The following is a 143772-nucleotide window of genomic DNA, read 5'->3' on the forward strand; positions in this document are numbered from 1 at the left end:
TCTCTCCCCACATCTCTCCCCCCATCTCTCTCCCCATCTCTCTCTCCCCATCTATCTCCTCCCATCTCTCCCCCCATCTCTCTCCCCATCTTCCACACCATCTCCCACCCCATCTCTCACCCCATCTCTCCCCCATCTCTCTCCCCATCTCTCTCTCCCCATCTCTCTCCTCCCATCTCTCCCCCCATCTCTCTCCCCCCATCTCTCCCCCCATCTCTCTCCCCATCTCTCTCTCCCCATCTCTCTCCCCATCTCTCTCTCCCCATCTTCCACCCCATCTCTCCACCCATCTCTCTCCCATCTCTCTCTCCCCATCTCTCTCTCCCTATCTCTCTCCTCCCATGTCCCACCCCATTTCTCCCCCCATCTCTCTCCCCATCTCTCTCTCCCCATCTCCCACCCCATCTCTCCCCCCATCTCTCTCCCCCATCTCTCTCTCCCCATCTCTCTCCCCATCTCTCTCCCCCCATCTCCCACCCCATCTCTCCCCCCATCTCTCTCCCGATCTCTCTCCCCCCCGCCTCCACCCTATCTCTCCCCGCCGTCAGTCGAGCTCCGCGGCCGAGCCCGTCCGCCTGTCCCCGATGGCGCCCCTCAGGCAGAGGACGTCGCGGAAGGCGGCGCGAAAGTGGCGGTTGAGCAGCGCGTATAGGAACGGGTTCACCGCCGAGCTCGCGTAGCCCATCCACATGGTGACCTCCAGCGCCACGGCGACGGCGACGCTCGTCACGCCGGGCGTCGTGGTGACCACCACCACGAAGGGCAGCCACGCGAACATGAAGACGCCGATGATGGCACCGAGGGTCTTGGCCGCGTTGTGTTCTCGTTTCATATTGGACCACGCGGATTTGCTGTTGCTGGTGGTGGTGTTGGCTTGGATCTGCCGCGCCTGCCTGCGAGCCACCACGTAGATCTTGGCGTAGACGCCGATGACGGTGACGAGCGAGACGAGGTAGGTGGTCTCGCCGAAGAAGAAGTGGAAGCCCACGCTCACGAAGAACGAACAGTCGTCCGGGCAGCCCACGCGCTCGATGACGCCGCGCGACCACGTGGGCACCAGGCTGATGAGGGTGGGCGCCGTGAAGAGGGCCGCTCCGAGCCAGCAGAGCACCAGCATCAGCCCCAAGGTGCGGTTCGTCACCCTGCGGCGGGCGGGCGGGGTGGTTGGGTCGGGTGAGTGGCGGCTCAGCGGCTGGCGTGGCTGTGTTGCCTCCGAAACGTCGTGATTTTTGTTTTTATTTTATTTTATTTTCATTAATTTTGATGTTTTACCTACGTGACTTTACCGGAAAAAAACTAAGAATTATGGGAACCCGGCAAGTTCTGGGATAGACTCGTTAACATTCTCACCCCCCCCCCCATACCCCCCAAGCAAGGCCGTACTTATAATATATATTGGGGGGGGGGGACACATCCCCCCCCCCAATAAATATTAAAATATGCTCAAAATGTCCCCTCCCCCCAATATATTGCAAAAAAATAGATTTATATTCATATGATTGTGGTTATGGTTGTACTTTATTAATCCCGAATCTCTGCCATTACATACAATGAAACAAGAAAAGGTAAAAAAGAAAGAACTGAGCAATTTAATACAATACACTATTAGACATTATTGTAAAAAAAATATTTTAAAAAGTCAATCCTATGTTAGTGATTTTTTTACGATTTTAGGCAGGAAATGGCAGGAAATTCGTTTTCAAATTTAGATTTTTTTTCATGGGGCGGGGGGGGGGGGGACCCCCAGACCCCCTGGAAGATTTTGTCCCCCCCAATGTTGACTCCACGGCTATGGCCTTGCCCCCAAGACAAAGATCCTCCGTGCAGCCTATGAACAGACTGTTGGCGAAAGTGCTTTCGTTGAGTGCCTATGAAGGCCGGGCACGGCAAACGAGGTGATTGGTGAGCCATCACCACGCCCTGGAAAGTGCTTTTAGAGCTGCTACGTTTACAGCGGCTCTACATTTACACGCGACGATGACCCACTTCGTTGAGCTATCATTTGTGGCCAGGTCGCTTCTGAAGAAGAGCGACATCGCTCAGTGGGCCTTACCTGGTCAAATTAAAATCAATTCGTTTTAGGAAGGGGACTCTCACAGCATCTCTACACATCTGGGTTACAGGCAGCCACGTGCAGCCGCGTAGCCACCAAACAAAGACAAAGATCCCCGTGTAGCCTTAACAGACTGTTGGGGCAAGTGCTGTTATCGAGCACCTATGAAGGTCGGCATGGCACACGAGGGGGTGGGTGGCCAGCACCACGCCCGGCCGCCTTGCTTCACGAGTGGCGAAGTTTACACATCGCATTATGTTACTCATTTTTAGGCTGAGTCGACCGAGGAGAGGCCCAGTACCGAATCAGATACTCGTCACTGGTGTTGGTGGCCGTGAGCGGGAATCGAACTCGGGACCGGTTCTAAGCTCTCCCGATATCTGAATCGGTTCCCCGGCTTTTCCCTCCCCCCAAGGTCCACTCGAATCGCCGTTTAACTCTCCCGGCAACAAGAATAAGAGTCGGTGGAGAAGCCATTGGGCGTTGCAGCAGCGACGTTTTGAAACAACCCATCGCACCCCCTCTCTGTCAAAAACATTTTCCGACGCCGAAGATTGGTGCTGGATACAACCGCATTGGCAAACTGTGATTTGTAACCCTGATGCTGACCACCGACAGTTCTGTTTTAAATGTGCAACGTTATTGAGAGACTGATGTCGTCTGGAATTGTTGTTGTTGTTTTACTGCCTTGACAAATATTGCATTTAGTTATTGAAAAATCGCAGGAATGTATGTACTCGTGCAGTTCGTAGTCATATTTTTTATGCTCATGTATTTAGTTAATTTTAATGACTTGCTTACCTATAATATACTTTTAACTTTGTATTGTGGTTGTAACTTCATGGTCAGCCCCTACTGGACATCTGCGAAAAGAGCTTTATGTCTGGGTATTTGTATTGCTTGTCGTTGTAAAACTAAAAACGATTAAACTAATAAACTTTTTTTCTTCTCCCAGGTAAGGCCCCGCTGGGCAAAACGTAGTTCTTTCTCAGAAATGATAGTTCACCGAAGTGGCTTATCGTGTCGAAATGTATTGCGGGCAAATACTCTAAACGCGTGTTTCTAAATGTGGAGGGGAAAACCGGAGGACCCCGAGGAAAAATACACGCGAGCACGGGGAGAGAGAGACACGCAGACTCCAAATATACAACAGCAGGCGTCAGGGTCGGGATTGAACCCACGACGACCTCCTGTATACCAGGCGAGGTAGTTAACATCTCCTAAAAAGATTCATAGCTCATCGGGGTTTTCCCAGCCCAAATAAATATTCAGTTTCCGATTCTGACCGAGCGTCCCCCACCCCCCCCCCCCCCCCCAATGAGCGCCCTGTTTTCGAGCGCGTTAAACACGCGAAGTGGGGAGACAAAGGCGGCCGGGCGTAGCGGCGGCTTGCGGTGGTACGGGTGGAGGGCGTTTTCGGAAAAAGTGCAGTGCCATTCGGTAACGCTGCGGTCTTAAAACGACAGCGACAGAAGATCATCGATTACATTATCGATCATCGATTTTCGAAGCAGCCGGATCATTATCCGGTGGCTTCGGGGGGAGGGGGAAGGGGGGCACCGGATATTCATGATTACCACATCGTTAATTTAATTTAAATAGCAAATGTTTTGCACATTTTTTAACAACATGTTTTTACGCGTTGTTATGTATATGTTTATTTTTGTGTGCTTTACATTCGTTTATTGTGTGAAATCGGCCTAAATAAACGTAACAAAATTGACCAAAATAAATATCCTACTGTAAAAAGGTACCTATTTTCTCTCATTTCGAAGACTCCGGATGGGGTTCTGTGAGCAGTGCCGGATTATCCGCGTAGCAAAAGTAGCTACAAATGTAGCTACGGGCCCCGCACGTTCAAGGGTCCCGCGCTAAACACTTTCAAGCTATCAATTCCGGTTCAGTGATTCTGCACTTGCTCTATTGCTATAGTACTATACCACCTCATACTTTTATGAACGACTGGGTGTGTAAGGTTAGCGATTCGTCGTATTGTCTGGCTGTATAGCAAATGGAAAAATACAATTACTTCACTATGCAAGTAAAAAAATTGTGTTTTCATATTTCGGGCCCCTTTATAGCATATGCTACAGGCCCCGCACTAGCTCAATCCGGCACTCGCTGTGAGTTCGTACCACTCCGCTCTTGCTTCAACAACAACATCAACAACAACATCAACAACAACATCGCTGGACTGGGGATTACAGCTTCCGGAGCAGTTTCGCCGGATCGGCCCAGCACCGCCGGATAAAGTTGGATGCCGGATAATCGATGCATATATCTATATTCTGTATACTGTGTGTTTGTATACGGTATATATAACATTTACAATATATAATCGGCCCTTTATAGCACATGGTGAGCTATGAAGAAGGGCCGTCGCCCGAAACGTCGCCTATTATTTATTTTCGAGAAATGCCCATTTAAATGTTTATATATATATGAGAGTTGTAATCGATATATTGATATACTTGTTAAACAATACACGAACACATTCAGCATATATTTTATATTCTTTCGTGCAATTTTCCCTTCCTTCAAATCACATGGCTCTATGAAGAAGCGCAACTGCTCGAAACATCGCCTACTAAATGTACGTTTAACGTAATGGCCCATGTATATATATGCATGTTTGTATTTTATATACATAGATAATTTGTGATATATATTTACATGTAAGTACATTTATAGATTGTCTTAGGGATTGGTCATTTGATCATAGCACCAGTGGCCTATTCGTCCCTTGTAAGGCCACAAAGACAAAGGCCCCCCATATAGCCTTTATCAGACTGTTGGGGCAAGTGCTGCTAGCGGGTAGCACCTATGAAGGCCGGCACGGCGCGGAAGGGGGATCGGTGGTCAGCAACGCGCCCGGACGCCTTTGTCTCCCTCGCGGCGACGTCTACACACCGCACCAGTTACTCATTTGAGGTTGAGTCGACCTAGGGCAGGCCCAGCAACGGTTCAGCGGTCACTGGGTGTTGGTCGTCGTGAACGACTATTGAACTTGGGCCGCCGGGTTCGGAAATGCAGCGCGCTAACCGCTGCACCACCGCTCCCCCCCCCACACACACGCGGTGGTGTTGTTACTGACGACCCTATTGAGTTTGTTGTTGTTGTTGTAGTTTGTCAGTGGTTGTTGTGCCCAGTGGTGTAATTACGACATTATCAGTGACGTAGTGACGGCAATGGGTCAGGTGGGAGTCCCGATGTTGGGATCTGTCTCGCACGGGGGCACCTGGAGGCGATTATGCATCGCGGCCTCCTCTTGCTCTAATAGCATCATCGTTACGCTCACGGTCTCCATCATTTAACGCTGTGGGTGGCGCTCCTTCTTCGCAAAGATGCAACCGCTACAGTTCCGTAGTGGTAACCTCTTTGCAATATAATTGACGCCCGTATCGAATGCAAACAATATCCCAGAAACGGAGTTCTACGTCCAATGTTATTTTACTCAGGTTACACGGTGCTTGTCAAGGGGGCCACAGCTCGTAGCTTTGGCCCCACGGTGCCTAGGAGATGTTAACTACCTCGCCTGGTATACAGGAGGTCGTGGGTTCGATTCCAGCCCTGACGCCTGCTGCTGTATATTTTGAGTGTACGCGTGTCTCTCTCTCCCCGTGGTCGCGTGGATTTTTATGCAGGTCCTACGGTTATTTCCTCCACATAAAAAAAACATGCGTTTAGAGTACGTATGTATGCTGAAATTCTTTCGCACAGTACGTAACCAAAGAAAAAAATATTAACTATTTTTATTTTTCCAGGTAAGGTCCACTGAGCTGTTTTGCTATTTTACAAAAGCGACCTGGCCACAAACTGACAGCTCAACGAAGTGGCTTATCACGTGGACATTTATAGCAGCCACAAAGTCTACTAAACGCGTGACGTTGATTCTAAACGCAGAGGTCGCTTCTGATAAAAAAAAAAAGATCTACATAGCTCAGCGAGCCTTACCTGGTAAATACAAAAACATCGGTTTAGTTATACTCTTTGGATCTTTTGGTAAAGTCACGTAGGTAAAAAATAAAATAAATCACAACGTTTCGGGCTTGTGTTGCGCCCGAAACGTCTTGATTTATTTCATTTTCCACCTACGTGACTTTACCGAAAGAACCAAAGATTATGGATTCCTGCATTCACGAAAGCTTCGAATCACGATTGGTTTAGTTCTAGCTGCGCTATTGGTGCTAGCACCGCTGCCGGCTGCGGCTCTTTACCGTGCCGGGTAGCGGAGCGGGTCGCAGATGGCCACGTGCCGGTCGTAGGCGATGGCGCCCACGTGGAAGATCGACGAGGTGGTGAGCGTGTAGTCAACGAAGTACGCCACGTGGCACAGCACCTCGTCGAAGAACCAGCACTGGTAGACGGTGCCCAGCATCCTCACGGGCATGATGAGGAGGCCGATGAGGAGGTCGGACACGGCGAGCGAGAGTGCGAGCGCGTTGGCGCGCGTGCGCAGCTGGCGCGACGAGGCGACGGCGCCGACGATGAGAAGGTTGCCGAGGACCGTGGCCACGATGGAGACGGTGATGATGGTGAGGATGATGGAGCGGTCCACGGCGGGGAGGTACGGGCCCGTGCAGTTGAGGTTGTTGAATTGGACCTTGCAGCTGCTGCCGCCGCCGCCACCGCCGCTGCTGCTGCTGTTTCGGGTCATGGTGACTAGAGGTTGTTGAGAGGTGGTGGAGGTGGTGGCTACGCAGGTGGCGGGGCGAGGGGGGGGGCTGTGAGCGGTGGGGCAGTGGTTAGCGCGCTGCGCTACGAACCCGGCGAACCGGGGTCGACACATCGCTCACGTCAACACGAGTGACGGTTATCTGAACCAGGCATCGCCTAGGTCGACTCAGCCTGAAATGAGTACCCGGTGCAGCGTGTAAACGTCGCCACTAGAGAGACAAAGGCGACCGGGCGTGGTGTTGGCCACCCAGCCCCTCGTGTGCCGTGCCGGCCTTCATAGGTGCTGCTCGCTAACAGCACTTGCCCCAACAGTCTGTTACAGGCGTTTACTGGGAAATCTTTGCCTTGTTTTGTATAGGTGAGAGATTTGGTGGTTGAGTGGTTTGGTGAGTGAGGTAGGTGAGCAGCCAGCGCTGGCAATAATTGCCCGAGCTCTGCGGTCCTCTATGTAGGTGAAGGTGCTATCGATCGAGTGGTGAGTGTGTTCACACGTGCGGGAGAAAACCGGAGCACCCGGAGAAGATTCACGCGTGCAATGGGTCAACGCTCTTATCCCGTACGTATGGAACAGATGGAGATTAGTACGCACTTGCTGTACTGCCTCCTTCTGGCGAGCCAGGGTGCATGGCATCGCAACTCACACGGGAAGGGAGTTCATCTGTCTGATCCACCAACCCTGAGTGTGTGCTCCACCCACCCTCACACACTCACCTATCCACCCACCCACACACTCACACACTCACGCACCCATCTACATACACACCTATTCACCCACCCACACACTCACCTACCCACCTACCCACACACTCACCTACCCACCTACCTACACGCTCACCTACAGACCTACCCAACCACTCACCTACACAAACATTCACCTACCCACATACTCACAAACGTACACACTCACGTACCCACCTACGCACACAACCACCTACTCACCTAACCACACGCTCACCGACCCACACAATCACCTACCCAAACATTCAACTACTCATATATTCACCTACTCACACACTCACCGACCCACATACCCACAGACTCACCTACCCACCTACCCACACACTCACCTACCTACGTGATAAGCCACTTCGTTGAGCTATCATTTATTGCCAGGTCGCCTCTGAGAAGACCCAACAGGTTAGTGAGCCTTACCTGGTGGGGCAAGTGCTGTTAGTGAGCGCCTATGAAGGTCGGCACGGCACACGGTGGGGATGGGTGGCCAACACCACGCCCGGCCGCCTTTGTCTCCCCAGTGGTGATGTTTCCACACCGCACCAGGTACTCATTTGATCAAGGGGAGGCCCAAGACCGGTTCAGATAATCGTCACTTGAGTTGGCCGTAAGTGGGAATCGAACTTCGGTCGCCGGGTTCCACAAACACGTGAACACACACACACACACGTGAACATACACACACACACACGTGAACATACACACACGTGAAAAACACACACACGTGATCATACATACACACTCAGACATACACACACTCACACACGTGAACATATACACACACTCACACACGTGAACATACACACACTCGCTCACACAACAACAACAACCGCCATTCGCCACTAAGTGGCGGTGACGTCACCACGACGCTTGTGCCAGGCCATGTGCACCTTGAGGCCACGTGAAGTGTCGAACGCCCGCTGGCAGGAGGTCACGAGGCAGACCCAGGTGCCACGGGTCGACTGACTGAGATGACCGAGATGACTGGCTGATGCACCACCTGTGCATCCTACTGTGCCAACTTGCTGTGCTTTAGCCACCCGGCGCTCCGTTCGTTGTTGTGAGCGTCGCTCCTCCGCCCTCGAGCGACTGCCTCCAACTGCCCAGCAGCGTCCTTCACGAGCCTCCTCCACAGAGGCCGATCTTGACACCGCTGGTACCAGTCATCGGCAAGTCCACTCAGCTCCACGTCCTCCTGTACCACATCACTCCATCTCTTCTCTAGCCCGTGCCGCGCCCGTTTAGCCCCCTCGACCCGACCGAACAGAAGCTGTTTCGGCCCGCGGTGGCTGGGAATGCGGGCTACATGACCCAGCCAACGAAGCCTTGCCTGCCGGAGGAGCTCACCGATGGGGACTTTGCCCAGATCTTTCAAGGATTTGTGAGTTCCTCACATAATCCAGCCTGGTTAAACCCAGGATGGATCGTAGGCAGGCCAGCCTAAATGTTTCCAACCGGCGAAGATGCTCCATTAGGGGGGTCGTGAACACACACACACACGTGAACATACACGCACACGTGATCATACATACACAATCACACACTCACACATGTGAACACATACACACTCAAACATGTGAACACCCCTGAACACATGTGAACACGTACACAAATACAAATATCCCCCGTATAGCATTAAGAAGACTTTTGGGGCAAGTGCTGTTAGCGAGCACCTTTTAAGGCCGGCACGGCACACGAGGGGGTGGGTGGGCAGAACCACGCCTGGCCGCCTTTGTCTCCCCAGTGGCGATGTTTACTTCACACCACACCAGGTTCACACAATCGCCACTGGCGCTGGTGGCCGCGGGCGGGGATTGAACTCGGGTGGCCGGGTTCGCAGCGCAGCGCACTAACCGTTGCACTACCGCTCCTCCCCCCCACACACACGCACTCACATACACAAACACTCACACACACAGACACACACACAGACACATACACAGACACACATACAGGCACTCACTCAGACACACACACACAGACACACACAGGCAAAAACACACACACAGACACTCACACACACAGACACTCACACACACACAGACACTTATACACACACACACAGACACTCATACACACACTCACACACACACAGACACACACTCACACACACACAGACACACACACTCACACACACTCACACACATACACACACACAGGCACACACTCACACAGACACACTCACACAGATACACATTCACACACACACACAGACACACACTCACACAGACACACACTCACACACACACAGACACACACACACACAGACACACACTCACACACACATACAGACACACACACACAGACACTCACAAACAGACACTCACACACACGCAGACACACACACACAAACACACAGACACACACAGACACAGACACACACACAGACACACACACATACACAGACACACACACAGACACACAGACACACACACACAGACACACACAAACACACAGACACACACACAGACAGACACACACAGACACACACACAGACACACACACACACTCACACACAGACCCACACCTGTACCAGGTTCACCTGCGCTTCGCGTGGGGGGCAGTGGGGGTCTCGGTCAGCTCTTGTGACACCGCCAGGTGTGGGGGGCTCCAATTTATTCATTAGCACGGCGGGGGGCGGGGGGGTGGGGGGCATGGGGGGTGATCCTCCCACGCAACCCCCACCACCCTGTCACCCCCCCCCATCCCCTCGGGAGTGGGGGGGGGCGAGGTGCCGTGCCAATTAACTCCGCTAATTATATCCGGAAAGGAACTGTGAGGCTTGGGGGTGTTTTCTGGACGCGATGACGCCGTCGAGGGGGGAGTGGAGGAGGCGGGCGAGGGTAGAGGGGGGTCGTTTTGCTTTTTGTGTTGTTTTCTTTTTGTGCCGAGATGAGCAAAATTTTGAACGCTGGGGAGGTCGGAGGCGGAGACGACCCGCGTCTGTGTGCGCCTACGGAGAGCAGCAGCAGCAGCAGCAGAGCTGGGGAGACAAAGGCGGCCGGCTATTGTGTGCTGACCATACTCAACCTCCTCGTGCGTCGTTGCCGGCCTGAGTGGCGGGCTACCTTAATAGGTGCTCGCCAACAGCCCCTTACAATGGACTGACGTGAGTTACTGGAGGAAGGGCCTTTGCTATTGATGCCCCCAGGGTCTGGAATGCTGTTGCCAATCAATTGAAACTTGAGTCACTACCTATGAGATCTTCACTCAAAACTGCTCTAGAGGAGTTGTACACCCCTAGCTGCCGCTGCAATTCAGTAGCCTAAAATAACATATTTCGCTACAGATGATCGCTGCAAAGTATGACCTGTGTTTTGATTTAGTGTGCTGATCTTAAAGGTGCATTGAAAATGTATAATACTCCGATTGATGCTCCTGCTGTTGTGGAGTGACTCATGCAGCCAGCCATGGCTGCAGGGTTTTGGTAGTACATGTTGTTTATGCCATTTATTGTGAAAATTCCGTCACAGTTCCTATGATCACTGTTTCATTGCTTTCATGGCTTTATTTTGGTGATTTATAAAAGTGTATTGGTTTAGCCATGTTTGTTGGTTGTAGTACAGTTAGACTGATGGCCTTATTCTAAGTTGTCTTGTGGTTGTTATTGGTTGTTTGACTTGCATCCCACTGGGATTTTTGCACACAGCGTTGGTGTACGGTGTTTTTTCTGCAACATTTTGCTGTCTTTTCTTGGATTTTCTGCTTGCACTCAGTCACATATTCACATTAAGATGTTTTCTTGTTCATGTTTTAGTTTTTTGTTTGTTGCGGTTGCATCCGATTCAAGAGCCGAATGGCTCACAGGGCTCTACCTAATACATGAACTTGAACTTGAGTTGTGGGTGGGGCTACCCGAGCAGAGGGCGGGGCTACCCGAGCAGTGGGCGGGGCTACCAAAGCCATGGGCGTGGCTACTCAATCAGTAAGAGGGATAATCTGAACAGTGGGCGGGGCAACCAAATCAGTGGGCGGGGAGAAATTGAATACTGGGCGGGGTTACGTGGACAATGGGCGTGGCTACCCAAGTCATGGGCGGAGCTAGTAGCTGAGTTGGCGTGGCTATGTGTACAGTGGGCGGGGCTAGTGGCTGGGTAGGCGTGGTTATGTGATAGTGGGCGGGCCTTAGCGAGGTATGGGGGGTAGTGGTTAGCACACCGCGCTACGAACCGGGCGTTCCGAGTTCGATTCCCACTCACAGCCAACGTCGGTGGTGAATATCTGAATTGGTCCGGGGGGCCTCCCTTAGGTTGACTGAGCCTTAAATGAATTCCTGGTGAGGTATGTACACAATCAACACTGGGGCGACAAAGGCAGACTGTGCGTGGCCTTCGTCACGTCACCCCCTTCGTTCACCGTGCCGGCCATCGTAGGTGCTCACTCACAGCCGGGGGGGGGGGCGAAGCTGCAGCAGCCGAGCCACGCGGCGACGTCACGCGGCGCCGAGAGGTCGCGACGCCGAGGGGGAAGAGGCGAGCACGAGCGAGCAGAAGGACATCCACGAGGAAGACGCCGATGGCGGCGCCCCAGCGTGAGCGAGGCGTGGTGCTCGCGGTTGGCGGGGAGGGTGCGGACGGCGGCGGCGTTGCGGCTGAAACAACAACCCCCCGCGAATCTTCCGTGCGTGGCGCCGCGCCACCACGAAGATCGCGGCGGAGACGCAGGCGACGACGGCGGTGAGCGAGGCGAGGTTTGGGGTCGTCCATAAATGACGTCACGCGATTTTTGACGATTTTTGACCCCCCCCTCCTTCGTCACACGGCGTCACAAAAAGTCAGACCCCCCCCCCCCTCAAATATGGCGTCACAAAGCTCTGCTCCCCCCCCAATTTTTTGTAAATGCTTGAAATCGCTTTGAAACTATTGTCATTGTTGTGCGTATTTAATGTGGCGCTGCACTCTGATGTTGTAGGAGAAAACATTTACTAAAAAGTAAATTTAATTAAGTAGAACGTGTTGTCTATATTTATTTATAAAGTTGCGCATTTTTATGTGACGTCACATTTCTCACCCTCCCCCCCTCCTCGTCACACATCGTCACAAATGTCTGGCCCCACCCCCCCCCCAGATGGGTGACGTCATTTACGAACGGCCCCTTAGCGCAACGCTGCCGATGCCGACGTCGAAGGGGGTCTATCTCTGGGGACAGCAGCCGACGCGCCCCGTGACGCCGATGCGACAGCGTCGGGCTCAGGCTCACGGAGCGTTCGGCGCCGTGAAGAGCGCCGCGCCGAGGCGGCAGAGCGCACGGAGCGCGGTCGCAGGCGATGCGGGCCACGTGCGGCGTGGAAGCGGCGGCGGTGACGATCGTTGTCGTCGAGGAAGCAGCCGACGTGGCAGGAAGCAGCGGTGGAGGAGGGTCGCCCAGCACGCTCAGGGGCATCGAGCCGGGCCCCGCCACGGGGTCGAGGACGTTGCCGGCGAGGGTGACGCTGGGGAACCCACGGCCGCCGCCGTGAGCTGTGCGATTCTTGGCGCTCATCGGCGGGCCTGTGGCGTGGTGCCACGTGCATGCCTCGCTGTCTGTCTCGCTCGCTCTCTGTTTTACTCCCTGTCTGTCTCACTCACTCACTCGCTGTCTCACTCACTCACTCGCTCACTCACTCACTCACTGTCTCACTAACTCACTCGCTGTCTCACTCACTCGCTCACTCACTCACATACTCACTTACTCACTCGCTGACTCACTCGCTCACTCACTCACACACTCACTCACTCACTGTCTCACTCACTCACTCGCTGTCTCGCTCACTCACTCACTGTCTCACTCACTCGTTGTCTCACTCACTCACTCGCTCACTCACTGTCTGTCTCACTCGCTGACTCACTCACTCGCTCACTCACTCACTGTCTCATTCACTCACTCGCTGTCTCACTCACTGTCTCACTCACTCACTCGCTGTCTCACTCGCTCACTCACTCACTGTCTGTCTCACTCGCTGACTCACTCACTCACTCGCTCACTCACTCACTGTCTCACTCACTCACTCGCTGTCTCACTCACTCACTCGCTCACTCACTCGCTCACTCACTCACTGTCTGTCTCACTCGCTGACTCACTCACTCGCTCACTCACTCACTGTCTCACTTACTCACTCGCTGTCTCACTCACTCACTCACTCGCTCACTCACTTACACACTCACTCACTCACTGTCTCACTCACTCACTGTCTCACTCACTCACTCACTGACTCACTCACTCACACACTCACTCGCTGACTCACTCACTCACTCACTCACTAACTCACTCACTCACACACTCACTCACTCGCTGACTCACTCACTCACTTTCTCACTCACTCACTGTCTCACTCACTCACTCACTGACTCACTCACTCACTCGCTGACTAACTCACTCACCCACTCACTGACTCACTCACTCACTCACTCACCCATTCACTCACTGTCTCACTCACTCACTGTCTCACTCACTCACTCACTCACTCGCTAACTCACTCACTGACTCACTCACTCACTCGCTCACTCACTCACTCACTGTCTCACTCACTCACTGTCTCACTCACTCACTCACACACTCACTCACTCGCTGACTCACTCACTGTCTCACTCACTCACTGACTCACTCACTCACACACTCACTCGCTGACTCACTCACTCACTGTCTCACTCACTCACTGTCTCACTCACTCACTCACTGACTCACTCACTCACTCACACACTCACTCGCTGAATCACTCACTCACTGTCTCACTCACTCACTGACTCACTCACTCACTGACTCACTCACTCACACACTCACTCGCTGAATCACTCACTCACTGTCTCACTCACTCACTGACTCACTCACTCACTCGCTGACTCACTCACTGACTCACTCACTCACCCACTCACTCACTCGCTTACTCGCTGACTCACTCACACACTCACTGACTCACTCACTCACCCACTCACTCGCTGACTCACTCACTCACTAACTCAACAACAACCGCCATTCGCCACTAAGTGGCGGTGACGTCACCACGACGCTTGTGCCAGGCCATGTGCACCTTGAGGCCACGTGAAGTGTCGAACGCCCGCTGGCAGGAGGTCACGGGGCAGACCCAGGTGCCACGGGTCGACTGACCGAGATGACCGAGATGACTGGCTGATGCACCACCTGTGCCCCCTACTGTGCCAACTTGCTGTGCTTTAGCCACCCGGCGCTCCGCTCGTTGTTGTGAGCGTCGCTCCTCCGCCCTCCGTTGTTGTTGGAGGGCGACTGCCTCCAACTGCCCAGTAGCGTCCTTCACGAGCCTCCTCCACTGAGGCCGATCTTGACACCGCTGGTACCAGTCATCGGCAAGTCCACTCAGCTCCACGTCCTCCTGTACCACATCACTCCATCTCTTTTCTAGCCCGTGCCGCGCCCGTTTAGCCCCCTCGATCCGGCCGAACAAAAGCTGTTTAGGCATGCGGTGGCTGGGCATGCGGGCTACATGACCCAGCCAACGCAGCCTTGCCTGCCGGAGGAGCTCACTGATGGGACTTTGCCCAGATCTTTCAAGGACTTGTGAGCTCCTCACACAATCCAGCCTGGTTAAACCCAGGATGGATCGTAGGCTGGCCAGCCTAAATGTTTCCAACCGGCGAAGATGCTCCACTAGGGGGGTCCACGTTTCGCAAGCATAGAGAAGGGAGGGAATGACCGTGGCCGAGAAGACCTGAAGCTTCGTGCGGAGCGACAGACCAGGTAGCTTCCACACAGCGTTACGCAACCGATGAAAAGATATTGCCGCTCGACTGATTCGGAGTGAGACCTCTGCTGATAAACTGGAGCCGGTCATGAGCACACTGCCCAGGTATGGGAAACTCTCTACTCTCTCCACAACTGCCCCATCACCGATTGGGAGTTGTGGGGGCGGAGTGCCCGATGGTACAAAATACCCAGGCAGGTGCTTAGTTTTGGTGGGGCTGATGGTAAGGCCCCACCTCTTAGTGGCACGCTCCAGTCTCAGCAGCAGCGTCTCCAACTCCTCTTCTGAATGAGCAGCTATTACCAAATCATCGGCATACATAACGTGGTTGACCAATAGGGAGCCATCCCTTGATCGCACTCGGGCGTCGATCAGCCTCCCATTGTATCTGTACCAAATGGTAATTCCCCCGGTACAGCTATTGAAGGCTTCACGAACTACGCAGTCGAAATAGATGTTAAATAATGTGGGAGCCAGAGGACATCCCTGTCGCACCCCAAGGTGTACAGGGAAAGGCTCCGACTCCCGGCCACGTAGTTTTACCCGGGCCCGCTCACCATCATGAAGGTCCTTAATGATCGTGAGCAGAGGGTCAGGGACTCCGAAAGCACGAAGAACAACCCAGAGCCCAGTCCTACTGATGGTATCATAGGCCTTGACCAGGTCAATAAAGCAGAGATGTAGGTCTTTTTGGAATTCCCTACACCTCTGCTGTAGCAGACGGACAGAAAATATGGCATCTGTGCAGGACCGCCCTTTCCTGAAACCACATTGGGGCTCCGCAAGCCTCTCCTCAGCATGCCTAGCAAGGCGATGTTGAATAATCCTTGCCAGGACCTTACCCGGCACACTGAGGAGTGAGATGCCCCTGTAGTTGTTACAGTCGGTACGGCCCCCCTTCTTAAAGAGGGGGACCACCAGGGCATCCTTCCAGTCCTGCGGAACCCGTCCAGTGGTCCAGACTGTTGTTATGATGTCATATAGGGCAGTCTGTGCACAAACGCCACCCTCCCTCAGCATTTCGCCTGGGAGATCATCTCTGCCCGGTGCCTTCCCTGGTCTCAGACTCCGGATCGCCCTCAGTACTTCCTCAACAGCCGGTACCTCAGCCAGCCACTCACAGGGGGTGACCTCTTCCAATATTTGAGGCACCGCAGCCTCAGCAGGGTTATCCCCACTTTGTGCCATGATGTTTTCCTGGCTGAGAGATTTTCCCTCCCCCAGGACCTCACAGAAATGCTCAGCAAATCTGCAAACCTGTTCCTGGGGGTCGGAGATTGGATCACCGTTTTTTCCTCTAATGATGGTAATAGGTGTGGCGCTGCAGGTTACTTTTTTGATGGAGTTAAATAGTGATTTGTGATCGCGGGCCACTGAGGCAGACTCCATCTCCTCAGCAACCCGCGACCACCACCCATCCTTACAGCGCCTCACGGCTCTCCGAACCTCCGAGCGAAGACTGCGGTAAACCTCCTCATTCTCTGACGTGGGATGCTGTAGGCGATGAGAGTGGGCCTGTCGCTTTTTCTCAATTAACCTGAACACCTCCTCCGTCAGCCAGGGTTCCCGGGGAGGTCTGGACCGCGTACCCAAAGCAGCCATTGCAGCTGCATGAGTCACAGTCTTAAACCTCGCCCATTTACCCTCGACATCAGGTGGAGTGGGGGACGATGCCAACCCCAGCTGCAAGCGATGATGAAATTCTCGCTTGCAACTTTCATCAGCTAACTTAGACCAGGCCACTTTTGGTTGGAATGGGATCCTGGGTGTACACCCACCACCGGAGTGGAAGAATGGCAGGCGCATCTTACAGATGACTAGTCGATGGTCAGAGGGCAGATCAGCTCCACGGTAGGTCCTGGTGTCAAGGACATGGGCTCGCATCCGCTGGTCCGTCACTACGTAGTCCAGCAGATGTTCTTGCTTGGACCCGGCATGCATCCATGATGTTGTGTGGATGCGCCGATGCCGGAAGAGCGTGTTGGTAATTACAAGCCCATGGGCTGCACAAAAATCTAGCAGCCTCCTACCGTTATTATTGAGCTGATCTGGCCCATGCCTTCCAATCACTCCTGACCAGGTGCCAGTATCATGACCAACTCGGGCATTGAAGTCACCCAACAAGATGACTCTGTCCCGAGTGGCCACTTTAGCCAGCACCTGTGACAGGAGGTCATAGAAAGCGTCCGACTCATCGGCTTTGCCTGCATCCCTCCACAGATGTTCGTCTTCGGTGGGGGCATAAGTAACCACGACCACCACTCCTCGCCTCTGGTTGATGGGAAGGCGAGCCCAAAGTATCCTGGGGCTTACAGCTTCCCACACCTCACCGCCACGCTCCCACGCCCCCTTCATTCTTTTGTTCAGAAGAAGAGCCACACCCTGTTGTTTGGCAGTCTCCTGCCCCGAGTAGAGGACTGTCCACCCCTCATGGTGGCAGGAGCCAGAACCGGTCCACCGGACCTCCTGAATGCCACAGAGATCCAGGCGGTACCGGTCCAGCTCCCGACAGAGGAGTGGCAGCCTCTCCTCCGCAGTGAGCGTTCGAACATTCCACGTGGCCATCCGCAATGGTTTTTCGTTGTTTCTGGAGGAGCCCCGAGGGTTAAAATTCAATCTCCTGGCTCCGCCAAATGGGGTTTGGCCAGGAGACGTCATAAAAGCCTGACCCCCCGGGGCCTCCGGCACAAGCTTATTAATTACAGGTTTATGTTTACTTCGTAGTTTAGTGGTGGTTAATTGAAGGTGGAGGGGTTACCAGCCCCTCGCACCCGTCCAGAGCCCCCGTTTAGCCACTGTGGTGGTCACAGACGCCATGAGGGGAGAGGCCAATGGGCATTGGCCCTCCCCCCACAGCACTGCCCACGACAATGTTGCCCGTCCGGCACCGCGAGGAGGTAGGAGGTTGTTTTGCCGGACTCACTAACTCACTCACTTACCCACTCACTCACTCGCTTACTCGCTGACTCACTCACACACTCACTGACTCACTCACTCACCCACTCGCTCACTCACTGTCTCACTCACTCACACACTTACTGTCTCACTCACTCACTCGCTGAATGAGCGAGACAGCCACCACCCGACACACGCTCAAGTTCAAGTTCATTTATTAGGTATAGCCCTGTGAGCCATTCGGCTATTGAATCGGGTGCAACCGCAACAAACAAAAAACAAAAACATGAACAAGAAAACATCTTAAAGTGACTAAGTGCAAGCAGAAAATCCAAGAAAAGACAGCAAAATATTGCAAAAAAACTACTGTACACCAACGCTGTGTGCAAAAATCCAGTGGGATGCAAGTCAAACAACGACAACCACAAGACACAGCCAACTAGTAAGGGTTGTCACGTAAATGGAACGATGTTGTAGAGAGTCAAGCCACAACATTTACAAACTGATTACGACGTGTCGCCAGTAATTACAACTAGTTTCATCAGGCGACAGCCAGATTTGTGGAGAAGTCTTTAACCGATAATTGTTTTTTTACCCTTTTATCTGGCAACAAAACTGACACCTTTTTTACAAGGAGTCATGTTTGCATATGTAGTGACATAAGAAGGGAGGGGCTGCTGGGGGCTCTGGGTTCCCGGGCGGGTCCAGACGCTTAAGCCTCTGGGCGCCAGGCGTTGGGTTCCCAGGCGCTTAAGCCTTTTGGCGCCGCCAATGGGGGGGGGGGGGGGGGGGGGGCTGTGTGTGCTCTGTGGGATGTCTGGTGGCGCACACGGCCCCACCCCTCGTTGGACTAGGCATAAAAAGGGGAGCTCCCTAGACGATCGGGGCCAGTTGTAACTCAAGACCCAAGACCCACGACCAGCCATCTGAAGACCCTGGGATGTTGTGAGAGCGAGTGATGGGACTCTGGAACTCCCGACTCTACGACCTTGTGAGGGCGAGTTCCAGAGCGTAGCCAGAGTAGAGTATCTAGGCTGTGTACCTAGGCTGTGTACCTAGGCTGTAACAGAGTATCAGGACTGTTGGAGTGTTGTGTTGTAATAAAGAAGTTACCTCTACAAGTGTCTCCGGAACCCGTTACATTTGGCGTCAGAAGTGGCAATGGAGACAAGAAGTAAGCCACGTACCTTCAGTTCTGACGGCGATGTTGAGGAGCAAGCGGCGACGGGGCAGCCAACTTGGGCCGACAACGACGCCGCACCGCCGGCTGAGCAGTCGTCCACCACACCTGCCGATCCTCCTCCAGCGTCGGGAGCAGCAATGGAGGAAACGCTGCTTCGCCTCACCAAGCTGCTCCACGCCACCGTCTCCATCCTGGACGACATGCGTCGCTCACAGGCGGAGACAGGAGGGAGAGAGGCGGCGCAGCGGCCGCGCCATTCCGCCGGCTCCCACACAAAGATGGCAGCCGTTCCCGCCGCAAATACATCCGGGTGTATCGTCACTTCTGCCGGGGGAGCAATGACCGCTGGGAGCGACGTCACTTCCGGGCCCAGCGTGGGCCAACCCGACGACGCCGCGTCATCAGCGCTGCTTCCCTCACCGCCGAGTGACAGCGCTGGGAACGCGAAGCCAGCTTCAGCCGGGTTGCCAGGCAACGAGCGCGGGGCTCACGTCCAGCAATGCCTGCCGGCACTCAAGGCATTTTCTTCAGAGGGATGTGAGTGGGCAGCGTTCGAACGCCGGTTCGTCTCTCTTATAGAGACGTCCGGCTGGTCGGAGTATGAAGCGCTCCAGGGCCTCCCGGCCATGCTCGACGACGACTCCCTCGCAGCACTCCTTGCGGTGCCACGGGCGAAACGTGCCACGCTCACGGATGCCCTTCATCAGATGCGGCTGATTTATGGACCCCCGTCCGAAGCACGTCACCGCTTCGATGCGAGGAGGAAGAAGGCCTCCGAGTCGGCGATGGGGTACCGCAGCGCGCTGCTGGCCATGGCGCGGGTTGCCTACCCTCGCATGGATGAAGACGCTTTGGAGTCACTCGCGCTGCAGAAGCTCATGAGCTTGGCCCGCTAGCTTCGAGTTGCCATGCCAACAGCCGACGACGACGACAACTTCACGTTGCTACGTGCTGCCAGGTGCATCCAAGCACACCTACATTGCGATGAGGACACGACCGTCGCCGCCTGCGCAGGCCCACCTGATGCACAAGCCTATGACGTGCATTCGGGGCCTCATCAGGCCTTCGCGGCAACAGAAAATCGCGGATTGTCCAACTGGCGATCCCAGCGAGATCACCACCAGCGGGACCGGCCAACCTCGCGCCAGGACGGGGCGTCCATCGTCTGCCACAACTGTGGCCTTCGGGGCCATGTGGCGTCCGGCTGCCGGGTCCCCCGACGCCGGAGTTCAGGACCTCCGGCGCCTCGGCCACCACCGTATCCTCGGCATACCCAGGCGAGTCACGACACCTCGCACTCTCGGCCCCCACTTACAACAAGCACGCACCCTCACACCACACAGGGGGGTCATGCTTCGGAGGAGGGGGATTTGGGCCCATCATTGAACAACCGGGCGCTCGGACCAGGTCAATGGTCCGAGTTGGCCCATAGGGTCGTTGCCGCGGCGGCAGAGTCCTCTGCCGTAGTGGGTTCCATCGAGGGCGTTGATGTTCATATGTTGATCGATACGGGTGCGTCGGCGACCATCATTTCAGACATAATTTATAACATTCTGCCCGATACATGCCGTCCCTTGCAGCCAGTTGATGTGCCATGCTATGCCGCAAATGGGGGTTCGTTGGGCATCACCGGACGGATCAATGCTCAGATCCGCATTGCTGACGTCCAATTAGTTGGGCCCATTTTGGTCTCATCAACCCTCACCGTTCCGTGCCTCCTCGGAACAGATTTCTTGGGGAAGATGCCCATTAAAATTCTCATTAACAAAGGGTGTATTGAGCTCCCCTCCGGCCGACGCATGGCCTTCCTACCCACACCGACTCGGTTGCACTCCGCATATACGACGGTGCAGGCGTTGGCGGCGTGCACAATTCACATTCCTCCCGGCTCTCAGATGTTAGTTCCCCTCCGGTTTCGTAAACCCCTTGATTACGACTCGTTCATGGGGGGTGCTGTGATCGGGCCTTTACGTTCAGCTGAGCGGGCGTCGGACCTCGTGTGTGCACAAACACTCGTGCGAAGCGACCATGACCCCTTTATCCAGGTCCTTAACGCGGGATTGGAAACGGCCGTTATCTGTCAGGGAATGGTGCTTGCTCACGCGACGCCAGCCCCGCCAGAAGATGTGATCGTGGGTCACGTAGGGGGCGAGTCCTCTTCCGTTGCCAAGCCAGGTCCTGACACAGGATGGCTCGACGCGCTTTGCTCCACTTCTGCCGATTTGTCACCATTACAGCATGCTAAATTACGCACGCTGCTGAGCGATTTCGCCGACGTTTTCAGTCAAAGCAAATTCGACATTGGCTGCACTAAATTGCTAAGCCACCACATCGACACGGGTGATGCCGCTCCAATTCGTCAAAACCCATTCCGGTTGAGCCCGGCCGAAAAGGAACATGTAAGGGTGGCCGTCAACGATATGTTGGCGGCCAATGTCATTGCGCCATCAAATAGCCCATGGGGGGCGCCGATCGTTCTTGTTAAGAAGCACGACGGGAGCCTCCGCTTTTGTGTTGACTTCAGGAAACTTAATAAGATTTCTGTGGCCGACGCCTACCCGCTCCCCAGGATGGTCGAGTCGCTCGATGCCTTAGCAGGTGCGCACTACTTCTCCACCTTGGATCTCCTCTCGGGGTTTTGGCAGCTACCCCTTGATGACGCATCCAAACCAAAGACGGCCTTTCACACGCCGCAGGGACTGTTCCAATTCAACAGACTTCCCATGGGTCTTCACTCGGCCCCGGCGACGTTCCAGCGCCTGATGGAGCTGGTCCTCGCTGGGCTCCAGTGGGATTCTTGCCTAATATACCTCGACGATGTAATCGTGTTCAGCAAAACTTTTTATGAACACCTCACGCGATTGAAGGCAGTTTTCCTTAAAATGCGAGCGGCTAACCTCAAATTCAAACCGCAAAAGTGCCACCTCATGAGGGATTCGGTTCGTTATTTGGGCCATATTGTCAGCCGCTCGGGAATTGCCACGGACCCCGAAAATACAAATTGCGTGCGCTCATGGCCAACTCCTACCTCTGTTGGGGAGGTGCGGAGTTTTATCGGCTTCGCCTCATATTATCGACGATTTGTTGCGGGATTCGCATCCATCGCGAAGCCTCTCCACGCATTAACGGCAAAACGGGTCAAATTTCGCTGGGGAGAGTTAGAACAGGCATCGTTCAATGCCGTCCGAAAAGCACTGGTCGATGCTCCTACCCTGTCTTATCTAGATTTTACCACTCCGTTCATTCTGGATACAGATGCCAGCAACACCGGAATTGGAGGGGTGCTGTCGCAAATTGTCAATGGAGTGGAGCGCGTCGTTGCCTATGGCAGCAGGGTGCTGTCGCCCGCGGAGCAACGTTACTGCGTGACGCGCCGCGAATTGCTTGCTATCGTTTTTTTCATAAAGCAGTACAGGCCATACGTGTATGGCAGGCATTTCACAGTACACTCCGACCACGCGGCGCTACAATACGCCTTGCGAGTGGACCAACCATCTGGACAGCTCACGCGTTGGCTCGAGATCCTCCAGGACTTTGCGTTCACTGTCATTTACCGCAAGGGGATTCAACACGGGAACGCCGACGGGTTGTCGCGACTGCCGAACAATGGGCGCTGTGCTTGTTTTTTGGGTGCGGGGCGTTGTTGGCAGCCTGACGGGGTACCGCCCCCATCCCTTGCGGCCGCGGCCGGGGATGGGGTCGGGGACCGCGGGGCTCCATCCACGCTAGTTCCGGAGGACGCATTGCTGGGCCTCGGGTTGGACGACTGGGGACGTCTTCAGATGGAAGACGTCTCCCTCCTCAAATTGAGACGCCGCGCTAGGGATGCCGAGGGTCACGGGGGGCAGGGGGGCCCCGTATCATATGTCATCCGGGAAGGCGTCCTCATGCATTGGGATGGGGGGTCCCAATCCCACACATTGGTGGTGCCCACCTCCCTGCGGGGGCGACTTGTGTGGGAAACCCACAGTCGCCTCTTGCACTTGGGTGTTCAGAAAACACTAGCTAAGATCCAAATGGAATTTTTCTGGCCGGGCATGTCAAACGATGTGACTGACCTTGTGCAAGGTTGCACAGAATGTGCACGGCGGAAACCACCTGCTAGGCCGTCCTGCCCGCCGCTCCATCCATTAAGGTTTCCCGGGTCAATGAGATCGTCGCATTGGATATTTTGGGTCCGTTTCCCGCTACTCCTCGGGGTAGTAAGTACCTTTTGGTTGGGGTCGAATATTTTACCCGATGGGCCATGGCCTGGCCACTCCCCAACCAGTCTGCAGCAGCCATTACAGAAGCCTTTTTCCAGGGCTACGTCCTCGATAAGGGTGCTCCCGAACGCCTGCTGACCGACCAAGGGAAAAATTTATCTTCCACCCTGTTGCGGGATGTGTGCAACCTGCTAGGGACACACAAAATTCGCACCTCGCCATATCACCCCCAGACTGACGGTATGGTCGAGCGATTACATAGGACACTTACCTCCATGCTAAGCCACCAGGTGTCTGAGTCACAGACTGATTGGGATCTCCACATACCTGGTGTCTTGGCCGCCTATAGAATGGCGCCCCATGCTGCCACGGGGTACTCGCCATTCTATCTTATGTATGGTAGGGAGGTTTGCCCCACGATCGACGTACAATTGCACATTAAACAGCCCGCACCTAAGGCTAAGATTGCCGACCACATCCGTGCTAATGTGCGTCGTCTCGTGGATGCCCGGGAGGCTGCTCAAAATAACTCAGAAGCCCGTCAGCTTGCCAACGAGCGGTTGCGGAATCTCCGCATGTCCCGCCACGTTTGGGTAGAAGGGGACCGCGCCTGGCTCCACTGCCCGCAGGTACCATTGGCTACTTCCTCAAAACTGCTTAAGCCTTGGAGAGGCCCGGTTGTTATTATTCGCGTTCTCCGCCCGCAGTGTGTCAGGATCCAGCATGGCAAGCGACATTGGTTCGTGCACCCGTCACGTCTAAAACCTTACATTCAACCCTACACACCTCCTTCACTTCTCCGGGGCCGAGAGCGCGACATGTCTGACGAGCCGCGCCGTGATGATGCTGCTTCTAACTCTCGGGCAGGTCCCGCTGTCCCGCCCTCAGGTGCCTTGGGAATGAAACCCGCCACGGCCCACCCAGCGGGAACAAGCTTGCCAGCGGGATCAGCGACCCAGGACACAAGCGCAACAGCGGGTCGTCGATCCCCTCCCGCCTCCGTCGCGACCGATGGACCTGCCACTCGGACTCGCTCAAAACTCAAACGATTTTAATGACCCCCGCCCACGAACTCTCGTCCCAACGCGACGCCACTCACCTTGCCATCATGTATAGTGGGCGATTGGGGCGTGCGTTCATCCTGCATATATGTGTTTATACAGTGTTGTTCTGCATACAGTGTTGTTCTGACCACAGGAGGGGGAGAGGCGCTTTCTTCTCATTTTTTTTCTTGATTTGTCACACACTCATTCTGATGGTTAACAAATAATTTATTGTACAATTGTATTTTTTTTTGACAGCCGGGTCGGCTGGAGGCTACGTAGAGGGGGGTAATGTAGTGACATAAGAAGGGAGGGGCTGCTGGGAGCTCTGGGTTCCCAGGCGGGTCCAGACGCTTAAGCCTCTGGGCGCCAGGCGCTGGGTTCCCAGGGGGTCCAGACGCTTAAGCCTCTGGGCGCCAGGCGTTGGGTTCCCAGGCGCTTAAGCCTTTTGGCGCCGCCAACGGGGGGGGGGGGGGCTGTGTGTGCTCTGTGGGATGTCTGGTGGCGCACACGGCCCCACCCCTCGTTGGACTAGGCATAAAAAGGGGAGCTCCCTAGACGATCGGGGCCAGTTGTAACTCAAGACCATAGACCCACGACCAGCCATCTGAAGACCCTGGGATGTTGTGAGAGCGAGTGGTGGGACTCTGGAACTCCCGACTCTACGACCTTGTGAGGGCGAGTTCCAGAGCGTAGCCAGAGTAGAGTATCTAGGCTGTGTACCTAGGCTGTGTACCTAGGCTGTAACAGAGTATCAGGACTGTTGGAGTGTTGTGTTGTAATAAAGAAGTTACCTCTACAAGTGTCTCCGGAACCCGTTACACATAGACCACAATACCTGCAGTCATAATGCAAACAAAAAACATAACTCTGATAATGTGCACTGTCCTTGAAGTTGATTGGTCCACACCCGAGACAGCTTTCCTTAGAGCCTAGTCTCACAGGGGTTGGACCAGATGACGCCAAAAGGCGCACAACTCAAAGACAATGCACCATCAGAGTATGAGAGCTCGGGGTAAGCATTTACACCAATGGAACCTCATTTGCCAGTAAAAAATATGATAATTGTATTTTTACCCTCATATCTGGCAAAACAACTGACACCTTTTTTACAAGGAATCATGTTTGCATAGTCTATACAAACATGACTCCTTGTAAAAAAGGTGTCAGTTTTGTTGCCAGATAGAAGGGTAAAAAACCGATTATCATATTTTTTACTGGCAAATGAGGTTCCAAAGTCTTTAACCGTTCCGTTACGTGGTGGCCACCCTTTTGCGCTCTTGCACAATGTGGGGGGGGGGGATTACTGAGATAACGTACATTATGCATGTGCATTATGCGAGCCCTTTGAACTTTACTCTTTGGTTTTATCGGTAATGTCACGTAGGTAAAAAAAAAGAAAAATGAAAATAACAAAAAAAATGTTTTGACCTACGTGGATCCTTGCAGTCACGAAAACTTCAAATCTAGAATTAATACCCTTTCAACTTGTCCTTCCTGTTTATCGTGTGTGAGTGTACACGCAGTGTGTGTGAGTGTGCTGGCCATCCACCGCTTCATGCGCCGTGCACGGCCTTCATGCGGTGCTACCGCTACTCGCTAACAGCCCTTGGCCCCCATCAGTCTGTGGGTGATGGTGGTTGTAGTGGTGGTGATGGTGGTTGTAGTGGTGGTGATGGTGGTTGTAGTGCTGGTGATGGTGGTTGCATTGGTGGTGATGGCGATTGTAGTGTGGGTGATGGTGGTTGTAGTGGTGGTGATGGTGGTTGTAGTGGTGGGGATGGTGGTTGTAGTGGTGATGATGGTGGTTGTAGTGGTGGTGATGGTGGTTGCAGTGGTGGTGATGGTGGTGGCAGTGGTGGTGATGGTGGTTGTAGTGGTGGGGATGGTGGTTGTAGTGGTGATGATGGTGGTTGTAGTGGTGGTGATGGTGGTTGTAGTGGTGGTGATGGTGGTTGTAGTGGTGGTGATGGTGGTTGCAGTGGTGGTGATGGTGGTTGCAGTGGTGGTGATGGTGGTTGCAGTGGTGGTGATGGTGGTGGCAGTGGTGGTGATGGTGGTTATAGTGGTGGTGATGGTGGTTGTATTGGTGGTGATGGTGGTGGTGGTGGTGATGGTGGTTGTAGTGGTGGTGATGGTGGTTGTAGTGGTGGTGATGGTGATTGCAGTGGTGGTGATGGTGGTTGTAGTGGTGGTGATGGTGGTGCCAGTGGTGGTGATGGTGGTTGCAGTGGTGGTGATGGTGGTGGCAGTGGTGGTGATGGTGGTTATAGTGGTGGTGATGGTGGTTGCAGTGGTGGTGATGGTGGTTGTAGTGGTGGTGATGGTGGTGCCAGTGGTGGTAATGGTGGTGGCAGTGGTGGTGATGGTGGTGGCAGTGTGGGTGATGGTGGTTGCAGTGCATGGATGGGGGGGAAGAGCAGGAGGAGGGAGCGGTGGTGCAGCGGTTAGCGCGTCGCGCTACGATAACCCACGACGCCAAGCGACGATTCATCTGAACCGGTGCTGGGGCCACCCGCTAGGTCGACTCAGCCTCAAACGAGTACCTGGCGCGGTGTGTAAGTAAACATCGACACCGGGGGAGACAAAAGCGGCCGGGCCGTGGTGATGTGGCCACCCAACCCTGCCAATGTGTCGTGCCCCGGGCCTTCATAACAGACGCACTTGCCCCAACAGTCTGTTCAGGCTATACGGGGAGTGTGCATCTTTGACTTTGGAGGCGATCACGCTGGGGGTAGAAACTGGGCTACACCAGTTGGAGTTCACGGTCGCACTGCACAAGGGATCGTCAGCCCCGCTGGTCTAGGCAGGGGGAATTATCGATACCACGCTCCGAGCGTGGTATCGATCATTAGCACGGCACGGGCCAAGTTGCGACAACTCCGGGGGTGGCAGGCTGGGGAGGGCAGCGGGGAGGGTGGCTGTGATTATCATTAATATGATTATATTATTATTATTATTGTGAGAGGTTGCGAATTGGTGAATCGATTATTAGCGTCGCAATCTGTCCGTCGAATAGTTTAATCGGATTTTGTTTTTGTAAGTTGTGATAGCAATTTGGATTGCGAGCGATGAGAAAGAGCAGTTTGTGGCTAAACCACAGCTGGTTTGGCACATTCGGGGGGGGGGGGGTCACAGGCGGGGCATCTGCCAGTGATCTCGGAAAGGAAACCCATTGCACCTGGGTCCATCCCGTGACCTCTTACACCTAGCCTGGCACAGTAGTCAACCCATAGCACCTGGGTCCATCCCGTGACCTCCTGCACCTAGCCTGGCACATCAGGTAACCCACAGCACCTGGTTCCATCCCGTGACCTCCTGCACCTAGCCTGGCACATCAGGTAACCCACAGCACCTGGTTCCATCCCGTGACCTCCTGCACCTAGCCTGGGACATCAGGTAACCCACAGCACCTGGTTCCATCCCGTGACCACCTGCACCTAGCCTGGCACAGTAGTCAACCCATAGCACCTGGTTCTGTATACGGCACAGGTGGTAAGGATTGAAGTCATGAATCACACCTGCAAATGTGGTTGTATCCAGCACTAATCTTCTGCTTCAAGGCAATTTTTAACGAAAGATTTACGATGTTAAGGCTGGGATCGAGTCAGTTGAGCGCGATGGGAATGAAACTGCTATAATGCCGGGGTGGATCAGAATCTTCACTTCGATTTGGGGAAATCCGATGAGCTGTGAAGCTCTTTGTCACAGATGGGCTGGACACGGGGGGGGGGGGGCGGAATGGCGCGGGAGACTGCGGTGTGAGCGGGGACCCGAACCCCAACTGTATCGTTCCGGAAATGAGCCAGGGTGGCCCAGAACCTGGGGACGCTTCGGGTCACCGCGTTTATTGTAACAAATGTTGCGGGTGACTTCCGTGGACTTGGATTCTCTTTTTAAATGAATTCAGGACTTTATGCCACCTTTTATTTAATTCTGTGGGTTTTTTTTGTCGTGTTTTGTAAATTGTCATCTGAAAAGGAAGAAAGAAATGTGAATAATGATAATAGATACAATATAAACTTACAGAATAAATTATTAAAATGTTCCCCAGGGTAGGGAAGCACTGATATGTGACTTTCCCTCCGACTTGCCTTCCGATAAAAATAAAAAAATTGAATAACTTTGCTCAGTCGGCGTTAGCCGCTGAGGTTGTGATGGTGGCTAGGAGATGTTTACTACCTCGCCTGGAGTGCAGGAGGTCGGGGGGATCGATCCTGACGCTGACGCCTGCTGCTGTATATTTGGAGTTTGCGTGTCTCTCTCCCCGTGGTCGCGTGGATTTTTCTCCGGGTCCTCCGGTGTTTCTCTCATCAGGATTAGCGTCGTTTAATCCGGGTAGTAGTAAGGAGTGGTGTAGGGAGGGGTGAGGAGTGGTGCAGGGAGGGGTGAGGAGTGGTGCAGGGAGTGGTGCAGGGAGGGGTGAGGAGTGGTGCAGGGAGGGGTGAGGAGTGGTGCAGGGAAGAGTGGTGCAGGGAAGAGTGGTGCAGGGAGTGGTGAGGAGTGGTGCAGGGAGTGGTGAGGAGTGGTGCAGGGAGGGGTGAGGAGTGGTGCAGGGAAGAGTGGTGCAGGGAAGAGTGGTGCAGGGAGTGGTGAGGAGTGGTGCAGGGAGTGGTGAGGAGTGGTGCAGGGGGGAGTGAGGAGTAATGCACACACATCAACAAACTCAACACGCTCCGTGTCATCAACAACCATTAACAGAACAAGATTATAATCGGCGACGTTTCGGGCAATGACCCTTCTGCACACAGCGCATAGAGGGCCAGACGCAGCATGGAAGGAAGATGAACTGCATAAACAAAGGGCAGAGATCCCCCGTGTAGCCTTGACGTACTGTTGGGGCAAGTGCTGTTATTGAGTAGAACCTGTGAAGACCGACACGGCACACTAGGGGGGTGGCCAGCACCACGCCCGGCCGCCTTTGTCTCCCTAGTGGCGAAGTTTGCACAAGGCACTGGGCACGGTGTTGGCCGTGAGCAGGAAGCAAACTTGGGTCACCGGGTTCGTAGCGCGGCGCGCTAACCGCTACACCACCACTCCCCATACACACACACACCCGTGTACACTCACGCAACAACAACAACCGCCATTCGCCACTAAGTGGCGGTGACGTCACCACGACGCTTGTGCCAGGCCATGTGCACCTTGAGGCCACGTGACGTGTCGAACGCCCGCTGGCAGGAGGTCACGGGGCAGACCCAGGTGCCACAGGTCGACTGACTGAGATGACCGAGAAGACTGGCTGATGCACCACCTGTGCCCCCTACTGTGCCAACTTGCTGTGCTTTAACCACCCGGCCGCTTCGCTCGTTGTTGTGAGCGTCGCTCTTCCGCCCTCCGTTGTTGTTGGCGGGCGACTGCCTCCAACTGCCCAGTAGCATCCTTCACGAGCCTCCTCCACTGAGGCCGATCTTGACACCGCTGGTACCAGTCATCGGTAAGTCCACTCAGCTCCACATCCTCCTGTACCACATCACTCCATCTCTTCTCTAGCCAGTACCGCGCCCGTTTAGCCCCCTCGATCCGGCCGAACAAAAGCTGTTTAGGCATGCGGTGGCTGGGCATGCGGGCTACATGGCCCAGCCAACGCAGCCTTGCCTGCCGGAGGAGCTCACCGATGGGACTTTGTCCAGATCTTTCAAGGATTTGTGAGCTCCTCACACAATCCAGCCTGGTTAAACCCAGGATGGATCGTTGGCAGGCCAGCTTAAATGTTTCTAACCGGCGAAGATGTTCCAATAGGGGGGTCCACGTTTTGCAAGCGTAGAGAAGGGAGGGCATGACTGTGGCCGAGACGACCTGAAGCTTCGTGCGGAGCGACAGACCAGGTAGCTTCCACACAACGTTACGCAACCGATGCAACCACCACTCCCCACACTCACACACACACACGCGCGCACTCGTGTACACTCGCACACACACAAGCGATCTGACACCCACTGACTCACGCGCGGGTGGATATGAATCGATGCTAGAGGGACTTTCGTGAGAAACTATTTAGGGATCACCCCGGAGGAGTGACATCATTCGTATGATATTTTCTCTCTCTCGCGTTAAATTATTGTCCATACAATTAGGAATATTATTCAGACGACATCTCCCTTGAAGGCATTGCGGGTCACACCTTTTGTTCGCGTGTGAGCAGCCCTGCGGTTTACCCGAGGAATTGGTGATAATTGGAATGGTGATCGGCTTGGTTGTATTAATAACATGATTGTGTGTCTGTGTGTGTGGGGGGAGCGGTGGTGTCGCGGTTAGCGCTACGCTGCACTACAAACCCGGCGAACCGAGTTCGATTCCCGCTCACGGCCACCAACACCCAGTGACGATTATCTGAACCGGTCCTGGGCCTCGCCTAGGTCGGCTCAGCCTCAAATGAGTACCCGTTGTGATGTGTAAACATCGCCACTAGGGAGACAAAGGCCGACGGGCGTAGTGCTGGGCACCCACCCCCTCGTGTGCCGTGCCGGCCTTCATATGTTCTCGCTAACAGCACTTGCCCCTACAGTCTGTTAAGGCTATACGGATATTTGTCGTTGTGTGTAACACATTGTCCTGCGGAGGGAGCTGGTAGGAACGTTGGGTTGCTCGTTCAATGGCCAGGGTCAACGGCGGCGTGGTGTAGTCCGCAAATATGGCCGACTGTGAGGGCGGGCACAAGCCGGCGTGAGTAGGTTAAACGTTTAAGGGCACCACGGGGTGACCAGCCCCTCCCCACCCAGCCCCACCCCACCCAGCCCCCACCCAGCCCCACCCTCCCCACCCAGCCCCTCCCCACCCTCCCCTCCCCACCCAGCCCCTCCCCACCCAGCCTCTCTCCACCCTCCCCTCTCCACCCAGCCCCACCCAGCCCCTCCCCACCCAGCCCCTTCCCACCCCTCTCCACCCAGCCCCACCCCTCCCATTTTTGGATGCACGACAGACGGACAGAATAATCCCCTGTGGGCTGGTGTAACCAGGAGGTTCCTACCAGTACAATATTGTTGTTTATACTTCTTGCTTGTATTATTTTGCATGGCTCTTACTGATCGTCATCAACATCGACAACAGATCACGTGATTGTTACATAATTATAATACTCATCATCATCATCACGGGGTCGACAAAATCAGTACCCCAGGGCGAGCAGGGATGCCAACGGTGATCGGCGAGGACATCCTGGCCCTCGGAATAGGAATGTGGAAACACGTGCACATCACCATTGTGCTGCGTCAAAGGTGACGATTGACACACGGATCCAGGGTACGGAAGCAAGATCTATAAAGTAGTTTAAACAAAAAATGTTTAATCGCTCAACCGAAGTGGCTTATCACGTGGACATATTTCGCAACCAAATAATCCCAAAGCATGCGTTCATCCGGGTCCGACAGGAAATAACAAACAAAAGCCGGAAGTCTCGGACAAAAGTCCACGCGGCCACGTGGAGAACGCGCAAACTCCAAATATACAGCAGGTGTCAGGGACTCGGGATCGGAGCCCACAACCGCCTCCACGCCAGGCGCGGGAGAGAACATTTGGCTACCCTATCCACGACAGAACCCGGGTTACTCCGTGGCTCTCTGGATGCCAGGTCAGTTCTCTGACCTCTCAGCCGCCCTCTCTAAGATCAGCGGATTCAAGAAAGGTGCTGCTCACCGCTGTTCGACTTTTTGGCGTCCTCTGGTCTCGGCTCCAAAGAAAGCTGTATCTGGTGTGGACCAATCAGTTTCAAAGACAATGCGTCTGTTACCAGAGCACGTTTGTGTTTGCACGTTCACCACCAGCACCGTGCGCGGTCAATGCGGACAGGATTCCTTGCACAAGGTTTCTGTTTGGTGTTTTTACACATCTTGGCACGTCTGCATCACACAGCGCGATGCAGGCAAGGCGAATAAAGGGCAGCACACGAAGCAAACAGAAAACGGGGAGAAAAACAACCTGCGTCAATATTATTGGAAATCGAATCGAGCACAGATGTTAGACATCAACGTTTAATAATTGCGCGGTGCAGCAAAACCCCGATGTACGTCTCTCTCTGGTTTGCGTGGTTTCGCAAACGCGTCGTCGCCGCGACTACCCGATTTGCGTCGCCTCAACCCCACGCTTACGTCGATGACGCATCGTCATCGTCCGTTCTTTCTCGTGATCCGTCGCCTCGCAGCATTCGCCTCCGCCTACCATGCAAACCGCCGCGATTGACGTCGCTTCGATATACGTCGCCGAATCTTTCAGGAACGCTTCTCCCCGCCACCCTCCCCCCCCCCCCCAAGACGTAAACCGGGGTATTACGGTAGTACATTCCCTGCAGCGCAGCGTTCCTCATCGCAAGGACCCTGGCGGGCCACCTGGCGGCCTTTCGTGGCGAGCCCTGGGAGAGCCCCACTCTACTCGACAGGGGTATTCGGCCTACACTTCCTCCCTCACCAGACAGCTTTGGACGAGGTTGCAGTTACCCACACTTTACCCCACCACCGCACGCGACATCGACTGGACACCCGTGAAAAAGAGCCTTAGAGCTCATCGGATTCCGCCGGTATGAATATTCTTCTGATTCTGACATGCTGATCGACTGGGGTGGACCAGCGCTCTTCACGCCCCCCCCCCCCGCGGGCCACTGGCGGGGCCCCTGGTGGCCTTAAGTGCGGCCCCTGACGACTCGCGGCCCCACAAACAGCCAAGACCCCCCCCCATCATCATCATCGTCGTGCTGCTGTCACACAAACCCCCAATGGTTTCAAATGTTGCGACGGCCCTCGCTCACACTGACGATGTCTTATCGGCGAAAGTGGCAACACCCCGTCCCCGTCCCCCTTTCCCTCCTGAAAATGAGGGAAGTGCACTGGTTGGAGTACTTTTTTGGTTTGTTTTACTCCGATCATAGCACGATTACAAAGTCAAGTGACAGAGACATTGAGCGAGCCGGAGCGAGGTGACGATTGAGCGCGCGTGCTCGTTATCGTTAAACGGGATGACCACTCAGCATCGAGCTGTGATGTAGATGATGGTGGTGGTGGTGGGGGGGGGTAACCCAAAGAGTTCTGTAAAACGATGGGAATTACACTATGAAGACATGTTTATTTCAATTGACCAGGTAAGGCCCACTGAGCGACGCAGCACTTTTTCAGAAGCGACCTTGGCCGTCACGAACGATCGCTCAGCGGAGAAAAATCCACGCGACCACGGGGAGGGAGTGAGAGAGAGAGAGACACGCAAACTCCAAAATATACACAGCAGCAGGCATCGAACCCCACGACCTCCTGCATACCAGGCGAGGCAGTTAACATCTCCAGGCCACCGCGGCGCCGAGATGGACGTGTTCACGCGCGAGAGTCGCGTGCACGAGTTCTCGTCCCATGCCGTCGAGGATTATCGCGGTGTTCTTCTGCTCGTCGTGCGGCTGCTGATGTGGATTGCACGAGACGACGACTTCAATGTCACATTGCGGTGGGCCGAGCCAGAAGACAACCGCGTCAAGAGCAGGAGCGGAGTGCGTCGCTGCGATGATGTTTCCGACGTCGTAGTCGTGGATGAGTTGTTACCGTCTCTGTTCTGGATGGCCGCAGTGGCACACTCATGGAGAGTTTTTAATTTTCCATTTGTGTATCAGGTATCCGCATCTGCTGCTGCCACGGCTTGTGCAGGGGATGTGGTTTAGGGTGGACCGTGAGCTTCGTGGGAGATCAAACCCAGGGATATTCTGCGTTGGGTCTTTCACAACAAGCCGGTGTGTCGGCGTGAGTTCTTTTGAACTCTTTTCAGCTCTGTAAAGGTGTTGGTCCTACACAAACACTGTGGATAGGATTATGGACAGAGATGAGTGTGTGTGTGTACGGGCAGGCAAGGCTGCGTTGGCTGGGTCATGTAGACCGCATGCCCAGCCACCGCATGCCTAAACAGCTTTTGTTCGGCCGGATCGAGGGGGCTAAACGGGCGCGGCACGGGCTAGAGAAGAGATGGAGTGATGTGGTACAGGAGGACGAGTAGCTGAGTGGACTTGCCGATGACTGGTACCAGCGGTGTCAAGATCGGCCTCAGTGGAGGAGGTTCGTGAAGGACGCTACTGGGCAGTTGGAGGCAGTCGCCCTCCAACAACAACGGAGGGCGGATGAGCGACGCTCACAACAACGAGCGGCACAGTAGGGGGCACAGGTGGTGCATCAACCAGTCATCTCGGTCATCTCAGTCAGTCGACCCGTGGCACCTGCGTCTGCCCCATGACCTCCTGCCAGCGGGCTTTCGACACTTCACGTGGCCTCAAGGTGCACTTAGGCTGGCACAAGCGTCGTGGTGACGTCACCGCCACTTAGTGGCGAATAGCGGTTGTTGTACAGGCAGCATAGCGGTTAGCGCTACGCTGCGCTATGAAGCCGCCGTCCCAGGGTCGATTCCCGCTCACGGCCACCAATGAGTACCTGGTGCGGTGTGTAAACATCGCCACTGGGGAGATAAAGGCGGCCGGGCACAGTGCTGGCCACCCACCTCCTCGTGTGCTGGGCCGGTCTTCATAGGTTCTCGCTAATAGCACTTGCCCCAACAGTCTGTTAAGGCTATGAGGTGGACCTTTGTCTTTGTGTGAGTCTCTCTCGCTCGCCTGCTGAAGATTTGTAGTCTGCGTTGTCTCTCACTCTCCTCGTGGTGGTCGCGTGGACTTTGATCCGGGTCCTCCGGTTTCCCCCCTCCACATTTAGGATCAACATCACCACGCGTTTCGATCATTTGGCTTCTGCAATAAATTCCCACGTGATAATCCACTTCGTTGAGCCATTCGTGGCCGGGTCGCTTCTTTAAAACAAAAATATCTAATAGCTTCGTGGGCTTTACCTCGTAAAAATATACATTTTTAAGGAAGGTGAACTTCTTTCGCACCGTGCGTAGCCAACTGTTCTAATCTAAACTAAACACAAAAAAGCCGTTCTAAAGAAATGAGTTTTCAATGGAAAAAAATCTAATCTCGGGGCCTGCTGTTGCTGGCCACGACAAAGAGGGATTCAGTACAGAGAGAGAGAAGAGTTCGTGTCGATTTGCTTCTCCTCCTCCCTCCTCCTCCATTGAATGCGCTCAGACAGACACACCGCGGGTTTACTCTGCGGACGCATAGCTTTTGCTTGCACATGGCCCACAATCGCACTCACCGTGGCTTGTCTTGAATGGGTTTTTTTCAATCTTTTTCCCTCGCCTACGTCAATCGAGCAAATCGCTCTCCCTGCACTTGCGCGTGAACACCCTGCCGCTGAGCACCAGCTTCAGCGCGCCGCGGAAGGAGCGGTTGAGCGACACGATGAGCACCGGGTTGATGGTGGAGTTCACGTAGGTGAACCAGTTGGCGACGTCCACCAGCAAGATGGCCGTGTCCGTGTCGAGGAACGACTCGGCTGACGAGGCGATGAAGTAGGGCACCCAGCAGAGGACGAAGACTCCTCCCAGAGTGCCCAGGGTAAATGTCGCGTTGTGCTCGCGTCTCATCGCCTTCCACGACGACAGCGACGACGACTCCTCGGCCGTCGCCGCCGGCATCGCGACGGCTTTGATCTTGCGCGACTGGGCGCGCGCCTGCACGTAGATGCGCGCGTACACCACCACCATGACGGAGAGCGGCAGCGCGTAGGCGCACACCGTGTTCGCCATCGCGTACTCGACGTTCACCTCCACGTTGCAGTTGTCGGGGCAGGGCTCGGGCACCATGACCGTGGGCCAGAAGGCGAGGAGAGGCAGCGCGTAGCCGGCCAGGCTGAGCCAGCAGAGCCCCACCATGAGGGCGACCGCGGCGGGCGTGACGCGCTCGCGGTAGCGCAGCGGGTCGCCGATGGCCACCGAGCGGTCGGCGGCGACGCAGGCGAGGTGGACGATGGACGAGGTGGTGAGCGAGTAGTCCAGCCACGTGTGGAGGCGGCACGCCGCGTGGCCGTAGAACCAGCAGGTGTAGGCCTCGCGCGTGGCGCTCAGGGGCATCACGACGGCGCCCACGAGCAGGTCGGTGCAGGCGAGCGAGAGCGTGAGCGCGTTGGTGCACGTCTGCAGCTGCCTGAAGTAGAGGATGGAGGCGATGACCGTCGCGTTGCCGATGAGGTTGACCACGACGAAGACGAGGAGGGTGGAGAGGAGAGCGGCGCGGGTCGCGGGCCGGTAGACGACTTCTGTGCAGTTGAAGTCGCGGTATCTGGGCGCGCAGAGGTCGTCTGCGCGGGAGCCGTTGAGGTCGGGCGACATCGCGTTGGGCGTTGAGAGAGAAACGCGACCCGGGGTGGCTGAGCGCAGTTTAGGCGCAGAGGGTCCCTAGACTCCACGCGGCCAGCAACGAAGCGCACGACGGCTGAGGTCGTAAATTTGACGGGGAGTCCACGTCTCTTGACCCGAGCGAGCTTCTAAGGGAGCTGGGAAAACGAGTCGGTAAATTCCGCGACGAGATGCGTTTATCAGCTGCAGTGTGGTGAGTGGGTGGGTGAGTGGGCGAGTTGGTGAGTGAGCGGGTGGGTGAGTGAGTGAGTGAGTGGCTGAGTGAGTGGTTGAGCTATCATTTGTGGCCAGGTCGCTTCTGAAAAACAACTACACAGCTTAGTGGGGCTTGGCTGTTAAAATAAGAACTATTTGTAAAAAAAATGTATACGTCGGTCGAGCACTTTCAGGGATGCGCCTTTATCTCGTTCAGCTTTTCACGTCTCAAGAACGCGCGCCTTGAGACTCACCTCCTCATAGCTCCGCGATGACGTCTCCGTCCTGAAGAAGGGTCATTGCTCGGAACGTCTGCTGCTCATAAATCCATCCTCGTTTCACGGCGCGCATTGTGCGGCGGTGTTCTCAATCTACTGCTGGATGAAGGCCTCTCCACGCACGCCGTGTAGATAATGGGAGGGGGTGGGTTATTTGACCATACTTCACCACGCCCGCCGAGCGGCCAGCAACGAACAGCACGATTGAAGGTGGGCTAGACAAGCACGTACGTTGAACGCCTTTCGCACCGCGCGTAGCCAACCTCGCTAATCGGAGGCGCGGGGAAAGGACAAGAAACTGAACAAAAAAGCAGTTCTCACGAAATGAGTTCGTGTCGATCTAGACGATTTAAAGTGCGTAGCTCCCAGTCGCTTCCTCACATCGGAGGGAAGAGCGTTCCAGACGGCCGCGGAAGCGCATCTGAAAGCGCCGCGCGTCTTTGTCCGACCGGCGATTCAAAAGCTGCCGCTGCTGCTGCTGCGAGGATGACGAGCAGAGTTGGCGTGATGATGATGATGGTTTGTATGCTCCTTGACGAGAAGAGCGGTAAGGGTCGCTGATGACAGCGGGCTGGAAGCCTCCAGACGCAACTCGCCACGGACATGGAATCGAACTCGGGTCTCTGGGTTTTTTTGTTTGCAGCGCAAACGCGCTAACCACTGCGCCACCGCTCCCTCCCGATAGCTGTGTGTGTCGTGTTATGTGCTCACGTGTGTGTGTGTCGTGCTATGTGTCCACGTGTTTGTGTGTGCGAGCGCGGTGCTAAGGTTTTCTGGGGGATACGGTGGCTTCATCAGTGCCTGTTGTTATTGTTGTTGATGTATATTCAGCCGGTTCTGAGTTTCTTTTATATTAAGGGGTTGCACACACACACACACTGTGACATACACACCTGGATGGATATTTGCGGATCGCCCTATGGGGAGATGGCGTTCCCCAACGTGTGTTGCACGGCGTGAGTGAGGCTATGAGTGTGTGACTGCCTGTGTGTTAATGTCTTGCCTGTGGGAGTGTGTCTCTCTCTCGGTATGTGTTGTAGCGGAAAGCGGTCGTGTTCGTGTTAAGCGCGCTGCGCTACGAACCTGGCGACCCAAGTTCGATTCCCGCTCACAGCCATCACCAGTGACGATTATCTGAACCGGTCCTGGGCATCCCCTAGGTTGACTCAGCGTGAAATAAGTACCTGGTGTGGTGTGTAAACATCGCCACTGGGGAGACAAAGGCGGTCGGGCGTGGTGCTGGCCACCCACCCCCTCGTGTACCGTTCCGGCCTTCATAGGTGCTCGCTAACAGCACTTGCCCCTGCAGTCTGTTAAGGCTATACGGGGGATCTTTGTCTTGTCTCTCTCTGTGTATGTGTTGTAGCGGGGAAGCGGTAGTGTTCTTGTTAAGCGCTCACAGTCACCACCAGTGACGATTATCTGAACCGGACCTGGGCCTCCCCTAGGTCGACTCAGCCTCAAATGAGGACGTGGTGTGGAGTTTAAACATTGCCACTTGGGAGACACAGGCGGCTGGGTGTGGTGCTAGCCACCCACCCCCTCGTGTGCTGTGCCGGCCTTCATAGGTGCTCGCTAACAGCACTTGCCCCAACAATCTGTTGAGGCTATATGGGGGATCTTGGTCTTTGTATTTCTATATAGCGGTGGAGAATCGGTTAGCGCACTGCGCCATGAACCCGGCGACCCGAGTTCAATTCTCGCTCACGGCCAACAGCAGTGACGATTATCTGAACCGGTCCATAGGACTCACCCCTAGGTCGACTCAGCCTCAATCGAGTCCGTGGCACGATTTGTGAAAAACATCGCCACCGGAGAGACAAAGGCAGTCGGGCGTGGCGCTGGCCACCCATCCCCTTTGTGTGCCGTGCCGGCCTTCATAGGTGCTGCTCGCTAACAGCAGCACTTGCCCCACCAGCCTGTTGAGGCTATACGGGGGCTCTTTGTCTGCGTGTATCTATATCAATCGCTGGCTGCCTGCGCGTCGTCCCTGCGTTGAGAACGCTGACCACGTGGGTTGAGACTTGGGAGGGGCACGTGTGGGGGGGGGGCCCTGGAGGTCTTGCTAATTACCGTGATTACCCTAATTAACCTAATTGCTCCACTGGGGGATGGGGGGTGGGTTGGGGGGGTCCCGGTGGGGGGTGGAACAGGCGCGAGTCAGTCTGCTGTGTGAGAGTTGAATCCGGCATTGGGCTGCTGTGAGGTATTAATCACTGGTGGGCAGTCCCAGCACCTCACCACTCCTCACCTCACACTGCTCACTAGCCGCCAACTCACCCCACCACCTCACCACTCACCCACCGGTTTATAGAATGCAGTCGGCAACCCTTCCTACAGGCGGGGTCAGCTGAGGTGGAAACCCACAGCCGGGTCTGTACCCGGCACACCACATCCATAACACATTATCATCGTCGCCGTCATCATCATCATCATCATCTTTCTTGACGGCCACGTGCTTTATACCGACACCAAGCATCACCGCATCCATCATACATGTCGCTGCGAGCCACGTTGCCCTCTCCAACCTCGATAATTGTCACTTAAACATTTACATGTGAACGTCTTCAGATAGCTTGATTTATTTCACACAAGTGCCTGTCCATCAACATCTTACGATAATAATTTACTGATATAATCATTATTGTTATGATTATGCTAGTTAACCACATTTCAACAGGTGCGCCTTGGTGAAGTCATTTCTGAGGATGTTAATTTTAAAGGTACAGTGATGATTCATTCGTGGGATCATATTTCAGCGTTTTTAGTTTTCTGGCAACAGAGAGATAGCCCAGGAGAAACGTTATGTACCGGTTGTTATATAATCCCTCGTGCAGAGAGAGACAGAGAGACCTGGAGCTTAATGTATCCACAGATTCAGTGTATCAGGCAGAGTGACACACGAAGTGTATGGACAGGTCACCGTGTATCAGGCAGCGTGTTTGACACGGGGCGTGTATCATAAACATGTGGTTCTGGTGTTTCAGCCCGAGTGATATTCAGGCCACTGCAGGGCACCGCGGTGCTGTGGGGGCCTGGCCGTGCCCCCCGCCTCTGCCGGGCGCTCCCATGCCTCCACATGTCGGCCACGTGTGACCCGCGGGCATTCGAGTCGAGCCCAGGGCTCTGAGGCCGCACGCTGCTCTGGCACGCGGCCTGGAGGAGATTCCAGAGTCAAGACTCCATCGCGCGGTCGGGGGACTTTTGTGGGGAGACGCGGGGTTGGTCGATTGCTTTGTGATTGTTTGCTTTTCGTGTTGTTGAAGTTGTATTGGGACACGGTGGTCTCTCCATTCGGTTGACTGTGCTGAGGATAGGCTGTGCGTTAGGAGCTCGGCTGGGCTGGGTGGCTTCACGGGCGGTTTGCAGAGAGGTCCTGTTGGACCCTGACCCAACCCTCACAACCACCACCACGCTGTGTTCAACCACCACCACGCTGTGTTCAACCACCACCACCACTACCCCCACACTGTGTTCAACCACCACCACACAATGTTCAACCACCACCACACTGTGTTCAACCACCACCACACTGTGTTCAACCACCACCACTGTGTTAAACAACCACCACCACAGTGTGTTCAACCACCACCACACTGTGTTAAACAACCACCACCACTGTGTTCAACCACCACCACTGTGTTAAACAACCACCATCACACTGGGTTCAACCACCACCACACTTTGTATTGCGTGCACACGTGGAAAGCGGTGGCGAAGCGGTGAGCGCGCTGTTAATGGAACCCAGCAAACCGGTCCTGGGCCTCCACTAGTTCGACTCGGCCTCAAATTATTACCTGGTGCGGCGTGCAGTTGATCACCGGGGAGACAAAGGCAGTCGGCGCGTGGTGTTGACCATACCCCGCAGGCGCGAACTTGCTAAGCGCACTTTCTCCAACAGTGCGTTAAGGCTACACGGGAGGGGGGACACCTTTGTTTGTCCTCTATCTGGATGAGGTCATCGTGGCTTTTGAGACGCTCCACAGGAGCAGCTCTTCCCCACGTGGGCCCACGAATTCCTGACGTGGGCCCTCTCGTGTCAAGCACCACACACACACCACACACACACAGGCAACGTCATCACACACCGGAGGAACTGAATACGCCTCGGGGAAGGAGTTTACAAACGATGTACTGCACACTCTACATCGCGCGTGTGGCCTTGAGAGGTACAATATATAAATAAAATAAGTAAGATTCAAAAAAAACTTTATGAAAAAAACACGCTTTTATGAAATGTACTGGTAATGGCAGAACTCCACGACTCCAGGAAGTGGCCCAGAAGCTTGGACAATTAGACCCAAGGCGAAACATAACATATAAAAAAGAATGTTAAAAGATATTTTTTTTTATGATAAAATATAGTATTGTCATCAGTATTGCATAAGTATACCAAGTTTGCAGTCGATACCACATTGGGAAGTGGGTTAAAATTGAGTTACAACAACGACAACAGACAGAGTGAGTTAATAGAAAGGGTGTAATGATAACAGGCGACGTTTCGGGCGAGTGCCCCTTTTTGATGGCACGCAGAGGGCCACATAGATCAGAGTGGATGAGGGTTCGAGACTGCACTTTAAACCACGGGTTCGCACCGTAAAATAAGACGCACCGCAATCTGTCAATAAAGTTATACAAATCTGTTCTCACACAGTAGTGGATTATAAGACGCGCCCAAACGTCTCAAAGTTATACAAATCTGGCCACACACAGTGCCGGATTATAAGACGCACCCAAATGTGCCCAATAAAGTTATACAAATCTGGTTTCTCTCACACACACGTACCGGATTATAAGACGCACTCCAATCTGTCATTAAAGTCATACGACACACGAACCGGATTATAAGACGCACCCACGAGTAGCCGGTGGCGGGCGCCTGTGATGCCCGCGTCACTGGGGTTGACTGTCGCAATCATCGTCATTCGATGTGCATTAAAGATCGCTGAGATAATCAATCAAAAAAACCGTGCCGAGACGTTCATGTTGACAACTTCGCTGCCATTGCAGGGAAGGAATTCCTGCTCCGCGGCTGCGTCATCCACCACCCACCACCGCCGCCGGTGACGATGACGATGTCCTTGTACGTACGTGACGTTGAAACTTATTTAGCACCGCACGTAGCCAGCCCGTGCTAATCGGAGGTGCGATAACCTGCACCCAGCCCCTGGTCTCCCCTGGGCTCGACTCGGCCGTGTAGAACATCGGCACTAAGGGAGACAAAGGCGGCCTGGCAGGGCCGTCCATAGGCGAGTGCGGGACCCGGGACAAATCGCAGTGCGTGTATAAGCTGTGTGTGTGGACCTCCCCTAGGTCTACTCCGCCTCGAATTAGTACCTGGTGCGGTGTGTAAATATCGCCATTTAGGGAGACAAAGACGGCTGGGCGTGGTGCTGGCCACCCACCCCCTCGTGTGCCGTGCCGGCCTTTATAGGTGCTCGCTAACAGCACTTGCCCCAACAGTCTGTTTAGGCTACACGGGGGATCTTTGTCTTTTTTTCTGTGTGAGCGACAATGTGAGTGGGTTGATCCGCGTGACGCACTCCGACCTCCACCCCTCTTACCCCCTCACGCATCATCATCATCGCCACGACCCCAACCTGCATCGTAACGTTCAACACACATCCCCAATCCCAACACCAACCCTCATCGTAAACCTTTGACGTACGTCCCTTGTCTGATTATACTTATTCTTGTGCAATAACTCCCCCCACCTACCCACCCCTCCCGAGTCTTTGAATGCTTTCTTTAAAGGTATTTAAATTCTGAGTTCACTGGAAATGTCCTTCGTTTAGCACTTACTAATGTCCGTGCGCTCTTGTCAAACCGCTGCTCTGGTTGTTTTTGCACTGATTGCTGTTTGTCTTTCTCTGCTCTCACCTCTCCTCGGTTCACGGCCGCTGATAATTGTTTTGTTTTCATTTTGTCACGAGACTCTTTACCCGGTTAAACTAACTAAATTACCTAGTTACTTTAACCCCAAACCCTTACACTGATCCGCAACCATAACCCGCACACTCTCACGCCAACCCCCTAAACACTGACACCAACAATAACCCCAACTCTAACCCAATCCTGTAGCCCCTAATACTGCCTCGGGTTGTCAAATTACAACCAGCAACACCTGTAATCGATTACCAACATCGACCACCGATTCGATTGGTAAATCACCAGGCGTGACCTTGTGTGTGTTAGTCACAAGTTAAAGGCGCAGCACTGCAATTTGCTCGCTCGTGCCCACTGCTGGCGGAAGGGGCCTGCACTGCGGTCAAACAATGCGTCCATGATGATTGACCATCACTAAAATTAAAACTTTCTTTTTTATTTTACCAGGTAAGGCTCACTGAGCCGTATCGTGCGGACATTTACAGCAGCCGCCCTATACTCCGAACGCGTGACGTTGATTCTAAATGTGGAGGGGAAAAACCGGAGGACCCGGAAAAAAATACACGCGAGTCACCGGGAGAGAGAGACACGCAAACTCCAAATATACAGCAGCAGCAGCAGGCGTCAGGGTCGGGATCGGGATCGGGATCGAACCCACGACCTCCTGTATACCAGGCGAGGTAGTTAACATCTAGCCACCGTGGCGCCCGATCATCATCACCACCTCGAGGTTTTTATCACAAGGCAGGCGAGTCGTGGGATGGGGGAGGATGGTGATGGGTGGGCAGTGGTGAGTATTTGTCCTGGAGGAATCTGATAAGCCACAAATCACTTCCCCCCCCCCCCAGATTCTCAACAATACAAAAACACGATAGGCGTACAAAGTATAGAAAAGGTAAGCAAATCACGACAAATATACAAACGCAATTCAACTAATTTATTCTACCAGGTAAAGCCCACTGAGCTATTAGCTTCATTTTCAGAAGCGACGTGGCAATCGCAATTGATAAGAAGTGCGCCATCACACCCGAAATGCCAAGCCCTTTAAATAAATCAATTGCCTGTGTGGATGGATGGAACGCTGACATCGTGCCATGCCCTCCGGGTGATTACGCAACGCGGTGTTGGTATACTCGTTTCAAGCCGAGTCAACCTAGGGGGGAGAGGGGAGGCATAGGCCCGTAGTCGGGAATCGTAATCGGCGGAAGGGTACATCTAGTGCCGTGGGGCTAACTGCTGCGCCACAGCTTCTCCCATCTTGTACTTACATAAGCGCTGTTTTGCCCGATGGAGACATGAACTGCCTAATAATAATCACCATTATCATCACCACCATCATGACTAAGTCCGTCAACCCCCCCGGGGGTCAATCCAATGACAGTCTCTTGTCGCACGTGATGTGGTGGCAGCGGGCAAACGAGTTCAGGAGAAATGAGTTCAGCGATGCGTTTGGATAAATTAATTGCAACAGCAATGAGTTGGATGGTTTAATTGCAACAGCAATGAGTTGTATGAGTTCATTTCAACAGCAATGAATTGGATGAGTTCATTGCAACAGCAATGAGATCGGGCGGTCGATGGTCAATGTCGAGGTCCTGCTGCTAGCCACGACAAGAAGGCTTCATCGCAGAGAGAGAGAGTTCGTGTCGTGTTGCTGTCCCTCCTCCGTTGAAGCAGCGTAGAACACAGTTGGTTTACTACACGGTCTCTATGGATCTCTATGTAACTCTATGAGTCTCTATTGGGTCTCTATGTATCTCTATGTACCAGCCGTGGATTGCTAAAATTATTCATGTTTTTTTCTGATTATCGTTCGTGTTTAGGAGACCTCGATGTCGATTTGTCCCGAGACAGTGCACTGCTGCTTCAAAGTTGTTGAACTACATCTATATTAAAACGTTAGTGTGTGTAATGTTAGTATATTGAACTTCTTTCGCACCGTACGTAGCCAACCCTGCTTATCGGATGTGCGGGGGGAATGACACAAAACTAGACACAAAAACAGTTCTAAAGAAACGATTCTCGATGTAGATGACGTGAAAGCGCGTAGCTCCAGTGGCTTCCTAATGTTGGATGGAAGAGCGTTCCAGACGGCCGCAGAAGCGCATCTGAAAGGGCCGCGCGATGGAGTGACCGCCTCTGTTCGGTGGGTGCCAAAAGCCGCTGCTGCGAGGATGACCGGAGTTTGCGTGATGGTTTACGCTCCTCGACGAGATCAGCGAGGTATCGTGAGCAATTTGTGTGTAATGACTGCGACCCTGTAATGTATTCATATAGACTCTAGGAGTATAGACTCGTTATGTATCTCTATGGGTATACATCGATAGGTCTCTACGAATCTGTAGGTGACTCTATGTACGTACATGCACCTCTACTGGTCTCTATGAATCCCTGTGTATCCCAGTGGGTCTCTATTTATATGGGTCCCTATGTCTATTTAAGTGTATCTATGTGTCTCTATACATCTCTGTGGGTCTCTATGTAACCCTATGAGTCTCTATGGGTCTCTATACATCTTTATTTATCTCTATGTATGCTTGTGGGTCTCTATCTTTATGTGTCTCCATGTATCTCTATGAGTCTCTATGTAACCCTATGAGTTTCTATGGGTCTCTTTAAATATATATATGTAGATCTATGTATCCCTTTGGGTCTCTGTGTATCTTTATGCGTCTCTATGTCTCCATGCATCTCTATGGGTCTCTATGTAACCCTATGAGTCTATATGGGTATCTATACATGTCTATGTATCCTTGTGGGTCTCTATCTTTACGTATCTCTATGCATCTCTATGACTCATTATCTTCCAGGGCCGTTCCTTCTCATCGTAGTTCCGCCCCGCCCACTGCGCCACGCCCCCTGCGCCACGCCCTTCACCGAACGGACAAAAGCGCGAGCCGCTGCTCGACTCTGCACCGATTTCACCGAGCGAGGAAGCAGCAGCAGGAGGAGGGGCTCGAGGTGAACTCACCAATTCCTTCACAGGCGACACAACGCTCCGCCAGAGACACACCGGGTGAGTTTTTGAGATCGCCAGAGACACACCGAGTGAGTTTTTGAGATCGCCGGAGACACACTGAGTGAGTTTTTGAGATCGCCGGAGACACACCGGGTGAGTTTTTGAGATCGCCAGAGACACACCGGGTGAGTTTTTGAGATCGCCGGAGACACACCAAGTGAGTTTTTGAGATCGCCATAGACACACCGGGTGAGTTTTTGAGATCGCCAGAGACACACCGAGTGAGTTTTTGAGATCGCCAGAGACACACCGGGTGAGTTTTTGAGATCGCCGGAGACACACCGAGTGAGTTTTGAGATCGGTGAGTTGGTGGTGATACGTCATCTGCCTCGCCTGCTATGCAGCAGCAGCAAGGAGGTCGATCCCGACCCTGACGATACCGCTTGTGTATTTGGAGTTCCGCGTGTTTACTCCTCCAGTGGTCTCGTGGATTTTCCTCCGGGTCCTTCGGGTTTTCTCCTCCACATTTGGAATCAGCATCACGCGCTTAGGGCATTTGGCAGCTGCTGTAAATCCCCACGTGACGATCAGCCACTTGGTCGAGCTATCATTTGTGACCAGTTCGCTTCTGAAAAAAAACAAGATATAATCGCTCAGGGGGCCTTACCTGTTCTTCTTGGTTTTTTCGGTAAAGTCACGTAGAAGGGAAGTAATAAAATAATAAAAATAATAAAAAAATAAAACAAAATAAAATATTTTATTATGTTTTATTTTTATTATTTTATTAATTCCCTTCTACGTGACTTTACCGAAAAAACCAAGAAGATGAATCCCTGCAGTCACGAAAGCTTTACATCGAAAGGGGCCTTACCTGGTAAAACAAAACGTAGTTTAGTTTAGAATTTGAGAGACACGTGGAGTGAGATTTTAAAATACCGTAATCAGACAATCACTCGCCTCCTTCCCATATTTTGAAACAAAACGAACGTGTTTTTAAAAACACATTCCATCAGCCACACGACCTTTTGGAAGTCCACTATAATTTTTTGTTAATCAGCGACATTGGTTTATCAGCAGGGAAAGGAGACAAATCTGTGAATGAGGGCGCATTGTGATTGTGGAATCTCCTTCCTCGGTCTATTCGGGATTCTGAGTCTGTTTCACTTTTTAAATCACTGTCCTAAAACTCACCGAATCGTACATCAGGCCTTCCCCATAACGTAAGATTAAAAGAAAACCTATTTTATTTGTCTCATTGGATTTATCTGTAAATATTATTCGCTTTTATCATAATTCTTCATTTTATTGGCATGTCGAGTGTGGTTTTTGATATTTTTCCTATCAGTTCAGTTAATTTATTAGGATTTACCCTGTGAGCCATTCGGCTCTTGATTTGGGTTCAACCGCAACAAACAACACAATCCATTTCGATGTTTGATTCCAATAACAATCATAATACAATACCGATCAAAATTTTAAGTATAAATCTATACTAAATAAAAAAATGGGGCCAAACCAAGCCCCTCTAAAACTTACTAAAACAATGCTATATAAACAACGTAACAGTTTTTCCAACAAATTTGATTAAAAGTTTACAATAGCGACACACACAACACACATCACACACATCACTAAACCTACGTCGCTTAGATGGTACCCATACTTGGTTTAACACGTAGGCTTTCGCGACCAATATCGATAATGAAGGGGGATTTTTTGGGTAGATCGTGTGAATATAAATGTCGTTAAACTCGCCACCACCCGACACAATTAGTAAGGGTTGTCACGTCAAAAAGATGTGCCAATTAGTCACTACTTTAGCCAATTAGTTACGACTGGACATGTGAAAATGAGCTTCATAGCTCATAGGATTCGTCCAGTATAAATACATGTTTGGATTTCGTGTTGGAGAATAAACTTGGAGCCTACGACATTTCGTCGGCGATTATTACAACCAGCTTGATCAGGCGATTAGCCAGGATTGTGAAGTCGTCTTCCCGTTTCGCACTTTAAAACCTTTATTATGGGTATGTATACTTGGGAGTGTAGTTTCATGTTTACGTACAGCGCTTTGAGATACTTCAATGTGAAAGGCGCTTTATAAAATATAATGTTTAACACGTAGGTTTTCGCGACCAATATTATTCATAATATAGTTTTTTTTGGGTCAGATCGCGTTATTTATAAATGTGTCGTAACCCTTCACCACCCGACACGGCCAAACAGTAAAAAATGTGTCACGTTTTTCAAAGGACAAAATCATTCACTTCTTTAGTCCACCGGTGTGTTGAAAAGAGAATACATTTTTAAATGCTGTTGATTCTCTCTTCATATTCTTGGTTCTTTCGGTAAAGTCACGTAGAAGGGATATAATAAAATAATAAAAATATAAAACAATAAAAATTCTCAAGCAATCATCATCAGGTCTCATCATCAGATGATTGCTTGTGTTGCAATCGAAACGTCGTGAGAATTTTTTTTGTTTAATATTTGTATTATTTTATTATTTCCCTTCTACGTGACTTTTACCGAAAGAACCAAGAATATGAATCCCTGCAGTCACGAAAGCTTTAAATCAAAATATAATGTTGTTATTATGATTGTGCTGTGTTCCAGAGTTTTGTGTCGCGTTAGGAGCCAAAGATGGGGAGGGGGCTTTGACTGAATGTTTACGTTGGGTGGAGAGTGAACAGCACATCGGTCAGATGTGAGGTCGGGGAGAGATTGACTCGGATGAGACTAACGTAGGGCAAGATTTGAAACCGTTTATATATTTAGAATATTTATACTGGAGAAATCCGATGAGCTAAAAAGATATTTCTCACAGATGTCCAGTAGGGGCACGGGGTCAGAACGTCATAGCCACAAACAGTACAAACCCACGATAGGTGTGCAAAGTATAGGAAAGGCAAATCACTTAAAATAGATGCAAATAAAACTAAGCACTTTGTTTTTTATGTTACCAGCTCAAGCCCACTGAGCTATAGAGCTTGTTTTCCAGAATCGACCTGGCCACGAATGGTAGTTCAACGAAGTGGCTTATCATCACGTGGGATTCGAGCAATTAGGACCTCCCCACCCCACCCCCGTCTTATTCCCCCTTTCCCCTCATTCCCGAGAGGGTTAAGGAAGTAGACACCATGGATGTAGAGTTTATTGAAACACATGGCATCGGCAGGCGGTTCAAAATACAAAACATTTGTCATATTCATCGTACATCGCGTTGTGTCTATACTTGTGTCACTTCCCATAGGTGCCCTCTGTGTGTGCCTGAATCGGCTGTTCAATAAAATTGCTTTTGGGAAAAAATGTAAAGTATATATATAGGGTTTTATCGTCACTTGCTGAACACAGATCCAAAGAGAGGGAAGGAATGGTATGCCAAACGGCCAGCAAAAAACAGCACAGATTGAAATTAAGTAGGATTGATGTTGGTTGAGATTGGTGTGGTTGTGAGTGGTGTGGTTGTGAGTGTGATATCGGGGAATATGATGATTGTTAGAGATGCATATTGGGTCCGTTTAATATCGGCCGAGAGAAATTGTGTAAAATTGAGATCGGGTGAGTGTGAGATCATTGAGTGTGATATCGGTGAGTGTGAGCTCGGGTGAGTGTGAGGTAGGGTGTGAGATCGGTGAGTGTGAAATCGGTGAGCGTAAGATCGGGTGTGTGTGCCACTTTGTGGCGTACTCCAGTTGGCTATCGTAGGATCCACACGTTGAGTCATTTGTGCAATGATTCCTTACGCAATTGAACAATTATATCGAACTTTATCATTTTAAATGTCAAACCCAGCAGCTTGATTGGCGGGACAATTTGCTGCGCACTAATTATCCCAAACATCAATCGCGGGCTCACTTGCCGTGCTGGTTTGGGCGGCTTGTATCGTTTCTCAAGGACCAGCGGTCCGGGGGCGTGAAGTGAGTCACCCTGACTTGAGTGAATATATTTGTATATTTACGCGTATATTTATGTATCTTAACAGCTCAGGAATGTGGGTGTGGACCATTTACAGCAAATATTTGTCAAGAGCTATTATTGACGTTTGGTAATAATTCTAGATACGGGCGCGGGTCTTTTTGCCTTCGGCCACGTGCGTGTGACGGAACGCGCAATGCGTGTGACGCATCGTGCACGTAACGCATCGTGCACTGCGTGAGAGTCAGGAGGAGGGGTGGCGCAGCGGTTAGCGCCGCCTGTCCACCCAGCGGTAAGTGACGTGTGGCTGCGGTAAAGTATGTTGAACTTCTTTCACACGGTACGTAGCCAACCGTGATAAACATTTTTTTTTTACCAGGTAAGGCCCTGGCTATCACAAATTACAGCTGGGCGAAGTGGCCTACCATCGTGTGGAAATGACTAGCAGTCAAATACTCTCAACGCATGATATTGATTCGAAATATGGTGGGATAAAATGGGAGGACCCTGAAAACAATCGACGCGACCACGGGGAGAGAGACACGCAAACTCTAAATATACAGCTGGGCGTCAGGGTCGGGATCGAATCCACAACCTCCTGCATACCAGGCGAGGTAGTTAACATCTCCCCACCGCGGCGCACGACTTCCGTGCGGCTATGAACAATAACCCCGGGACGATTCGGAGGGAAAAGGCGTTGCGATCTCGTTACGCAACGGCTTCCACATGAACGCCACAGCGCTGACACAATTTCGACATCAGTGCCTCCTTAGGGCCCTGAGTGTCGTGCCGCTCCCGACATTGCAAACCTTTGATTTACCACACCACTTCTTCCAACCTTATTACGCATCCAATTACTCAGCCACCCCACCCACTTGCGCAATCAAAGACAAAGATCCCCCCCCCGCCCCCCGTTTAGCCATTAACAGACTGCCGGGTGGACAAGGGTCGTGAGCGAACAGAAGCTACGACGGATGGCTGCTGGCACGGCACACGAGTTGGGTTGGGGGCCGTCCATAAATGACGTCACGCACCTGGGGGGGGGGGGGTGGGAGTCAGACATTTGTGACGATGTGTGACGAGGGGGGTGGGTTGAGAAATGCGACGTCACATCAAAATGCGCAACTTTAAATAAATATAGACAACACGTACTACTTAATTAAATATACTTTTTAATAAATGTTTTCTCCTACAACATCAGAGTGCAGTGCCACATTAAATACGCACTACAATGAGAATAGTTTAAAGCGATTTGAAGCATGTTTTATTTTAAAAATGGAAATATGGTTGGGGGCGGGCAGAGCTTTGTGACGTAATATTTGAGGGGGGGGTCTGACTTTGTGTGACGCCGTGTGATGAGGGTGGGTGGTCAAAAATCGTCCAAAATCGCGTGACGTCATTTATGGACGGCCCCTTGGGTGGTCAGCACCACGCCCAACCCCGTTTGCTGCTGTTTATACACACCGCCACCTTGTGCTCATTTAAGTCTGAGTCGACCTAGGAGAGGCCCAGGATCGGTTCAGGTATTCGCTGCCATCGCCGTTAGTAATTTCGCTGCGGCCGCAAAATGTCGGCATCTAACTCCCGGACCAGATCTCCAGACCTGCCGGACACGCGGTCGCATAACCACAACAGTCGCGATTTAATCACAACCATAGCCACAACACATGTAACCGCAATCACGACCACATGCTAACCGCAACCATATCCACATTATAAGCACAACCAATACCAAATTATAACCACAACCGTAACCACAGTCTAAAAACCTGGCCACAACCATGAGCACATCATAACAATATTAAACCACATAACCACAACCATAACCACATTCGAACAATGAAACCACAACTATAACCACATTAAAACCATAACCACATCCTAACAATATATCCACAACCATAACCCCATTTTAACCGGAAACACAACCAAATGCACGTGCTATGCAACCTGGCGGCATGACGCGTTTCCTGCACCAAATCTGGACGGTACCAACTGAGGTTGTTTGGGGGGGGGCGTGAGCATTGCCTAACACATTCCTGCGGAGGGAGCTGGTAGGAACGTTGGGTTGCTCGGTCAATGGCCAGGGTAAACGGCGGCGTGGTGTATTCCGCAAATATGGCCGACAGTGAGGGCGGGCACAAACCGGCGTGAGTAGGTTAAACGTTGAGTGTTTTTTATAAGGGCACCACGGGGTGACCAGCCCCTCCCCACCCAGCCCCACCCCTCTCACCACCCACCCATCCCCACCCTCCCCACCCAGCCCCTCCCCACCCTCCCCTCCCCACCCAGCCCCTCCCCACCCTCCCCTCTCCACCCAGCCCCACCTCTCCCATTTTTGGATGCAGGACGGACGGACACAATAATACTGGTAGGAGGCTCCTACCAGTATTAAACATTGTTTGCCTGTTTCAGCACATGTTCATTTAAAGCAGGAAACCAATGTTACTTATACGTGTTGTGAATATTTGCAGACCTTTGACGCAATGTCCAGGGAATCTCCTCCGTGTGAGGTTTGCTATTTTTAAATCGTTTATATTAAGTTCGCTTGCTTGCGCGCTTACGACCGTGCAAATCTTTCGGTCGTTTTTAACCCACTTCCCGTGATCCAATCGAGCTGACATTTTGCACACAGACTCGTTGTGCGTGACAATTTATTGTCGTGAAAAATGTTTTCCTAAATTTTCCACTTTTTAGGAAAAAATTTTTTTTTCATATTTAATTTAAAATACCAATGTGATAAAAATGAAACTCTTAATCAATAAAAACAGAAATGAATAATAAAATAAAACCGATGCCACGCATATAAAGGATTTATAGTGAAAAACTTTGTTTTTACGGGTTAATTTTTTAGTTTTTTTTTATATGAGAGTGAGGAGGTCGGATACATTTTCTCTCCTATGCAATTCCCTCAATATTTGTTACTAGATTTTTTGCCCTTCCAAGGACGGGTGTATATTGCTGTAAATCTGAAATATTCAATAGAAACATTTTTCAGCTCATGATTATTAATGAGGGGCGGAGTTGACCATGTGCAGTGACGTCACCCGCTAATGGTTATTGTGGAGGGGTGCGACATATGGAGTGACGTCACCCGCTCATGATTATTAATGAGGGGAGGGGTGCGGCATGTGGAGTGTACGACCTTGTGCGTTAGTGTAAATTTCTACGCGGACATGAATATTAATGAGGGGGCGGGCTCTTTTGCAGTGATGTCACGCACGGATGTAGCACTGTGCTGCATATTCATTTTTTACTGTCACTTTCTGTAAAGAAACGACGAATCACGCACATCCCCATCGACTACCACCCTCACCCAATGCCAACCGACCTGTCCTGACTGGAACAACTCATGCCCCGCCCCCGGTCAAGGCCAGACGTCACTTCCTGAGGGTTGTGCGTTTGGGGGATTCTCCCTATAACCACTCACCCCCTCTTACTTCACGTTACCCCAGCCACCCCACACTCGGTATTGTAAGACCATGAGAGATGGTGATGACCTGGGCAGGCCGTCATCCACTTGCAAATCATTTTATATAAAAGAGGAATTTGTGAATGTGTATCTGTTCGAAATGTTTAGCGTACTTCCCGACATGCAACAAGCTTGCAATTTGCCATGTGGGTACTTTCCAGCAGAGGTGGGACAAAGTCATTGTTATGCAAGTCCAAGTCGAGTCGCAAGTCATCAAATTCATGACTCGAGTCTGACTCGAGTCCAAGTCACATGACTCGAGTCCACATCTCATAGGTGGGACAAAGTCATTGTTATGCAAGTCCAAGTCGAGTCGCAAGTCATCAAATTCATGACTCGAGTCTGACTCGAGTCCAAGTCACATGACTCGAGTCCACACCTCTGCTTTCCAGACTGTACACCATGCACGTCATTCCTTCCCTTCCCTTCCCGAGTTGCCTAAATCGACCTTATGTTGGTTAAGGTTGAATTTCCTTGAGTGAAAAACATCCGATTTAGTTAAATTGATTTGTTTCGGCTTTTTTCTTTCTTGCAAGCATCACTTTTTTCAGGGTTTTTCAGTGAAATATGAGGGAATATGAAATTAATCCTAGACAAGAATCCAGGTAGTAAAGCTAGTTATATAGATACTGCACATTTTTCATCCACCGGGTGTTGATTGAGAAATATGTTCGGGTTTGGTCTGCAGTGGAAAAGGTGGCAGCTCTATCGCTCCTGATGATGATGCCGCTACCGCTGCCACTGGCGATGCGCATGATGCTGATGATGATGCCGCCACTGCTGCTGCTGCCAAATCTCCCCGTCTTGCTGGCGGCCGAGGACGGCAACCCAGCACAGTTTGGAAAGTTCCAGGATGGAGGCTACGACCGCCACCCCATGTTATTCTTCAGCGCGCGGGACGTGGCCGGGCTGCGTGCCTCGGCGGCCGCGTCGAGCCACGCGCACATCGTGAGCCGCCTGCACGAGGCGGCGCTCACCATGATGGAGCAGAGCAGTAACCACCTCCCGCCCTGGGATCCGCTCGAGTTCGGCGCCATCTGGAACGAGATCTACGGCAACAACCTGGGAGCCATGGCCTTCTACAGCTTCCTCTACCCGAACGACACCGGAGCCAGAGACTTCACCATCGAGTACATGGACAGGATGGCAGCGCAGCCCAATTGGTGAGTTGGTGGTGTGGGTGGTGCTGGTGGTGATGGTTATTATGAGCCCTGGTTTGTTGTTGTTTGTTATTTGGGAGGTGGCACACGGATGGCTCAGAGGTTCTCGAGACACCCACGGTCTTGGTACGAATCTGGGGACGGGTATCAGATGCCAGAAAGAAAGATCTGGGTTATATGGCCAGTGGTCGTGTTGTCTACTTAATTTTTGTATAGTTAACAGTTAATTAACCCCTATCTCTTCTAAAATATTTGACCAGTTTGGGTAGAGTGAGCCAATACTCGTTAGAGGGGGGCTCGCTCGTGGGGAGGCTCCTTCTGCCAGGAGTGTGGCATGCGCAAATAATTACAGGGATGTACATTTACCTTTGCAAGGTAACATTGTAATTGGAAGACATTATGTTTGCGATCTCCTACTATTTTCAGGCTCGTCACGCTGTACCCCAAAGACGAGGTGCCGATCGGACACTCACTCGCTGGGTTTGCCACGGCATACGACCTGATGTATGAACATTTGGACTCCACGCGGAGAAAACAATACTTGGTGGCTCTCGTCAACTCCACAGAGTACATGTACAACATGTCCTTCATACGTGGATGGGGTTTCCAATATCTGCAGAACCACCAGCCGACCAACGCCGTGGCCTTACTCATGGGGGGCCTTGTCATCATGATTGATGGTGAGTCTCTTCTGCTGCTGCAGCTGCTGGTGGCTTTGATAATTATCATCATCATCATCACCATCATCAGGATAATGATGGCCCGGTGACAGAGTGTTCGCCGCTTGTTGCAGAGGTTTGCGGTTCGAGGGTGGCGACCACCCTGGTTAATACTGCGAGTGTCAGAAAACGTGCTGAAATTACTCACTGTCTGCTTTACTCTCATTGTACGGGGAAAAAATTCCCGGAAATCATTGGAAACGAATAGCGGGCCGCTGAATATTGGTCTCAGGGTCCAAGTTTGTCGTATTCGAAAATTTTCCACAAATTACTTCATTGGGCGTAAGGGACGTGATGTCAAAAACATGTCATTATCATAGTTCTCATCAGCCACGGATGAGAGTTTAGGCGAGCAATCACCACCTCTTCCAATCTCATGATGCAACAATCCACCCAGCTCCTGATCGTGAGCCGATTTCATTGCTCTGCCACCAGGGAATTGATCTCCTTTGGCTGCCACTCCATGACGTGCCTTACATCGATAAAGAAAAAGAGGCAGATGTGGATTATAAACAAATGCAGGTTACGGATGTGGGCTGGAGCAGGACAGGATGCTCAGTGGCCTGAAGGCCAGATGGCCGATGGTGAAGACGAACAATGGAGCAGCATCTAAACGAGGGAATGCGTATGAGAGGACGTTGACTGCATTGAAATGGAGCAACGATATTGGCTCGTGTGCTGGTGCCAGATTGATCATTGCATTGTAAGACCATGAGAGATGGTGATGACTTGGGCACGCCATCATCCAGCAGTGGATAGATTAAGGCTGCTGCAGCTGCTGACGCTACTACTGATGATAATCATCATACTGGATAGTTTTGAAGATGATCATCATAAAACATCTCTAATCGCCTTAGACTAGTGCTGGGACATTCGATTGTTTAAGTCATATATTACCATAATGACTATCACGTCCATGATTGGGCGATAGTCATCGATAACTCCAAATTAGTTGTGTGGGGGGAAGTATTACATCTTCTCCCGCATGTGCCTCTGGGCTGCAAGTTAAGGTGAGGACTTGGTGATGTCATCGGAATCAGCAGCCGCGTCACGTTTGGGGGCGTGGCTTGTAGGGGGTTTCCTGGCTTCAGGGAGCCAGAATGTTGGGACGGCCACTATTCTTAAGGTGCCCACATAAAAGAAGCGGTTGATCACAGTTTATAGTCGATTATTCGACCAATCGTCCCAGCTCTTTCTGAATACCTCTAAACGCCTCCCCACCCTTCTGGTATGGAATGCAGGATACCACAGGGAAGCGGCGGTGTGGGTTAAACAGGCCATGTCCATCATGGAGAAGTCGATGTTCATCACCAACGAGGTGACGGATGGGTCACTAAACGAAGGCATCGCTTACGGCTCGTACCTGTCCCGATCGCTCCTCAAGCACATCTTCTTTGCCAAGCGGCACTTCAACATAAGCCATGAGGACAACATCTGGGTCAAGAAGCACTTTGACTTCTTCTACAGGAGCCTCCAGCCAGGTGTGAGAGATGCATTCTGGATCACAGTAGTGGAAGATTTAACGAGGTGTATGGCTCATACTGCAGCATTCATCCAGCCTGGAGATCCATTTAGGACTATGGTAGAATATATATTGAGATCACAGTATATTATCAGTATATTATATTATCAAGGCCAGATATCTGGTGAGAGTATTTATCAATTCTAGAGGTCTATTTGATGCTAGTAGGGCATACACCAACGTTTGAGGGCCACTAGGATTGTACTAGAGAGTCCAGCGACATCGAAGGGCTATTGTCATCAAACCATAGCGTGCCGTCTGGTTTGAAGATCCGCTGGCAGCATACTTAATTGGACTTGCCAAGCTAAGAATTCCTATTGGGAGCATGTTGAAGCAGAATCGATATGTTGTCTTCATCATATCACAAGAATGAGATCAAGAGGCCCATTGTCTTTAGCAGATAGACGAGTCTGAAGGTAAATAAGAAGCGGGTTTGTGTTTCAGAAGTGCTCTTTGTGTTACTGTGTTGATAGAAGAGCTGGACCCTAACTCTTGAGCTCGAAGATAAGTTGTTATTTAAGAACAGAGGGGAGGGGGGCAGTATGAGATGGATGCTATGGATTATGTGGCAAGACAGGGTAAAACAGAATGAATATGTTTTATTTTATCAGGTAAAGCCCACTGACCTATAATAGCTCTTTTTCAGAGGCGACCTGGGCGCACAAATGATAGATCAATGTCCCAAGCGGCTTATCATCACGTGGAAATTTATAACAGCCAAATATTCTAGACACATGTTTCTAAATGTGGTGGGAAATACCGGAGGACCCGGAGAAAAATCCACGTTACCACGGGGAGAGCATGCAAACTACAATATACAACAGGCGTCAGGGTCAGGATCGAATCCACGACCTCCTTGCATATTAGGCGAGGTAGATAACATCTCGCCATTGCGGTTCCCAGAAGCAATGCCGAATCCTAGCATAGAATATGGATAGTCGACATTATAGGGGAACGATGGTTGCACTGTGTGGGACACGTGTGCATGCATGGGGGATGGCTGATTTGCCAAGATAGACGTTGGAGTGGTCGGTCTCCACAATTCCAGAAACCAAAAGGGAAGACTTTAGAGCAGATGGTGGGAGACTGAGGGCAGATCTTGGAGGTCACCGTATGTTTACTTGTTGAGGTAGCCGCGAGATTTGGCAAAAGGGTAGAACGCGTCGGCGAAGTGAGGCATGGCGGCATTACCGACTTTGGCCATGGTCACATCTTGATTTTTAATTTGAAGCTTGAAAACTCTTTTGCTCGCTCAGGGTTCCAAAGGACCGTGGGCATCTCGGACTCGAACTACAACTGGTACTACGGCCCCGAGGCTCACCTGGCCTTCCTGGACACCTATGTCCTGCGCGACGGCAGCGGGAATTGGCTGGCGAGCCAGATCAATACATTCCGCCCCAAGAACGGCACGGGTGCTTCCTTCCGCGCTCACCGTTGGTGCACATTGCACCTGGAGTACATTTGGTGAGTTAACCCAAAACATTTTGTGAATGAGTTAGCACTGAGCGAGAGGTGCAAACAAAAGGGGAAGGTATTTTTTATAACAGTGCCATTGGCTCGGATGACCTCTTAACCCTTGTGTCATGTCACTGAGACGCTCTCTCTCTCTTTTCCAGGTACGACGCCACCCTGCCACCCACGCCACCGCCGGACTACGGCACCCCGGCGTTGCACCACTTTGAGAGCTGGGGAGTTGTCACTTATGGGAGTCCTCAGCCAGCCCAGGTCAACGCCACCTTTGTCGGCTTCAAATCCGGCAAGATTGGTGGCGCAGCCGTCAACGACATCGTCCGCGAAAAGCGCTACCCGGAGTGGGTGAACGGCTGGAGAAACTTCAACCCCGGGCATGAGCACCCCGATCAGAACACCTTCATCTTCACGCCCAATGGCGTGCCGTTCATCGTGGAGGGCCTCTACGGCCCGAAGTTCACGTGGCACAGCAACGTGCCGATGTTTAGAACGAACCCGCTGCCGGCCAGGGAGCTCTGCAAGCCTCCCTGGGTCGGTCAGATGGTGGAGGTGTGCGACTGGAATTGGGTGACGTGTGACAAGTCGCCCGTGTGCAGCTTTAACGGCCGCGTACTGGCCGCCGCGGAGCAGAACGGGACGGTGTTCATTCGTGGAAACTCGGAGGACACTTATGAGGCGGGGCTGGGGTTGAGCAGCCTCGTGCGCGACGTCGTGCTGCTCAACCCGCAGCTGGCTCTGGTCGTCGACCACATCCACCTCGACCAGAAAAGCACAGTCACTGGGGTAGCGTCGTTCTTCCACAACCTCGACTGGAGCTTTGAGCAGGAGAAGAAGGGGATTCTGCACGGAGCGAAGATCCCGAGGCCCGACGGAAACTACTCGCTCTACTGGACGGATGATAAGAATCTAAGCCCACGGGCCCTGCTGGTGAGTGGTCTCTTCATCATCATCATCGTGTTAATCATCAGTTTTTCTTCCAATTCCGTTCCGATGACATATGTGTACATTATCAGAATTAACTCGAAAGTAAAAGTCCATAAGGCAGGGTGTGTAGCAAAGTTTTACGCCAGCCATCGTGAAGTGCGGTCGTAATGCTCACCGCTTGCACGTTACAAGTTATTCAGTGGTTAATGGGACACCAACCCTGCAACTTACAGTGGCCTTGGAATGGGAAAGGGTTAAATCACTCACCAGGTCAGGCAGGTGCCTTGAGAGAACTGGGAATAACAGTGATGAGGCGATCCTCACTGCCGACAAAATTATAAGGCTGGGCATTTGACCACCGAGCCTCCTGGGAAAATTTGAACGTGCTTTGGTGCGGCCTGTTTGCCGCGTGGCCAACCTGTCCTTGCCTGCTCTGCCCAACGCAGTTGGGGCTGGTTGCACACAGATGACCATCAAACATTACGCCTCTTGTAAGACTAGAGTGTGTAGCTCAACCAAGTTAAAAGCAAGATACAGTCGTAGCTCCTGCATACGAGCCGATTTCCCATGTCCTCTTGGTACATAGACTCGCATAGAGGCTCATAGACTTACACAGAGATCCATAGACTCAGATATTGGCCCATAGACGCACATAGAGCCACATAGACTCACATAGATGGGCAGAGAATTGCATAGAGGCCCAGAGACTCGCATGGAGGCCTGTATAATTACATAGAGGTCCAAAGGCTCACAGAGAGGTCCATGTACTGTACTTACCTAGAAGCCCGGAGACTCACATAGAGAACAATAGACTTCGATAGTTCCTAGAGCGGCCACCAATGGTGGAGTAGCGGATGCTGTGTGAGTAAGGAGCATGCCAGGATCCGTGAAGCGGAGGGAGTGGCTGCAACATTGTGGTGGAGTAGGGAACACGAGAGGCAAGACCTTAACTGGATGGTGTGGTTTTGGGTTTGCGTTTGGGTTCGGATTAACCCAAACCAAAACTGGAAAAGCAATCTGATTGACTGCTTAGTTGGGAAGCACCGCTGAACCACACGACCTCCTCCCACTGCCATCTGGCCCGCAGGTGGACGAACCGTACCCACCGGGGTTCCAGATCAAGGGCACCCACTTCGTCCAGATCGAGTTCGACGTCCGCAAGCCGCTCACCCGCCTAGCCTACGTCTTCCTGGGGCCGGCCATGGCCCTCGACGGCCTGGTGATGGTGGCCAAGGAGGAGAGCGTGGACGTGGTGGTGCAGGTGAATGGTCAGACCTACTCGGTGCTGCTCAATTCGCAGCGGCTGGTCGAGAGCGCCAACGCCTCCTACTGCGAGGTGACCCACAGCTCGGGGGATGTGAAGAAGACGTTCCGAGCGACAGGCAGTGCCACTGCGGGGAATGCTTCCTCCCCTGGCTACAAAGGCGACCACGTGCAGAGACTCGCAGAAAGACTTCAACTCCTGGACGTGGTCTTCGACAAGGTCGCTGAAGGTGAGGGTCCCTTGGCGAAGGGAGGGTTGCTCAAAAGGTGTGATGTTGTTGCTCAAGGGGGAGATCCTCCGAACAGAGCTTGATGAAGGTGTGCGGTGGAACACCGTGGATGAGATTGCTCGGCGATGTTGGTAAAAGAAACGTTGGTGAGATGTGTCCTTACCCAACGTTTGATTGTTCAATTACATGCTGGAAAGGCAGTATCAATGTAGTGATCCGGTGCCAAATTTCACTGTGAGCTCTGTAATCCTTTACATTTTAAGATGTTTTCAACCGTTTAATTAGCGTTTACATGTTGGAGGGAACTAGAGAAACCTCACGCATGCGAGGGGGCAGCACTCTATCCCATACAAATGGAACAGATATAAATTAGTCCAGACTGGCTGTACCACCTTCTTCTGGCAAACCAGGGTGTATAGCATCGCGACGCCCATCGGAAGGGAGTTTCGCAATATCTGTGTGATCTACCAACCCTGGGTGTATGATCCACCAACTGTGATTTTCTCGTAATAGTGATGCTGTCGGTGGTGACGGTGGTGGTGGTAGTGATGATGGTGACGGTCGTGATTGATGGTGGTGATGATGATCTTGATGACGATGAGGATGATGATAGTGACGATGACAATGATGTGATGGTGATCTAGGTGTTGGTTTTCTTTCAGATGTGGACGAGTGTGTGAACAGCACGCAGGGCTGTGAGCAGCTGTGCGTGAACACCATTGGGAGCTTCCACTGCGCCTGCAGACCGGGATTTCATCTCGACGCCAACAGCACCGCTTGCCTAGGTGCGAGCGCGTTGCCATCGTTATCGTCGTCATCATCAGCATAATCAGCAAACAGCGGCTAGGATCTATCAACTGCTGGATTAAAGTTTCCTTCACCGCCCCCCCCCCCCGAACCGGCGCGACTTCTCGTGGTCTCGCAGTGCATCAATTGATCTGGCACCTGCAACAACACTCCTGAAGGGGAAACTTCTTCTTTCGATTGGCCGATGTAGATGCAGAGTGTAGACGGTCCGCCCTGTCCCTCTCCTCCCTTGCGAGGGGGACAGGTCGGCAAAAATAGACAACAATAAAAACAAGAACAATAAAAATAATGAGGTTCAGAGACGATGAGTAGGTACTCTGCGTACCTACTCAGCACGAAATCTGCCCGCCCAAATCTCAATGATCATACCTGAGAACATTTAACATACATAGTATTTAACAAACATTTTTTATATCAAACATATACCCAAAACATACGTAGTGCCTCCTAAATTAATTACAGTCCCTGATGATGCTGCATAAACGAACCAATACCTACTTATATAATTACTAGTAAAGCAATATTTAACATCAAATCATATTAATATGTAAATTAGGGAAATCATATTTTACTGACAATAAACATATAAAGCAATTATTATTTCTCATACAATGTAACCTTATCTCCGAAAACACGTGTCCTAAGTCGGCCATTTTGTGCCTTACCAATTAACACAATAATACCAAATTTTATCTCTTGCAAAAACAACTTCTATTTTCAACACCAAAACGCCCAAATCATCTTCCAACTCCATTATATCCATTGACTCGATCAAAATGAACAAGTTATTAACGCTCATAATCAGAATTAAATAACTCACCACGATGCCGATTTCCCGGGCAAAAACAATACAATAAAAAAATCGGTGAACACCTCGCACCTGCAATAGCGATCAGAAACACCCTCCATGTCCCACCAGCCCAACTTAATGTTCTCTGTCAGTGGGATTGAGCGACAGTGTTAAGATTCTAGACCCAATTATCAGTATTTCAAATCAAATTTAAAATTAAAGTCTTAATTGTGCATATATTTTCATCTTCTTGGTTCTTTCGGTAAAGTCACGTAGAAGGGAAGTAATAAAATAATAAAAATAAAACATAATAAAATAATTCTCATGACGTTTCGGCCACAACGCAAGCAGCCGTCCTCAGGTGGAGAACAGGTCCGTCAAGTAGACAGAGTCTGAATGTCACGCTCCAGGCTTGGAGCGACTATTTATGCTGGGATGGAGGAGCAAAGAGCGTCTTGACAAAATAATTTGCATATCAAGAGGAATTTAACATTTTTATGGAAAATGCAGATATGCGATTAGCACTACTTGTGAAATGCGTAGGAGGTTTGGCGAGGGGTGTAAAGTCATTATGCCCATGCATTATGCAAGATTAGCAGCATCAAAGGGAGGGAGTAAGGTCAGAATTAATAAAGGGAAGGAATGTTAATAATAAGGCGCCGCAGCAACTAATATGCTTATTGACTATACCTTGTCAAATTACACTATGTTTTATTCTACCCACTCAACTGTATAGCACACTGCTATATATTCACTATAAAATTACGATACTATTTATTACCTTATACATTGTATTAAACATTACACTTTAATACTATTTATTATTATATAATATGTTATACACTATACCATAAACCGTCGCGTGAAAGGTACTAAGAGGAAACAACGAAATATGTCAATGGGAGAATGGTAGTAGGAAGCTTGCAGTGGAGCAAAAAATCCGTTCCCTGCGGAGTGCATATCAAGAGGAATTTAGCATATTTATGGGAAATGCAGATATGCGATTAGGAGGATTGGCGAGGGGGTTTAAAGTCATTATGCCCATGCATTATGCAGGATTAGCAGTATCAAAGGGATATCTTTATTTCCACCGATAACTCAATCAGCAGTCAATGAACATTACAGACTTCCTGCCAGTCGATTGACATTCATGTAATATCAATTTAACAGTTATATATTATTTGAGCTAATTTAATATTGTTTGTGTATGTGTGTTGCAGTATCACCAACAACACGAGCCACAACGACGGGTGTGACATCGACAGCCGTCACGGCCAAACAAACCACAGCCAAAGGTAAGCGCGATGGTGACTGCCTTACACAACGACAAGAGACACTGAGTGGTGGTGACGTCACCACGATTGCCCGTGCCCGGCTAGGGCACTTGAGGCCATCACGTGAAGTGTGTGGAAGGATCGCTGTTGGCAGCAAGCAGGTCACGGGACAGACCTCGGTGCTCTGGGTTGACTGCTGTGCCAGGCTAGGTGCAGGAGGTCGCGGGGCAGACCCAGGTTTTATGGATTGACTGATGTGCCAGGCTTGGTGCGGGTCACGGAACAGACCCAGGTATTGAGGATTGACTGCTGTGCCAGGCTAGGTGCAGGAGGTCACAGGACAGACCCAGGTATTGAGGATTGACTGCTGTGCCAGGCTAGGTGCAGGAGGTCACGGGACAGACCCAGCTATTGAGGATTGACTGCTGTGCCAGGCTAGGTGCAGGAGGTCACAGGACAGACCCAGGTATTGAGGATTGACTGCTGTGCCAGGCTAGGTGCAGGAGTTCACGGGACAGACCCAGGTATTGAGGATTTACTGCTGTGCCAGGCTAAGTGCAGGAGGTCACGGGACAGACCCAAGTATTGAGAATTGACTGCTGTGCCAAGCTAAGTACAGGAGGTCGCTGGACAGCCCAGCTGTTACGGGTTGACCAAATGAGATAACTGCGCAAACTCACCGCCTGCGCTAAATCCCCACTGTGCCCTGAAGGAGGGCCATTGCACGAAACGTCGCCCATTATAAACACGTCCTGTTCTACACCAACGCGTTCCACTCGCACGGGAAAGGTTGCAGGGTCAGCGATTGAGATGCTCTAACGCGGCCATGCCGCGAGGTGGCAGCATGCGTTTGGCACAAAATCACAACATTGTTTTGAATCTTACCAGGTAGAAATAAAATGATAGAACCATCGCGCTAATGAGTCACATGGGGAATATGCTATCAGATCGATTAAAAGCACAGACTGATCATTATTTGGCCGATGAATAGGCAGAGTTTAGGAAAGATAGAAACACCGGACAGCAAATCGTAATGTTAAGGCTCATAGCAGAGAAAGCAAAGGAAGAATTGGCTGGCATAGATTTCCACAAAGCATTCTATTCGGCTTAGCAAGATGTAACGTGGGCTACATTAGGATCATACGGAGTAGGGAAACGACTGACACAGATTCTGCAGGATGTAGTGAACGGTCAAAAACAGCAGTGAAGTGTGGAACAGGAAATAGGAGATTGGTTCCCAGCAGCAATAGCTATGAATTTAGACTTAAAACTTTCGTGACTGCAGGAATTCATATTCTTGGTTGTTTCGGTAAAGTCACGTAGATAGAAAACAAAAAAATAAAAAATATATAAATAAATAAAAATCGTACAATAAAAACAGTTAAATACAATTAAATTTAACAAAAAATGTTAAATGAAAATAAATTTAAAAATATAAAAGCAAAAATAGGTATGAGACAATGAGATCCACTATCACCAAACAATTTCGACACATACTTTGGAAAGAGTGATGTATGCCGTTCAGGAGAACGGCACGTGAATATCTGTGCAAGGAGCAAGAATAAATTAGCCCAGATTCGCGGACGACGTGAACGTGATGGAAGAAAGCTGCGTCGTCGTCCTGCAGAGGAAAGTGTTCATGCGCTGCATAGGTCAGGTCAGGGATGCAGGGCTGAGAGATTCACGTGGAAAATACGAAGACGATGGTGTTCGGAAGGGAGGACATTTATGAAGCAGTAATGATATAAAGTAGCAAGATTGTGAATTTAAATTCATTTGTATAGTTGGGAAGTCTACTTGCAGGGAACAACGACTGCACGAAAGACGTAAGAGTGAGAATCGCAAAGGCAAAATGAGTAGTGGCAGGATTCAATAACATCTGGAGAAGCAAGCGGACCAAACTGAACACCTTAAGAACACGCACTTTCAGTAACAGCGTTGTAGCATTGCGCGCCTGCGAGACTTGGACATTGAAAAAGCCTGACAAGGGTTTAGATGTTGCCATTCGATTCGCACCGCTACGGAAGGATGCCGCTGCTGCCGATGCATCTCAACGGGTCATGGCCCCGCGCCCTCTGCCTCTTCCCCGCAGGGTCTGGCGCCCGCACGAGGCGACTCCCGGACCCCGCACTCCTCGCTCTGCTAGCGGCCGTGGCGGCAGCGGCGACGACGGCGTGGTCGCTGTAGCTCAGGGGAGAGGCGACGGTGATGATGGCGTTGGCGGTGATGAGACCGGTGGTGGTTTACGAATTGATGTTGATTCGTGACTGGGGATGATGACGACGATGATGTGGATCCAGTGAGGATAATAATGATGGAGTGATGGTGATTACGATATGGATCCAGTAATGATGATAGTGATCATGATAAAGTGATGATATAGATCCAGTAATGATGATAGCGATGAGGATGATAAATTGATTATATAGATCGAGTGATAATGATGGTGATGATGATGAAGTCATAATATAGATTCAGTGAGAATGATGGTGATAATGATGAAGTGATGATATAGATTTAGTGATTGTAATGACGATGAAATGATGCTATAGATCCAGTGATGATGATGATTTATTGATGATGCTGGTGATGATGTATGCACGTTGAACTTCTTTCGCACCGAACGTAGCCAACCGTGCTAATCGGAGGTGCGAAATGTTAGCCACACCACATAATCATCTCTACGATGATAGAGATGATGATGTTGATGTATGTATGCTGACAATGATTTAAGTGGTGATGATTACACATTGAAGTATTTGGTTGGTTCTTCCTCCCCCGCACCTCCGATTAGCACGTTTGGCTACGTACGGTTCGTACATACATCCAAGCAATGATCATGATGAAGCTGATCATTTATTAATGGCGTTCGCATAGAACGCTTGACAATAACTAAGCGACGATGATGGCCATAATTCATTGTTGATGGTGATGATAGTAACCGTGATATAGTTAGATGAGAAAATATGAAGTTATGATATCTCACTATAATAGTTGATCAATTACGACAATTGCTCGTCTCTTCATATGAAAGCAATAATACGTATTTATACTGGAGGAATCCGATGATTTATAAAGCTCTTTATCACAGATGCCCAGTAGGGGCAGGTGATAACGTGACAACGTTACGACAACAGTATTTAAACGCTGCTGCGTTGCCAAACTTTATTGTCGAGAAGCGCTCCCTCTACCACCACGGGGTCCTGTTGCCGAGTGTGATTAACGCCGGTGGTTACTCGGCTGATAAGACCCAGAGAGGTAAAACACAATTCCAGCCGAGGGTTTGCCCGCTTACCACCGACGCTGCGGTGACGATTACAGTACAGTATTGGCACGGGAAGCCAGTTGGCCGGTGAACTAATTGGTTGTAGATTGATTTGTTCCAGTGGATAGCGGGAGTGGAGGTCTCATTTACGTTACCCAGAGTCCACAGCGGCAGCGCTTAACGAGTTCACATAATCTAGTTGCTTAATGACGACAGTAATTATATTATGATGGCGATAATTTACTGATGATTATCATCACCGCGACGTGGATGCATTGATGGGGATGTGATGTGATTATCACTTTGATACATTGATTATGGTGATGTAACAGATCAGCGTAAATCACACCCAACCATACTCGCCTATACATGCAGCCACAATTACAAAGATCCCCCGTATACCCTAATATATATCGACTGTTGCGGCAAGTGCTGTTAGCACATGAATGGATGTGTACACGTGTGTGTGTGTACACGTGTGTGTGTACACGTGTGTGTGTGTACACGTGTGTGTGTGTACACGTGCCAGGTACTGTACTTATTTATGGCTGAGTCGACCTATGGGATGTCCCAAGACCGATTCAAATATTCGCCACTGTTATCATTGGCCGCAAATGTTTTTCAGTTCGCTAACCACTGCACCACCGCTCCTGCACGTGTACACACACACACGTGTACACACACACACGTGTACACACACACACGTGTACACACACACACGTGTACACACACACACGTGTACACACGCATTCGCAGAAACAATTAGCATGGAACATTGCACACCATTTTATTTAAATCCAATCCGAATCTCAACTAAAACCTAAAAACATAACCTTATTCTTTAACAACACACACACAAATCGCTCAAACGACTTGTTAAACAAAGCAGCTCAATAAATAATTAAAAACTAAGGTATAGAATTAAAGAATCGTGGACTGCGAGTGAGAAATGTATCTCAGAGGGCAAGAGTGCAATTGCGCGTTACACAGGTGGGCATGTATCTCGTGTTACAAAGCGTAATCCGATGTTTCCTTATTACGTTTTACACAGCCTAATGACATGACGTGGCTTAAAGCCGACAAAACTTGACGTCGCCAGAAGCCACGTGGCACCGCGAGATGCCGCGTGACGCCTTACGAGGTGCCACGTGACATCCCGAGACACCACGTGACGCCACGCGCGTGCCACGTGATCCGATAATCAGCAAATTGCGACCGCAAGATAGCACACACTCAAGCACACACGAGCACAATCGTTGTATGCCGCGTGTCGCGGTTGCACGGCGGGCTCTCCGACCAGTGCCTTGACGCGTTTCCCCGCGTAATGTCCCAGCACGCTGAGCGAAATGTCGGACATCGCCCGGAACGGCGCGCGGTAACGACCCGGGTGGTGGAGGCGCTGATGGTTTGCTATCAGCGTCGACGCGTTCCGGGGCAGTCGGTTTCTCGCCTGCGGACGAGGCGTCTGTCAGGTGACGCCGCTTCAAATAAATGTTTACAAATGAGCGCTTTTGTAACGCGTGATTTTAAACCACAGGCCGGCCAACATGTCTGCAGCCCTGTCCCTTTTGATGAAGGGCCACTCACCGAAACGTCAGTTTTATACACACGTGACAAGCGGGTGCACGTCACCCGCCCAATAAAGATGGACACACACGTCGCTCACACACACATCTCCCCCGTATCACCTGTAACAACACTGTTGGGGCATTCTCCGTGAGTGAGTACTGTACCTACACAGGCCGGAAGGGCACACGAGGGGGTGGGTCGCCAACACCAGGCCCGACCGCGTTTTTCACACAGACACACAGGCAGGCACGCACAAACACAGACAAGCACACACACACACACAACAACAACAACCGCCATTCGCCACTAAGTGGCGGTGACGTCACCACGACGCTTGTGCCAGGCCATGTGCACCTTGAGGCCACGTGAAGTGTCGAACGCCGCTGGCAGGTCACGGGGCAGACCCAGTTGCCACTGGTCGACTGACCGAGATGACCGAGATGACTGGCTGATGCACCACCTGTGCCCCCTACTGTACCAACTTGCTGTGCTTTAGCCACCCAGCGCTCCGGTCGTTGTTGTGAGCGTCGCTCCTCCGCCCTCCGTTGTTGTTGGAGGGCGACTGCCTTCAACTGTCCAGTAGCGTCCTTCACGAGCCTCCTCCACAGAGGCCGATCTTGACACCGCTGGTACCAGTCATCGGCAAGTCCACTCAGCTCCACGTCCTCCTGTACCACATCACTCCATCTCTTCTCTAGCCCGTGCCGCGCCCGTTTAGCCCCCTCGATCCGGCCAAACAAAAGCTGTCTAGGCATGCGGTGGCTAGGCATGCGGGCTACATGACCCAGCCAACATAGCCTGCCTGCCGGAGTAGCTGCCGATGGGACTTTCCCCAGATCTTTCAAGGATTTGTGAGCTACTCACACAATCCAGCCTGGTTAAACCCAGGATGGATCGTAGGCAGGCCAGCCTAAATGTTTCCAACCGGCGAAGATGCTCCATTAGGGGGTCCACGTTTCGCAAGCGTAGAGAATGGAGGGAATAACCGTGGCCGAGAAGACCTCAAGCTTTGTGCGGAGCGACAGACCAGGTAGCTTCCACACAGCGTTACGCAACCGATGAAAAGATATTGCCGCTCGACTGATTCGGAGTGAGACCTCTGCTGTTAAACTGGAGCTGGTCATAAGCACACTGCCCAGGTATGGGAAACTCTCCACTCTCTCCACAACTGCCCCATCACCGATTGGGAGTTGTGGGGGTGGAGTATCCGATGGTACAAAATACCCAGGCAGGTGCTTAGTTTTGGTGGGGCTGATGGTAAGGCCCCACCTTTTAGTGGCACGCTCCAGTCTCAGCAGCAGCGTCTCCAACTCCTCTTCTGAATGAGCAGCTATTACCAAATCATCGGCATACATAACGTGGTTGACCAATAGGGAGCCATCCCTTGATCGCACCCGGGCGTCGATCAGCCTCCCATTATATCTGTACCAAATGGAAATTCCCCCGGTACAGCTATTGAAGGCTTCACAAACTACGCAGTCTAAATAGATGTTAAATAATGTGCGAGCCAGAGGACATCCCTGTCGCACCCCAAGGTGTACAGGGAAAGGCTCTGACTCCTGGCCACGTAGTTTTACCCAGGCCCGCTCACCATCATGAAGGTCCTTTATGAGCGAGAGCAGAGGGCCCGGGACTCCGAAAGCACGAAGAACAACCCAGAGCCCAGGCCTACTGATGGTATCATAGGCCTTGACCAAGTCAATAAAGCAGAGATGTAGGTCTTGTTGGAATTCCCTACACCTCTGCTGTAGCAGACGGATAGAAAATATGGCATCTGTGCAGGACCGCCCTTTCCTGAAACCGCATTGGGGTTCCGCAGCGTGCCTAGCAAGGCGATTTTGAATAATCCTTGCCAGACACACACACACAGATAGGCACACACACACAGACACACACACAGACAGGCAATATTCTCCGGAGCTCAGCCGTGGGCAGCTCCCCCCGGGGGGCTGAGAGCTCCCCCCATGGCGCCGAGTCTCTCTCAGGGCGGCGTCGGGCTGGAGAAGAGGAGCGCCGGGAGGAGGAGGACGACGACGACGAGGAGGAGGCGGAACGATGCGGCGGGGGAGCCGCGCGCCTCCGCGCCGCCCAAGGCAGGAGGAGGAGGAGCTGCACAGCGCGCGGGAGAGACGTGGCGCAGTGAGCGTGGGGGGGGGGGGGCGTTTCACTCAGCACTACGGGGCCGTCCATAAATGACGTCACGCGATTTTAGACAATTTTGACCCCCCCCCCACCCTCGTCACACGGCGTCACAAAAAGTCAGACCCCCCCCCCTCTCATGTGACGTCACAAAGCTCTGCCCCCCCCCCCAAATCATATTTCCATTTTGAAAATAAAACATGCTTAAAATCGCTTTAAACTATTGTCATTGTAGTGCGTATTTAATGTGGTGCTGCACTCTGATGTTGTAGGAGGAAACATGTATTAAAGAGTATATTTAATTAAGTAGAACGTGTTGTCTATATTTATTTAAAATTGCGCATTTTGATGTGACGTCACATTTCTCAAACCCCCCCTCCCCCTCGTCACACATCGTCACAAATGTCTGACCCCCCCCCCCCTAGGTGCGTGACGTCATTTATGGACGGCCCATACGGACCCAGGCGAATAAGAGTTCGATTCCCGCTCACGGTCAGCAGCAACCGATTGTCTGAACCGTTGTTTGGGCCTTCCGCAGGTCGAATCAGAATGAACTGCGTGCCTGACCACCCACCCCCCCTCATGCGCTGTGCTGGCCTTCGTAGGTGCTGCTACTCGCTAACAGCAGTCTGTTAAGGCTATATGGGGGAGCTTTGTCTTTGTGTCTGCGTGGAGGGGAGCGATAGCTCCGCTATGAACACCAGAGACACGAGTTCGATTCCGACTCACGGCCAACGTCTGAACCGCTCCTGGGCCTCCCCTAGGGTCGACTCAGCCTCAAATGAGTACCTGGTGCGGTAAATGTCATCCGATCTCAGCTCATCCTGGAGCTCACCAAGGGTCGACTCAGAATCGCAGATGAATGCCCGGTGCGATAACGTGTGAACAGCGCGACAGGGGAGACAAAGGCGGCCGGAGGCGTGGTGCTGGCCACCCTCGTGCGCCGTGCCGGCCTTCATAGGTCCCGCCATCGCTAACAGCACTTGCCCCAGCAGGCTGTGAAGGCCACACGGATGCACGTCTCGGGACTCCCTCTAAAATGCCTCGTTTGGGGAAAATTGTATCATCGATAAGATGCTCATCGCCATATCGATGGTCACGACGTCGATCGTCACGATATTGATCATCACACCATCGATCGTCACTACATCGATCAGTCACGATACCACGTTGAGCCTCAGTAACCGTTTCTAGATTTGAAGCTTTTGATCCCTCATTTGACAATTGTTATTGTACCGATTGCTATTCCCCCTCTTCACCGCTGCGCGTTGACATCGTGGGCTCGTGCTGTTTGTTTGTCGGTCTGCTCGTCTCGTGCGGAGGAGCAGACCCAGGACCCTGGCGCCCCCCCCGTCCGAACGGAGCGAGCCATGACAAGGCTCGGACCAGACTCACCGACAGTCGTGGAGTTCGCTGGGCTCGCTGCGGTCGCGTTCAGGGGCCCGAAGACGACGGCTCGGACTGCGGCACAGAGAGAGAGAGAAATAGGGGAGGAGAGAGAGAGAGGGAGAGAGAGCAGAGGACCCGGTGATGGTGATGAACACCGCTGCTGCTGCTGCTGTTGATAGCGCCGGTGATGGGGGAGGTGACAACGTTGATGATGTTGGCGATGATGGTGAGCACGGTTGGCTACGTACGGTGCGAAAGACGATCAACATACATACATGGTCATTGTAATGAAGATGCTGATGATTGCGATGATGACTATGATGATGTTGATGATGGTGGCGATGGTGGTGGCAAATGAAGATGTCAATGGTGATATTGATGATAGTGATGATGACGATGTCGATGGTGGTGGCGACGATGTCGATTGTGATATCGATGATATCGACGATGGTGATATCGATGGTGATATCGATGATAGTGATGATGTCGATGATAGTGGCGACGATGTCGACGACGAAATCGATGATGATGATTGCGACGATATTAATGGCGGTGCCGATGACGGTGGCGACGATGCCGACGACGATGTAGATGGTGATATCGATGATGATGACGATGGTGATGATGAGTGTTCCTCGCACCTGCGCACTCCTGGTGGTCGGTGCTCAGACAGAGCCCCTTGGACTGGCATGTGCACGAGAAGCCTCCTCCTCCTCCTCCCCCGGGGGTCGCGTTCTCGCACCACAGCGGATCGCCCACGACACTCGCTGGCACGCCGCACGCCACAGACAGAGAAATCGAGAGTTGAGAGGGGGAGGAGGGGAACAGCGACGAGGAGGAGGTGGTTGTGGTAATGGAGAAGGTTAATGAGGAAATTTGTGGAAGTGGAAAAGGTGGATGAGGAATTGGAGGAGGTTGAGATTGAATTGCAAAATGAGGAAGACGAATTGGAGGCGGTGCAGGAGGAGCAATGGCAGACTTAGGAGGATGAGGAGGATGATTGTGGATGACGGCGAAGAGCAGGGGATGAAGAAGGTTTTAAAGCGAGGAGCATTGGGATGGAGATTTAGGAGAAGAGAGAGAATTTGAATGACGATGGCAAAAACCCAACCTCACCGTGAAGACGACCACATCGCACCGATCACACCGATCCCCACATCCGCGTTGAGCGATCGAATCAACGCCGATGCACCACCACACCTTCGCCAACCTCCGTTCGGAGGATCTCCCCCCCCTCGAGCATCAACAACATCATCATCATCACACCTTTTGAGCAACCCTCACTTCGCCAAGGGACCCTCACCTTTAGCGACCTTGTCGAAGACCACCTCCAGGAGTTGAAGGCTTTCTGCGAGTCTCTGCACGTGGTCGCCTTTGTAGCCAGGGGAGAAAGCTTTCCCCGCAGTGCCACTGCCTGTCGCTCGGAACGTCTTCTTCACATCCCCCAAGTTGTGGGTCACCTCGCAGTAGGAGGCGTTGGCGCTCTCGACCAGCCGCTGGGAATTGAGCAGCACCGTGTAGGTCTGACCGTTCGCCTGCACCACCACATCCACGCTCTCCTCCCTGGCCACTATCACCAGGCCGTCGAGGGCCATGGCCGGCCCCAGGAAGACGTAGGCTAGGCGGGTGAGCGGCTTGCGGACGTCGAACTCGATCTGGGCGTAGTGGGTGGCCCTGACCTGCGTCCCGGGCTGGTACGGCTCGTCCACCTGGTACGGGCGAGATGATCGGCAGGGGAAGTCAGGTGGGCCACCACTCAGAGTATGAAGTCGCTTCCGCACCCGAGCGATCCGTTGAGCAAGATGGGTTGCGTGCAACTCGGCGGTCGAGTGCAACTCGGTTGAGTGCGACTTGGTTTAGTGCAACTGAACCTCTTGTAAGTGTGGGCATCTCGTTACGATGGTTCGTTACGACGAATCGTTATGGTCACTAGTTATGACGACTCGTCACAAACATCCGCAGGTGAAATAACCCCGGCTGGAGAAGCATCTTCTTGGCGAGAATCCATTCCATTTGTTTGGGCCTTCGGTAAAAAAAAAATTCCAACTGCCAATGGTGAATTTTGATCAAAGTTATCGTCTACTGGTAGAGATTTAAATTTCGTGTTTCTTGGGAAACGGTGTGTTTTACCACTGGCACTTTTTACGACTAATCTTGCACTCCTTATTTAGCTCAAAACTTTTAAAAGATACATTTTATACTTTAAATTATATCATTTCTTATTAGCTTTTTTTATTGATTTGTATTATATATTTATATTTCTCTGTTACGTCTGTCATGGAAACGGTGTGTAGTTTTTACACGCTTTTATTTAACTCACTCTGTTGTTGCTATTGTCGTATCCTCAAATCTTGTAACTCAATTTTAATCCACTTCCCAATGTGGTATCGACTGAAAACTTCGTATACTTATGTCATACTGATGACAATACTATATTCTATCATAAAAAAAATTAAAAAAATATTTTTAAACAATCTTTTTACACGCTTTCTATTAACTCACTCTGTCTGTTGTTGTTGTTGTTGTCGTATCCTCAAATTTTCTAACTCAATTTTCACCCACTTCCCAATGTGCTATCGATTGCAAACTTGGTATTTCATACTGATGACAATACTATATTCTAACATTGAAAATAAATAAAAGTATTTTTAAACCATCTTTTTATATGTTATGTTTCGGCTTGGGTCTAATTGTCCACGCTCAACTGACAGCTGTAAATCACCACGGTCTCTTACGTTATAGCAAGCTTCGGGGCCACTTCCTGGAGTCGTGGAGTTTTGCCATTACGAGTACGGTACATTTAATTAAAGCGTGTTTTTAAAAAAGTATTTTTTAATATTGCTTATTATTGATGAAACTCGACTTTAGAGCTGCTTAGCTCACAGGGTACTTAAAAACATTAACTGAAACTGCCACCCAATGATCGCGAAAGCCCACTGGAGCCAAGATCTTGCCTGCAACTTGTTGCGTACAACTGGCTTGAAGCAAGCTCTAGCCTTAGAAGGGGCACAATGTTTGGTGGTCATCTGTGTGCAACTAGGCCCATGTGATCATTATCGTCATCGGCATCAGTAGCGCAAGCCTTCTATCGATCCGCTGCCTGGATGAAAGCCTCCCCAAGCCATAACCATAGATTACTTTCTTGCGATACAACGATCCTTCCGGCTCCTGCACTCTATGATGATAACGATGCTATTAATGAAGAGACCACTCACCAGCAGGGCCCGTGGGCTTCGATTCTGATCATCTGTCCAGTAGAGCGAGTAGTCTCCGTCGGGCCTCGGGATCTTCGCTCCGTGCAGAATCCCTTTCTTATCCTGCTCAAAGCTCCAGTCGAGGTTGTGGAAGAACGACGCGATCCCATTCACCGTGCTGCTCTCGTTGAGGTGGACGTGGTCGACGACCAGCGCCAGCTGGGGGTGGAGCAGCACGACGTCGCGCACGAGGCTGCTCAACCCCAGCAAGGCTTCGTAAGCGTCCGCCGAGTCGCCGCGGATGAACACCGTCCCACTCTGCTCCGCTCCGGCAAGCACGCGGCCGTCTGAGTACGGGTAGGACCAAATTATCGACGAGATCTTCCCTCCGTGGTCACAGGACTCTAGTTTCTGGCCGACCCAGGGCGGCTTGCAGAGCTGCAAGGCCGGCGTCGGCGGGTCCGTGCTGAACATCGGCACGTTGCTGTGCCACGTGAACTTGGCGTTGCCGCAGCCCTCCACGATGAAGGGCACGCCGTTGGGCGTGAACACGAAGGTGTTCTGATCGGGGTGCTCGTGCACGTTGTTGAACTTCTCCCAGTCGCCGTTCGTCCATTCCCAGTAGCGCTTTCCGCGGACAATGTCGCTGACCGCCGCCCCACCTTGCTTGCCCGACTTGAAGCCGACGAAGGTGGCATTGGACCCGGCCGGCTGAGGGCTCCCGTAGGTGACGACGCCCCAGTTGTCGAAGCGGTGCAGCGCCGGGGTGCCGTAGTCCGGCGGCGGCGTGGGGGTCAGGTTGGTGTCGTACCTGGGAAGGAAGCACGCAAGGGAAAGAGATGGGGGTGGTGGGGGGAGGGGCATGAGCATCTCCGTGATGCTGATGGTCGAAAAGAAGCGTTAAGAGGTCGAAAAGAAGTGTTAAGAGGTCGAAAAAAGTGTTAAGAGGTGGAAAAAAAAGTGTTAAGAGGTCGAAAAAAAGTGTTAAGAGGTCGAAAAAAAAGTGTTAAGAGGTCGAAAAAAAGTGTTAAGAGGTCGAAAAAAGTGTTAAGAGGTCGAAAAAAAGTGTTAAGAGGTCGAAAAAAAAGTGTTAAGAGGTCAAAAAAAAGTGTTAAGAGGTCGAAAAAAGTGTTAAGAGGTCGAAAAAAAGTGTTAAGAGGTCAAAAAAAGTATTAAGAGGCGGAAAAAAGTGTTAAGAGGTCGAAAAAAAGTGTTAAGAGGTCGAAAAAAAGTGTTAAGAGGTCGATAAAAAGTGTTAAGGGGTCTAAGAAAAGTGTTAAGAGGTCGAAAAAAAGTGTTAGGAGTTCGACAAAAAGTGTTAAGAGGTCGAAAAAAGTGTTAAGAGGTCGAAAAAGGTGTTAAGGGGTCAAAGAAAAGTGTTAAGAGGTCGAAAAAAAGTGTTAAGAGGTCGAAAAAAGTGTTAAGAGGTCGAAAAAAAAGTGTTAAGAGGTCGAAGCAGAGTGTTGGGGCAAGTGCTGTTAGCGAGCACATGAGGGGTGGGTGGCCAGCACCACGCCCGACCGCCTTTGTCTCCCCAGTGGCGATATTTACACACCACACTAGGCACCCATTTGAGGCTGAGTCGACCTAGGGGAGGTGCAGGAACGGTTCAGATGATCGTCACCGGTGTTGGCCGTGAAAGGGAATCGAAGCTGGGTCGCTGGGTTTGTAGAGCAGCGCACCACCACCCCACCACCACCACCCCACCAACACCCCACCCCACCACCACCACCCCACCACCACCCCACCACCCCACCACGCCCACCGCACCACCCCACCACCACCACCCAACCACCACCACCACCTCACCACCACCCCACCACGCGCACCCCACCACCCCACCACCCCCACCCCACCACCCCACCCCACCACCACCACCCCACCACCACCACCCCACCACCACCACCCCACCACCTCCACCCCACCACCCCACCACCCCACCACCACCACCCCACCACCCCACCACCCCACCACCACCACCCCATCACCCCACCACCCCACCACCCCCACCCCACCACCCCACCACACCGACCCCACCACCCCACCACCCCCATCCCACCACCCCACCCCACCACCACCACCCCACCACCACCACCCCACCACCCCACCACCTCCACCCCACCCCACCACCACCACCCCACCACCCCACCACCCCACCCCACCACCTCTCAGGTGTTCCCTCCTACTCACCAGATGTACTCCAGGTGCAGGGTGCTCCATCGCTTGGTGGGCGTGGGAGCGCCCGTGCCATTCTTGGGGCGGGACGTGTTGATCTGGCTCGCCAGCCAGTTGCCACTGCCGTTGCGCAGGATGTAGGTGTCCAGGAAGGCCAGGTGAGCCTCGGGGCCGTAGTTCCAGTTGAGGTCCGAATCCCCGAGCCCGATCGTCCTTTGGAAACCTTGGAGAGTGGAGGCGGATTCACGTGGATGAACGCAAGGACGTTAGGATCTGTTGATGCACGTGTATAGTTGCGCCTGCATAGCCCTTTACCAATTCCGATGACGTATGCGTACGTCGTCAGATTTTATTTCCGATTCCATTCTGATGACGTACAAGGCCATGTGGGAGGGCGTGTGGCACGTTTTGGCGCGAGTGTGGTCCTGTCTCTGCAGTTCTCTGCGGTGAGTAACAATGTCTTTGAGCCACTTGTGCATTCCGAGTTATTGAGCAGAGAACGGGACCCCCACCCTGCAACTTGCAGACGTCTCGGAACGGCAAAGCGTTAAATGCCTCAGCAAACTCAATGCGCCTTCACGCAACATCTCACGCCTCAATCATTACAATGTCCTGCCGCAGTCCAGGCAATGGACCTATCTATCACCGTGGTGGATTCTCAGGTACAGCCCAGTGGGCCCCTGACCACGGTGAATGCCCCACTACGATCCAATGGACCACCGGCATTCGTAAATACTCCCGTGCAATCTCAACGGATATCTGACATTGCTGCATCGTTAAAAGTAAAGAGTTCAATGGACTTCTCAACCTGGTGGATCTTCGGGTTTGGTCCGATTGTCCTTCATCCCCGCACCTCCGATTAGCACGGTCGGCCACGCATGGTGCGAAAGAAGTCCCACGGGCACACGTGCACGCAAATTGGATAATCTGAAGCCGGACGAATTCCTCTGGCGCGCTCCCAACGGACGGCGCAAGACCTTCGCCAGATTTCTGAACACAACGGCGGCGGCCCCCCACCCCCCACCCCGAGGACGAGGCCCTCCCTCTCACCCGGCTGGAGGCTCCTGTAGAAGAAGTCAAAGTGCCCACGGAGCCACGCGTTGTCCCCGTGGCTGACGCTGAAGTGCCGCTTGGCGAGGAAGACGTACTGGAGGAGGGCGCGGCCCTCGGCGGTGCCCGGAGCGACGCCCTCGCTCATCGATCCGTCGGCCACCTCGTTCAGGATGATCATGGACTTCTCCAAGATGTTCACGGCCGTCTTTATCCATTGCGGGGCATCCTGGCCGTCAACTCCTGAGAGAGAGGAGAGGAAGACGGAGAGTTTGTGCTCCTTTAACGGGGGGGGGGGAGGAGGAACGAGGAAAGCTTCACCCCGCACATCCGATTAGCACGGTTGGTTAGCTACGTACGGTGAGAATGAAGTTCACCATACAAAGACAAAGATACCCCGTATAGCCTCAAAATACTGCTGGGGCAAGTGCTGTTAGCGAGTACCTATGAAGGCTGTCACGGCGCACGAGGAAGTGGGTGGCCAACACCACGCCCGGCCGCCTTTGTCTCCCCAGTGGCGATGTTTTACACACCGCACCAGGTACTCATTTGAGGCTGAGTCGATCTAAGGGATGCCCTGAACGGGTCCCGATAATAGCTGCCACTGGTGCTGGTTGCCGTGAGCAAAAATCACGTTCGGGTCGGAGCCGTGTTCGTAAGCGCAATGCGCTAACCACTGCGCCACCACTCCCCACGCCACACACACACACGCACGCAAACGCTGGAGTACAAAAAAACGAACACCTCGCATCTATCACCCCCGCCCGTCCCCCTCCACATAGTGGCGTGCTCTGTGTGGCTTGCCGATTGGCGTGTCGGACCCATTGAGATGTGTTGCTCGGCCAAAACCGCGTGGCGAAATTTTAAAAACGGAAAAAAGTCTAAATCAAGTGACCCACCATCGTGGAGGAGAACCAGCCCCGCAATCATCATGGCCACGGCCTTGGTCGAAGAGTCAATGTGGCCCAGGCAGCACGCGTCAGCGCTCACGGCTGAGGACAGATTCCTCGCGCCCGCCGCTATGACGCTGGCGTATTTGCACCGCCTCCCCGAGTCCAGCTTCTCGTACGCGAGGTCGTAAGCGGTGGCGAAGCCGGCCAGCGAGTAGGCGATGAGGACGTTGTTGTTCGGCAGAGCAATCGCCTTCCTGTGGGGGAGACGCAGCAAAGAAAGTGGCTACCGCTGAAGTGGATATCACAGATCTGAGACGGGGTGTTTTCGTTGTTGTTGTCTGTTGTTGTTGCTCGTTGGCCACACGAGGGGGTTGAGTTTGTTTGACCCGCAGGTGAGAGAGAGAGACCAGGGTGGGTCTCGTTCGCAAGGGTGAGTGAAAGAAGAGTAAGCGTGTGATGTATGTACGCTGGATTTATTTCACACAGTACGTAGCGAAACGTGCGAATCGTAGAAGGACAACAAACTAATCACTATGTAGATTTAAAAGTGCAGAACTCCCAGTGGCTTTATGGGTGTGTGTGTATGGGCAGCAGTAGCGTGAGGGTTAGCGCTACGCTGCGCCATGAACCCGGCGACACCGAGTTCGATTCCAAACTCAGTGACGAGTATCTGAATCGGTTTCTGTGCCTCCCCCAGGTCAACTGAGCCTCAAATGCAGTGGTGTGCCGTGTATTTTACACCGAGGCCTTCAGTGCTATCCTCCCGCAATTGAACCGCCTTCGAATAGCCTCACCATGACACGAGGGCTATAGGCTGTTGTCATTCGACATAACCACCCCACATTCACAGTGACGGTAACCTTTATCGAGTGGAATAAAGTGATTTAACACGAGGCTCAACGCCTATGAGAGTTACAATACACTAATTGCAGAGACATAAATACATGGTGACTGAAACCATCAAGGATGTACCACTATTACGCAGTATGACAGCATGCCGCATCACAAATAGACATCGCATAGTCCAAATCAAAGTCATTACCAAAGGAACAAGAACAAACTCACAGCAACCAGTCAAATTTACTCATACGACCACCAAGCAAGCAAAAATGCCGTAAAACACAAATAACACAATCAGGATTCAACAGGCTTCCCCACAGAAAAAAACTAAATATCTAAAGCACGACATCTAAAAATCTAAACGTCACGAAAAAAAGTTTAAATACATCTTAGATGATGCTACGTTACGTGCTAGCTAGTTATACTTGAGGTAGCTCACTGGCCCTCCGATCACGCCACAGGAAAAATGCTGACGTAGGCGGCTAGGCCAGCAAGAAGGCTCCGGCGTGTCAAAGAATACGCCCAACATGGCAAACTCGACATCTGATTTGTTAAATAATTTTTCGATTTAAAGCTTTCGTGACTGCAGGGATTCATCTTCTTGGTTCTTTCGGTAAAGTCACGTAGAAGGGAAGTAATAAAATAATCAAAATAAAACATAATAAAATAATTCTCACGACGTTTTGGCCACAACGCAAGCAGCCGTCCTCATGTGAAGACCAGAACCAAGAAGATGGTTAAAGAATATGACGATCGACAACATCGTCCCCATTTGCTTCAACAGCGGAGGGGATTCACTCGACATTCTGAAGGCCTCAGGGTAGATTTTTCACCCGGAGAGGCGGAGACAGCAGCACAGGTGGGAAATCTGATTGGATAACAAGTAAACCCGTAAAAACAAAGTTTTTCACTATAAATCCTTTATATGCGTGGCGGCTAGAGTCTTCTCGTCCTCTGGCTTGAGATGGCTGCCAACTATGGGTCAGATGATTGTCTGCCAGTATTAAGCAATTGGTAATTAAATATTTAATTTGTTTTCCCTAAACAGTGTAAAATTTTGGGAATTTTCTTTCACGAACATTAATTGTCTCGCACAACGAGTCTGTGTGGAAAATGTCAGCTCGATTGGATCGCGGGAAGTGGGTTAAAAAACGACCGAAAGATTTGCACGGTCGTAAGCAAGCAAGCAAGCACGCAAGCAAGCGAACTTAATATAAAGGATTTAAAAACTGGAAGCAGCGCAACTGAGGGAGACATTAGCAATGAAATGACGTTAATAGACTGATGGGAATAAAATTTGTAAAATACATATAGCATTAATGAAGACATATATTAAATTAATAAAAATATAATATTATGATTCTAACAATCTCTAGGCCTTGCTGGCCCTGATGGCCCGCCTCTGCTCAAACGAGTACCTGGTGCGTCGTGTAAACATCGCCACTGGGGTGATAAAGGCGGCTTGGCGTGGTGCTGGCCAACCATCCCCTTGAGAGAATGGCGAGGGAGTGATGTCCAATGCACAACCACATCTCTGAGTTGTATGTATCATTCTCAGAGGTGAAATGTAAACAAATTCAGCGCTGAACCAAGTGGAACGTGGTCACGGTTTTATTTTGGGCAGTCATTCGTGACTGGGTTGAGAACCATAGACTCACACAGCAAACCATCGACTCACACAGAGACCCATCGACTCACACAGAGACCCATAGACTCACATGAGACTAATCGACTCACACAGAGACCCATAGACTCACACAGAGACCCATCGACTCACATAGAGAGCCATTGACTCACACAGAGAACCATCGACTCACATAGAGAACCATCGACTCACACAGAGACCCATCAGCTTGCACAGAGACCCATAGACTCACATAGAGACCCATAGACTCACACAGAGAACCATCGACTCACACAGAGACCCATAGACCCACAAAGAGACCCATCGACTCACACAGAGACCCATAGACTCACACAGACAACCATCGACTCACACAGAGAACCATCGACTCACACAGAGACCCATAGACTCACACAGAGACCCATATACTCACACAGAGACCCATAGACTCACACAGAGACCCATAGACGCACATAGTCGTTGTTGTGTGTGCTTGTGCACCACTGTCAACGCAGCAGCAATCACCAGATAACTATGAACTCATTCAATTGGTATCAAAGGCAAAGATCCCCCGCATAGCCTTATACGGACTGTTGGGGCAAGTGCTGTTAGCGAGCAGCGCTATTTCCTGCTTGCACGATTGGTGTCCCATCCGAGAAGCTCCCCCAGGCTCAAAAACTGCTTAACTTGCGAGATGGGCTCCATTAGAATCCAGGCGAGGAATACACACACATACACGGTATGGATCACTTTTATTGGTAATCATCAGCCGTCCCCGTAGCTCGTGACCCGCGCCAGTGTTTGCGGTTGTGCTGATGTGCGGCTTCGCTGGCATGTGTTCAATGTCCGACGTTTCACATCATGTGCTGCTGGTGACCTCGTCGGTCCAGTTCCTGAAGGTCTCGCCGGACTTAACCAATCCGGCCAGCACAATTTGGTGGAGAGGAAGCTTACCAGGCAGCACGAGGAGCGAAACGTCAGACATCGCGCCCGATGACAACGTGTGGCACGAGCTGGAGACGCATCATCATCGTCATCATCGTCATCATCATCGTCATCATCATTTTATCTTAAAATAATTAATATGGCGCCTTAACCGACGCGCTTTACACAGAATTAACAACGGTGCATATGTATTTAATGGAGGAGATTAGGTGAATTGAATTGATGAGAGGAAACAATGGGTAAATCTGTGACGCGTGAATTCGGTGAAAGCGAAAGTGAGGAGAGTAGATGATGATGAATGGATTTAATGAATGGGATTAATGAGTGATGGCCATATCATGAAAATAAGAAGAGGGAAAAGTAGCGGTGGTGGTTATCAGGGGGGATTACGGGGGGGGGGCGGGGCGTGAGGTGAGCTAGGAAACAATAAGTGAGTTTTGAGTGTGGAGCGGAAACTCAGTGAGCGATGGTAACTGTTGAATGTGGAGGTACAAGTTTGTTCTATCGTCATCATCGTCATCAGCATCATCATCAGCAGCAGCATCAGCATAATCATCACCGTCGTCATAATTGCGCATCAATCACCCAACCACCTCCACGTAGCTTGACCACCACCACCACCACCACCACCACCACCACCACCACCGCCACGGCTCAGTTCACAGCCTCGTACATCTCGAGCAGGAGGTCGCGGTAGGACACCATGAAGTAGCCGTCGACAGGAGACCTCCCTTTGGCGCCCGCGCCCAGCTCCTTGCTCATGCGCACCTCGTACTGCGGCTTCTTCTCCTTGGTGCTCCCCGTGGCCTCTTTGGAGTACCTCGAGTTGAAGAGGTTCGTGGCCACTCGGGCAAACTGCCTGGCGCCGAACACGTCGGCGGACGTCACCGCGTAGTCGTAGTCCTCGCGCCCGCCCGTCGCCGACTTCCAGGGGGCGAAGGTGACCCTCCAGCTGAGCATGTCGAGGGAGTCATCCTCCGTGAGGTAGTGGGCGCGCACGTTGCGCAGGTGCCAACTGGCCGAGGCGGTGTCGTCCCACGCGCCGGACAGGTCCATGAAGAAGACGCCGAACTTTCCAACCACCTTTTGGCGTGCGGGGGGGGGGCAGGGGGGGAAGATGACCACGAGGATGGACAAGATGGACCGTGGCATGGACATCTTAACTGACATCGTCGTCGTCATAATCGTCATCGTCGTTAACATCATTATCATCGTCCGGGTTATCATCAGTATCATTGTCGTTATTATCATTGTTTTTATCGGCGTCGTCGAGGTTATCATCATCGGTATCACTGTCGTTATCATCATCGCTATCATCGTCATTATCGTCATCGTCGTCGTCACTATCATCATCGTTATCACTGTCGTTATCATCATTATCATCGTTGTTATCGTCGTCGTCGCTATCATCGTTGTCGTTATTCTCACCGTCTCTATCGTCGTCGTACAGAGACATTCATAGAAGTGCACACACGGATACGAGACACATGGATGGACACGCGTCTTCATCATCGTCATCATCGACATAATCTGCTTCTGGTACTACTGATGGCGCTGTTACTGCTGGTGCTACTACTACTATTGCTACCACTACTACTGCTACTACTGTAGTGACATTGGGGATGTCACTGTATGGTGCCGGCCTGGGAGGGCCGTGGCGTGCGATGTACTCACGTCGCGGACAGCACCGTGTGGGTTGCACGGCGTGCGATGCACCGTCATCGCGTACACCCCGTAGGTGGGTGTAGTACCAACCCTAGCCGGGCTTGGTGAGCGCTGGGATAGCGCGTGCACCACGCATGGTGTGCAGTGCGGGCTCCCACAATGGGGAGCGGGAGAGTGTCAGCCCACGGACAGGGTTTCCCTGGGCCATGGCACTCTTGTTGACCCGGTAGACAAGTGATCCGGAGTGTCCACAAAGAGGCCCCATGTGGGGGGGGGGGCGAGGGGGTGATCATGTGTCCGGGGAGAGCTCTCGAGGGGGATCGAGAGGGAGCTGGAACGCTCGCGAAGGTAGGCGGGGCTGAGAGCGGAGCCGGCCCCGACCCGGGAGGATAAAAGGTGGGTCCCTGAGAGGGACCGGGGTCGCTTCGTTCTACAAGCTGGAAGCTTCACGTTCTACGTCTGAAGAGGCACCAACACGTGGCCGGGGACCCGAGTGAGGGTCCGACCCATCGTAGCCGTAACTCCTATGTATAGTGCAGTTAGCTGGGTGGTCACCACCCCAGGCTGTATCTGGTATAGGGCAGTTACCCCTTGGTATATACGTGTTGCGAATAAATGTGTTGCCTCTGAAGAATAACGTCTGAGACTCAGTTGGACTCACTACACTACTGTTGCTGCTACTGCTATTGCTACCACTACTGCTGCTACTCCTACTTCTGTTACTACTACTAATTTGGCTACTTACTGCTGTTACGACTACTGCTGGTGGTGCTACTGCTACTACTGCTGCTCCAACTACCACTGCTACTGCTGCTACTACTACCACTGCTACTGCTACTACTAGTGCTACCACTACTACTGCTACCACTACTACCACTATTTCTATCATTATTGCTACTACTATTATTGCTACCACGACAACTGCTGGTGGTGCTACGGCTACTGCTGCTGCTTCCACTACTACTAGCTACTACTATTGTTACCACTACCACTGCTGCTACTTCTACTGCTACTACCTACTACTGCTGCTACTGGTAGCGGCAGTGGTGGTGGTGGCGATGGTGGTGGTGGCGATGGTGGTGACGGCGGCGGTGGTGGCGATGGTGGTGGTGGTGGCGATGGTGGTGGCGGTGGTGGCGATGGTGGTGACGGCGGCGGTGGTGGCGATGGTGGTGATGGCGGCGGTGGTGGCGATGGTGGTGACGGCGGCGGTGGTGGCGATGGTGGTGGCGGTGGTGGCGATGGCAGTGGTGGTGCTGCGCTAACCTTGGCACGTGGCTCCGTGTCCATGGCGGTGATGACGAGCGCCGTGTCCTCGTCCACGCCGATGCCGCGTGCCGCTCCATGCGGCTTGTCCCTCGTGTCCCACAGTAGGCGCGCCAGGCGGCCCTCCCGGCCCCTCTCACTGGACAGCAGCGCCAACAACAGCGGCAGCAGTAGTAGTAGTAGCAGGAGTCGCATCAATAGCATAATCAGCATCATCATGTAGGTATATATCAACCCATACTTCACCAATGCTGTTGAGTGCAGCTCAGCCAACTGGTTATGTTCACCATGGCCCAGAATCGAACTCAGGTAGGCCGGGTTAGAGCAGCGGCACCGCGGTTGATAATACCTCTCGCCCTCTCCCTTCTGCGCTATTTAAACAAAACTAATCTATTATTTGGGTCTTTCGGTAAAGTCACGTAGATAGGTACAAATTAATAAAAATAATAAATATAAAATAAACAAACTACGACGTTTCAATCACAACACAAGCGATCGTCATCGGGAGGACAGAGGGGGAAAGCCACTGAATGCAGACTGTTTTATAGGGCGTTGTGATCGAAACGTCGTAGTTTTTGGTTTATTTAACACTAGCTTAACTACCCAGCTTCGCCCGAGACTAGGATTTTTGTCTTGGATTAATACACGGCCTACGCAGAGGGTGGGGGGGGATGCGTGACGTCAGCAGGCACACTGCGTGACGCTGCCGCATGCGGGTGACATCACACATGTGACGTCACCGCTCACTTTGCCGTGCAAAATATATCCATTATTGCGCCACCCCCCCCTCCCCCTAAATACAAAAGTTTGTTTTATACTTTTTGCATTGTGTACAGTCTGGAAGCTACCCACAAGCCAAATTTCAAGTTTGTTGCATGTCGGGAAGTATGCTAAACATTTCGAACAGACACACATAATCACACATTTGCCTTTTATATATATAGAAATTCATTATTATTCATTTGTACCTATCTACGTGACTTTACCGAAAAACCCAAAGAATATGAATTCCTGTAGTCACGAAAGCTTTAAGTCAAGATTAAAACTAATACATTTTACCAGGTAAGGCCCAACTGAGCGATGTAGTTATTTTTGAGAAGCGACCTGACCACAAATGATAGCTCAACGAAAGTGGCTTATCGCGTGGAAATGTATCGCAGTCAAATACTCTGAACGTACGTTAATTTTTTAAATGTGGAGGGAAAAACCAGAGGACCCGGAGAAAAAGCCACGCTACCATGGGGAGAGTGAATACGCAGATCCTCCAAATACACAGCAGGCGTCAGGGTCGGGATCGAATCCACGCCCTCCTGTATACCAGGCGAGCTAGTTAACATCTCCTAGCCATGGGGGGATGCTTTGATTCATGCCGTTTCAATATTCGTTGTCGCACCTTTCACGAACGCATCCCCGACGTAAACTGGGTAATAAAGGCGCTGACTCCACTCTCTTGTTCGTTGTCCTTCCCCCGTCCCTCCGATTAACACGGTCGGCTATGTACGGTGTGAAAGAAGTCCAACATACAGACGGTCCCCAAGTTGCAGAAGACGCGACTTACGGAAATCCGACCAAATGGAAATGCTCCCATAAGTCATGTAAACAATCAATAAGCGGAAATTATTGCGTTAGTTACGTGAGCGCAAATAGTGCAGCACAGTGATGAATACCGCCCATATCCCCTTACGCCTCGCTCCACCGTCTTCACTGAGCAAGAGCTTCACCAGGATTAAGGGAAACGGAATTTGTTGTCGCTTTACGTAATAATTTTCCTTTCGTAGCATTACGTAATTTATTGTTTTCTACGATTAGAACTATCCTCCCCCTCCCCCGTGTTAATTTCATGAGTTAGTTACTGTGCGTACTTTATTTAACACGATGGAACTTCCATTGCTTATGGTCTCGGCCGAGGCCTCGCCTAACGCGCGGTAAACGAACATGCGAAAGTGACTGCTTCCTGTTAACAATTAATTTTACAAAAAATGTTTCGTGGTGTTCATAAGCAATTGGATACAGTATATGTCCCATCAGTTTGATTATGGGTAGTGTTAGGGTTAGATATTCGATTAAATGAAAGAATCATAGGAAGTGCAGAGCGTATGCACAACGATACGATGCAGGACTGCATCAAGAGGAATGAGAGAAAACGAACCTTCTAATTGGGTACAGGGGTAGGGGGGCGCAACTATTTACTGTTATGGGATTTTATCGTTGATTTTTGGGGGGGGGGGAGAATTGTTCAGTTTCCCGACACACGGAAAATTCTGGTTACGGATCCTTCTCGGGAACCTAACCCTTCCGTAACCCGGGGACTGCCTGTACGGACATTGTATCATTGTTGCCCTGCCCCGCGTTACCTCCGATTAGCTACGTACGGTGCGAAAGAAGTTCAATGTACACACATTGTCACGGCTATTGGCCCTGAGCGGTGCTGGGGCAAGGGCGCGTCACGGCTGGCACGGGTCGGTGGCCCCGTGGCACGGGCAGCGGTGGACAGATTGGCCGGCAACGTTCACGGAGTGGCAGCCAGGGAACGGAACGCGCCCGATATACGGCCGTACAGCCGGGGCGGGAGACGGAGCGACGAAAGGAAGCTCAATTGTTTGGTGGGGCCGGGGGATATGGGAGGAATTCATCCTTCAGTTGATCGATCATGACTGCTGATGGTGATGGTGGTGGTGACGCACGCGCACTCGCGCACTGCGTCATCACTGCCGTGACAGAACCATTCACTTCGCTCTGACGTCAGTGTCCTGGGTAAAGGCGCAGCCGCTCCACCTGCAGTAACTCACTCACGCCACTGCCGAGGGACCTCTAGACAGCCCTTCCCCCACCCACCCCCCGCCACTATAACTGTATGTGGCCTACTCGCGATGCTTCGCGAGCTGCCCGCCCACGGGGCTGGGCAGCTCGCGAGGCATCGCGAGTGACCCTCGGACCGGGGCTCGGAACGGCGACGGCCACAACTCGAAAAACCAGCCCAGGGCAAGCGCCGGGAATACCTCGGCCGGGTGCGGCACGGCAAGGGATGCGGGTGTCCAGACGCGCGCGTGTGTGCAGGTGGGCGGCCCTGTAATCACTGCAAGGCCGTAGCCATGGAGTCAACATTGGGGGGGACCAAATCTTCCAGGGGGTCTGGGGGTCCCCCTCCCCAGAAAAAAATAAATCTTAATTTGAAAACTCATTTCCTGCCATTTCTTGCCTAAAATATTAAAAAATTCACTAACACATGGGATGGACTTTTTATTTTTACAATAAAGTCTAATAGTGTATTGTATTACATTCCTCTATTTTTACCTTTTCTTGTTTCATAGTATGTAATGGCAGAGATTAGGGATTAATAAAGTACAACCATAACCACAATCATATGAACAGAAATCTATTTTATAGCAATATATTTGGGGGAGACATTTTGAACATATTTGAATATTGGGGGGGGGGGATGTGTACACCCCCAATTTATTTTATAATTACGGCCATTAATTGGCTAAGCGCTCGCCCAAAAAAAAACTGTTTCCTTTAATATACCAGGTAAAAGCCCACTGAGCTATATAGGTCTTTTTCAGAAGCGACCCGGCCACAAATGATAGATTAACGAAGTGGCTTATCAGCATCATCGTCTTCGTCATCATCGTCGTGCAGATCCTCGGCGCGAGTGCTGCCTTTGGCTGGCCATCGAACAATGACTCTCACCGCATTGCGCAACGCTTTCAAACGCTGCGTCTGCGGCCGTCTGGAACGCTCTACCACCCGATATCGGGAAGCCACTGCAGCTATGGACCTTTAAATCTAGATAAATATAATATTTTCTTTGGAACAAATTTTGTTGTGTCTAGTTTGTTGTTCTCCCCCCTAACCTCCGATTAACGCGGTTGGTTACGTACGGTACGAAAAAAGTTCACCAAACTAAAAGACAAAGATCGCCCCGTGTAGCCTGAACAGGCTGTTGGGGCAAGTGCTGTTAGCGAACACCTATGAACGCCGGCGCGGCACACAAGGTGGTTATCCAGCACCACGCCCTACCGCCTTTGTCTCCCCAGTGGCGATGTTTACACACCACAGCAGCTACTAATTTTGAGGCTGAGTCGACCTAGGGGCGGCCCAGGACCGCTACAAACATTCGCCAATGTTGCAAAGTTATTGATCGTGAGCGGGCATGAAACTCGGGTGGGCGGGTTCGTGGCACAGTGCGCTAACCACTACGCCACCGCTCTGCACTCACACAGGAGGATGAAGAATGTGGTTGAGGCACAATGGGCCTGTGACGTTGGTGGGAGCACAGCAATCGTCGCTGCACCCATCACCCCGCACGCATCGTCTCACTCCCTAGGAACGTCACGGAAACACAGTTCACTCAATTTCGATTCGCACTGTTGACCACGTACGTTGCGAAAGAAGTCCAACGCGGAAGGACACCCATACCCATAGAGACCCATAGAGACCCATAGAGATACCCATAGACCCATGGAGACCCACAGACACACCCGTAAAGGCACCCATAGAGACCTACAGACACCGACAGATTAGCACGGTTGGCTCCGTACCGTGCCGAACAAGTTCAACATACCTACACACAACAACAACAACCGCCATTCGCCACTAAGTGGCGGTGACGTCACCACGACGCTTGTGCCAGGCCATGTGCACCCTGAGGCCACGTGAAGTGTCGAACGCCCGCTGGCAGGAGGTCACGGGGCAGACCCAGGTGCCACGGGTCGACTGACCGAGATGACCGAGATGACTGGCTGATGCACCACCTGTGCCCCCTACTGTGCCAACTTGCTGTGTTTTAGCCACCCGGCGCTCCGCTCGTTGTTGTGAGCGTCGCTCCTCCGCCCTCCGTTGTTGTTGGAGGGCGACTGCCTCCAACTGCCCAGTAGCGTCCTTCACGAGCCTCCTCCACTGAGGCCGATCTTGACACCGCTGGTACCAGTCATCGGCAAGTCCACTCAGCTCCACGTCCTCCTGTACCACATCACTCCATCTCTTCTCTAGCCCGTGCCGCGCCCGTTTAGCCCCCTCGATCCGGCCGAACAAAAGCTGTTTAGGCATGCGGTGGCTGGGCATGCGGGCTACATGACCCAGCCAACGCAGCCTTGCCTGCCGGAGGAGCTCACTGATGGGACTTTGCCCAGATCTTTCAAGGACTTGTGAGCTCCTCACACAATCCAGCCTGGTTAAACCCAGGATGGATCGTAGGCAGGCCAGCCTAAATGTTTCCAACCGGCGGAGATGTTCCACTAGGGGGGTCCATGTTTCGCAAGCGTAGAGAAGGGAGGGAATGACCGTGGCCGAGAAGACCTGAAGCTTCGTGCGGAGCGACAGACCAGGTAGCTTCCACACAGCGTTACGCAACCGATGAAAAGATATTGCTGCTCGACTGATTCGGAGTGAGACCTCTGCTGATAAACTGGAGCCGGTCATAAGCACACTGCCCAGGTATGGGAAACTCTCCACTCTCTCCACAACTGCCCCATCACCGATTGGGAGTTGTGGGGGTGGAGTGCCCGATGGTACAAAATACCCAGGCAGGTGCTTAGTTTTGGTGGGGCTGATGGTAAGGCCCCACCTCTTAGTGGCACGCTCCAGTCTCAGCAGCAGCAGTCTCCAACTCCTCTTCTGAATGAGCAGCTATTACCAAATCATCGGCATACACACACACACAGAGACCCACAGACACTCAGACCCATAGAGACCTACAGAGACACCGATAGAGACACCCATAGAGAGCTACAGTAACCATACGTGGACACCGTTCCAGGTACTAATTTAAGTCTGAGTCTACCTAGTGGCGAAAGACCCGGCACTCCTGTCCATTCAGCAGCACAACGGGCTGGGGCAAAGTGTGGGTAACTCTCATCTCTTCCAAAAATAAGTCGAGGCCAGCGCAACAAAATATCCCAAATATCCCTCCGCCAACTACAACTAAACTATTTTGCACGGATTCTTTTAACTCTATCTGTTGTTGTTGTTGTCGTCGTTGTTGTTGTATCCTCAAATCTTGTAACTCTATTTTAACCCACTTCCCAATGTGATATCGACTGCAAACTTGGTATACTTATGTCATACTGATGGCAATACTATATTCTATCATAAAATATATATATATATTTTTTAAACATTCTTTTTTATATGTTATGTTTCGGCTTGGGTATAATTGTCCACGGTCAACTGACGTTGGCTGTAATTGGCCACGGTCCCTTACGTTATGGCAAGCTTCGGGGCCACTTTCTGGAGCCGTAGAGTTCTGCCATTACTATTACATTTCATAAAAGCGTGTTTTTTAAATTACTTATTTCATTTTACCAGGTTAGGACCCATTGAGCGATGTAACTATTTTTCAGAAGCGACCTGGCTATCAGGAATGACAGCTCAACGAAGCGGTTTATGATAATGTGGACATTTTAATCAGCCGAACACTCTAAGCGCGTGACGTTAATTCTAAAATGTGGAGGGGAAAACCGGTCTGACCCGGAGACAAATCCACGCGACCACGGGGAGAGTGAACACGCAAACTTCAAATGTAGAGGAGGCATCGTCAGGGTCGGGATCGCACCCACGTGGTGCCTCCTAGAGGGGCTCCTCCATAGCTCCTTGTCAGCAGGGGCGCGAGTGAGCAATTGCAGGACTGCGCCATTACCTCCTAGGAACCACCCACCAGCCCCTCCCACCCCAGGTGACAAAACGAATTAACTTCTCTCTATAAATACCAGTAGAAAAAACAAATATATTCATATTAGCGAAAAATTATATTTTTTACACGCGGCCATACGTTTAGATCTTAGGGTAGTTTACCTAACTTCATTTTTAAATTTAATATAAGTAATTGCTTAATTAGCGTCCGAAACAACCGTCATCATTCGTGGATCAGCCTGCGTTTGCATCACGGGCCCCGTGGACCGCCTGGAGGGCCGTCGCGGACCGTCGGTGGATACCGGGGATCGTGATCCAAAAACCACCGGCATAGGACAGCGAGGTCAGAGAGGTGGAATTGACTCCACCACGGCCTTAATGACCAATAATGATACGGGGTCTGTGCGTGATCATCATCACGATCATCACCATTATGAGAATCACCGTCATCACCACCATCATCACCATCACCGCCGTCATCACCATCACCACCATCATCACCATCATCACCATTATAACCATCATCACGATCAGGCCTCCCCAAGCTGGACGGTTTCATACCCCCCGCCATAGGAATGTGGAATTTCCACCACTGTCTCCCTGTAGGGTTGTGTTATCAGAAAATGAGATGAGCTCCGATGGCTCAATAGCTCACGTGAGCAGGAAATCCGGTCGACTCATTCAAACATTTCCCATGATTAATCAGGGCGGCCGCTGTGGTTTGAACCACGAACCCGTACAACGAGCGCCATCGGCGGCCTATTTGTGTCACCGGATCCACTCACACAACGGTTATGAAGATGAAGTCTCGGCAATCGTCGCTCTGTGCTTCCTTCCAATGGGGGTGGTTGGGTGGGTGGATGGCTGGCTGGCTGGCTGGGTGAGTGGTTGGCTGGGGTGGCTGGCTGGCTAGCTGGGTGGCTAGATGACTGAAGGCTGGCTGACTGGCTGGATTGGTGGATGGATGGGTGACTGGATGGCTGGATGGATGGGTTGCTGGCTGGCTGGGTGGGTGAGTGGATGGCTGGTTGGCTGGGTTTCTGGCTGGGTGGGTGGCTGAGTGGGTGACTGGGTGGATGGGTGGGTGACTGGCTGGCTGGCTGGATGGGTGGTTGGGTGGCTGGCCGGGTGGGTGGCTGCCTGGGTGACTGGGTGTGCGTGTGTTCACCTGAAGTGCGAGTCGACGACCACCCCGTGGATGGTGCCCAGGCCGCCCTCGGGGTCGTAGACGAGCTTGTCGGCGTTGCTCTGCGCCGACGAGTAGGCGCCGTACACGACGGCCTCGTAGCTGCGTCCGCCTGCGCGCTCCACACGAACACGGGTGGGAGCGACGCACACAGCGGGACAGGCAGACGAGTAAGACGGGAGACAGATCAGTAGGGTGCTGACAGAGAGAGAGAGGCATGGAGATCGAGAGACAATACAGATGGACAAACGAGCGAGGTGGTAAACAGGCAGGTAGGGAGGTAGATAGACAGTCACACAGACAGATGGACGGATGAGTAAGATGGGAGACAGACGGGTATGGAGGTAGATAGAGAAACGAGTAAGACGTGAGACAAATGGTTGGCAGACAGATGAGAAAAAAAGCTTGGAGACAGCCGGAAGACAGCCTGGTAGGGTGGTAGACAGACATATGGTTAGGGAGATGGTTCGGGATGATAGGGAGGTAAGTGGGGAGGTGAGGAGACAGGTAAGGGGATACACAAGTTGGGAGGCAAACAGGTAGGAAGAGAGACAGAGAAGTAGGGCAGTCAGGTAAGTAGGTGGATAAATAGGGACGTGGGTGGGTAAGTAGACATATGGACAGGTAGGTCGGGGAATAGACGGTTAGGTAGGCTGGTAGGTAGGGAGATGATTATATGATTATACAGGAAGGTATAACATACTTATTAACAGACAAACACATGCAGACATAAATCATACATATGTATTGACAGGGTGACACCTGCCGGCCTGTAAGGGTAATTACAGCTATAGTGACATATACTGCCTTGTCATAAAGGGGCGTATCTGGGGTAAGGGTCAAGGGCGGTGTCAGTCGAGAAGCTCCAGGAACCATCTCGAAGAGTCTGGTAGGTTCTAGAAAGGGGGCGTGGTCAGAGGTGGAGCTGGGCCACGCCGAGCGAGATGTAAGGAGCATCGAACCCTTGGTTCGTGGCTGTTAGCGTGGGGTCTGGGTCCTGAGTGCGTCGTTGCTCGCCGTCATCTTCGTCTTCGGCCACGTGGCTGTTCTTCTGCCAAGACTCGCTCCGTCTTCGCCGCTACGCTCGTCAAGCAGCCGGCGGAGACGGGCCGCGTGTTTAGAGCAGCTTTGGGCGTAGCCGCGTTACGAAGCTTATCGCCTTGTGTGCTCTTAACACACCAGAAGCCTTCTACAAATACGTGTGTCGGAGTCGCTCACTACACAAACACAAAAACAGATTGATGGGGTAAGTGCTGTTAGCGGGCACATATGAAGGCTGGTATGGCACACGAGAGCAATGTGTGGCCAGCACCACGCCCAACCATCTTTGTCTCCCCAATGCTGATGTTTGGACACCGCACCAGTTACTCTTTTAGGGCCGAGTTGACAGAGTGAAGGCCAAAGACCTGTACTGATGTCACTCGCTACTGATGTTGGCCTTCACCACAGCGCCTGTGCCAGGCTAGGTGCACTTTAAGGCCACATGAAGTGTCGAAGGTTCGCTGGCAGGAGGTCACGGGACAGAGCCAGCAGGTGCCATGTGTTGGCTGACTGAAATGACTGGCAAATGCACCAGCTGTACCCCCGACTGTGCCAACTTGCTGCGTTTTAGCCGCCCTGCGCTCCGCTCGTTGTTGTGAGCGTCGCTCCACTGCCCTCCAACTGCCCAGTAGCGTCTTTCACGAGCCTCCTCCACGGAGGCCAACGTTGACACTGCTGGTACCGGTCTCCGGCAAGTCCACTCAGCTCCACATCCTCCCCCGTACCGCATCAGCTCTATCTCTTCTCCAGCCCGTGTCGTGCCCATGTCATGCCCGTGTAGCACCCTCTACCCGGCCAAACAGAAGCCACTTGGTCTATGGGTAACAGTGTGAGTGAGTCTATGGGTATCAGTCTTCTTCATCTTTCGTACGGCTGCTGACTTAGATACAGAGACAACAACTACAATGTGACATTCAGGTGGTCAAAGCCAAACAACCGCATCAGGAGCAACGGAGTGTATCGCTGCGTTGATATCTCATTCGGATTTTTTCGGATCGGGGCATTGCGTCGTTATACATTGGGTAGTCTGTTCTGGATGACACAGTCGCGCCACTACTACTGGAGACGTTTTTAATTTTCCATTTGTACATCGGGTATCATCCGCATCTGCCATCGTTTGTGCCGTGGATGCGGTTTAGGGTGGACCATGAGCTTCGTGGAAGATCAAACCCAGGGATTTTCTGCGTTGGGTCTTTCAAAAGAAAACTGGTGTTTGTGACTTCTTTTGAACTCCATTCACCTCTTTCCAAGCTTCATCGGAGGGTGGGGGAGGGGGGGTTGTCGTCTCATATTCGTGGATCGGGGCCATTTGTCCCGCGTGTGGTGCCAATCGCGGCACATCCCGCAGAGCATAGATTAACGTACAGTCTGTTCTCCTACAATGCGGTAGTCATCTTCTTGGTTCTTTCGGTAAAGTCACGTAGAAGGGAAATAATAAAATAATAAAAATAAAACATAATAAAATACAATTATTATTTTATTTTATTATTTCCCTTCTACCTGACTTTACAGAAAGAACCAAGAAGATGAATCCCTGCAGTCACGAAAGCTTTAAATCGAAATGCGGTAGTCGTTGTGGTCCTGAAGGACACCGCATTATGGGAAAATAAATCGCGTTATAATAAATAATACAGGATGTAGGGATAAAGCATAGTCCGCGATAATGGGTGAGATGCGTAACGCAGGCCGAACAAAGACTGAGGGCGTGTGGGTAGCATCTAGAAGCATCCAGCAGCATCCCGCCTCGTGCAATGACGAGGCAGCCGCAGTACGACCGCCTATCCCGTGCACTCGACCGCGTCGTACCCGGTTCGCATCCGCGTCGTCAAAAGAAAAAAAGAGATTCGCTGCCGAAATACGTCCATCGTGTCGTTTCCAGTTCACGTTATGAAAGCAGCGGCACGCGTTGTCGGGGGATAGACCGCACGTGAACCTCACGTCGACGATGGTCCTCTAGACCAGTGGTTCTTAACCTTTACTGCAGCCTTGCACCCCTTTGGTTCTGAATCGTAAAAAAATAGAATGTTAATAACTGCATAGGTTTGATGAAACAAAGTAAGTTGTGCTTACGTGCCCGTAATTAATTTGTGTTTCGATTATTTACCTTCTAGAACTGTTGATCGCGACGTTGACGATGTCCATCTAAGACGTACCGTTGATCTCAACGATGATGATGTCCATCTAAGACGTACCGTTGATCTCAACGATGACGATGTCCATCTAGGACGTACCGTTGATCTCAACGATGACGATGTCCATCTAGAACGTACCGTTGATCGTGACGTTGACGATGTCCTTCTAGGACGTACCGTTGATCTCAACGATGACTTCTTTTGAACTCCATTCACCTCTTTCCAAGCTTCATCGGAGGGTGGGGGAGGGGGGGTTGTCGTCTCATATTCGTGGATCGGGGCCATTTGTCCCGCGCGTGGTGCCAATCGCGGCACATCCCGCAGAGCATAGATTAACGTACAGTCTGTTCTCCTACAATGCGGTAGTCATCTTCTTGGTTCTTTCGGTAAAGTCACGTAGAAGGGAAATAATAAAATAATAAAAATAAAACATAATAAAATACAATTATTATTTTATTTTATTATTTCCCTTCTACCTGACTTTACAGAAAGAACCAAGAAGATGAATCCCTGCAGTCACGAAAGCTTTAAATCGAAATGCGGTAGTCGTTGTGGTCCTGAAGGACACCGCATTATGGGAAAATAAATCGCGTTATAATAAATAATACAGGATGTAGGGATAAAGCATAGTCCGCGATAATGGGTGAGATGCGTAACGCAGGCCGAACAAAGACTGAGGGCGTGTGGGTAGCATCTAGACGCATCCAGCAGCATCCCGCCTCGTGCAATGACGAGGCAGCCGCAGTACGACCGCCTATCCCGTGCACTCGACCGCGTCGTACCCGGTTCGCATCCGCGTCGTCAAAAGAAAAAAGAGATTCGCTGCCGAAATACGTCCATCGTGTCGTTTCCAGTTCACGTTATGAAAGCAGCGGCACGCGTTGTCGGGGGATAGACCGCACGTGAACCTCACGTCGACGATGGTCCTCTAGACCAGTGGTTCTTAACCTTTACTGCAGCCTTGCACCCCTTTGGTTCTGAATCGTAAAAAAATAGAATGTTAATAACTGCATAGGTTTGATGAAACAAAGTAAGTTGTGCTTACGTGCCCGTAATTAATTTGTGTTTCGATTATTTACCTTCTAGAACTGTTGATCGCGACGTTGACGATGTCCATCTAAGACGTACCGTTGATCTCAACGATGACGATGTCCATCTAAGACGTACCGTTGATCTCAACGATGACGATGTCCATCCAGGACGTACCGTTGATCTCAACGATGACGATGTCCATCTAGAACGTACCGTTGATCGTGACGTTGACGATGTCCTTCTAGGACGTACCGTTGATCTCAACGATGACGATGTCCATCTAAGACGTACCGTTGATCATGACGGCAGAGCCCTGGCAGGCGGTGCCCGCGCTGGAGCCGGCCACCACGGCCCCGGCATCGTGGGCCGCCTTGATGGCTCGCAGGGCCGAAGACTCAACCCGCACGCCTCCCTGGTTGTGGAAGAAACTGCAGGGGGGGGGGGGGGAGGTGATGGATTTAGAGGGGGGGGGGGGGAGAAGATGCAGGGAGGGAGGGAGGGGGGCCCCAATGCGTGGTGGCTTGTGATGCCCCACTCCCTCTTATCTTCGTTTCGTCCAAACCCCCGCAAGGAATGCCGACGTGGCAATGCCATGCAGCGTTCTCTGTCCGTGCATGGTAGTCTCATTATTGTTACTAGGAGCAAGACTCACGCCCTTCAGACGTCGCCGTCCAGGCCAGGCAGGCCGCCAGCCAGCCAGGCAAGCACAATTTTCCCCCTCCCCACCCCCTATTTTCTAATATAGTACAATTAATCTGCAAAACTTGCTGAGTACAGGTCCAAAGGACAGCCCCCCCCCTCCCCCCACCCCCCCCCCCTCCCCCCAAATATTTTTTCAACCAAACGGCCAGCAGCAAACAGCATGTCTTATCAAATAGGTGTGATGGCGCCATGGTTGAGAGATGTTAACTACTTCGCTTGGTATACAGAAGGTTCTGGTTTCGATCCCGACCCTGACGCCTGCTGTATATTTGGAGTTTGCGCGTCTTTTTCCCCGTGGTCGCATGCATTTTCCCCCGGTTTTTCCATCCACATTTAGAATCAACATCACGTGTTTTGAGTCTTCGGCTGCTCCTATAAATGTCCACGTAATTGAAGTACCGGTAAATACGCTGGACACCCAGGTTGAGGCACACGTATCTTTATTACAAGTTGTCGGTACAGGACAGCACTAGAGGGGGTAGCGGCCCCCTCACCCGGATAACTGGGGATACACTCTAGCTAATCCTGACCTACCCCCAAGTCCTCCACTAACGGGCTAGGGGAGGCTAACTGGCCCGACACTGGTGAGTCGGGCTACGGTCTCCGGAGTCCCAGGGTACTGACCCTGGTTCACGGAACCACGCCTCTGGCTCGATCCTCCGCAGCCCTTACAAGGGCGGCGTCGAGGGGAGTCCAGGGCTCTAACTAGAGGATCTTCCTTCTTCCTCCTTCGTTCCCAGACTGAGCCACGAGCTCTCTCTGTCCTCCCCCTTTATACCCCCCCATCAGGATCACAACCCCCCAGGCTGCCTGATGCGGACGTCGCTGCGGGCACCCCCCCCGTGTACTCCCGGAGCTCCGCCCACTGTGTTTGTTCCCCGTTGGATCCTATGCACCTACAGCCCTCCCGTAACAGCCCTACATAATTATGAGCCACTTCGTTGAGCTATAATTTCTGATTGCCACAGGTCGCTTCTGCAAAAGAGCTACATAGCTCAGTGGGGCCTTACCTGGTAAAAACAAATTAATCGTTTGGTCTTAGTGAAGGAAGAACGATCGAGTGAGCCGCTCACGCTTCGATGACGCGCGCCTGGTCTCCGCCGCCGAAGAAGAATCCGCCGAGGCCCTGGATGAGGGCGACGACGGCGGGGTCCTCGTTGTTGTGGACCTGGCCCAGGTCGATGGGGATCACGACGGCCTCCCGGGCCCCGTAGACGCGCACGAACAGGTCCGTGTAGAACGACGCGCTGTCCGCGGGGTCGCCCGACGCCGCCACGACGATGCCGATGCGAGCGACGCCAACTCCGCCCTGCGCCGGTGGGTTGAGAGGGTGAGTTGGTGGGTGAGTGGGTTGGTGGGTGAGTGGGTGAGATGGTCATTGGGTGGGTTAGGGGGTGAGTGAGTGGGTGGGTGAGAGGGTGAGTGCGTGAGTGAGTGGGTGAGAGAGTGAGTGGGTGGGTAGGTGAGTAATTGAGTGAACGGTTGAATGGGTGGGCACGTGCGTCAGTGAGTGGGTGGATTAGAGGGTGAGTGGAAGGGTGAGTAATTGAGTGAGTGGGTGAGATGCCGATGCGTGCGATGCCAACTCCGCCCAGTGCGGGTGGGTTGATAGGGGGAGTTGGTGGGTGAGTGGGTGGGTGGGTGAGTGGGTGAGATGATAATTGGGTGGGTTAGGAGGTGAGTGAGTGGGTGGGTGAGTGGGTGGGTAGGTGAGTCATTGAGTGAATGGATGAATGGGTGGGTGCGTGCGTGGAATAGAGGGTGAGTGGGTGGGTGACAGAGTGAGTGGGTTATAGGGTGAGTGGGTGGGTGAGAGAATGAGTGGGTGGGTTAGAGGGTGAGTGGGTGAGTGGGTGGGTTAGAGGGTGAGTGGATGGATTAGAGGGTGAGTGGGTGAGTGGGTGAGTTAGAAGGTGAGTGGGTGAGGTGAGAGGGTGAGTGGGAGAGTTGGTGGGTTAAAGGGTGAGTGGGTGAGTGGGTGGGTTGGAGGGTGAGTTAGAGGGTGAGTGGGTGGGTTAGAGGGTGAGTAGGTGAGGTGAGAGGGTGAGTGGGAGAGTTGGTGGGTTGGAGGGTGAGTGGGTGAGTGGGTGGGTTAGAGGGTGAGTGGGTGGGTTAGAGGGTGAGTGGGTGAGTGGGTGGGTTAGAGGGTGAGTGGGTGAGTGAGTGGGTGAGAGGGTGAGTGGGTGAGAGGGTGAGTGGGATAGAGGGTGAGTGGATGGGTAGGTGAGTAATTGAGTGAATGGGTGGGTGACTGGGTGAGTGAGTGGGTTGGAGGCTGGGTGGGTTAGAGGGTGAGCGAGTGGGTGGGTGAGTAATTGAGTGGGTGGGTGAGATGCGAGCGACGCCAACACCGCACTGCGTGGGTGGGTTGAGAGTGAGTTGGTGCGTTGGTGGGTGAGAGCATTGAGTGGGTGGGATAGAGGATGAGTGGGTGGGTTATTGTTAAGGCTATACAGGGGATTTTTGTCTTTGTGGTGAGAATGATAATAGGTGGTTGGGGAGTAAGTGAAAATGGAGTGGATGAGTTAACACAGTAGGGGGCACAGGTGGTGCATCGGCCACTCATCTCAGTCAACCCATGGCACCTGCTGAGTCCGTCCCGTGACCTGCCAGCGGGCGTTCGACACTGCACGTGGCTAAAAGTTCACGTAGCCTGGCACAAGCGCCGTGGTGACATCACCGCCACTTAGTGGCGAATGGCGGTTGTTGTTGGATGTGTAGGATTGGTGAGTTGGGCGAGTGCCTGAGTGGGCAAGTGGGTGGATGAGCGATGGATCCCATATTCACTCTGATATTACTGTTAAAGATTATGTTAATGAGTATTACAATGAGGATGTGTTGGTAATTATTACGACCATTGATGTTCATATTTTGTAATTGTTGATGTCGATGATGATATTCTTATACGTTAATTGTATTTTCTAAAATAATCAATGTTAGTTATAATGATGAAATATCATCATTATGGGCAACACAACCTATAGAACACCAACCACCTTCACCACCTACCACCACCACCACACACTCAAGTTCAAGTTCATTTATTAGGTGTAGCCCTGTGAACCATTCGGCTCTGGAATCGGGTGCAACCGCAACAAACAAAAAACAAAAACATGAACAAAAAACATCTTAAAGTGAATATGTGACGTAGTGCAAACACCACCACTAAGCACTCACCACCACTACACACTCACCACCACCAGCAGCACACACCACCACCACCATCCACACCCCACCACACACTCATCACCACGCACTTACCACCACCACCAGCAGCAACACACCACCACCACCACCACATAATTAACACTATGACCACCCACTCAGTCAGGCACGCGCCTATTGCCCGCACTCCATCCAGTTTCTGAAGGGTTGCGCAATCAGAGGGGAGGCTGAGCTTGCCGCTGCCTCACCTCTCGTCTTTCCCTGTATTTGCAGCGAAGCTCCGCAAATTTGGCGATTTTGGCTAGTAAAAATTATTGGAATCATATAGAAATGACATTTATAACACAGATCAGTGGAAAAATCTTAATTTTTATTTTCTGATTTACCTTTCGTAACAGCTATTTTCATTGGAGTATGACAGGTGAGGCTCTGCCTCCCCTGCCTCCCCTGACCGCAAGTCCCTGCCACTCACCACCAACACGACCATCACTACCACACCACCACCGCCACGCACTCACCGCCAGCTCTACGATGGAGCCGTACACCGCCGCGTTGTCATCGCTGATCCCGCCGCCGGCCAGCACGAGGCTCTTAGCCCTGACCTCGAGCGCAGCTCCCAGCAGCAGCAGCAGGGAGATGCACGTCTTCATCTTCATCACGTTGGGAATTACCAGCAGCGCTCAGCACCACCACCAACCAACCACCCGGTCGGGTCCTGCACAGAGGCCCGCTGCTTATAAGGGCTCGTTACGGGCGAGGGGTGAGGGTTAGGTCAGGTAGAGATGGGGGTGGGGGTGGTGAACACTTGTGAATGGGGCGATATGATTGTCCACGATGCGATGTAGAGTTTCACGAAGCGGCGATTATCACAATATCGGTTTCCCATGAATGTGTAATTGTATGTCGCATTATTATTTTATCGGGTTTTTTTGTGGCGTTGGGGTCGGAGGCGGGCTTTCCTTTACTTTCAGTATGAATCTTTAAAACAAATATCTGCTTACGAGTTCGGCTTCGACTACACTTCACTCCCCACAAGCCCTCAGCCTCCAGAATCCGTCTGATGTATCCCTGATGGTCGTGCTGGTGGCTACGCTGCACGTGCCTGCACTGTGCTATGCCGGGAGGTCGTGGGTCGATCCCGACGCCTGTTGTATATTTGGAGTTTGCGTGTCTCGCTCTCTCCCCGTGGTCGCGTGGATCTTTGTCCGGGCCCTCCGGTTTTCCACCCCCACATTTTTAATCAACATCGAGCGTTCAGAGTAACTAGCTGCAATAAAAAAAAATCCCCTTTCGTTGAGCTATCGTTTGTGATAGCCTGGTCGTTCGTGAAAAAAGAGATATATAGGCTCAGGAAGACCTTCCCTGGTAAAAAAACATAGAATGTTTATAGTTATAACCCAACCAGTAATGTATACTCATGGTAAACATATAGATATATTCATTAATCCCCCCTCCCCCTTCGGACGTGATGGTCTTACAAGTGACGTCATCACATCAACCCCTCTATTTAAGGAACGAAACTGGAGGATTTCTACACAAATCTGGCTGTCGCCTGATGAAGATAGTTGTAATTACTGGCGAAACGTCGTACTCAGATTGTAAATGTTGTGGATTTGATCTCTAACGACACATCAGTGTGCTGTATTAGTAACGAATTTGCATGTTCTGTTTACGTGACAAACCTTACTAATTGGCTGTGTCGGGTGATGGCGGGTTTAACGACACATTTACATTTAGGCAATCTAACCCAAAACGCCTATATTATGGATGATATTGGTTGCGAAAGCCTACGTGTTAAACGTTATAGTTATAGTTTAAACCAGGGGTGGGGAACGTCTGGCCCGCGGGCCGTGTAAGGTCCGCGAAATCATTTGGTGTGGCCCTGCCAAGGCAACCACAGGCGGGACTCGAAATTCAATAAATCTAGGAGCAAACCTGGAAAAGCAGTTGCGAGTAGCAACATCATCAATACCAGCTAACATCACAGGCCTCACCAAAGAGAAGCAGTTCCAGACATCACATTAGGGGTGAGTTAATTAAATGTTTGACCAAATATAACGGGCTAATTTTTAAGTTTATTATTTTGTATGGCCCGCGAATGATGTTAAAAATATCCAAATGGCCCTTGGCAGAAAAAGGGTTCCCCGCCCCTGGTTTAAACAAAGACCACAAGGGTTGTGGTGAAGTTTTGACTTCAATGTGGTGAAACTTTGTGTTAATGCGCGCATCTTCATCCGAGACGTACCCACAACGTGGTCGCGTGGGGTTTTCTCCGGGTCCTCTGGTTTTTCCCCCTCCACATTTAGATTCAACGTCACGCGTTTAGCGTATTTGGCTGCAATTTTACAAAAAAAATCCACGTGATAAGCCACTTTCGTTGAGCTATCCTTTGTGATGTCCAGATCGCTTGTGAAAAAAAAAATCTACATTGCTCAGTGGGCCTTACCTGGTAAGATTTTTTGTAAATAGTTTATATATTGACCTGTCCTAACACATGGACACTCCTTGTTCTCCTTCCCACGTGAGGCCTTGACGAGTCCATCGCTTCAGACGCAAGGGGCCTTGGAAGCTGTTGACAATGTGGCTTTTAACAAGGGGGGTGAGGGGGCTTTAGTGTCGTGAGTGTAAAGAGGTTCAAACTCACAAACACGCGCACAGGTGTCCAGTTCTCACGTCTCCTTCCACGTCCACGTGGACCCTGGGAGTGCTTCAGCGGAGGCCACGTGGGGGGGGGGCAGGCGGGGGGGGGGGTGCCTTGCCCCCTCCTCGCCCCCCACTGGTGGCCAAAGCTACGAGTTGGGGCCCCGTTGACAGCCACCATGAGATGTGTTTTCAACAACAGTATAAAAGAACAACACCGCTTATGTAATTACGTGATGAGGCAAGAGGAGCAGCGATATACAATATCCTAGGTGCGACCGTGCGAGACCTACACCGCTTGCCGCACCCCCTGAGCTGATAAGATCGTTACCACGCCACTGAGGCTCATTCGAAGTCAGACACTTGGAGCCTCTCCCATACGGGACGTGCATTTGTGAAGGAGTTCCAACACCCCGGGGTGAGTCTTGAACTCTGTGTCTCGATTGAGCGTTCAGCACAGCAAGTCACTCGCCAGGGAATTACTCACCACGACAAAGCCGCCCACCACCACCCACCCGCGGACCCTATGGCCCCCCACTATACCCCCTCACCAAACCCCAGAGCGGCAAACAGCGCGCGTTCTGATTGGCTGCAGCCCGATTTGGTGGGTGAGCGAGGTGGTGGGGGGGCGGTTGAGAGAGGGGGGGGGCTAGAGAGGGGTGAGCGAGGTGGGGGGAATGGGGCACGGGTGGGATGGGGGGGGCTAGAGAGAGGTGAGCGAGGTGGGGGGGAGGGGGGCACGGGTGGAAGGGGGGGGGTAGAGAAGGGTGAGCGAGGTGGGGGGAGGGGGGCACGGGTGGGAGGGGGGCTAGAGAGAGGTGAGCGAGGTGGGGGGAGGGGGCACGGTGGGGGGGGCTAGAGAGAGGTGAGCGAGGTGGGGGGAGGGGGCACGGTGGGAGAGGGGGGGGGGGCTTGAGAAGGGTGAGCGAGGTGGGGGAGGGGGGCACGGGTGAGAAGGGGGCTCGAGATGGGTGAGCGAGGTGGGGGGAATGGGGCACGGGTGGGATGGGGGGGGCTAGAGATGGGTGAGCGAGGTGGGGGGGAGGCGGGCACGGGTGGGAGGGACGGGGGGCTAGAGATGGGTGAGCGAGGTGGGAGGAAGGGGGCACGGGTGGGATGGGGGCTAGAGAGAGGTGAGCGAGGTGGGGGGGAGGGGGGCACGGGTGGGAGGGGGGCTAGAGATGGGTGAGCGAGGTGGGGGGAAGGGGGCACGGGTTGGATGGGGGGGGGGGGCTAGAGAGAGGTGAGCGAGGTAGGGGGGAGGGGGGCACGGGTGGAAGGGGGGCTAAAGAGGGGTGAGCGAAGTGGGGGGAAGGGGGCACGGGTGGGATGGGGGGGGGGGGCTAGAGAGGGGTGAGCGAGGTGGGGGGAGGGGTGCACGGGTGGGAGGGGGGGCTAGAGAGGGGTGAGCGAGGTGGGGGGAGGGTGAGGCACGGTGGGAGGGGGGGCTAGAGAGGGGTGAGCGAGGTGGGGGGAGAGGGACACGGATGGGAGGGGGGGCTAGAGACGAACTTTAATCTTGAGTGGCACCTTCGTTTAACATGATCATGAGAAGTCTAAAACAACCGATGAGAAGCTTTATCGACCGCAATTTTGATCGAAACATTGACAACGTATAAATAATATCACCTGTGTATAAACGTGACGATCTCATCGGGTGGTGGAGGGTACACAGAATCAGTATTTATACTGGATGAATCCGATGAGCTCTAAAGCTCTTTTTAACAGACGCGTTCAGCAGTTGGGCGGGTCAGAAAGTGTCAACAACCATCGCACTATACAAACACGCGACAAAGCACAGAACCGGTTAACAAACCACAAAGAACTTCGGCATGAAAACTTCAACCCCATGAAAAAAAACTAAATTCGGACAACATTGTGTTGGCTACGAAAACTTACAATGAAAGACGCTAACAGCTCAGGTGGGGCCTTAGGGACCGTCCATAAATGACGTCACGCGATTTTTGACGATTTTTGACCCCCCCCCCCCCCCTTGTCACACGGCGTCACAAAAAGTCAGACCCCCCCCCCCTCAAATATGACGTCACAAAGCTCTGCCCTCCCCCCCAAAAAAAAAACATTTCCATTTTGAAAATTAAACATGCTTCAAATCGCTTTAAACTTTTGTCATTGTAGTGCGTATTTAATGTGGCGCTGCCCTCTGATGTTGTAGGAGTGTTGTTATAACAATTAGTGCTGTTATAGCAATTCTATATTTATTTAAAGTTGCGCATTTTGATGTGACGTCACATTTCTCAACCCCCCCCCCCCTCATTTATGGACGGCCCCTTACCTGTTAGAAAAATAAATAAATGTGGATTTCATTATTTTATTTATTTTATTTCGACGTGACTTTACCGAAAGAACCAAAGAGTAATTCCTGCAGTCACGAAAGCTTTAAATCAAGTTTAAAAAAATGGGTAGTTAAGTTGTTTTAGATTAGGGGCCGTCCATAAATGACGTCACGCACCTAGGGGGGGGGGGGGTCAGACATTTGTGACGATGTGTGACGAGGGGGGGGGGGGGTTGAGAAATGTGACGTCACATCAAAATGCGCAACTTAAAAAAAATATAGACAACACGTTCTACTTAATTAAATTGACATTTTTGAATAAATGTTTTCTCCTACAACATCAAAGTGCAGCGGCATAATAAACACGGAATACAATGACAATAGTTTAAAGCGATTTGATGCATTTTTTTGGGGGGGGGGCAGAGCTTTGTGATGTCATATTTGAGGGGGGGTCTGACTTTTTGTGACGCCGTGTGACGAGGGGGGGGGGTAAAAAATCGTCCAAAATTGCGTGACGTCATTTATGGACGGCCCCTTAGCGCGGTTGTTGTTACGCTCTGACCCCGTGTGTGAAAGAGCTTCATGGCTCATCGGATTTCTCCTCCAGGATGAATAAACAAATGATCTGACTCCGGGGGGGAGGGGCTGGAAGGGGATGGGGGGGACCGGCTAGGAAAGGAGGTGCTAGGGGTGAGGGGGAAGGGGGGGTTGGGGCCTAGGGGGCGGGGCTAAGGGGGAAGGGGGGGGTTGGGGGGGCAGGGCTCAGGGGGAGGGGCTAGGGGGGAGGGGCTGGGAGGGGCTGGGGGGGACCGGCTAGGGAGGGAGGGGCTAGGGGTGAGGGGGAAGGGGGGGAGGGGCTAGGGGGGAGGGGCTGGGAGGGGCTGGGAGGGACCTGCTAGAGAGGGAGGGGCTAGGGTTGGGGGGAGGGGCTCAGGGGGAGGGGCTGGAGGGGGTTCGTTACCGTGGCGACGGCGTTGCCACTCTGAGGCCTAGCGGCGAAGGCTTCACACGGGCAGCGACGAGCTCCGTCAGGCGCGGTAACTGTCACAATACCCCCCCCCCCACAAGAGCTTGAACGACGTTTTACTTTTAGTCGTTGTTTAAACGTTAACAACAACACGCAAGCGTCGACACTTTTATACCAAGGCACAGGGGGGGGGGAGGCGATTTAAACGTGCGCCAACTTCGGCACGCAGAGAATACAGCATTCCTAGCGGTGGTTACTGAGGTACCTCACGCAATGCAATCGATTTGTCGTAGTGTAATAGTGTCGTACGTGTAACAGCAGTGTGCATTTCACCGCGGTGTTTATCACGTGTATTTGTGTGTGTCCTGACGCACGTCTGTGCGCAGTCCGCGTTCATAATCTCATTCGGTAAACATTTTACACCGCGGGGCATTGAAACGCGGAGATGGAGCGACAGAATCGGCAGCTGCGTGGATGATCATCCAGCAGTGAATTGACCATGGCCTGATGACCATTGCCTCTCCTCCCTTTGTCAAGCCACTGCTGGATGGAGGCCTCATCCACGCCGTGTTACGTGGACACATTCGCATGACGAAGATAAAAATCCCACGGATAGTCTCAGTACAGACTGTTGGGGGCAAATGTTGTTTTTAGCGAGCACGTAAAGTTTCAGTTTCATTTCAGGTTCATTTAGTAGGTGTAGCCCTGTGAGCCATTCGGCTCTTGAATCGGGTGCAACCGCAACAAACAAAAACATGAACAAGAAACATCTTAAAGTGACTACACGCAACAGAAAAATCCAGGAAAAAAACCCAGCAAAGTCTTCATGAAAAAGCACCGTATATCAACGCTGTGTGCAAAATCCGAGTGGGATGCAAGTCAAACAATAACAACCATAAGACAATTTAGATTAAAGTTATCAGTCTAACTGTACTACAACAAACAAACATGGCTAAACCAAAACGTTTTCGAAATCACCAAAATAAAGCTATAAAAACAATGTAACAACAATGATCACAGGAACTGTGATTCAAATTTAACAATAAACGATATACATAAACATTTACGACCAAACTTTGCAGCCATAGCTGGCAGCATGAGTCACGGCACACGAGAGGGTGGGTTGCCAGCACCATGCCCGGCCGCCACACACACACGGGTGGAGAGGCCTCGATCCAGATCATGACCGTGGATGTGTTGTTGTTTCTCTGTGCACTGCAGTTTCTGAGGAGTACCGTGACCGGGCTTAACGATGTCTCAAATTCTGCTGCCGCGCACCCTGGCCATCGTGAAGCCAGAAGCTCTGGAAGCGGCGACTCAAATCCGAGAGTGCATCGCACAAGCGGGATTCACTGTGCTACAGGTGTGCCAAGTCCAGGGTTTCACACTTCCTTTTCCACTGGCACATCTGAGCCGAGGCAGCGCGGGTCCCTCGCGATACGAGTGGTTTATCACTGCTGGCTGTTGGCTGATCCGAAACAGAACCAAACCGCGATCCGTTAGCCGTCTGGCATTTAGCTGCTGGACATATTGTCATCCTCGCAGCGGCTTTTGGCTCGCCATCGAATAAAGATGGTCACCGCACCACGAGCCTTCAGATGTGCTTCTGCGGCCGTCTGGAACGCTCTTCCGATATTAAGAAGCCACTGGAGATATGCACTTTTAAAATTTCATCTTCTAGATTGAAAAGTAATTTCTTTAGAACTGCTTTTTCTGTTTAGTTTGTTGTCCTTCCTCCGCATCTCTGATTAACACGGTTGGCTACGTACAGTGTCAAAGAAGTTCCAGATACATACAGAAGACATCTGAATCTGGCTGAGGGACAAATAGGGCCAGGGGTGGCGCTAATAACTCATTCAGTGCACCGAGTACACTGAGGACAGCCTCACTTCCACGTTATGTAAACGCGTTTTAAATCCTTCATTGCAAATCCCCATGGGCATGCTTTGAGGACGCAGCATCACCGCATCACGTTTCTTAAATCGTTCATCGCGTTTGATATCGCCACGGCTCGTGACGGTAATCGCCACTGAGCTATATAGCTCTGCCTGGCCACAAATGATAGCTCAACGAAGTGGCTTATCATCATGTGGAAATTTATAGCAGTCAAATACTTTAAACGCATGTCGATTGTAAAATGTGGAGGGAAAAACACGAGGACCCGGAGAAAAATCCACGTGACCACTGGGAGAGAGACGCGCAAACTCCAAATTACCAGGCTTCAGGGTTGGGTTCGAACCCACGACTTCCTGCATACCAGGCGAGGTAGTTAACATCTCCTAGCCACCATTGGCACGACCCGATACCCTATGGCGGAGCCTCAGCTGTTTGTTCAAGTAACACGCGTGCGGATCCTTGTCTTTTTGTCTCTGTCGCGCAGTGCCGACGTGTGCACCTCAGCCCTGAGCAGTGCAGCGAGCTGTACAGCGAGCACTTTGGCAAGATGATTTTCCCCAGTCTGGTGGCGTACATGAGCTCCGGTCCCATCCTGGCCATGGTTCTGGCACGGCACCGAGCCACGGAACTCTGGCAGCAACTCATGGGACCCAGAAACAGCGAGAAGGCTCGGCAGAGCCACCCTGACAGGTACAGAAAGCGTGGGGTGGTGGGGGCTTTACACTTTACAACTCACGTATTCTCTGGTTTATACGATGTGCTTGTTTTGTCTCTTTCAAAGGATGGTCACTTTATATAGAAGACTAGCTTTACTACCCAGCTTCGCCCGGGACTTGGATTCACCATGCCCGGCCGCCTTTGTCTCCCCAGTGGCGATGTTCACACACCACACCAGTTACTCGTTTGAGGCTGAGTCGACCTAGGGTAGGCCCAGGAGCAGTTAAAATAATCGTCATCGGTGGTGGCCATGAGCACGGCGCGCTAACCACTACACTACAATGCGTTACGCTTCCACATGCGCGGTCACGTGACATATGTGACGTCACAGCTCACTTGCCGTGCAAAAAATATATGCATTATTGAACTCCCCCCCCCCCCCCCCCCCAAAAAACACAAAAATGTATTTAAATAATGTTTGCAAGGTGTACAGTCTGGAAAGTACCCACATGGCAAATTTCAAATATGTTGCATGTCGGGAAGTACGCTAAACATTTTGAACAGACACACATAATCACAACTTTGCCTTTTATACATATGGAGAAGACCTGATACAGGCAGGAAACTGGCAATATTTAGACGCATATTTGGATGGACAACAACAAGAAAATTAAAAGTGTGTTGTTTGGAAAAATAGAACCCGGAAAGACAGGAAGATGTGACAGAGAATGGCTTGACGACTTGAGAGATAGGTGTCAGACAGATGTGCACTACCTGAGCATATTGGCACGAGACAGAAAAGTGGAAGAAAATGACGAAATGTGCAGTGGATACCTACGGGCTATCTGCCTATGGATCGTGATGATGATGATTATTTCAAAGCAAACGTTGGCGGTGTCTCTTTTATAAACCGGGATATGGCCTTTATTGCTGACATGGCTCCTTCCTTCCGTCACGTGTGTGACCAGATTTTAATCACTTTATTGACGGCATTTATGTGCTATGGTGAAGGGCTATTGCCCAAAACGTCGTCTATTAGATACCTTTCCTCTCTCCTGCTTAGTAAAATAAGTTGCCTCGGTTTTTCCGAAAACACAGTAGAATGGTTAAAAAATTACCTATTTTCTCGCACCCAAACTGTATTCACAGATGGTTGGAGGTCAAACAGTGTTAAGATAACAAAAGGGGTTCCACAGGGTTCCATTCTCGGCCCCCTCTTGTTCTCTCTTTATGTAAATGACTTGGGCACTGAACTGGATTATTCCAGGGTTAATATTTTTGCAGATGACACGGTACTGATTACTGCTGGCCGCTCTCCGGATGACGTGATTGCTAAGCTCCAGAGTGATTTCAACAAACTACAACATCAGCTAGTTGCTCTTAAACTAGTCCTAAATCCTGCCAAAACCAAGGTGCTATGCTTCTCACCAGGACTAAAGCAGGAAGTTCTTTTCCCCCAATTACATTCCTTAAATAATGATCAAATAGAGCAAGTCAAGATCTATAAGTATCTTGGGGTCATCCTGGATTCAAAACTGAATTTTGAAGATCACATTGATTATATTGTGAAAAAGACAAAAATAAAAATTGGTTTTCTATATCGACACAAGCACTGCTTCCCCCCTATGTTCCGTTTGGAATTGATAAAAGCTACCATACTGCCTCTACTTGATTACTGTGACATTGTGTATAAATCAGCCCCAAGTACTGTACTGAAGAAGCTTGACTCAATGTATCACTCGGCCTTAAGATTTGCATTGAACTGCCCATATAGGACTCACCACTGTGATCTCTACATTGGGTCAAACTTAACATCTCTGAATGTTCGACGGCTTGTGCACCAGATCTTATTTATTCATGATGTACTTGCAAAAAAATCTGCAGATTACCTGCTGGATCTCATCTCTGTTTCAAAGAACAAATTTGACCTAAGGTCTACACTCATTTACCAGCTTAACATTCCCTATTGCCGTACATATACTGGAGGAAGGGCCTTTGCTATTGATGCCCCCAGGGTCTGGAATGCTGTTGCCAATAAATTGAAACTTGAGTCACTACCTATGAGATTTGCACTCAAAACTGCTCTAGAGGAGTTGTACACCCCTAGCTGCCAGTGCTATTCAGTGGCCTAAAATAAAATGTTTCGCTCCGGATGATCGCTACAAAGTATGACCTGTGTTTTGATTTAGTGTGCTGATCTGAAAGGTGCATTGAAAAATTATAATACTCCTATTGATGCTCCTGCTGTTGTGGAGTGGCTCATGCAGCCAGCTATGGCTGCAAGGGTTTGGTAGTACATGTTTATGCCATTTATTGTGAAAATTCCGTCACAGTTCCTATGATTGCTTTTTCATTGCTTTCATGGCTTTATTTTGGTGATTTCGAAAAGTGTATTGGTTTAGCCATGTTTGTTGTAGTACAGAGTTAGACTGATGGCCTTAATCTAAGTTGTCTTGTGGTTGTTTTTGGTTGTTTGACTTGCATCCCACTGGGATTTTTGCACACAGCGTTGGTATACGGTGTTTTTTTCTGCAATATTTTGCTGTCTTATCTTGGATTTTCTGTTTGCACTTAGTCACATATTCACTTTAAGATGTTTTTTGTTCATGTTTTTGTTTTTTGTTTGTTGCGGTTGCACCCGATTCAAGAGCCGAATGGCTCACAGGGCTATACCTAATAAATGAACTTGAACTAGTCCACACACGGTGTTGTTGACGAATGTGACGAGTCTTTTATTATTGAAACCGGGTAGAGTCGTCGACAACTTTATCGCCACCATACAGCCACTTTCACCGCTACCGTATTCTCCGCAGTTATAAGACACGTGATTTTTCCACCACCCTCACCCGCGAAGTCGAATTTTCATGAAAATCTTGTTTTTTTTCTCAATGGCATCTATGTTCTGGGCGAGCCTTACTAGGTGAGCCTTACTCTCCGGAGCATCTCTTAACATTGAGAACGCGGTACAGTTGACAGCGCCAATGCGTCATCGTCAGTGGGAGAACGGTAACTCCTGTTGAGACGATGGTTGTGTCTCTTTGCGTGTGTGTGCGCAGCCTGCGTGCGCTGTATGGCACGGACGAACTGCGGAACGCCGTCCACGGGAGTGACAACCCTGGAGCTGCCGAGCGAGAAATACGGTTTTTCTTCCCCGACGGTAATGCTCACCCACTCACCCATTCGCTTGCTCACCCACTCGTTCACCCGCTCGCCAGCCCACTCGATCACTCGCTCGCTCGCTCATCCACCTAATTGTTCACCAAATCGCCAATTCGCTCACTCATTAATTCACCTACTCGTTCACTCAACTCACCTACTCGCTCACTGTATCACTCAATACCTGGCTCACCCATTTGCTCACTTACCTACTCACTTACCCACTTGCTCACCTACTCAATCAGTCGCTCACTCACTTGCCAACTCACTCACCTACTCACCAACTCACTCACCCACCTACTTGTTCACCAACCCCCCGATTCGTTCACTCATTCATTCACATACTCGTACACGTACTCACCTACTCGCTCACTCTCGGACTCAATTACTGGCTCACCCACCCACTTACTCACCTGCCCATTTGCTCACCTACCTACTCACTCATTATTGAAAAAAAATCTATTGGAATTTACATGGCATAGAAATGCAACCACATCTCAAGATGCTTTCCAAAAAATATAAAGGGAGGTGGGTAGGAGGAGTTCGTGTTGAGGTGGGGGTAGGGCAGAGAGAAGAGCAACGCCAGGGGCACATAGCACCAATCACAACGAGCCCCAGGGGCAGCACCAGTGAAGCCCAGGCATCCTGGGGGGGGGCACTTGAGGCTGCAAACGTAGCTGCTGCCTGTGATCCAGCACTGTGGAGGCAGCCGAAGGAATGGTGGATCACCGTACACAGAGATGTTGTCGTGAAACTCCCTTCCCGTAGGAGTCGAGGAGGAGCCGTCGTACCCTGGCTCGCCAGGAGAAGGCAGTTGCAGCAAGCGTGGAGTAATCTCCATCTGTTCTCATCTGTACGGAGATTGAGCTGTGCTGCCCTTGCACGCGCATGTTTTCTCGCGAGTGCTCCGATTTGTATGTATGTTGAACTTCTTTGGAATCGCACGTAGCCTACCGTGCTAATCGGAGGTGCGGGGGAAGGATAACAAACTAATGTTAAGCTTGAACCTGTGGCGTGTGATGTTATGTAACCCTGCGACAACAACCTAAACACAAAAAGCAGTCCTAAACAAATTAGTTTTCTATCTGTGAACACTCATGAATTGGCAAAAAAAACATCTTAATACATAGAGGACCACAGAACTTTGGAAATCGTTGATGACGGCTCACCGCCTTGGCTGCTGCTTTCCAGCTTGTCTGTGGTTTCCTGCACATCTGAATAAAAATGGTAAAAAAAACTGCGCACGGGACACATTTGTGCAGGCACTTACAATATATTTTACCACCAAAGACACAGACATCTCTTATCTAGTAGCTATATACAGAGGCTGTGTGTCCTGAGCCATCTGTGCATTTGAATATTTAATTAATACTGGTAGGAACCACCTGGTTCCACCAGCCCACAGGGGATTATTGTGTCCGTCCGTCCGTCGTGCATCCAAAAATAGGAGGGGTTGGGCTGGGTGGAGTGGGGAGGGTGGGGAGGGGCTGGGTGGTGAGGGGCTGGGTGGGGAGGGTGGGGCTGGGTGGGAGTGAGAGGGGTGGGGCTGGGTGGGGAGGGGCTGGTCACCCCGTGGTGCCCTTATAAAACTCAACGTTTAACCTACTCACGCCGGCTTGTGCCCGCCCTCACAGTCGGCCATATTTGCGGAATATACCACGCCGCCGTTGACCCTGGCCATTGACCGAGCAACCCAACGTTCCTACCAGCTCCCTCTGCAGGAATGTGTTAAGGGGGAAAAAAACTGAAATTACTGTAAGGAGTGCTATATTGCCCTCTAGTGTCTGCACTTTGCTGTGAGGTCAATTCCCAACTCTTTCTGTGCGGAGTTTGTTATCCCCCTGTTATGCAGAGTGTGAGTGAAGCCCGCCTCATATGCAGGAGGTCGTGGGTTGAATTCTGACCCTGACGCCTGCTGTATATTTTTTATTTTCACGTCTCTCTCCCTGTGGCCACGTGGATCTTTCTTTGGTTCCTCCGGTTTTTCCCTCCACATTTAGAATCAACACGCGTTTAGAGTATTTGGCAGCAATACATTTCCACGTGATGAGCCACTTCATTGAGCTATCAAGTGTGGTGATGTCGCTTCTGAAAAAGAGAAAAAAAGCTCAAGTGAGCTTTACCTGGGAAAATTATTTTCGTTTTATTTTAGTTTGTAAGTTCTCACCTTGCACGGGGTTCCTCCGGGTTTTCTCCAGCTTCCTCCCATCGCTAAAACAAACACACAACATAACTGGTATTAGGCAAACGTGCTGGGGGAGGAGGAGACGATCACATGGCTCTGTGGCTGCGTGGGCTGACATCCACTCACAATATAACATCGGCATACATATGTGTTCATTTAATTAGTCATTTTCCTTGCGTATATCTGGTGCTCTAATTGTGTAAAAGTCTCGTCTGAAAGCATTCACTAAATTTAATAAAATGTGTCCAAACACCGCGAAACTGCAATATACCTGGACAGATTATTCAACAGGGTTTACACTTAGCAACGTTGCTTCCTCTAACGTGAAAACTCCTGTAAAAAAAAAAAGAGTCCCTGGGATTCTAAGGCATTCCTGGGTCAACAAGCATCATCATAATAATCATGACAATTAATCATAAATAATTGTGTCGTCTGGTGTGCAACTCGCAGCCATCCTGGAGCCTATCCCGGAGAGTCCGGCCGCTCGCGAGTACCTGGAGAGGTCGGTGAATCCCACTCTGCTCGCCGGACTCACGCAGCTCTGCAAGCACAAGCCAGCCGACCCTGTGGTGAGAGACAGCTCGTATGTACGCATGTATGTTGAGAGCAGTAGCGCAGCAGTTGGCGCTCTCGGCCAACATCGGTGACGAATATCTGAAGCACTACCATCGCATTCCCAAGGCTTAGGGGCCGTCCATAAATGACGTCACGCGATTTTTGACGATTTTTTTCCCCCCTTCCCCCCTTCGTCACACGACGTCACAAAAAGTCAGACCCCCCCTCAATTATGACGTCACCCCCCCCCCCCCAAATAAAACATGCTTCAAATTGCTTTAAACTATTGTCATTGTAGTGCGTATTTAATGTGGCGCTGCACTCTGATGTTGGAGAAAACATGTATTGAAAAGTCTATTTAATTAAGTAGAACATGTTGTCTATATTTATTTAAAGTTGCGCATTTTGATGCGACGTCACATTTCTCAAACCCCCCCCCCTCGTCACACATCGTCACAAATGTCTGACCACCCCCCCCCCCCCCCCCCAGGTGCGTGATGTCATTTATGGACGGCCCCTTAGCCTTATATGAGTAGTTGGTGCGGTGTGCAAGCATCAGCGCTGGGGAGATTAAGGCGGACGGGCGAGGTGCTAGCCACACCACTTCCTCGTGTATATATTGAACTTCTTTCGCACTGTACATCGCCAACCGTGCCAATCGGAGGTGTGGGAGAAGGACAAACAAACACAAAAAGTAGTTCTAATGAAACGAGTTTTCAATCTAGATTTAAAAGTGCATAGCTCCAGTGGCTTCCTAATGTCGGAATGAAGAGCGTTCCAGACGGCCGCAGAAGCGCATCTGAAAGCGCGCGGTGCAATGAACATTTTGTGAGAACTGCTTTTTGCGTTTAGATTGTTTTCCTTCCCCCGGACCTCCGATTAGCATGGTTGGCTACATACGGTGCGTAAGAAGTTCAACATACACACGTACACAACACGCCGCACAACCCAAATGTACATCGGAGAAGCGTTGCAACGCAACAGTGAAAAACATGCGCTGTGCATCACCGTCTCTCCTAACCCAAGCTGTTGGTGACCTTTCTCCCCCTCCCTCTCCACCCCTCTCTCGCTCGCTCACCCACTCCCGCTGCCACGCATTACACGTCTCGTCTGTGTTTAGGTGTGGCTTGCCGACTGGCTGGTTCGGAATAACCCAAACAAGCCCGTCGTGACGGACGAACAACAGGAAGACGATGAAGGTCGATAAGAGGAGGAACACCAAGGAGGGGATGGTTATTTTTAAATCGCAATTGCCGGCCGTTTCCATGTTTGACGGTTATTTAAAGTTTGGCGGATACAATTGTCTCACTCGTAGAAAATGGCCACATTACGATTCACACATTCAATTTCACTCTCCATTAAAAAAAAACATTTCTATAATTTGATCCCGATTGTCACGAGAATCCAGTAGAAAATCTCGCAGAGCAGTGCATCCCTTCCTGTAAAGAGAACGGCCTCTAAATTGGATATCACAGAGCATTCTCTGAGATCCCTTCAAGTGATCTGCGGTCCACACAGTAGGTGGCGGTATTTTCCAACTCGTCCTGCATACAAGATTCACGTTTGTCGCGTGGCAGTGAAACTCATCATTTCACATTCAGAGCTGGCATTTTTGCAAGTTAAGCGCAGAACCAAATTGAATGTGATCACGGTTTTTGTTGTGTGCAGTCATTGGCGATCGGTACCCAGACCACCGACTCACTGCATGAAAACTCGGTTTTGCCATGGGCAGTGGCGAAACCTGGATCCGAATCCCGGATCTGTGTAATGCCGGGCTCTGTGGCAGTGATGAAACCTAAATCCGAATCCAGGATCTGAGCACCCGGCCTCAGCGCTCCGACCTCTTAGCCAATCGGACCCATCTCTTGATTACATGTCATTCCCAGATTCACAAAAAACATGCATTGAACGTGCGTCTGAGAATAGATTACCAAATAATATTAACATGAGATTCGAGAATGTCATTGAATTAAAAGTAATATATTCGTGAATGGCATTGATGCTTTTCGATTTAAATCTTTCGTGACTGCAGGGATTCATATTCTTGGTTCTTTCGGTAAACTCACGTAGAAGGGAAATAATAAAATAAAATATGTATTATTTTTATTATTTCTCTTCTACGTGAAGGGAAATAATAAAACAAATGTATTTATTTATTAGTTTCATTATTTTATTATTTCTCTTCTACGTGACTTTACCGAAAGAACCAAGAATATAGCATTGATACTATTAACCTTGTTATGGTTTTATGATTGTAAATGCCATGTTTAAAATCATTAAAACACCCAACACGATGTGAACTTTGGTTCTTGAGCAATGAACTTCAGCGATTGGTTATGTATTTAATGGAGCGGCTGTGAGCACTGTCGCAAGGGTTTGACATAAGCTTGAAGTTTCCCCACTTTAACGGAATAAAGCATAATCCTAACGGATGATTGACGTCCAGAATAAGCGTCTCGTTCGAGACCCAACCATGCCACCTTCCTTTGACGTTTCTCCTACCCCTCCGCGAAGACGCTCAACCGCGTGGCAACATCACCAGGCCGGTGTGTAAATCTCCTTCATGAATTTAAAATCAAAGACAAAGTCTCAGCCGTTGTGATTATTGCCACGCAACTCAAACCGCGGACCATATGGTAACGCACTGTCCGTCTGCGCTCCTTCAATGGAGGAGGAGGAGGAACAGAAAAACTACACGAAGTCCCTGTCCTGAAGCCCTTGCGTCGTCGCCAGCAGAATGTCGACATTGGTATTTAGCTCCCGAGCTAACTTTTCTGCCTTACACGGGAATGTAAAATGAATAGCGGCTACTGCATCCGTCTGTGCCCTCCAGGTCACTGAACACAACTTTTCCTTTGTACAGTCTGGCGAAAATCGCACAACTCTCTGCTTGAGCACTTCATGAGGTTGTACTTATTACACACAGTGCTTGCCACAAGTGAACCACAACACCTCGCTGATCTCATTAAGGAGCAAAAAACATCATGCGGACTCTGATCATCCTCGCAGCGGCTTTTGGCTTTTGTGGCGGTCTGGACACTTCCTGCCGACATGAGGAAGCCACTGTAGCTATGCACTTTTAAATCATCTAGAGCCATATTTCAAGAGCTGTAATGCAATGTGAATACATATGTAATGGTTTCGAATTAGGTGCACACACACGCAGCTTGGAGGCAACACTATTTATTAAACGGTAAGTAATATAACACTGTACATAAGGTGGTGACCACCTTCCTCAACTCACTAACACTCTGGAACACGACACAGACTGGACCATGCAGGCAACGGCCTGCCTGGCCCAGGACGACGACTCGGGACTTGACGACCGATGATGTCTTCACATTGGAGTACAGTACAACAGCCCCGCTCTGCGTTCCCACCACGCTTATATCTGGTTTGGCGTGGCTGGCTCTCTTCAGGCCACGCCTCCCTTCCCAGGACACGCCTCACTTCCCCCACCTCTGGGAAGGTCCGGATCCCTCCACCACGTGACCCCCCAGGCACCCCCTTGGGGCCCCCAGCCTTCGTACAGGCCGACACAGTAGTGACCATTCTATGTCACTACATCACCCCCCCCCTGTATAAACACACAGCCGTCCCCGGCTGTAACACAACTGTGAAAAATCGAAAAGGTGTGCCTCCGAACCAGCAACATCAATAAATGACCGGCGACCGATAAGACATACAATCACGTAATATATACAGAATCGACGAGGGTAAAAGGGAACCGCATAGAAAACGGGGAATTAACAACAAATATACATGAAAACTGGCTAACCCACTTACGCTCCAGCACAGCCCCCGCCCCCCGTTAGAATCACGCATGCAATGACAGTCACCCGTTAGCACCCCCCCGCCTTTCCGACGTGGCGTCACAACCAGTAGCACACGTCGGCCATATCGGGGGGGGGAATTTCCATGTTACCACCCCACCGCCTTTCCGACGCGGCGTCACAACCAGTAGCACGCGTCGGCCATATCGGGGGGGGAATTTCCATGTTACCACCCCACCGCCTTTCCGACGCGGCGTCACAACCAGTAGCACCCGTCGGCCATATCGGGGGGGGAATTTCCATGTTACCACCCCACCGCCTTTCCGACGCGGCGTCACAACCAGCAGCACGCATCGGCCATATCGGTGGGATTTTAACCCAGTCTCTCTCCAAGACTCGCATCGCAGCATATAGCTGTACCGACCGAGCTGAGACAACCCAGTCTCTCTCTAAGACTCGCATCGCAGCATATAGCTGTACCGACTGAGCTGAGACGACCCAGTCTCTCTCCAAGACTCGCATCGCAGCATATAGCTGTACCGACCAAGCTGAGACGACCCATCGTTCACTCACTGCACAACATGCACCCTAACAACTGAGGGATACAGTCTCAACGTAACAGGACAACTCCACCTGAACCTTACGAATCTCCAGCCCACTGTTTCAACGCGCCTCGGAGGGTCTCAACCTCCGAGCCGTCAGGTCAAGCTGTCAGCCATAGCATGACAGGACCACACTCCCCGAGCCATGTGAGTGCACAGCCCACAAGGCTAGACAAGCCACAGAGTGTCTCGATCTCCGGGCTGTCAGGTCAAGCCGTCAGACACAGCATGATGGGACCACACTCTCCGAGCCATGTGAGCGCACAGCCCACTAGGCTAGACAAGCCACGGAGTGTCTCGATCTCCGGGCTGTCAGGTCAAGCCGTCAGCCATTGCATGACGGGACCACACTCTCCGAGCCATGTGAGCGCACAGCCCACTAGGCTAGACATGCCACGGAGTGTTTCAATCTCCGGGCTGTCAGGTCAAGCCGTCAGCCATTGCATGACGGGACCACACTCTCCGAGCCCTGTGAGCGCACAGCCCACTAGGCTAGACATACCACGGAGTGTTTCAATCTCTGGGCTGTCAGGTCAAGCCGTCAGCCATAGCATGACGGGACCACAACGTTCATGTTAGACACGCAACACTCACTGGGCCATCCTTGGCAGGACCTGCGCCCCAAGATAGGTGACAGCCAGCAGCACAATTCCAAATCCCTGGTAGCATGTCACCATCGCAATTTAACACCATCACAACACATACAATTTGAATTATGATCCCCCACAGAACTGATCCAATGCCGAACAGGTACGCACAATTTGTGACGATCCCGAATATTCAATGGTCACAACAATACACCTCACATCCCGTATCCGTACACATCATCTCCGAGACTCGCATTGCAGCATGCAGCTGTACCAACCGAGTGGAGAGAGCAACGCAATTTGACGGCAATTAACGGAAACGCACCCCCGATCCATGTAGAACACAAGGAGCATTCCCGCACAAAAGAGATCATCTGTGCAACAATGGACAGGAACCAACCAGTGAGTTTGAAACAAACCGAACCTGTCATTTCAAAATCCCCTTCAACATTAACCATGGGACTCAGGGCATTCGAATTTTGAGAGCAAAAAAAAACTACACAAACCCCAAGAATCGCCGAATTGATTAATACAGTATATGCAGTAAATGAAATTCGTACAGTCAATCATTTGGCGCAATGCTCCATCCAGTCCCCACATGGCAACACACACAATCAATACTCCAGACAATCCGTACATAGTAAATAATCACAAGCAAGTACCCAACAGTCCATACACTGTTAAGAATTTCAAGCAAAGCTCCATACGGTCTGTACATTGGCAACAATGACGATCAAAGTTTCTGACAGTTACAAGTGACAATCACGAGCGAAACTCCATACAGTATACACAATAACAATGGCGATTTCGCAACACAACGATGTAACAACACGAGTCATTAACACGGCAACATACAGGATATCAACGGAGCTCGGAACACCAACAACGAATTAATCATTAACTACACCCAGAAGATACCGATCTCGACGCCGTAATTAACAACAACACTGTTACAAGCAGAAACCCGCATGGTCGCCGCGTCACTTTATCACGCACACAACCGGACGAACACGCTCCGCAAACCAGCGAGTTAAAAAAAAAACACCCGCGATCGCAACCCGGCACACGCAAGATGGGTGAAGTTATTATTATTTTTCTCGTGTCATGTCACGACTCGCCTGGCAAACTGTGAATATCGGAGGGCGGCAAGGTGGAGCACTGGGACGGCCCGAAGAATCTTGCATGGTGAATATGGCCTGCTCTTGCGAACCCCCATCCACAAGACGGGGGCGCCACCTGCACGTGTGGAACTCCCCCTCCGCAGGCGTTGATGTCGGCGGGAGCGGCGCTTTGGCGGGAACAGCGCCCCGACCCGCCGCCGAAATGGCGGGAGCGGCGCTTTGGCGGGAACAGCGCCCCGACCCGCCGCCGAAATGGCGGGAGCGGCGCTTTGGCGGGAACAGCGCCCCAACCCGCCACCGAAATGGCGGGAGCGGCGCTTTGGCGGGAACAGTGCCCCGACCCGCCGCCGAAATGGCGGGAGCGGCGCTTTGGCGGGAACAGCGCCCCGACCCGCCGCCGAAATGGCGGGAGCGGCGTTTTGGCGGGAACAGCGCCCCGACCCGCCGCCGAAATGGCGGGCCCACTGCGTGGCCCGCATGCCCGGGCCTCCCCCGCCAGCCCCCGCAGCGACGATGGTGTCCTCTCCCCGCGGCACCGTCGCTCCGTTCCCGATGGCGGCGAAGCAGCAGTGCGATGCAAGTCCCACCGCTCCGCGTGCAGCGCCATCTCTCTCTCTCTCTCTGTCACCGGGGCTGCCATCCCCGGGGCTGTCCGAAGGATGGTCGTCACACCGTCCCCATCGTACGAAGGCGTCCAGGTGAGTTTTATATTTGTTTTTCGTGTGCCCATTTTACTTCCCTAGGATAACACCTAGCAATATTTATTTTTCCACAACTTCTGACGCCAAATGTAATGGGTTCGAATTAGGTGCACACACACGCAGCTTGGAGGCAACACTATTTATTAAACGGTAAGTAATATAACACTGTACATAAGGTGGTGACCACCTTCCTTAACTCACTAACACTCTGGAACACGACACAGACTGGACCAGGCAGGCAACGGCCTGCCTGGCCCAGGACGACGACTCGGGACTTGACGACCGATGATGTCTTCACTTTGGAGTACAATACAACAGCCCCGCTCTGCGTTCCCACCACGCTTATATCTGGTTTGGCGTGGCTGGCTCTCTTCAGGCCACGCCTCCCTTCCCAGGACACGCCTCACTTCCCCCACCTCTGGGAAGGTCCGGATCCCTCCACCACGTGACCCCCCAGGCACCCCCTTGGGGCCCCCAGCCTTCGTACAGGCCGACACAGTAGTGACCATTCTATGTCACTACACATAGATAACGTCACAAAGTCGTCTGTAAAGAGACGCATGCGGCTCCGGATCTGCAGTTTGCCAGCTCCTGATTTAGATTGAAAACTATTTTTTTTACCACGGCGTTTTGTGTTTAGTTTGTTGTCCTTCTGCCGCACCTCCGATTAGCACGGTTGGCTGCATATGGCGCGAAAGAAGTTCAACATACAAACATGATGGTGATGGTGGTGATGGTGATGTTGAGGTAACTGCATGATGAGGGAGTGGGGCATGTTGATGCGGCCATCTGGAACGCTCTTTCGATATTACGAAGCCACTGGAGCTATGCACTTTTACTGGTAGGAACCACCTGGTTCCACCAGCCTACAGGGGATTATTGTGTCCGTCCGTCGTGCATCCAAAAATGGGAGGGGTGGGACTGGGTGGAGAGGGTGGGGAGGGGAGGGGCTGGTCACCTAGTGGTTCCCTTATAAAACTCAACGTTTAACCTACTCACGCCGGCTTGTGCCCGCCCTCACAGTCGGCCATATTTGCGGAATACACCACGCCACCCTTGACCCTGGCCATTGACCGAGCAACCCAACGTTCCTACCAGCTCCCTCCGCAGGAATGTGTTAAACCATCTAGCTTGAAAACAATGTTTTTACAACTGCGTTTTGTGGTTAGTGTGTTGTCCTCCCCCCCCACACCTCCCGATTAACGCGATTGGCTACGTATGGCGCGAAAGAAATTCGAACATACACACTTCCTTGCCTACCCTCCGGGGCTCCAGTCCCTAGTGTCGTGGTCTCTCCTCCTGCCCTCGCTCCCCGAGCCTCTCCTGCTCTGCCGTGCCGTTTCCTATCGTCCTTAATTAGCTCTCCCCTGGCTCGTTCTTGTTTCCATCATCCCTACCCCCCTACCACCATCTCGCATCGATCGACCCCCACCTGTTACGTAATCACTCCTCGGGTACAGGGTGATCCAGATGCCTTGTGACTCCCATTTAATCCTCTAACTCAGTGCACCTCACTAATTTTCAGAGTGGGTGGTTCTGAGTGAGGGACGTCACACATTAGAAACCATTGGGGGTTTGTGACAGCAGCACGATGATGATGGGGGGAGGGGGTTGTCTGTGCATTCATTGTCAGGGGCCCGCACTGAAGGCCACCTTGTAATGAAGAACACCGCTCGGAAGCTTAACATTTTCTTTTAAGTGATGTTCATTACGAAAAAATGTCTAACGCAAAGCAGCAAAAATGTTAGGGGTCAATTCATTGGGTGGTCACAAGACATTTCGACCACTCTGTATACCCTCCCTCGTTACCAAATACGGTAGTGGAAAATATCGACTGATTGTACTGATCATTGATACGTGCCCCCCCCGCCCGCCCCCCTCCCCTCACGTGTGTGCGTCACCTTTTATTTTTATTTTTACAGCCACTACAAGGTTGGAATAAATTGTGGATATTTATATTCGAGCTAAATTGATTAAGAAGGTGCGTGCATGCGTGCGCGTCTTATTTTCAACGTACGTTGCAGTTCAAGAGAGCAACTTGCAACTTTCAAAATTGCCGAGGAACCACAAAGCTGGAATGTAATGGCCGGGGTGATGGTGAGCGGGTGCGACTAGCAATTATCCAAGCTCTGCGGTCCTCTGTATATTGAGACGTTTTCAGCCAACTGAATGAGTCGTCTTTTAAACCACGTGCGTTGAAACCGGTTGCACGTGGAGAAAACACGCGTACGTGCAGTGTCGGACAACACTGTTCCATAACGAGGCGCTCCGGTTTCCTCCCACATGTCGTGGCGAGATGTTAACTACCTCGCCTGGTACACAGGAGGTCGTGGGTTCGATCCCGACCCTGACAACTACTGTATATTTGGGAGTTTGTGCGTTCTCCCCTTGGTCGCGTGGATTTTTCTCCGGGTCCACCGGTTTTTACCTTTCACATTTAGAATCAACATCACGTGTGTCGAGTCTTTGTGCTGCTATACATTTCCACGTGATAAGCCACTTCGTTGAGCTATCACTTGTGGCCAGGTCACTTCTGAAAAGGATCTGATATAGATAGCTCAGTGGGCCTTACCTGTTAAAATGCGAGCTAGCAAACGAGTTTAAGTACATCATTAAATTTCTGCCAATCTCAAGGATGCTATAAATAGTGCACATCGCGTGGCCGTGCGCACAGCCGCGGCGTTAGAAATTTCCACCAGATGCCACGAGCTCGATTAATTAAAACCTCCCCATTGGCTCATCCCATCGGACCCCCGAGTTTCGAACGTCCGCGGTGGAACACAATCGCCGTCAATTAGCTGCGACGCCCGAGTGGCAGCGATGACAGCTCAGCCAGGTGTGAACCCAGAACATCGACACGACGGAGAGTCCCAAGGGGTTAAGCAGATGCGCAGCCCGTTCCAGCGAGCTTGGCTCAGAGTCAACGCAATATATTTACACTGGAGGAATCCGATGAGATAAAAAGCTCTTTTTTCACGGATGTCCAGTGAGGACAGGTCAGAACGTTCCATCGAACAATGCAAAAGCACAATCGGAGTGCAAAGTCTCTAGGAAAGGTAATCAAATCACTTTAAAGTATAGGAATAAAACGAAACACATTTTTTTTCCTACCGGGTAACCCCAACTGAGATATTAGATTATTTTTTCTGAAGCGACCTGGCCACAAACGATAGCTCAACGAATCGGCTTATCATGCTCGCGCTACTGCTGACCCATTGGGCCTCCTGCAAGAGAGGGAGTCTCTCAGGAGAGCCCCACTCTACTGCAGAGGGGTATTCGGCCTACTCTTCCACATCTGTGAATATAGAGCTTTACAGCTCATCGGATTCCTCCAGGACGAATGGAGGTTCGTAGAACCGGTGGGCGTTATCCACACACTTTAGCCTACCACCCGCCAACAGCTGCTCCACACGAGCTTGGTGGATCCATTTATATTGTGATTGTGTGAAGAAAAAGTACGGTCTTATAATCCGAAAGCTGTGTGTAACCAGATGGGCATAACTTTATCGGGTACGTCTTATAATATCATACCGTATCAACCCATATGGTTTATCCCATATCCTTGTACATGTAAATGTAGTTTTCAGGTTCATACGGTGTACAGCCGTTTCAATACGGGCAAAAAACGTGTCTATTTGTTTGTGTTTCTCCCTTGTGATGGGACTTTCTAGGGTGAACGTTGACATTTATAAGGGGCACGGGGTGAACAAAGAGGTCTTAATTGGTCTGTGACAAGGTAGGGACACTGATACGGGGTTGACAGGTGAGTGAATTGGTCTGTAACAAGGTAGGAGACACTGATAAGGGGTTGTCAGGTGAGTGAATTGATCTGTAACAAGGCAGGAACACTGATAAGGGGTTGACAGGTGAGTGAATTGGTCTGTAACGAGGTAGGGGATGCTGATAAGGGGTTGACAGGTAAGTGAATTGGTCTGTAACGAGGCAGGGACACTGATACGGGGTTGACAGGTGATTGAATTGATCTGTAACAAGGCAGGGGACACTGATAAGGGGTTGTCAGGTGAGTGAATTGATCTGTAACAAGGCAGGAACACTGATAAGGGGTTGACAGGTGAGTGAATTGGTCTGTAACGAGGTAGGGGATGCTGATAAGGGGTTGACAGGTGATTGAATTGATCTGTAACAAGGCAGGGGACACTGATAAGGGGTTGACAGGTGAGTGAATTGGTCTGTAACAAGGCAGGGGACACTGATAAGGGGTTGACAGGTGAGTGAATTGGTCTGTAACAAGGCAGGGGACACTGATAAGGGGTTGACAGGTGAGTGAATTGATCTGTAACAAGGCAGGGGACACTGATATGGGGTTGACAGGTGAGTGAATTGGTCGGTAACGAGGTAGGGGACACTGATGAGGGGTTCACAGGTGAGTGAATTGGTCTGTAACGAGGTAGGGACACTGATAAGGGGTTGTCAGGTGAGTGAATTGATCTGTAACGAGGTAGGGACTATGATAAGGGGTTGACAGGTCAGTGAATTGGTCTGTAACGAGGTAGGGGACACTGATAAGGGGTTGACAGGTGAGTGAATTGATCTGTAACGAGGTAGGGGACACTGATAAGGGGTTGACAGGTAAGTGAATTGATCTGTAACGAGGTAGGAGACACTGATAAGGGGTTTACAGGTGAGTGAATTGGTCTGTAACGAGGTCGGGACGCTGATAAGGGGTTGACAGGTGAGTGAATTGGTCTGTAACGAGGTAGGGACACTGATAAGGGGTTGACAGGTATGTGAATTGGTCTGTAACAAGGCAGGATACACTGATAAGGGGTTCACAGGTGAGTGAATTGGTCTGTAACGAGGTAGGGGGCGCTGATAAGGGGTTGACAGGTAAGTGAATTGGTCTGTAACAAGGCAGGGGACACTGATAAGGGGTTGACAGGTAAGTGAATTGGTCTGTAACGAGGTAGGGGACACTGATAAGTGGTTTGACAGGTGAGTTAATTCGTCTGTAACAAGGTAGGGGACACTGATAAGGGGTTGACAAGTGAGTGAATTGGTCTGTAACGAGGTAGGGGGCACTGATAAGGGGTTGACAGGTGAGTGAATTGGTCAGTAACGAGGCAGGAGACACTGATAAGGGGTTGACAGGTAAGTGAATTGGTCTGTAACGAGGTAGGGGACACTGATAAGTGGTTGACAGGTGAGTGAATTGGTCTGTAACGAGGTAGGGGACACTGATAAGTGGTTGACAGGTGAGTGAATTGGTCTGTAACAAGGCAGGGGACACTGATAAGGGGTTGACAGATAAGTGAATTGGTCTGTAACAAGGCAGGGGACACTGATGAGGGGTTGACAGGTGAGTGAATTGATCTGTAACAAGGTAGGGGACACTGATAAGGGGTTGACAGGTAAGTGAATTGGTCTGTAACAAGGTAGGGGACACTGATAAGGGGTTGACAGGTGAGTGAATTGGTCAGTAACGAGGTAGGGGACACTGATAAGGGGTTGACAGGTAAGTGAATTGGTCTGTAACAAAGTAGGGACACTGATAAGGGGGTTGACAAGTAAGTGAATTGGTCTGTTGCGAGGTAGGGGACACTGATAAGGGGTTGACAGGTGAGTGAATTGGTCTAACGAGGTAGGGGACACTGATAAGGGATTGACAGGTAAGTGAATTCGTCTGTAACAAGGTAGGGGACACTGATAAGCGGTTGACAGGTAAGTGAATTGATCTGTAACAAGGTAGGTGAATTGGTCTGTAACGAGGTAGGGACACTGATAAGGGGTTTTAAAGGTGAGTGAATTGGTCTGTAATAAGGTAAAGGGCACTGATAAAGGGTTGACAGGTAAGTGAATTGGTCTGTAACAAGGTAGGGGACACTGATAAGGGGTTGACAGGTGAGTGAATTCATCTGTAACGAGGTAGAGACACTGATAAGGGGTTGGCAGGTAAGTGAACTGGTCTGTAATAAGGGGCCGTCCATAAATTACGTCACGTGATTTTGGCCGATTTTTGACCCCCCTCCCCCCCTCGTCACACGGGGTCACAAAAAGTCAGACCCCCCTCAAATATGACGTCACAAACCTCTGCATCCCCCCCCCCCCCCCCCAAAATATATATTTCCATTTTGAAAATAAAACATGCTTCAAATCACTTTAAACTATTATCATTGTAGTGCACTCTGATGTTGTAGGAGAAAACACGTATTAAAAAAGAGGCGCTGGAAAGTTGAAATTTAGCATAAAATTCACTTGAAAATATTCAACCTCTAACTAAAACTGCAGATGTTCAGAATATTATATTGAAATCCTCTTATAATTTTCAAATATTAAAAGTAATAATAACGATAAAAAAATACTTGAAACTTTGTAGAAGAACGATGCAAAATGGAGAGTACAATTATAACAATCACATATTCATTCCACAGAATGAAAAGCGCTGGTAGAATCATTAGAATCAATATGTTTAATAAAACATTCTTTTTACAAAATGTATGCTTCTCCATTCTCCCATGGAGAAGCAAAATGCTCCTTCATGGAATAAATAAAAGGTGACCTTAGTCAATTTAAATATTCAAATAGTTAATAATGAAAATTTATCAAAATTTGTGTTATTCTTGGTTCTTTTGGTAAAGTCACATAGAAGGGAAATTATAAAATAACACAAATATAAAACAATAAAAAGTTCTCACGACGTTTCGACTGCAACACAAGCAATCATCATCAGGTTTAATATTTGTATTATTTTATTATTTCCCTTCTACGTTATTTTACCGAAAGAACCAAGAATATGAATCCCTGCAGTCACGAAAGCTTTAAATCAAAATTAGTGTTGTTATAACAATTCAATTTAATTAACTAGAACGTGTTGTTTATATTTATTTAAAGTTGCGAATTTTGATGTGACGTCACATTTTTCACCCCCTCCCCCCCTCTTCACATCTCGTCACAACTCGTCACAGAAACACCGACTACGTGTTCTCAATAAAGTTATTCTCTTCCTCACCCCTCCTCTTCCTTCCTGCTGTGCTGTCAATAAAGTTGTTGTCGGCTTCGCCGCGAGGACCCCACCCCGGCGTGCAGGTGGCCGCGGCGTTGCCTGCGCGCCCGGCAACGTTGAGCAGCAGCGGCAGCGTGGGTTTGTCGCATCCGCTGTGCTAATAATTACTGTGGTGATTATTTATTGACCCCCACCCCCTCGTTCATCCTACCCCGGTGGTTAATCAATGATGAATAGAGCTATGTATGGAGGTTACGTTATGTAACGCGGTGCTGGTTTCCCATTAAAAGTGCTCAAATGTTTTTGCCGATTCGATGTTAGTGCTGTTTGTTGCTCGCCGCTCGGAGTCGTCTCCGTGGCTACGCGCCGCGTGGCCTTGCCGTGGCTTCCCGTCACGACTGCACTGCTGGTCCACCCGCCACGGTTCGTCTTTCGCACACACGTGCTCTGAATAAGGGACATTCCCCGAAACGTCGAACGTTGTTGCGTCTCCCGCACTCAACGGGGGGCGAGTTGAGTGAAGGATCCGATCAGGTGGCTCGCGCACCGCACAAGCCCGATAGTTGGTGAACAGGCGGGCGGTCCTCTCTTTACACCGTCAAGTTAACATCGGTGATTGTGTTACACAACCCCCTTTACACAGTCAACATAACGTCGGTGATTGTGAGAATAAGTTTTCCTCCTTTTCTGGCAACAAAACAGCTGTGTTAAGATATTCTTGGTTCTTTCGGTAAAGAAGGGAAATAATAATTATTATAATAATACATATAAAACAATAATATTGCTTTATATTTATTATAATTATAATAATTTCCCTTCTACGTGACTTTACCGAAAGAACCAAGAATACGAATCCCTGCAGTCACGAAAGCTTTAAATCAAAATGTAGGTGTTAAGATGTCAAAACACCAAACTGAGACTTTTCACAATGAATCGATACGCAATTGACTGAAACCGAGAGAGCCTGATTCGTGACAGGAGCAGCTTGCAGGAGACATGCAGATACAAAGATCACCCGTGTAGCCTTAACAGACTGTTGGGGCAAGTGCTGTTAGCGAGTGGCAGCATCTATGGTAGGCCGGCACTGTGGCACACGAGGGGGTGGGTGGCCATGAACTTTTGCACCCACGAGGTTACAACGTAAAGCTTGCTAGGGTGAAAGGTCGTCTTTGTGTGTTCACGTGTGGTCATGTGTGGTCATGTGTGGGCCGTGGGTGGCGGTGGTGTAGCGATTCTAGCTCATGGCCAACACCGGTGACGATTATCTGAACCGGTCCTGGGGTTCCCCTAGGTCGACTCAGCCTCAAATGAGTACCTGGTGCGGTGTGTCGACATCGACACCGGGGAGACAAAGGCGACCGGGCGTGGTGCTGGCCACCCACCCCCTTCGTGCGCTGTTCAGGCCTTCATTAGGTGCCTGCTTGCTAACAGCACTTGCCCCAAAAGTCTGTTCAGGCTATACGGGGGATCTTTGTGTGTGGGGAGCTGTGGTGCGGTGGTTAGCGCACTGCACGATGAACCTGGTGAACCGAGTTCAGTTCCCGCTCACGACCAATATCAGTTGCTAATGTTTGAACTGGGCCTCCCCTAAGGGGCCGCCCATAAATGACGTCACGCACCTGGGGGGGGGGGGGGTTGAGAAATGTTTTCTCCTACAACATCAAAGTGCAGCGCCACATTAAATACGCACTACAATGACAATAGTTTAAAGCAATTTGAAGTATGTTTTATATATATTTTTTGGGGGGGACAGAGCTTTGTGACGTCATATTAGAGATGGGGGGTCTGACTTTTTGTGACGCCGTGTGATGAGGGGGGGGGGGTCAAAAATCGTCCAAAATCGCGTGACGTCATTTATGGACGGCCCCTAGGTCGACTCAGCCTAAAATTAGTACCTGTGTGTAAAATATCACCACTCGGCAGACAAAGACTGCCGGGCCATGATGCTGGCAACTCGCTCTCAACACTCTGCTAATGCCTACACGATGGGGGGGGGGGGCGGCGGTTGTCTTTGTCTTTCGTCCGTGCGCGGCAGGCGCCCGCGGGAACATGGAGACGCGCTGGGACGGCGAGAAGGGTGCCGGGGGGGCGGCGTCCCCTGGGTCTGAGGGGTCGCAGCGCCGGACGGGCGGCGGCAGCGGCGGCGGCGGCGCGACACCGTGGAAGCTGAGAGCAAGGGACGCCGTCCGGTGCCCTCCGCACGGATGCCTTGCCCGCCTCGCCACCACGGGTAAGGAGACGACGAGTCGTCGCCATGACGACAACGATGACGAGTCATCGCGACGATGATGACATTGAGTCGTCGCCATGACGACGATGATGAGTCGCTATGACGACGATGATGAGTCGTCGCCATGACGACGCTGATGAGTTGTTACGACCTAGGATGAGGAGATGATAGGTCGTCGCGACGATGACGAGTCGTCGCGACGACGATGATGGTGAGTTTTCGCGACGATTCATTATCAACGTTTAACCTACTCACGCCGGCTTGTGCCCGCCCTCATAGTTGGCCATATTTGCGGAATACACCACGCCGCCGTTGACCCTGGCCATTGACCAAGCAACCCAACATTCCTACCAGTCTTGTCATCAGTATGACTTATGTCATACTGATGACAAGACTATATTCTATCATAAAAAATGTTAAATATATATTTTTAAACAATCTTTTTTACGGGTCTAATTGTCCACGCTCAACTCACGTTGCCTGTAAATCACCACGGCCCCTTACGTTATGGCAAGCTGCGGGGCCACTTCCTGGAGCCGTTGAGTTCTGCCATTACGAGTACGGTACATTCCATTAAAGCGTGTTTAAATAATAACGTATTTTTAAATATTTTTATTTTATTTGAACTCCAGCTTTATAAGCTTCATTGGGGTTGAACTTGCATTGTTGTGGTGGTGATGGCCATTCATCTGTGGGAGTGGTAGTGTAGCGGTCCATCGCAAAGTCAAGGCTGCGTTGGCTGGGTCATGTAGCCCACATGCCCAGCCACCGCATGCCTAAACAGCTTTTGTTCGGCCGGGTCGGGGGGGCTAGACGGGCGCGGCACGGGCTGGAGAAGAGATGGAGTGATGTGGTACAGGAGAACGTGGAGCTGAGTGGACTTGCCGATGACTGGTACCAGCGGTGTCAAGATCGGCCTCTGTGGAGGAGGCTCGTGAAGGACGCTACTGGGCAGTTGGAGGCAGTCGCCCTCCAGCAACAACGGAGGGTGGAGGAGCGACGCTCACAACAACGAGCGGAGCTCGTTGTTGTGAGCGTCGCTCTTATTATTTTGTTTTGTTATTTTATTATTTTGTTTTGTTTTATTTTACTTTCATTAATTTTAATGTTTTTACCTACGTGACTTTACCGAAAAAAACCTGAGAATAGAAAACGAGCGGAGCGCCGGGTGGCTTAAGCGCAGCAAGTTGGCACAGTAGGGGGCACAGGTGGTGCATCAGCCAGTCATCTCGATCATCTCTGTCAGTCGACCCGTGGTACCTGGGTCTGCCCCGTGACCTCCTGCCAGCGGGCGTTCGACACTTTACGTGGCCTCAAGGTGCACATGGCCTGGCACAAGCGTCGTGGTGACGTCACCGCCACTTAGTGGCGAATGCGGTTGTTGTTGTAGCGGGTAGCGCGCTGTGCGATGAACCCAGCGATCTGATTTCAATTCCCGCTCACGGCCACCAACACCAGTGCTAGCGATTATTTGAGCCGGTCGTGAGCCTCCCCTAGGTCGCCTCGGCCTCAAATGAGTACCTGCTGTGTAAACATCACCACTTGGGAGACAAATGTGGCCTGGCGTGGGGTTGAGTTGAACTCGCATCGGTGAAGGTTAAGCGCATGGATCCAATAGGGGGTTGGCGTGACTTCAAGCGACGACCAGGGGCGTTGTCGAGGTCGCATGGGTAGAGGCGCTGCCCTGCGGCTGTTTGCTCGCTCCGGCCGCTGCTGGCACCAGGGGCCTCCTCCAACCCAAGAGGCGTCTGGAGCCTCGCGCGCTTCCATCGCTATGACATGGCAACGTTAGTTCACCCCCCACCCCCCCACACCCCCTACCCCCTATTTTATTCAGATTGTAGTACTGTACTGTACTCGCCGTCACGTCCCCGTGCCTCTCTTCCCGTCTCTCCCTCTGCTATCCTCTGACCCTCCGCGTCTCCCCCCACGTCCCCTCTCCCATCTCCCCTCGATCTCCCTCGATCTGTCCCTGTGTCCCCCCTCTCCGTGCGCCCCCCCCCCGCCCACCCTAGTGCTGGCCGTGCTGCTGCTGTGGGCCGTGCCGCTCTCCGTGCTGGGAGCGGACGTGCTGCCCGGGGGGAACGTCTTTGGCCTGCTGCTGCTCTTCCTCGGCTCCACGCTGGCCGGAGCCTTGCTCGCCCGCGTCCGGCTGCCCGGCGTTCCACCCATCCCTCCGCTCCTCGGTAACATCGCGAATGGGAACAGACCCCCCCCCGCCCCCCCCGGAGGAAAAAAAGCTCCCGCGAATGCCAACATCGAGGCCTGCCGAGTCGGGACGTGCGGACAATTTTACAAAGACAAAGGTCCCCCGTGTAGCCTTCAACAGACCTTTTTGGAGCAAGTGCTGTTAGCTAGCAGCGCCTATGAAGGCCGGCACGGCACAAGTCGGGGGTGGGTGGCCAGCACCGCGCCCAGCCGCCTTCGTCTCCCCAAAAGTATTTTATAAACAAAACAATTCAGGTACACAGAGGATATGAAATGGGGTTGACACCAGCACAAACATATTACGGATTACATTTCAATGGAAACTTGTCTAAACCCCATGGTTCAATAAACTCTACAACCCTGGTAAGCTCTGATACCCCATATAGCAGAAGACAAAAAACGGGAGGGGGCCAGGTATTCATAGTTGAGGTTGAGTCGACCTAGGGGAGGCCCAGGAGTGGTTCAGATAATCGTCACTGGGGTTGGTGGCCGTGCGTGGGAATCAAACTCGAGTCGCCGGGTTGGTAGCGCAACGCGCCGGCTGCAGACCGATGCGCCACCTTTCCCCACATTTCAGAGACACACGCAGACACACACGTGTGTATGTGTGTTTACACACAGAGCTGGAGTGACCTCTCGCTGCTGCTCACACGGTAGAGCCGGTGGTGGAGATTCCACATTTGCGTGTGTGTGTGAGTCGTCACCCTGGTTGAACGTGGTTGCGTGGGACCTAGGGATGCTGCTGACGGGCTTCGCACTGAAGAACGTGCCGGGCCAGCTAGTGGACGGCATCACTCAGGAGTGGTCGTCGGCGCTGAGGAGGGCGGCGCTCACCGTGATCCTGATGCGTGCCGGCCTGGGCCTCGACCCACAGGTGACCGCGGCCAGCTAGGTTCGACTCCCCGCCGGGGCCAGCACGGACTCGCGTGGCACACGCTCACGAGCGCGGGCGCACACACTCGCACGCTGGCACACGCTCATGAGCACACACACGTGACCCACTGGCACATGCTAGCGAGCACGCACATACACACACACACTGGCACATGCTCACTCGCACACATTCGCACGCTGGCACACGAGCACACAAACGCTCTCCCACTGGCACATGTTCGCGAGCACTCGCACACTGGCACACGTTCGTGAGCACACACAAAGACAAATATATCCCGTATAGCCTTTACAGACTGTTGGGGCAAGTGCTGTTAGCGAGCACTTATGAAGGCCGCCACGGCACGTGAGGGGGTGGGTGGCCAGCACCACGGCCGGCCGCCTTTGTCTCCCCAGTGGCGATGTTTGCACCAGGTACTCATTTGAGGCTGAGTCGACCTAGGGGAGACCCAGGACCGGTTCAGATAATGGTCACTGGTCTTGACTGTGAGCGGGAATCGAACTCGGGTTTCCGGGTTCATAGTGCAGCGTGCTAACCGCTACCCTACCGCTCGCACACTGCACACGCTCACGAGCACACACACACACACTCGCTAACAGCACTTGCCCCGACAGCCTATAAAAATGCCACATGGGGGAACTTCGCCTGCGTGTTGCCGCAGGCTCTGAGGAGGCTCAAGGGCGTGTGCGTGCGCCTGTCCGTGCTGCCCTGCCTGGTGGAGGCGGTCTCCGTCGGGGTGGTCGCTCACTTCCTCCTCCACCTGCCCTGGGTGTGGGGGTTCATGCTGGGGTAGGTGACCCACCGGCGAATCGGCGGCATCGCAGCTCAAGTGTAGAGAGAGTGACGAGCCACTCCAAATAATGAACCTTTATCGAAGTTGAAATGATGATCCGGAACTCGCTGATTCACTCGCCGGCGGTCAGGTGCCTCCTTTATCACTCTTCTGTTGCTACTGCTACTACTACCGTGGTTACTGTTCTCATGAGCTTCACTCATTGAGTGCTCTCCGTGGGGTTGAGGACTCGGGCGACCAGACACTGACTGTGTAATCTCATCCACCACACTTCCTTCAACCACCACCACGCTGCAGGTCACAGGAACACACTCGCCCACCCACTCATCCACCAACTTATCAACTCACCAACTCACTCATCCATTAACTTACCCACCCATTCTCCCATTCACTCACCCACTCACCCACCTATTCACCTACTCACTCATCCATTAACTTACCCACTCACCCACCCATTGACCCACTCACCCACTCACTGACCCACTCACCCACTCACTTATCCACTCACCCACCCATTCACCCACTCAATCATCCACCCACCCACTCACTCACCCACTTATTCACCACACTACAGGTGTCCCCTGCCATGGTGGTGCCCTCCATTCAATTGTGTGTGTGTATGTGTGTGTGTATATTTTCTGTCCGTCTGCTACAGCAGAGATGTAGGGAATTCCAACAAGACCTACATCTCTGCTTTATTGACCTGGTCAAGGCCTATGATACCATCAGTAGGCCTGGGCTCTGGGTTGTTCTTCGTGCTTTCGGAGTCCCTGACCCTCTGCTCACGATCATTAAGGACATTCATGATGGTGAGCGGGCTCGGGTAAAACTACGTGGCCGGGAGTCAGAGCCTTTCCCTGTACACCTTGGAGTGCGGCAGGGATGTCCTCTGGCTCCCACATTATTTAACATCTATTTTGACCGCGTAGTTCGTGAAGCCTTCAATAGCTGTACCGGGGGAATTTCCGTTTGGTGCTGATATAATAGGATGCTGATCGACGCCCGGGTGCGATCAAGGGATGGCTCCCTATTGGTCAACCACGTTATGTATGCCGATGATTTGGTAATAGCTGCTCATTCAGAAGAGGAGTTGGAGACGCTGCTGCTGAGACTGGAGCGTGCCACTAAGAGGTGGGGCCTTACCATCAGCCCCACCAAAACTAAGCACCTGCCTGGGTATTTTGTACCATCGGACACTCCATCCCCACAACTCCCAATCGGTGATGGGGCAGTTGTGGAGAGAGTGGAGAGTTTCCCATACCTGGGCAGTGTGCTTATGACCGGCTCCAGTTTATCAGCAGAGGTCTCACTCCGAATCAGTCGAGCGGCAATATCTTTTCATCGGTTGCGTAACGCTGTGTGGAAGCTACCTGGTCTGTCGCTCCGCACGAAGCTTCAGGTCTTCTCGGCCACGGTCATTCCTTCCCTTCTCTACGCTTGCGAAACGTGGACCCCCCTAATGGAGCATCTTCGCCGGTTGGAAACATTTAGGCTGGCCTGCCTACGATCCATCCTGGGTTTAACCAGGCTGGATTGTGTGAGGAGCTCACAAGTCCTTGAAAGATCTGGGCAAAGTCCCATCAGTGAGCTCCTCCGGCAGGCAAGGCTGCGTTGGCTGGGTCATGTAGCCCGCATGCCCAGCCACCGCATGCCTAAACAGCTTTTGTTCGGCCGGATCCAGGGGGCTAAACGGGCGCGGCACGGGCTAGAGAAGAGATGGAGTGATGTGGTACAGGAGGACGTGGAGCTGAGTGGACTTGCCGATTACTGGTACCAGCGGTGCCAAGATCGGCCTCTGTGGAGGAGGCTCGTGAAGGACGCTACTGGGCAGTTGGAGGCAGTCGCCCTCCAACAACAACGGAGGGCGGAGGAGCGACGCTCACAACAACGAGCGGAGCGCCGGGTGGCTAAAGCACAGCAAGTTGGTACAGTAGGGGGCACAGGTGGTGTATCAGCCAGTCATCTCGGACATCTCAGTCAGTCGACCCGTGGCACCTGGGTCTGCCCCGTGACCTCCTGTCAGCGGGCGTTCGACACTTCACGTGGCCTCAGGGTGCACATGGCCTGGCACAAGCGTCGTGGTGACGTCACCGCCACTTAGTGGCGAATGGCGGTTGTTGTTGTTGTATGTGTGTGTGTATGTGTGTATGTGTGTGTGTATGTGCCCTCCACGACACAGCTGCGTGCTGGGCGCAGTGTCCCCGGCCGTGGTGGTGCCCTCCATGCTGGCTCTGCAGGAGCGAGGGCTGGGCACGGAGCAGGGCATCCCTACGCTGCTACTCGCTGCTGGCAGCGTGGACGACGTTCTCGCCATTACGGGCTTCAACGCCTGCCTCTCCAGCGCCTTCTCCACCGGTCTGTGTGTGTCTGTGTGTCTGTGTGTCTGTATATGTGTGTGTATCTGTGAGCGGTGGCGTAGTGGTGAGCGCACTGCGCTACGAACTTGGGGACCCGCGTTCGATTTCCTCACGGCCACCAACACCAGGTGCGGTGTGTAAACATCGCCACTGGGGAGACAAAGTCGGCTGGGCGTGGTGCTCTGCTCCCACCCCCTTGTGTGCTGTGCCGGCCTTTATAGGTGCTTGCTAACAGCACTTGCCACCAACAGTCTGTTTAGGCTCTATGGGGGATTTTTGTCTTTGTAATGTGTGTCTGTGTGGCACAGTAGGGGGCAGAGGTAGTGCATCTGCCAGTCATCTTTGTCACTCAACCCATGGGACCTGGGTCTGTTCCGTGACCTCCTGCCAGCGGGCGTTCGACGCTTCGCTTGGCCTTAAAGTGCACCTAGCCTGACACAAGCGCCGTGGTGATGTCACTGCCACTTAGTGGCGAATGGCGGTTGTATGTATGTATGTTGAACTTCTTTCACACCGTACATAGCCAACCATGCTAATCGGAGGGTATTGTTGTCTGTGTGTCGTCGGGAGCGGTCATGTAGCGGTTTGGCGCTACGAACCCGGCGACCCGAGTTCGATTCCCGCTCACGGCTAACACCAGTGACGATTATCTGAACCAGTCCTGGGTCTCCCCTAGGTCGACTCGGCCTAAGTACCTGTTGCGATGTGTAACCATCGCCACTGGGGAGACAAAGGCGGCAGGGGTGGTGTTAGCCACCCACCCGTTCGTTGCCGTAGCAGCCTTCACAGGTACTCGCTAACAGCACTTTCTCCTACAGTCTGTTAAAGCTATATGGGGGATCTTTGTCTCTTTGTTCTCTTGTGTCTCTGTGGAGCAGTAGCACAGCAGTCAGCGCACTTCGCTATAAACCCGGCGACCCAAGTTCGATTCCTGCTAACGGCCACTATGAGTGACGTAACATCTGAACTGGTCCTGGTCCCTCCCCCCTACTGCTGACTCAGCCTTCAATGAGCACGCTTGGTGCGGTGCGTGAAAGAACACGAGCACTGGGGGAGAGACAAAGGCGGCCTGGACGTAGCTCCGGCCGCATCGCCCACTCGTGCGCCGCGCCGGCCTTCCATAGGCGGCGCTGCCGTTCCTCGCCAACTGCACTTGCCCCTCGCAACTCGAGTGGGCTACCCGGGGAACCTTTGTATGCACGTATGCTGAACTTCTTTTGCACCGTACGTAGCCAACCGCGCTAACCGGAGGTGCCGCGTCGCCGCAGGCTCGCTGCTCTTCACGGTGCTGCGCGGGCCGCTGGAAATCGTGATGGGGGTCTTCTCGGGTCTGGCTCTGGGCCTCGTCCTCCGGTTCTTCCCGAGCCCCGACCAGGCGAGTGAACTTCCATCGCCCAGGCCGGCAAGGCCAGCCGCAGCAACCCCCCCCCCCCCCTTATTTTTAAGTATTTTATTTTAACAAAACGCGAGCACGGTACAGGTGTGCCGCACAGTTCACGTAACCAGACGTCACAGCAGCGGCGCGACGACTGATTTCAACGGGGAGGCTTTGCGAGATTCACGACTGTGAGCCGCACTCCCTTCTCCCCATTCACTTTTACTGAAATAGCTACAGATGGTTTTTAACAAGTGGGCAATAATACATAGGCTATAACTATTTTATTAAAGTCGCACCGTGTATTGGTTTTAGAGGACGACAGCTTCACAGTGACAGTATTAATAGAAATATTGAAAGGTTACAATTCTCACAATTAAGTTATCGTGCGTCTTGCTTCTCATGCCGACCCATTGGCGTAGGGTTTCTTCAAAGCAGGTGGATCGCGCAACTTTCTGCTCTGTTCATACGATAGCAAACCTGTCAACCCCTTATCAGTGCCCTACCTTATTACAGACCAATTCACACACCTCTCAACCCCTGATCAGTGCCCTACCTTGTTACAGACCAATTCAGACCTTATTGGTCACCCCGTGCCCCTTATAAATCTCAACGTTCGTCCTACAAAATCCCATCGCAAGGGAGAAACACGAACAAATAGACAATAAAAATGTGTCCACATTGAAACGGCTGTACGCCGTATGGACCTGAAAACTCAATTTCCCTTCACACGAATACGTGCTAAACCGTGTGGGTTTACAGGTATGCGATAGTCGGATACATTAATCGGGCTTGGTCCGTGGTAGACCGCAGGTAGTTTTTTTATTAATAATTTTTTTTAAATTTTCTTACATTTTTTTACTTGCTTATCTGTTGATTCAGCCCCCCCTGTGGCCGACTGGGCCCCTATGCGTCGCATGACGATGCAAACCCCATAGTTGAGCCCCTGTGTCACAGCACCAGGAGGACAGTCCCGACGCTACTGAAGCATCTAAAAGATGGGGTGGGGGGTGGGGGTCGGTGGGGGGGGGGGCTTAGTGGTGGGGGGGGGGGATTAGTGGTGGGGGGGGGGGATTAGTGGTGGGGGGGGGGGGAAGGCGCTCGCTGCCTCAACCAACCACGTTGGGACGTCGCTTCGGGTGGGGAGAGGATGGAACTTTAAATGGGGAGGGGATAATTGGGGAAGTCTGTTTTTCAGTGTATTTCAACAAGAGCCTGATAACAGAGCAATAGACCCCGTGCCGTTGCGAGGAGGGGCACAGACTCTGCGGGTAAAAACAAAAATCCCAAATCTGTGCTCCTGTAAAAATAACAGAAAGGGAGGAGGAGGAAAGTTGGGCTCACTCACTAAACAACATTTTTTTTATTTTACAAGGGAAGGCCCACTGAGCTGTGTACTTTTTTTCCAGAAGCTACCTGGCTATCACAAACGATAGCTCAACGCATTAGCAGCAGCCAAATACTCGTAAACGCGTGACGTCGGAGGGGAAAAACCGGAGGGCCCGGAGAAAAAATTCACGAGACCACCACGGGGCGATAGAGATAGACACGCAAACTCCAAATATACAACAGGCAGTGTCAGGGTCTGGATCGAACCCACGACCTCCTGTACACTTGGCGAGGTAGTTAGCCACCGTGGCGCCCTGTCTGCGGACGCGAACATGTACTTTTATATAGCGGAGGGGTGATTATGGAGGAAGAACTTAAGTAAGGAGGGGGGTGTGCAGTGGTCCCTCGGTTAACAGTGACACCGGTTAACGTTTTTTGCGGTTAATGTTTCGCCTCCCATAGGATCCCACGGTTTCGACTGACGTTAACATTTTGATTAATGGTAACGTGTTCACCTTATGAATGTGTGCCACCAATTTCTTCCAATCCGAGCGCCTGTGAGTGGGGCTGAGCATATGCCTCAGCCAATCGGCGACGCTCATTTATGAGCGTTTAGACCTCGACTGCTTTTTTTACATGTAATTATTTCTATATTCGACGAATGGATTCAAAGACGTTAACCGAGGGACTACTGTATAGGGAACGGGGAGAAAGATGGGAGTCAGGAGGGGGAGGGAAGAAGGAAGAGGGGGAAGGGATTAGGGATTAAAAGATTTTCATTTTTTTGGGAAATCACAAAGATTTAGGGAAAGCGGCGATTTCGCGACTGCGCGTCCTGGTTTCTCCTGTCGGGCGCGAGTCTCTACCGAAGTGCGTGAGGGCACGCCAGAGGCTCGGTTCGTGTCGTCTTCATGTCTGCAAGGCTTACGTGACCCGCTTCCCGCTGCGTCACACCCGGACGGACGGAGCTAATGTATGTATTCACAGTTATTTTGGGTTAGACCGCGTAAATATAAATGCGTCGTTAACCTACCACCACTCGACACGGCCAATTAGTAAGGTTTGTCGTGTAAACAAAACATGCCAATTCGTTACTAGTGTAGCGACGTAAATGGAGTCACTGTGGCGTTTAGTGCCACCTACGGTCTCAAGAGTGGAACTGCGTGTCTCGATCCTCGCTCTGGCACCAGAGTGGGTATGGCATGCAAGCGAGCCCTAGCGGGCGCATGGCTCTGGTGACGGTCAGAGAGAGGGCAGTCTGGGTGAACCCGAGAGAGGGCACGTGACCAGGAGAGGGTAGCGAGGGGGGGGGGGCAAAAGGGTGGCGAGAGGGACACGTGACATGAGGCCCAGAACCTTCTGGTAGGATCTAGAAGGGGGCGTGGCCGAGGGCGGAGTCAGGCCACGCTCAGAGGCATAAAAGGGAGGTCCCGAGAGCCGATCCGGGCTGTCTGTTGGAATGGAACCCGTGGGTGCTGCGTCTCTTCGATCCTCGGTCTTCGGTCTTTACGCTTGACATCGTGGGTCAGGCAGTGTGTTAGTTACCCCGTTGTGGTCTAGTTAACCAAGTGTACGTTCATGCAGTTACCCTGTTGGGGTGTTGTAATAATCGTGTTGCCCCCAAGTTCTAGTGTCGGAGAGAAACCCACAACATTGACAATTCGAGTTTGACGTTTCGCTGGTGATTACAACCAGCTTCATTGGGCGTACGGTGCCGAAATCCTTTCGCACCGTACGTAGCCAACCGTGCGTATTTACCTTTTTGCTCAGTGTGCCCAGTTTTCTCCAGGGTGAGTCTCTTGATCAATCAATCGATCTTTATTTCACGCATGCCAATATCGCCCTAAATAAAGTAGGCGTCAGGTCACCGTTCCAATTGAACGGGAACGGCACAGGGGGGGGCACGGAGCAAACCCGCCACACGTCACGACCTCAGCAGCTAACACTGACTGAGCACAGTAAATTTGAACCGTGCGCAACAAATACGTAGCATAAGAAAAGTAAGTACGGCTTTGCACGAGGGTGTCGGTTCGTATCGTGTCGTCCCTCCTGCGAGTTACCGTGGTATCCCACGTTACGGACGGAGTGAACTCGTTGGAGAACGTTAAAAAAAAAACAGAGCGGCCCAATCCGCCTGTAAAACGACATTTCTCCCCATGAATGTAATACAGGCGTGGTCTCGCTTCACGAGCGACGTAAGTTCCTTGATAATTGCTAGGCAAGCGAAAAAGTCTTTGAACAATCATCGTTTTCCCATTGACTCCCATGTTGACAATGTTCCACTCTTGAACAACTTTTTTAAAGTCATAAAACAACAAATATAACACTTAACGCACACACACACACACGAAGAATCATAGTGCTTGCAGGTGCCTGTTCTCAGCGTCTGCAATTAATTAGCGCCACCCCTCCTTCCCACCCCCCCACCCCGAACCTCCCACCCACTGCCCCCCTCCACCCACCGCTACCCCCCTACCCACCCGCCCCACCCCATCCGTCATCCGAACGCAATGGGAAGAAAAACGTCATTGTATACGTTTGTCATCGTAACGGGAAAGGGTTAATATCTGCCTGTCGACGCGTGCGTGCGATTTTTGACAGGCGCACGTGGTGGCGTGGAGGACGACCCTGCTGCTGGCCACGGGGGTCCTGGCCATATTTGGTAGCGAGGCCCTGGGCTTCCCTGGGGCCGGCGGCCTCTGCTGCCTCATGGTGCCCTTCGTGGCCGCTCGGGGATGGGGAGACACCAACGTGAGTGCGTGTGTCATGTGCGTGCCGCATGTGTGTCGTTTGTGAGCGTGTCGTGTGTGTCACGTGTGCGTGTCGTCTATGTGAGCACGTATCGTGCGTGTGTATGTGTCGTGTGGTTAGCGAGTGGGTGAGTGGGTGGATGACAGGGTAGATGTGTGAGTGAAGGCCGTGTGTATCGTGTGTAACGTGTGTGTATCGTGTGCACCGTGTGTGTATCGTGCGCACCGTGTGTGTATCGTGCGCACCGTGTGTGTACCGTGTGCAGGAGGCTGTGGCGGAG

General features: G+C 51.6%; 5 protein-coding genes and 2 pseudogenes across 7 annotated transcripts in view; 3 read left to right on the forward strand and 4 right to left on the reverse strand.

Moving 5' to 3' along the window:
• Positions 1 to 544: 544 nt before the first annotated feature.
• On the reverse strand, positions 545 to 6710 carry LOC144942479 (trace amine-associated receptor 365 pseudogene; annotated as a pseudogene).
• Positions 6711 to 35641: 28931 nt separating this feature from the next.
• On the reverse strand, positions 35642 to 36667 carry LOC144942565 (trace amine-associated receptor 365 pseudogene; annotated as a pseudogene).
• A 9317-nt stretch (positions 36668 to 45984) lies between these two features.
• Positions 45985 to 68220, forward strand: LOC144942566 (dermatan-sulfate epimerase-like). The gene is made up of 10 exons (XM_078869426.1): positions 45985 to 46069; positions 54091 to 54565; positions 54989 to 55242; positions 56523 to 56762; positions 58060 to 58267; positions 58420 to 59200; positions 60285 to 60690; positions 61353 to 61475; positions 63508 to 63582; positions 65654 to 68220. The coding sequence occupies exons 2-10, from the start codon at positions 54120 to 54122 to the stop codon at positions 65746 to 65748; spliced, it is 2628 nt and encodes an 875-aa protein (XP_078725552.1). The 5' UTR covers positions 45985 to 46069; positions 54091 to 54119; the 3' UTR covers positions 65749 to 68220.
• A 3569-nt stretch (positions 68221 to 71789) lies between these two features.
• On the reverse strand, positions 71790 to 82684 carry LOC144942480 (dermatan-sulfate epimerase-like). Its single transcript, XM_078869344.1, has 9 exons — positions 82577 to 82684; positions 80030 to 80049; positions 79242 to 79489; positions 78343 to 78585; positions 77308 to 77515; positions 75139 to 75928; positions 73227 to 73632; positions 72565 to 72690; positions 71790 to 71995 (listed from the first exon to the last, which is right to left on the reverse strand). Exons 1-9 carry the CDS (start codon positions 82682 to 82684, stop codon positions 71790 to 71792), a joined length of 2355 nt encoding a protein of 784 aa, XP_078725470.1.
• Positions 82685 to 83298: 614 nt separating this feature from the next.
• On the reverse strand, positions 83299 to 102145 carry LOC144942567 (cyanophycinase-like). Its single transcript, XM_078869427.1, has 6 exons — positions 101982 to 102145; positions 99372 to 99607; positions 97888 to 98024; positions 93374 to 93503; positions 85576 to 85714; positions 83299 to 83727 (listed from the first exon to the last, which is right to left on the reverse strand). Exons 1-6 carry the CDS (start codon positions 102117 to 102119, stop codon positions 83299 to 83301), a joined length of 1209 nt encoding a protein of 402 aa, XP_078725553.1. The 5' UTR covers positions 102120 to 102145.
• A 5201-nt stretch (positions 102146 to 107346) lies between these two features.
• NME5 (NME/NM23 family member 5) lies at positions 107347 to 118031 on the forward strand. Of its 2 annotated transcripts, none has more exons than XM_078869428.1 (6): positions 107347 to 107433; positions 108585 to 108726; positions 109744 to 109949; positions 112973 to 113073; positions 115708 to 115826; positions 116933 to 118030. In XM_078869428.1, the coding sequence occupies exons 2-6, from the start codon at positions 108616 to 108618 to the stop codon at positions 117017 to 117019; spliced, it is 624 nt and encodes a 207-aa protein (XP_078725554.1). In that variant the 5' UTR covers positions 107347 to 107433; positions 108585 to 108615; the 3' UTR covers positions 117020 to 118030. The 2 variants fall into 2 exon arrangements, with proteins under 2 accessions (XP_078725554.1, XP_078725555.1); XM_078869429.1 differs by lacking the exon at positions 107347 to 107433 and adding an exon at positions 107440 to 107624 and having other exon boundaries at positions 116933 to 118031.
• Positions 118032 to 129622: 11591 nt separating this feature from the next.
• The window catches only part of LOC144942389 (sodium/hydrogen exchanger 9B2-like), a 21250-nt gene continuing 7100 nt past the window's right edge, over positions 129623 to 143772 (forward strand). The window contains exons 1-9 of one of the 2 annotated variants that reach the window (XM_078869226.1): positions 129623 to 129980; positions 131593 to 131787; positions 133803 to 133973; positions 134730 to 134869; positions 135549 to 135676; positions 137860 to 138035; positions 139306 to 139412; positions 143343 to 143492; positions 143758 to 143772. The exon at positions 143758 to 143772 is cut by the window's right edge and continues 97 nt beyond it. In XM_078869226.1, the coding sequence (XP_078725352.1) occupies positions 129872 to 129980; positions 131593 to 131787; positions 133803 to 133973; positions 134730 to 134869; positions 135549 to 135676; positions 137860 to 138035; positions 139306 to 139412; positions 143343 to 143492; positions 143758 to 143772 (1191 nt within the window). In that variant the 5' untranslated portion in view covers positions 129623 to 129871. The remainder of the gene's footprint in view (positions 129981 to 131592; positions 131788 to 133802; positions 133974 to 134729; positions 134870 to 135548; positions 135677 to 137859; positions 138036 to 139305; positions 139413 to 143342; positions 143493 to 143757) is intronic. The other variant, XM_078869227.1, reaches the window with a different exon arrangement.

Source organism: Lampetra fluviatilis, chromosome 27 (genome assembly GCF_964198595.1).
Source record: "Lampetra fluviatilis chromosome 27, kcLamFluv1.1, whole genome shotgun sequence".
In the NCBI taxonomy this organism is placed as follows: domain Eukaryota; kingdom Metazoa; phylum Chordata; class Hyperoartia; order Petromyzontiformes; family Petromyzontidae; genus Lampetra; species Lampetra fluviatilis.

What these genes read in the sequence shown, in the direction of transcription:
- LOC144942567 (XM_078869427.1), bottom strand. Translation starts at nt 102,119, where the DNA reads ATGAAGATGAAGACGTGCATCTCCCTGCTGCTGCTGCTGGGAGCTGCG. An exon ending in GCTCCATCGTAGAGCTGGCG is followed by an intron (nt 99,608 to 101,981) that starts GTGAGTGCGTGG and finishes CCACCGGCGCAG; the next exon opens with GGCGGAGTTGGCGTCGCTCG. An exon ending in CAGGCGCGCGTCATCGAAGC is followed by an intron (nt 98,025 to 99,371) that starts GTGAGCGGCTCA and finishes CCCCCCCTGCAG; the next exon opens with TTTCTTCCACAACCAGGGAG.
- NME5 (XM_078869428.1), top strand. Translation starts at nt 108,616, where the DNA reads ATGTCTCAAATTCTGCTGCCGCGCACCCTGGCCATCGTGAAGCCAGAA. An exon ending in CGGGATTCACTGTGCTACAG is followed by an intron (nt 108,727 to 109,743) that starts GTGTGCCAAGTC and finishes TCTGTCGCGCAG; the next exon opens with TGCCGACGTGTGCACCTCAG. An exon ending in CGGCAGAGCCACCCTGACAG is followed by an intron (nt 109,950 to 112,972) that starts GTACAGAAAGCG and finishes GTGTGTGCGCAG; the next exon opens with CCTGCGTGCGCTGTATGGCA.
- LOC144942480 (XM_078869344.1), bottom strand. Translation starts at nt 82,684, where the DNA reads ATGTCTGACGTTTCGCTCCTCGTGCTGCCTGGTAAGCTTCCTCTCCAC. An exon ending in GAAGCCCACGGGCCCTGCTG is followed by an intron (nt 73,633 to 75,138) that starts GTGAGTGGTCTC and finishes CGCCCGTACCAG; the next exon opens with GTGGACGAGCCGTACCAGCC. An exon ending in CGACCACCAGGAGTGCGCAG is followed by an intron (nt 71,996 to 72,564) that starts GTGCGAGGAACA and finishes TCTGTGCCGCAG; the next exon opens with TCCGAGCCGTCGTCTTCGGG.
- LOC144942566 (XM_078869426.1), top strand. Translation starts at nt 54,120, where the DNA reads ATGATGATGCCGCTACCGCTGCCACTGGCGATGCGCATGATGCTGATG. An exon ending in CTACAGGAGCCTCCAGCCAG is followed by an intron (nt 56,763 to 58,059) that starts GTGTGAGAGATG and finishes TTGCTCGCTCAG; the next exon opens with GGTTCCAAAGGACCGTGGGC. An exon ending in CAAACAAACCACAGCCAAAG is followed by an intron (nt 63,583 to 65,653) that starts GTAAGCGCGATG and finishes TCTTCCCCGCAG; the next exon opens with GGTCTGGCGCCCGCACGAGG.